General features: G+C 36.9%; 16 protein-coding genes and 1 long non-coding RNA gene across 27 annotated transcripts; 6 read left to right on the top strand and 11 right to left on the bottom strand.

Moving 5' to 3' along the window:
• Positions 1–475: 475 nt before the first annotated feature.
• LOC143445329 (uncharacterized) lies at positions 476–5,768 on the bottom strand. Its single transcript, XM_076944361.1, has 13 exons — positions 5,630–5,768; positions 5,326–5,471; positions 4,908–5,037; positions 4,612–4,728; positions 4,415–4,494; positions 4,022–4,238; positions 3,801–3,845; positions 3,622–3,680; positions 2,824–2,887; positions 2,474–2,541; positions 1,448–1,511; positions 1,300–1,346; positions 476–957 (listed from the first exon to the last, which is right to left on the bottom strand). Exons 2-13 carry the CDS (start codon positions 5,431–5,433, stop codon positions 931–933), a joined length of 1,026 nt encoding a protein of 341 aa, XP_076800476.1. The 5' UTR covers positions 5,434–5,471; positions 5,630–5,768; the 3' UTR covers positions 476–930.
• A 161-nt stretch (positions 5,769–5,929) lies between these two features.
• Positions 5,930–6,887, bottom strand: LOC143445332 (uncharacterized). Its single transcript, XR_013113810.1, has 3 exons — positions 6,640–6,887; positions 6,331–6,488; positions 5,930–6,057 (listed from the first exon to the last, which is right to left on the bottom strand). It is a non-coding gene; the product is annotated as an uncharacterized LOC143445332 (long non-coding RNA).
• Positions 6,888–7,446: 559 nt separating this feature from the next.
• On the bottom strand, positions 7,447–18,423 carry LOC143445323 (uncharacterized). Of its 5 annotated transcripts, XM_076944352.1 has the most exons (19): positions 18,293–18,423; positions 16,941–17,284; positions 14,634–14,782; positions 14,323–14,411; positions 14,050–14,198; positions 13,477–13,668; positions 13,118–13,263; positions 12,895–13,015; positions 12,697–12,819; positions 12,177–12,259; positions 11,848–11,938; positions 11,566–11,775; positions 11,345–11,487; positions 10,131–10,260; positions 9,903–10,019; positions 9,732–9,823; positions 8,792–9,461; positions 8,581–8,639; positions 7,447–8,374 (listed from the first exon to the last, which is right to left on the bottom strand). In XM_076944352.1, the coding sequence occupies exons 3-19, from the start codon at positions 14,643–14,645 to the stop codon at positions 8,345–8,347; spliced, it is 2,457 nt and encodes an 818-aa protein (XP_076800467.1). In that variant the 5' UTR covers positions 14,646–14,782; positions 16,941–17,284; positions 18,293–18,423; the 3' UTR covers positions 7,447–8,344. The 5 variants fall into 5 exon arrangements, with proteins under 5 accessions (XP_076800467.1, XP_076800466.1, XP_076800464.1 ...); XM_076944351.1 differs by lacking the exon at positions 18,293–18,423 and having other exon boundaries at positions 16,933–17,244; XM_076944349.1 differs by lacking the exons at positions 16,941–17,284; positions 18,293–18,423 and adding an exon at positions 16,243–16,344.
• On the bottom strand, positions 18,093–25,959 carry LOC143445324 (uncharacterized). The gene is made up of 17 exons (XM_076944353.1): positions 25,780–25,959; positions 24,486–24,634; positions 24,173–24,261; positions 23,883–24,031; positions 23,326–23,471; positions 23,103–23,223; positions 22,908–23,027; positions 22,363–22,445; positions 21,990–22,080; positions 21,708–21,917; positions 21,488–21,630; positions 20,317–20,446; positions 20,090–20,206; positions 19,918–20,009; positions 19,116–19,515; positions 18,905–18,963; positions 18,093–18,675 (listed from the first exon to the last, which is right to left on the bottom strand). Exons 1-17 carry the CDS (start codon positions 25,817–25,819, stop codon positions 18,646–18,648), a joined length of 2,169 nt encoding a protein of 722 aa, XP_076800468.1. The 5' UTR covers positions 25,820–25,959; the 3' UTR covers positions 18,093–18,645.
• Positions 25,960–27,287: 1,328 nt separating this feature from the next.
• LOC143445325 (M-phase phosphoprotein 6-like) lies at positions 27,288–28,507 on the bottom strand. The gene has a single exon (XM_076944354.1). The coding sequence runs from the start codon at positions 28,139–28,141 to the stop codon at positions 27,626–27,628; it is 516 nt and encodes a 171-aa protein (XP_076800469.1). The 5' UTR covers positions 28,142–28,507; the 3' UTR covers positions 27,288–27,625.
• Positions 28,508–32,021: 3,514 nt separating this feature from the next.
• On the top strand, positions 32,022–39,252 carry LOC143446773 (coiled-coil domain-containing protein 154-like). Its single transcript, XM_076946564.1, has 19 exons — positions 32,022–32,341; positions 33,039–33,135; positions 33,238–33,456; positions 33,540–33,713; positions 33,854–33,993; positions 34,227–34,329; positions 34,529–34,675; positions 34,817–34,974; positions 35,039–35,182; positions 35,347–35,527; positions 35,653–35,751; positions 35,954–36,089; positions 36,282–36,517; positions 36,812–37,029; positions 37,250–37,427; positions 37,714–37,999; positions 38,103–38,186; positions 38,416–38,511; positions 38,646–39,252. The coding sequence occupies exons 1-19, from the start codon at positions 32,109–32,111 to the stop codon at positions 38,858–38,860; spliced, it is 3,144 nt and encodes a 1,047-aa protein (XP_076802679.1). The 5' UTR covers positions 32,022–32,108; the 3' UTR covers positions 38,861–39,252.
• Positions 39,253–39,956: 704 nt separating this feature from the next.
• Positions 39,957–46,204, top strand: LOC143446774 (uncharacterized). Its single transcript, XM_076946565.1, has 16 exons — positions 39,957–40,173; positions 40,379–40,488; positions 40,657–40,867; positions 40,969–41,159; positions 41,667–41,886; positions 42,563–42,689; positions 42,799–43,037; positions 43,205–43,349; positions 43,440–43,629; positions 43,726–43,953; positions 44,145–44,314; positions 44,551–44,727; positions 44,806–44,973; positions 45,242–45,353; positions 45,449–45,618; positions 45,739–46,204. Exons 1-16 carry the CDS (start codon positions 39,987–39,989, stop codon positions 45,971–45,973), a joined length of 2,880 nt encoding a protein of 959 aa, XP_076802680.1. The 5' UTR covers positions 39,957–39,986; the 3' UTR covers positions 45,974–46,204.
• Positions 46,205–46,523: 319 nt separating this feature from the next.
• Positions 46,524–59,857, bottom strand: LOC143447217 (paired box protein Pax-3-B-like). Its single transcript, XM_076947206.1, has 10 exons — positions 59,740–59,857; positions 57,638–57,803; positions 57,400–57,547; positions 56,996–57,101; positions 51,786–52,015; positions 48,655–48,856; positions 48,298–48,548; positions 47,757–48,057; positions 47,419–47,637; positions 46,524–47,248 (listed from the first exon to the last, which is right to left on the bottom strand). Exons 1-10 carry the CDS (start codon positions 59,780–59,782, stop codon positions 47,127–47,129), a joined length of 1,788 nt encoding a protein of 595 aa, XP_076803321.1. The 5' UTR covers positions 59,783–59,857; the 3' UTR covers positions 46,524–47,126.
• A 14,749-nt stretch (positions 59,858–74,606) lies between these two features.
• On the bottom strand, positions 74,607–78,143 carry LOC143445879 (leucine-rich repeat protein 1-like). Its single transcript, XM_076945254.1, has one exon. It carries the CDS (start codon positions 76,069–76,071, stop codon positions 74,803–74,805), a length of 1,269 nt encoding a protein of 422 aa, XP_076801369.1. The 5' UTR covers positions 76,072–78,143; the 3' UTR covers positions 74,607–74,802.
• A 501-nt stretch (positions 78,144–78,644) lies between these two features.
• On the bottom strand, positions 78,645–81,073 carry LOC143445881 (uncharacterized). 2 transcript variants are annotated; one of them, XM_076945257.1, is made up of 3 exons: positions 80,906–81,073; positions 79,346–79,773; positions 78,645–79,208 (listed from the first exon to the last, which is right to left on the bottom strand). In XM_076945257.1, exons 2-3 carry the CDS (start codon positions 79,526–79,528, stop codon positions 78,933–78,935), a joined length of 459 nt encoding a protein of 152 aa, XP_076801372.1. In that variant the 5' UTR covers positions 79,529–79,773; positions 80,906–81,073; the 3' UTR covers positions 78,645–78,932. The 2 variants fall into 2 exon arrangements, with proteins under 2 accessions (XP_076801372.1, XP_076801371.1); XM_076945256.1 differs by lacking the exon at positions 80,906–81,073 and having other exon boundaries at positions 79,346–80,175.
• A 1,935-nt stretch (positions 81,074–83,008) lies between these two features.
• On the top strand, positions 83,009–84,625 carry LOC143445878 (putative proline--tRNA ligase, mitochondrial). The gene has a single exon (XM_076945252.1). It carries the CDS (start codon positions 83,170–83,172, stop codon positions 84,493–84,495), a length of 1,326 nt encoding a protein of 441 aa, XP_076801367.1. The 5' UTR covers positions 83,009–83,169; the 3' UTR covers positions 84,496–84,625.
• Positions 84,626–84,680: 55 nt separating this feature from the next.
• On the bottom strand, positions 84,681–87,570 carry LOC143445880 (E2F-associated phosphoprotein-like). The gene is made up of 7 exons (XM_076945255.1): positions 86,940–87,570; positions 86,260–86,348; positions 85,944–86,057; positions 85,731–85,817; positions 85,551–85,656; positions 85,096–85,221; positions 84,681–84,992 (listed from the first exon to the last, which is right to left on the bottom strand). Exons 1-7 carry the CDS (start codon positions 87,026–87,028, stop codon positions 84,704–84,706), a joined length of 900 nt encoding a protein of 299 aa, XP_076801370.1. The 5' UTR covers positions 87,029–87,570; the 3' UTR covers positions 84,681–84,703.
• A 6,342-nt stretch (positions 87,571–93,912) lies between these two features.
• LOC143445110 (uncharacterized) lies at positions 93,913–130,210 on the top strand. 4 transcript variants are annotated; one of them, XM_076943985.1, is made up of 44 exons: positions 93,913–94,108; positions 96,950–97,037; positions 97,270–97,360; positions 97,573–97,747; positions 97,901–98,054; positions 99,248–99,315; positions 99,638–99,848; positions 99,936–100,096; positions 101,796–101,986; positions 102,217–102,323; positions 102,958–103,000; positions 103,117–103,208; positions 103,546–103,614; positions 119,196–119,258; positions 119,732–119,788; positions 120,495–120,677; positions 120,868–121,067; positions 121,254–121,339; positions 121,496–121,704; positions 121,887–121,988; positions 122,195–122,287; positions 122,444–122,617; positions 122,758–122,800; positions 122,877–122,935; positions 123,089–123,222; positions 123,413–123,532; positions 123,663–123,809; positions 124,067–124,160; positions 124,251–124,316; positions 124,390–124,705; positions 124,778–124,840; positions 125,451–125,497; positions 125,578–125,700; positions 125,832–126,047; positions 126,286–126,471; positions 126,667–126,870; positions 127,125–127,266; positions 127,422–127,503; positions 127,805–127,904; positions 127,989–128,083; positions 128,177–128,306; positions 129,223–129,384; positions 129,563–129,654; positions 129,746–130,210. In XM_076943985.1, the coding sequence occupies exons 2-44, from the start codon at positions 96,978–96,980 to the stop codon at positions 129,861–129,863; spliced, it is 5,328 nt and encodes a 1,775-aa protein (XP_076800100.1). In that variant the 5' UTR covers positions 93,913–94,108; positions 96,950–96,977; the 3' UTR covers positions 129,864–130,210. The 4 variants fall into 4 exon arrangements, with proteins under 4 accessions (XP_076800100.1, XP_076800099.1, XP_076800098.1 ...); XM_076943984.1 differs by having other exon boundaries at positions 96,950–97,094; positions 102,961–103,000; XM_076943983.1 differs by having other exon boundaries at positions 96,950–97,094.
• LOC143445112 (uncharacterized) lies at positions 94,152–96,949 on the top strand. Its single transcript, XM_076943988.1, has one exon. It carries the CDS (start codon positions 95,562–95,564, stop codon positions 96,135–96,137), a length of 576 nt encoding a protein of 191 aa, XP_076800103.1. The 5' UTR covers positions 94,152–95,561; the 3' UTR covers positions 96,138–96,949.
• Positions 104,038–110,753, bottom strand: LOC143445111 (uncharacterized). Its single transcript, XM_076943987.1, has 9 exons — positions 110,499–110,753; positions 109,358–109,493; positions 107,939–108,114; positions 107,527–107,654; positions 106,272–107,289; positions 105,995–106,145; positions 105,632–105,835; positions 105,265–105,407; positions 104,038–105,146 (listed from the first exon to the last, which is right to left on the bottom strand). Exons 1-9 carry the CDS (start codon positions 110,652–110,654, stop codon positions 104,508–104,510), a joined length of 2,751 nt encoding a protein of 916 aa, XP_076800102.1. The 5' UTR covers positions 110,655–110,753; the 3' UTR covers positions 104,038–104,507.
• A 3,490-nt stretch (positions 130,211–133,700) lies between the features above and the next one.
• Positions 133,701–134,914, top strand: LOC143445973 (uncharacterized). Of its 2 annotated transcripts, none has more exons than XM_076945398.1 (3): positions 133,701–133,860; positions 134,015–134,119; positions 134,321–134,914. In XM_076945398.1, the coding sequence occupies exons 2-3, from the start codon at positions 134,059–134,061 to the stop codon at positions 134,818–134,820; spliced, it is 561 nt and encodes a 186-aa protein (XP_076801513.1). In that variant the 5' UTR covers positions 133,701–133,860; positions 134,015–134,058; the 3' UTR covers positions 134,821–134,914. The 2 variants fall into 2 exon arrangements, with proteins under 2 accessions (XP_076801513.1, XP_076801514.1); XM_076945399.1 differs by having other exon boundaries at positions 133,722–133,760.
• Positions 134,915–135,916: 1,002 nt separating this feature from the next.
• Positions 135,917–138,505, bottom strand: LOC143446927 (sorting and assembly machinery component 50 homolog A-like). Of its 2 annotated transcripts, none has more exons than XM_076946794.1 (2): positions 137,796–138,505; positions 135,917–137,458 (listed from the first exon to the last, which is right to left on the bottom strand). In XM_076946794.1, the coding sequence occupies exon 2, from the start codon at positions 137,400–137,402 to the stop codon at positions 136,032–136,034; it is 1,371 nt and encodes a 456-aa protein (XP_076802909.1). In that variant the 5' UTR covers positions 137,403–137,458; positions 137,796–138,505; the 3' UTR covers positions 135,917–136,031. The 2 variants fall into 2 exon arrangements, with proteins under 2 accessions (XP_076802909.1, XP_076802910.1); XM_076946795.1 differs by having other exon boundaries at positions 135,917–137,239.
• Positions 138,506–139,985: the final 1,480 nt, after the last annotated feature.

Here is a 139,985-nt window from a genome sequence, read left to right as displayed (position 1 = left end):
ATATTTGTTGGTAGATATATTCATTTCATACTATCCAATTGCTTTAGTTCGTTTCGAAGAAAAACGTTTTATGTTGTTGCGCCATGAATACTAATGTATACCCAGGTTGTTTTTGTTGCTATTTTGTTCGCTTTATAACACAAACTGCTATACATTTTAAGGGTGACATGGTGCAAAAAATTTGATGTCTAAATGTAATACCCATAAAATCTGTGCTAACCAAGCTGTAAGCTACATTTTTGAAATTATATGTTATATAATTGGCTGAAATTTTCACACCAGTATATCACTTTTTATTACAATTTCAAATGTGGTTAAATGGTCTAAATGTGATATAGCTGCTTTGTGCTACACCTAACAAATGACATTTTTACAGCAAACTGCATGCATTTTGAGTTTATGTACTTACAGTTTGGTAGCATGCTTTAACTGTTTTGTGTTTTCACTGTTTAAGTCTACTAAATAAAGTCCGTAATAAGGGTTCCATTGTGGTTTATGTACACACTGGCACACAGCTCTTTGAAAGGCAGAATTATGCAGCAGATATAAAATTACAAATTTTCACAGTAGCTCTGAGATACAGAATTGTGAGCGGTGTAAAGAAATAATGCATTTAATGTAACACAACAATTTAACGGTATGACTGCAAAACAATAAAGACTTCAACTACCCTCTGTGAGCCTTTGAGGAAAGCTCTTGATTTGGTAAAGGTTATACCTATACGAGACAAACATTTACAATCTAAGCATACAAGTTTATCTTCTATGCTCTGTCAGATGCAAAAATCCCTTTTTCACAAACTGCAGCACACTAGAAGTAATTTTTAATTTCTTAGTTTTCCAAATGTTGAATGCAGTTTCCAATGGCCTGTGCCTACCACCATTGTTGATTGTTCCAGACAAATTATTGCAGTCGTATTTTTAGCAGTACCTAAACCTTTGTTTCTAGTCTTGCCTCCTGTAAAACCATGGTTATATTATTGTAATAGCATTACGGCTTCTTAACTGTATAAATCACGAAGCACTTAATATCAAATTTTAAAAGGTTTAGTAATTAATTTTACAATGCACAGTTGTTCTTTAGAAACATTTTTATACTGTACAGTATTAGTTCTTAAAGAACCAAGTAGACAGATTGATCACAATCATAAGCAAAACTATAGCTTATCTTATTTATGCCACTTTTATGCTAAATTTAGAAGTGCTGTAATGTATTATATAAGGTACGTAATTACAGACCGTAATGTACAGGAAACATGGGAAGTATGCTGTAATTTCAAATTAGTTATAAATCACTTGCCTTGACAGAAACCTTGAGTGGATTAAGCGAGAGATAAGTAGGTTCCTCTGCAGCAAAACAATTATTTTACTAATTTATACCCAGATGAAGCCGTAGTTGTTAAAAACAATCAGTCTATGACAAAAAACGCGTTTGTAAGTTGTCTAACCTTTCAAAGGATTATCACAATTCTCTGAAGTATTATTATCCATTACACCAGATGACTGAGCAACCTATAGATCCAGTAAAATACACATTTTGTAAAATATGGTGTATGTATTAAAAATATGGTGACCAATACTGTTACTAATAATAAGGAAGTCACCACAGTGCATCCTCGATTATCCGGTCTAGTTGGTACAATAGTTTTAGAAATTTGAACAGACAAGCAAAAAACGGATAATTGCATTCCTATGTTTAAGACATAAAACAGTTCTTTTATGTTTTACGTTGCCTTTCGAATATGAATCCCAAAAGATTTAAATACAACAGGGAATTTTGTTTGTAACGATGAACTGCAAGTGCAATATTATTAATGAGAACAGACACTGTATAGCTAAAGCTGCAAGAGGCCTCACAGTTTGTTTGGTTTATTGTATGCTTACATCATAAAGCCGCTTTAACAGGCAACCGAATAATCAAGGAAGTACTGCAACACCATCAAGCTTTGACGATACCATTTTTGTACTTACCATTTGTATAGCAATGAATAAACATAACCAACACAACACCACACCAACCTACACAAACCCAACTAAAACTATAAACATTTCAAAAGACAACATGGTATGGTATCATAATCTTTATTCTTGGAATAAAAACGTCTTCGTTCAACTTAAAATTGGAGATGATTCCTCATTACTCGAGTCCCAAACACACATAATTCCATATTATTATTTTTAGTGTTTTATCTTGTATTGTACAAATTGGGTACTGTACATGTGGATCATCGAATGGGAGTAAGCATCGGTTTTTAGTTGAAGTTTTAGTCTTTTTAGTTTAGTTTTTAGTATAGTATTGCTGCTTTTCCCAAGAGCATTACAATAGTAGTGCTGCTTTATATGGACATAGGTCGCTTTATTGCGAGCCTAGCACTCGAACCACTCTGACAACACATACTGGTGTAAACTTTTGGTATCAAGTTTAACAACGATAAAATGATTATTGTAACTGCTATGAGTCAAAAGTAAATTACATTTTGCAGAAATGAATTGATTTTTTGTTGCGGTGGAACTGTAGTAAAGGCAATATATCCAGACTCATCTGTAAAAACAAAGTTAGAAACAACTTTTAAAAGAAGTAATAAGGTGAAGACAATATGTTTATCGGAACTAAATGGCATATAACCTGCACTTATAGTTAGCCTTATTGAGGCTGATTTTTGCTATAAGATGTATGATGATCTTAGAACCAATTTTGAACAGGAAACAGTGCATATTATATGCCATAATAAATTTCTACATTAAAATAAAACATTCAAAACCTGCTCCACATTTCACTGTAAGATTTTATCAACAAAGCTTTTTACTGTAACTGCCAACCAACCTCTTGTGATGCTAATATTTTCTCTAAGATTTTCATAATGTGGAAAAAGGTTTGTTCTTAAAATCTAAAAAAATATACTGGATAGTAAACACCATTGAATTTGAGTTTTCTGGTCACTGAAAACTGATGTTTATCGGGATGGTTACAATAATCAACAGTGTTTATGAATTGTTACAAGAGGTGATTTCTGAAGTCAAATATGCAAATCTACCTGCTTTACAAAATATGTAAAAACAAGATCGTCCTGATAATGGTCAAAGGTATGTATGGTACAAACAGGGTCCGAGACCACCAAAAAAATCTAAGTCAACTGAGGGAAACATTTCTACATCTGACAGATCGTGCTGCCATAAAGTGTTTCTTTTCAACAACAAAGTGGAAATGCAATGAACAGTGACGCTCAAATCGTATTACGCAAAAACATTATCATTTGATATATAGCAGTAAACTGCTGCGATTGTGATATCAAACTTTATTGACACAAGCTTCTTTAGTAAATAAGGGCCATAAATTTAACGAGACACTGCAATTTACAGCAGACAGTGCTTAAAGCGGACAGTGCTTCAGCACTTGAAAAGCAATACAATTGGCGTCTTCATTGAAGATAAGCGACAAACATATCCCACATGACTTATTATTACATTGATATTTTGTTTGCCTCATCCATTTAGTTGTGTGATGCCTCTCATAATTGCTGTCTGTAATAATGCTATTGCAACAATATTGTTCAAAAGCGAACTTTGAGTTTGTAAAAAACATGCGATAAGATCTGCATGGTTCAAATGCAGACTGACATACAGTTTGATGACTTGATCCTATTGCACTGGGAAGTACGTTGGCATCAATATAACCTGGTTCTGTAACGGTAAAAGCAGTTGTTGGAATTGTTCTTAATAATGTATGACAGCATACTAATTTTCTATTAAATGAATTATAACACTAAGATAGTTTATACAGTTGTTGATATAAATTCAGACCTTCTTGTTTTTCAAGTGCGCTGTTATTGTATCCATCAAGTTGAGCTGCAACAAACGAACAAGTTTTACTTATAACTCGTCAGTATGACTGCCATTTACAATCATACAAAATAGTCTACTACCAGTATTTTCAGTTTTAAAAAGATGCTTTAATACTATATGAACACAAGCAAAAACTCTAATTACAACACCTTGTGTTAATATCAGGAAACAGCCATTACCTTGGTATGCCATTTCATTTATCTTTCTTCGCTTGCAAACAATGATTACAAGAAAACTAAAAAGTATAATGGAGGAAAGGGCACAAATAATAGCAATAATTAGAAGTTGTTTTGTGTTGTCAGTTTTCAGAATAATTTTAAACTTAATAAAAACTTCATCTGACGATCCCGGAAGTCTTAGTTCCACTTTATAAGTTCCTTCATCATCCAGCACAACCTAAAAAAAACATGAAATAAGCCAGTTTGAATTCAAATAACAAATCATAAAGTTTATGTAAAATACAAAGTTTGAAGATGATATTTTGGTATACTTCATATAGCAAATAATATATTTCAAATTTCTCTAAAATTTATTAATATATACAGCTATACATGATAAACAAAAACACTTACATCATCTTTGTTAAAATGGAAAATTTGTTTTTTATTACCCTCCGACTCCAAATTACCAAAGCTTCTGTTAATCAATTGGTCTGAACATTAAAAATGTTTTGAGTCTGATGTTCATAATTTCATGGTATTTTTTGTTATGTCTAGATAACCAATTAAAACAAACTCATTATTTACAGCAATTTTGTACACTTTCATACCATTTTTCAATAAAGCTACAAATTTTGCATCTGGATTTGACAAAAATGGAACTGCACAAGATTCATTCTTTTCAGTAAACCAGTTGCACTCGGTAATGCGTTTTTGGAAAGGATTAACTAAAATACATAATGCAAAGCAAGACACTTAGATATCAAAAATACTTGTTTATTACAGGTAGTGCCATTAAAAATAATATACGCATTGTCAATGCACGTTATGTAGGAATTGCATCTTATAAACACAAAGAAAATATAACAAACATAATTATGCAATGACATATTCTGACAATACTTACACAAAACATTCAAACTATACTGTTTTGACCTTCCAGTGGTATTATATAGCTTAGTAAATGGGGTAACAGCCTGGCAAGAAATAGATTTGTTGTGGTCGTCCACCGAAATGTTTTTTGTGAACAGTTTACCCTATTTAAAACGTCAGTCTAATGTATCATGTTTGGCAAAACATTCTAGAATTATTTTCATACTTGTCTATATTGCTACATAAACTTTTATGTAAACTCTTGCAATAAAAATCAAACATTTAAGACTACTTAATATTGGTATTTTGATCTGGTATTTTCTATCATAAAACAAAACTCTGATAAGAATAACAAGTATTTCAAATGTTTTCTTGCTAAACTAGAGCAGAATACCAGCATAATCAATGTAAAAAAGTAAGAACATTTCATAGAACACATTTAGTTTCCTTACCTTAAGCACTTCTTTGAAAAGATTTTTTCCAACATAAAACAAGGAAGAATTTCCCACTGGGAGTGTGTCATTGTACTCACAAGTAAGAGAGAGCTTGCTGCCATTCATAGCAGTTAAATTGCCTTTGATTGAAACTGGATCTGGAGCTAAGTGCAATAGAAAGTTTACCTTTAGAAACTCTATGCATTTCATGATTCAAAATTTATGGGAGAGAAAAGGTTTTTCGGTGAACAAGAACTTTATAGAATGCCGACTAATTGGTGCATCAATGTAACTTCAAATAGCACTAAACAAAAATCATTACCAGACCAGAACTGAAAAACATTTGCATTCTTTCATTTGACTGAAGTAAGACAAGTTGTGACATTAAACGCAGGTTTTGCTGAATTGTAGTAAAACAGCTCTTTCTCATTTGAGCAGTTAAAGCTTCCAGTTGCATTGTTTTCTGCAACCAAGAACTCAACAATAAGGCAATTGTGAAAATTGGTGGGACAATCTGAAACCATACATCATTATTACATTTATGACAGTAATGCAGATATACAATTATACTAAACGTGTCATAATACAGTAAATTTGTATGTATTGCATTTAGTAAAGATACCTGTGATAGTTAGAAGAAGGCTTGAATTGGTTAAATCAATGAAATCACCAACAAGGGTAACATTCAATTTCTGTTGAACAGTCTTTATAACAAGGGTAGTACTGAAACTTTCATTTGTACAGAGTCTCCTAAAAATAGAAAATTTAGACACATATAAAACAATAAAAGCCAATCAGACATTATTTACATCATTGCTTATAAAATATAATAACTGAAAAGTGTCATACGTAACAATGATTTCATGGGAATAACTTGAATTAGTAACCCAACTGTCACAAGAGGATGCATCATGAAGCACCTGAGCAACCAATACCTAGAAAAGTCCCAAGAGTTTATTCTTCTCCATTACAAAGCATTTTCTGAGCTTCTATTAAATTTTGTAACCATGGTTGAATATATACCTGATTGATATTCCAATAAATTGTCCAATTATTGTTTTCAGAAGTATTCAATAACTTTGCATTGATATAGACAGTGGAGTTGGTTGCTTGCTGCTTATATAGTGTAAAAAGTTCTACCGAGCTCCCACACTCCACTTCAAGTTGAAGAAGCAAAATAGCTACAAATAAAGTTTCAAGGTGACTTGAATAAGCAGAAGCAGTGATGGATTTACTTTATTAAGCAATCAACCATTATTCCTTCACTAACTTCACAAAAAATTTTCTATGGTTATTTCAACCCAAGCATTACAGAACATTAACTCTTTTTACCTCCAAGTATCACAGCCAGGTCCATTATCAGTGTACAATTACGACTTTTTATATGTTTTTGCTGTTTAATTATATAATTCTTCAGTTTGTTTGCTGCACTGTTTATGTTGTCAGATTTACTTGAGCTTGTAAAAACACCTAGAAAGTTACTTCTCTTTATTTTTATTAACACGAATTTTTTTTGTTATGCTAAACACATGTTATACGAATCTAGCAGAAATATCACCAAAAACAACATACTAACTAACACCAAGTTTTTTTCAAGCTAGTATGAAAACTTTACATCCTCTGATTATATGAGATATTAACTATATGAGAGCATCCAAAACTTAGCTTACAGGTTTCAATATTCTCTCTGCATGTTCACTGCAGTTTTTGTGACATGACATGGTCGTTACTACTCGAAATATAGTAACTAAAATTGCTTCCTGCCTATATGACTTGTTCGCAAAGACAAAATGAATTTTATCTTCACCCTCACTTTAAGAAAAAGTTGAGTCTTGTTTGTGTTACAAGGTATACCCGTAAGCATATCATCATATCCGCAGCATATTCTATTTAACATGAGAGTTTTTAATCAATCTTTAATTGATCAGGTTATTAATTAGTCCAGGTGACACCCAAAGGAAGAACGTTTATACAAACTATCCCATGCTATCACGTAATTAATACCACTTATCATGGCAGAGCCATTAGCATGTGAGGAGGAAGTAGAAAAACCATGATACGTAAACTTACGTAGGATGTAAGCAGCACTTCAACTGCTAAGGGACAAAAACTTCACCATAGAAAAAAAACAACATTAAATTCATCTTCATCACTTTTATTGAATAAATTGTTTTCTTATTTAATAACAAGATGTTAGATTTGTGACCGTTATTACACTTGTTCCCGCTATTAGCAAAGGAATATACAACTTTATAACATTATCAACATATAACACTTTATAACATAACATAACAACTTCTAATATACAACTTTATAACAAATAAAATCAGAAAACACACATGAACAAAACGTATTGTGATTGACAAAAGTTTGAACCATATCTTTATAAACGGCCATTTCGTTTTGTATCTCTTACATTACAAGTTACACATATAAAATCACCAAACACTGTAAAGCACACTTCAAATTTACATTAAACTTTAGCACTCAATGTTTTATGGAAAGATTGTCATTAGATAGGGTTGTTTTCAAAATCCATTTACAGTTTTTTAACAACTCCCATGATTGAAATCAAAAACAAGACAATACAGAATAATTCATTTTACAATCTGTAAAAGTAACTTCAACATGAGTAAACATTAAAATAACATCAAAGCCTCTTAACAAACGTCAAATATGCGCTTCACGAAAATGCAAAATATCACGTGCAAGTTTGAAGATATTTTAGAGTGTGTTACTTGTCCCTCTTTACAAGATAACACTTGCATTTAAACAAAACTTTGCTTCAGTCTTTGCTGAGTGTTAATTATTATGATTTATCATTGCTCTTATTACACTCAATGGGTTCATGTACTATAAGGTACTTTATGTACTCTAGAGTAGTGGTACACACAATACTGACACACACTATGACTGAAGTAAAAATTCATTTCATGTAAAACAATGTGAGTGATGCAAGCATTGAATGTACAGTTATGATGGATATCGGACACAAACCATCATCAAGAAAACATGATAGAAGCTCAAGCCATTGTTGTCAGGCTACTTCCTTCATTTCCAAGGCATCCTAAAACAAAATGTACCTATGCTAATTGGGTAGTAAAACTTTAAGAATGCATAACAAACAATTTTAACTTAATTTAGTTTATCAGGTCTATTGACAATGAAAAAATGACATTATGAAATTAATAATAAATTAGTCAATATCACTGCTTATTTTCAAAAACCAACAAATTTTAATAACTGTGTGAAAGGTTTGAAAATTCATTTTACCTTTGGTTCGATTCCAGCTTCTACATAGACAGCCATAGCTTGGCTTTCTTCTTCTTCTTCTAAAGCAAAAATTTGACATTAAACAATTCTAAAACTAAAACCTAGTTTAAAACAAGGATGCCCAGGCAAATTGTACAGGTTTTTCTTTGCCGTAAACTGCAGAAGTTAAATCAAATTTAATTTAACTAAGAATACACGAGAAAGTTTTTACCTTTTTCCTCAACCTTATGCTGCATTTTTCTGCAGAGCACAGTCAAAACTATTAAAAGAACGACAAATACAACTACAACAGCCGTGGTTACGCCTATAATCACATCGGAATTGGTTCCAACCACAGGTGAATAATCAACTCCATCAGTTTGGTTTAGCTGGGTTGTTAGATCTTGCTGGTGTGTTGGATCTGGTTGGTATGTTATGTATGGCTTATACTTGGCATCTGGTTGGTATCTTCCACCTGGCTGGCGTGTTATGTCTGGTTGGTGTGTTGAGTTTGGATGGTGTGTGGAGTCTGGATGGTGTGTGGAGTCTGGTTGGTGTGTGGAGTCTGGTTGGTGTGTGGAGTCTGGATGGTGTGTGGAGTCTGGTTGGTGTGTGGAGTCTGGTTGGTGTGTGGAGTCTGGTTGGTGTGTGGAGTCTGGATGGTGTGTGGAGTCTGGTTGGTGTGTGGAGTCTGGATGGTGTGTGGAGTCTGGTTGGTGTGTGGAGTCTGGTTGGTGTGTGGAGTCTGGTTGGCTGGTAGACTCAGGTTGGTATGTTTGGTCTGGTTGCATGGTTGGATTTAATTGATCCATAGCAATTACATCAAAAGACATTGTATAAATTTGTGAAGATTCCGGTGTTCGGACATTCAAACTGTATGTGCCGTTGTCAATCAACTTTACCTAAAACAAATATTAAAAAATGCATCTTTTACAAAGCATACATAGTTTAAAAATAAATGAAAAAAAGAACTGCAATTAACGCTAACTACAAGCAGGTGTAAAAAAATGGAATCGACATGGGAAGACAAAACAAATTTAAAAAAACACATACTTACAGATACAATTACCTGTTGATAAGTCCCTTCAGTTTTCACACAATTTAAACTTATTAATTATTAAAGACCAAAGAATATGCATGAACTCTTATTTTTATCAGATGCGAATACATACCATAGATCTATGAAGCATAAATGTCTGATAATTGAAAACGGAATGAGTGGACGTATTAATGTGATTAACCATCTCATTTTGCACAGGAGATCCTGAAAACACACACATTAAAAACTATAGCATGGTAACAAAATAATCTGTTTCGAAAAAATAAAACTTTGCAACAATTACCGTTTTTTGTCAAGCTATCAAACATAACAGGAGGATTTGACAAAAAGCTCACAATGCATGATCCAGACTGACCAACAATCCATGAGCAAGGTTTCCTCTCAGTTTGGTATGGTGCATCTGGTAAAACAGTTCAAAACCTTGTCAATAAAAACTTTGTCAAAAAGTCAGCAAAACTTGTAAAGGATTAAGTGCAACAATTAAGTATGACTATTCCAATATCATACTCACGAGGTATGTGGATACCAGATGCAGATGATCTACCAGACTCATTGAAAAATATGGTGTAAGGTGTGACAGCCTGACATGACACATTCTGGTAATGGTCGTGATTTCTTGATTGCAAGAAAAGTGGTTCACCCTACAAAAAAATTCATGTATATATATTTTGTGGCCAGAACTGTTATATGTTTCATATGATTACTGCAAAAGATCTTTGTGAAGCAGCTTGACCATAGTCAAATAAATGTTGCAGGCAGAATGCAAGCCTATCTACTACTCATATCTAGACTTTAAAAAAATGGTCGGTCCCGGTGGCACGGTCGAAAAGGACACCGCCTCATCCAGAGAAAGCTGTCTGATTATCAGCTGGTAATTATACCACGAGTAACCAGCCGCTGCGAAATATGCAGGTTAGGTAATTTGTATCCTTAATTTGGCGCCTCTGTCTTCTTATATCAGAGCTGCTTGCTAAAGTTAGGGGGTTGTTTTACGTTTTACTACTTTTATAGTATTATATCTTGTATTTTAAGGTTTTAATTCGGTCAAAGACTGTGATTTATGCTTAGTAGATTTTAAGTTTAAACTAAAGTTATTTGTTTGTTTATGTAATATGTAAACGAAAAAGGAAGATGCCACTGACCAAAAAATACTTTTTTGTATCGAGAAAATGTGCGTGACTGTTTGATTTGACCTTTTAACATCAGGTTGCTGCAATGGTATATATTCAGTAAACTTTGCCTATAGTTTAAATGAACATTTCCAATCATAAATCTATCTATCGGCCGTGCTTATGGCTTACATCCTGCAGTGAAAAAAGTTTTAGTGTTATGAACGTCGTTACTGTGTCTTCATTTACGCGAAAAAGTTATATGGAGGTAGATTTGTAGAGTTGTGAGAAGTTTATCAAATTAAATTGGATCTGATGTGATCTTGGTGAATTTGTTGAACTTGTTTTTTATTATGATGATGCTTTTGTGCGCCTATTAATTTTTATCTTTGATCAATACTTGTATTCATCTTTAAAAAGTTGCGGTTACTTTGAAGTGAAATCATTCAAAGATTATAACTTAGCTACCGTTTTCTACATGATGCAATTGAAGTAATTGCTGGAAATTTTCAAATTTCATGTGCTTTTCCTATTCTTGCGATTTAAAGAAACTATACAGTTTTTCTTGTAATCAGACTAAACCAGGATATGAACTCAGGCGTCACACAACACCTACCTTGGGCAATTCCTTGCTTCCTTCTCTGAAGTAATAAATAGATTTTTCTCCAACAGGAAAAGTGTCATTATATTCACATAATATGCCAACTTGAGCAGCACCAGAAGTATCGCTCATCACTGGGCTGAGTGTAACGTTAGGAGCTACAAAATACAAGTCACGGAAAAAGTGGGAAAAACTGCAAAAACCAACATAGCTAAAATCACAATTGTTAAACTAACCTGTCCAGCACTCGAGGTTGTCCTGTCCAGTCCATTGTGATGTAACTTGACAGACAGTGCGGCGTTTCGAAGGACGAGTTCCATTTGAATAAAATAGAGTTGTACCTTTACGACAAGTAAACATGCCTTTTCTGCCATATACACGACCGTTTTTTATTCCCACTTTCACCTTCTGTTTGACCTTCCGTTGTGGCAGTACTACTGGACAGCCTGGACAAAACAATTTTTTATTGTAGGATGTGCATCAATAATTTTTATCTATTTTCTATGGATATATCTCACCAATAAGGTAGTCAAAGTAGAGGTTGTAAAGACTTGCATCGGGAGGGTACCTTACAGTCAAAATGTATGTACCGTTGTCAGCCTCTGTAAACTACAAATTAAAAAACCTTACATCAACAGTGCTTTCATTTTTAAAATCTTTTAAAAAGATTATCTTCCTTCATTATTATCTTATCTTCATTTGTTCTAAATTCTCCAGGAGATTGCAAAATTAATAAACCTATTCTATAAACTTGCGTGCATTGCAGTAATACGATAACAATTGTGATATTGTATGATAATTTAGCAACTTCAAGAATGATAAAACGTAAAATCAAAGCATCACATACCCTTCTTTTATATGTAAATGTCTGATTATTACTTGCAACAGAATTTACCAAACGATTTTTGCCCAAATTTGTAACATTTTTTCCTGCAAATTAAAAAGTGAGATGATAAAGCTGAATTTGAGATGAGCTAAATCCTAAACTTATGGTTATAACTTACCTTTGCAACACTCATGAACTATCCATATTGAAATCAAAGATAGCAATAATATGTTTGCTGAGTATGAAACTTGCACTGTACCTTTTGCGGCTTAATATTATTTTAAACCATTTACAGTATCAGACGTTTATATCCGGACCAGTGCAATCTCCAAAATAATGGCAGATATTCATGGTTGAAACTTTGTCGTTTTGTTCTCACATTTGCATTAATTAAACAGTTATTTTATATTTTTCCTATGCTAATAATCCCAAAAACCCTGTGATTTTTACCCTATAATCTCAACCTAGAAAGTTTAAATTTGTTCCTAACATGCAAAACTAACCTCAGCATGTGGTTTATTGACATTGATAAAAAAATTACCGTTCATGGTAAGAGAAACAAACTCAGATCGTGGGTTGGATGAAAACTTTATAATGCAGTTATTTATTTTGTGTGTTCTGCCAAGGATTCCAACACACATGGACTTCCATAGGAGAGGAGAGTCTGCAACATTGAGTATACCTTAAAGTTTGTTGCAAAATAAAATAAATAAAGTGGGATAAAACTTTTACAACTTACGAGTTATGTTTAGTCGTATGGGTGGAGATAAGCCAAGATCTGAATCCTGCGTTAATTCTGTCACAGCTTGACAAAACACTTCTTGACCATCATCACGTGGACTTAGTTTGTACCAGTCTTCCTAAAATTTGTTCAGTTTAATTTGGAACAAAACAATGCAGCTGTACTTGGATTTAAAACTTATAATTTTCATTGTTTTGAGAAAAAAGAAGTACTTAGTTACTTTGTTTAAGGTAACTGGGTCTTCATTCGAAATGTAGTATGTAGAAAAAAAACCTCTTGGAATAACATCGTCATATTCGCATCTTATTGCTTTTTGAATGGTTCCAGATTGATTTTCTGACTGATCGATAACAACTGGACTTGGAGCTGTACAAGAATGTGTAAAGATTTACGGAAAAAAGATCTATTGCGACCCGTAGCATAATTACGCACCACATTAACGCAAATGAAACTTTTTGAGCTCCCACATCAAGTTTTGCAGATCCCTATGGCAGTCTCAGTATATTTTATTTTCTTACAAGAAATTGCAAAAAAAAATTATGGAATTTATTCAAACTAACTCAGCAGAGGCCTGCTCACCTAACCAGCATTGCAGATCTTGTTCACCTTCCCATAGTGATGAGCTTAAGCACCTCGTGCTTGCTGAGGTGCGCGCAGTACCATTAGAATAATACAAAGAACCGTTATTTGCACAAACAAACCTCCCAGTGTCCATGAAATGTGAGGATACAGATCGAACTTCAACATTGTTTGATAAGAAAACTGAACAACCTGCAAACCATACAACATGACACGTACAAACACCAACACAGCCATCAAGTTTTCAGATTGAATGGTAAAAGCCTTACACTCAAAATTGGAACTATAATGCCTAAAATATATAATTCTACATAAACAGATTAGATACAAGTATATACTGCACATATAAGAATAAGTGCCTACTTTAGGGAGGCGAGGGCATTAATTTTAAATGTGGTCACAAAGTTAATTCTATAAACTTTTTGCTACCGACATAATTTCAGAAGTAAGCGCCTACGCAAAGGAGCATGAAGTTCATACCAATACAATGGCAATAAAAGTAATCTAAAGCAAATTTCTAAAAAATGAGATGGAATTTGTTTTTTGCATTTAAATATCATAGCTGAAACGCACGCTGAAACACTTGCAAATTAACTGATGGATAACTGCTTGACTCCCCACTTGTTGGAACAATTTGAATTGCAAATCCATCACTGCTGAGTTGAACATTTTTGATGGTTAAGCTGGTTGACGCGGTGCCGTTTTCAAACACGGATGATGCACTGCAAGTGGACAATGAACAATAGCAAAATAATTGTGTCATAACTTTTACTTTCATGGTAAAGTGATATTGACTAAAAATGTTTAATTAAAATTTTAAATCACAGCTGGTACATTTTCAAGTACCTCATGGAAAAACTTTCTCCAAATGGAACTGGAAAGAGGTAATTGTCAGCAACCTCACTTCCGTTATAACCCAAAAATGCAATATTAGCCTGGTAAATGAAAAAAGAACATGGGAGAATTTAAACTTAACATTAAGTTCAAACAGACAGTACAAGACCAATGAAATGACACATATTTTGCAATGTAGCAACCATTCGATATTTTTACAATTATCTTTGGCGTTTTTTAATTCACAAGTTGTAAAATAGATTGATTTATAAGTAGAATATGACTTAATATTACACATGCGTAGCAAGTTTTGAGTATCTTGCCTCATTATACATCCAAAAATATGAAAATTCCTTTGCTGAAGGCGGAACAGTGACAAGAGCATTGGCCACAACTGTTGATCCAACTGTTTGTTGTGGTGGTGTCAGCGTAAGAGAGGCCAAGTTTTGTCCATCAACAAAAATACCCCAACCTAAAAACAATTAGATAACTAAGATTTACTTTAAAATATTGCAGTTTTCTTGCTATGATTTTTGGGTTCTTGTTACAAGTTTGTTTTGAAATATAAGCCAATTTAAAATCGCACGGGTCGAAAAATAAAATTCTCAAAGGTCCCTTATGTTAAAGTGCCTTCAGGTTAAACTTGGGATGCAAAACCCAGAACAAACACTTAATTTTAATTTGATGGTGGCTGAACAGTGTTAACCCAGTATAATCAGTACATAGTGAAACAAAAATGCAGGATACACAGCAGAGCAATTAAAAATAAAACTTAACCCCAGAATGCCATTCTACATATTGAATTTGTAACTTTTGTTAATTCGTTTTAGTTAAATATCTTAGCCATGGTGGAATTTTATACCCGAGTCAAGCTAGCGAACAGTGTCTGGCGAACACAACAACGACCAAGTGAACCAATGACCAAGTGAAAACACAAAAAATGTCACTTAACTTGTATAGCTAGCGCAAAGTTTTTGCCATGCGCTGTTCGCTGGTTTGACTCAGGTGATTTTCATGATTTGGAAAAATATGACTTCAAGTCAATTCCAAAAATATGAATTCATGGAATATTTTCTGCTAACATTTCATATAAATCGGTGTTTATGTAATATGGTATAATCATGCAATTTTTAATGTATATAAAATATGTACAATATGAAGAACTTTAAGCTTGGCTTCCTACCTAATAAGGCCATAAACGACGTTACTGCATAAAGCATCATTACTCAACATCAAACTTATCCAATACAAATATACGAATAAGCAATACTTAACTCTGGTTTAAAAAATTCAACACAAAACGAAGATATATTAACAAACTTTGTACAACAAAGAGCAATAATTAAATTAGACTTTCATTCAATGTAGTCTATTATCTGTTATTATCAAAATGTGAATTGCTTATAAACTATATTCTTGTGTGGCTCTGGCGGTGAGTGCTACGCAAATATCACACATTAAAAATTATTTGTATGGATTAAATACATCTACACATTTCCCTTTAATTTGAACATTCTTCTGCGTAACTTTTCGCATGAGCCAGACAGCTTACAGGGAGTCGTCTTTCAGTTACTTAATGCATCACATTTTTATCTTTTTTTCAAGTACTGTAGAAGAAGCAAACAATGTGAACATCCTATTATTTCAAACTAATCCAACGCAGGTATGTGGCTATCAGTTCAGCATGTTCTAGTTTGTGCAGATAGTCTGGCAAAACTCCAATTTATTTAAACTCCACAAACATTATTCTGATGAATTTCATGACTTCCTATTTCCTTTGTACGGATGCTTTTCTTTTTCTCAGTAACAGCATGCTGGAGTTTGACTAATTTCACATTTTGAAACAGGAAAGGTTAATGCCGCGAAAAACGAGACTGTTTACTTTACTGCAATGAGTTTTGCAAACACTAGAACTCGGGCATATAGACTTACATGATAAAAAGTGCAAATTTTCCAAGAAAAGAAATAGCTAAATGTTGAACACCCAGCCACACAAAGGTTATTACAACATGGCAAGTGCATTAGTGACCCACTCCTGAATCTTAACCACTGAATCTAAACAAACGATTCAAATCATACTTTTATAGCATGTCAAAAAAGTGAATTATTCAAGTGAATGGTAAATCAGTGTCACTAATAACTTAGTTTAATGTAGGCTTAGACGATCCAAATAATTGATAACAGGTAATTTTTTAATTTGTCTAATTCCTGGGTTTTATGCATAGTTTACCATCCAATTGAAACTACAGAAATTTTTATAAAAAATACAATTTTATGGCTAATTATAATGTATAGAAGCATACAATAAAAATCAATATACTTCAACATTAAGCTGCAAGGCAGACATTACAAGCCACTACTTCTAATCCAAGACAATAACACAGCAACAAAAATTTTTTTAGCTAAAAAGTTTATGACTTGGTTACAAGTAATGTCAACCTGGTCAATTTCTACCATGTTTAGTTTAGTATTGCTGATTAAAACAATGCATGTGCAATCTTCTTTAAACCTGTAAAGAAACGATAAAGTGAAGACTATATAACAACTTTTCACTAGATACCAGTACATTACCTATAGCCTGAATAGTATACAAAATAAACTTTAAAAAATCTTCAAACCAACCTACTCACAGAAAATTTGTAGTCTTCTTCAGAAAATAAATTTGTTGTAGTACAGGTACTAAGAAAAATAACCTTCCATATCCACAAGATTCAACGTCAAGTGTGATATGAACAAACTGCCATAGTATTGAATCACTCAATACATTTTTCATAATTGCGGTGTGACAGGACAGTGTCTGGGTATTTCATCATCATTATGTGTCCAGCTCTTGAATTGGAAAGGTTGCGAGCGTGGAGCCAGTCAGGAAAGCATTTCCTTCCAGGGAGAGGGTTTCCAGAAAGGCTTTATAGCTCCCGATAGCCAACATTACATCTATGTATGGGAGCACGAAACACATGGTACTAGTTGGATGCTGTAAAGGGAAGCAAAACACATGACTAGCCATAAAACATGCTTACAGCCCACAAGGCACGAAGCTGTAATCTGTTGTGTTTATTGATGGAGATTGATATCGGTCACATACTCATGCCACACGAAGTCTTCCAAGGTATAAAGCGCCCTGGTACCTGTCTCAGTATTTGGCAATTTTTAAAAAACAAAAATACAGGACATAGTTGAAAAGTTGAGAAAAACACTTGAGTATCAAGTTAAAAATGAATTAAGGCTGACAAAATATTTTTTAATAGTAAAAGATAAGCTGCAGTTTACATAAATGACAAAACACTCACTGAAAAAATATCATTGTTTAAAAATAAAAATATGCAACCCATTATGATGGCAACTAGCAATCTCTGTGAGGTTAGATTAATTAGTCAATTTGAATATTTCAAACAACGAAGATAACGTATATCATATTCAAATTTTAACATGAATATGTTCTACATGTAAAAAATTATTTATGCCATAGACCCAGCAAAACAGGTATATAACAAAAATGGATAAATGTGAAGATTTGCTAAACAGAAAGTTTCATAAATCGCATTTTATCTAATTTTGTCCTTTTAACTTGTAAGCTACTTTTAATGTCTGCAATCGACGGTTCTAATTTAAACCTCTTCTTTGTGTTTTCATTTGTTATGGTTATTCCCACTGTCAATAAAAGTACCTGCAACTTCATAAAAAATTATAAACATACATAAACAAAACGTATTATGCTTGACAAAAAGTTTTAACAATATCTTCATAACAAATTCATTTAAGTTTTCGAATCTATCACAAAGTTCTGTTTTTCATAAATTTATATTTTGCGTTAAAAAGACATCTTCAATTACTTGAAAACATGTTGAAAGCCTGATATGGAATCGGAATCCGAAACTTAGGAAAAAAAAGAGTCATAAAAACACTTTACAACAAAATAAAATATCATGCGCAAATTCAAACTTATTTTGTTGTCTGCTACACTTTATAACGCAAAACTTGCCTTTAAGCAAAATTTGCTTCATGGTACACGAGTGTCAGTCATTAAATGGTGCATTGCTCTTATTACACTCCATAGGTTCATGAATTATCAGGTACCACTTCAATGCACTATAGAGCTGTGGCCTGTGGGTACATACAATACACAGTAGCATCATGCAATAAGAGACCTAAAGTGATAGGTGACTAATAATATCTGAGCAACGTTAAACAATGACACTGCATTGTGAGTCATAAAAGGAAAAGTAGTTTCATGTAAAACAATGTAAGTGATGCAAGCATTGAATGTACAGTGATGGTGGACATCGGACATAAACCATCACCAAGAAAACATGGTAGAAGCTCGCGCCTTCGTTGTCAGGCTACTTCCTTCATTTCCGTGGCATCCTAAAACAAAATGTACTTATGCTAATTGGGTAGTAAAACTTTAAGAATGTGTAAAAAACAGTTTTAACTTAATGTAGTTTATCAGGTCATCTCACACTCAAACAATGACATTATGATATCAAACAAACAAAACAATTGGTATCATTCCGTAGTTTATTCTCAAACAAATACCAACAAATTTTATTGACTGCATGAAGTCTAATTAAAGAGTTTAAAAATTTCATATTACCTGTGGTACATTTTCGACATCTTCTACATAGGCAGCCATAGCTTGGTTTCCTGCTTGTTCTGAAGCAAATATTGATATCAAACAAAACAAAAACTAAAACCTAGTTTAAAACAAGGAAGCCCAGTCAACTTGTACAAGTTTATCTTCGTTGTAAATAGCAAAAGTTAAGCCCGTTTTATTCTAACTAAGAATACTCTTTGAAGCTTCTTACCTTTTTCCTCTATTTTTTGCTGTCGTTTTGTGCAGAGCACAATTACAATGATCAAAAGAATGGCAACCACAATTATAACAGCCGTGGTTACGCCTATAATCACATCAGAATTGACTCCAACCACAGGTGAATAATCAACTCGCTCAGTTTGATTTAATTGGGTGGTTAAATCTGGCTGGTATGTTGGGTCTGGCAGGTGCCTTACGTCTGGTAGGTATGTTGCACCTGACTGGTGTGTTACATCTGGTTGATGTGTTACATCTGGCTCGTGGGTTTCGTCTGGTTGCATGGTTGGTTTTGATTGATCAATTGCAATGACATCAAAGAAGATCGCATAAATTCGTGAAGATTCTGACGATTGAACATTCAAACTATATGTGCCATTGTCAGCCAACTTCACCTAACACAAACATTAAAAAATGCATCTTCGACAAAGAATGTATAGTTTTTTTAAAAAATCTTATGAAGGTAAAACTAAACATTTACCCTCACCTCAAACTGCTGCTAAAACATGTGACCAACGTGGAAGCATAAACAAATTATTATAACTCAGATAATTACAAATTTAGATAATTACCACTTAATAATTTGTTTTCACTCTACAGTCTTCACACAATTCCAACTTATTAAGTTCAAAAATTTACAAATTGTATCATATTTTTTATGTCTCGTCATTGTCTGTCGAAAAATGAAAAATACAATGCTAACCATAACGATGAGCAGTAAAACAGAAGCAAAGCTCTAGGGCTTAAAACGAGGAAGAATAATTCCTATTCAATTCATATTAGATGCGAATACATACCATAGATCTATAAAGCACAAATGTCTGATAATTGAAAACGGACTGAGTGGACGTATTAATGTGATTAACCATCTCATTTTGCACAGGAGATCCTGAAAACACACACATTAAAAACTATAGCATGGTAAAAAAATAATCTATTTTTAAAAAATCAAACTTCGCAAACAATTACCGTTTTTTGTCAAGCTATCAAACATAACAGGAGGATTTGACAAAAAGCTCAAAATGCATGATCCAGACTGACCAACAATCCATGAGCAAGGTTTCCTCTCAGTTTGGTATGGTGCATCTGGTAAAACAGTTTAAAACTCTGTCTGTAACCATTTGTTGACTAAAAATAAAGCCTGTACAACTTGCAAAGATTTAAGTGTGTAAATACTATTCCAATGTCATACTCACGAGGTATGTGGATACCAGATACAGATGATCTACCAGACTCATTGAAAAATTTGGTGTAAGGTGTGACAGCCTGACATGACACATTCTGGTGATGGTCGTTATTTCCCGATTGTAAGACAAGTGGTTCACCCTAAAGAAACAAAGTTATAGTTATATATGAACAATGTAATATTTTTCGTGACACCAATCGTTGTGTGTTTTCGTATAATCAATGCAAAAAAATAGTAAGTTTTGGGCGAACTGATCATGTTCTAACTTTTAACCTTACCAAGGTTAAATGAACATCATGAAACACAAGTGGATTATTTATAAGCCAAGCTTAATACAAAAAAATTCAACATTACCAGTACTAAAATAAAAAATTTGACTTGTTTGCTTATATCAGCCAGTTGTTAAATAGCTGGTCACCAAAACAATGAGTAATAACATCAGTTGCAAAGATTGGGAGAGTTATTTTTTTTTTTTTAAACCCATTTTTTAAAACCTGTACAAATTTTTAGCTATTACAATTTAACAATATAATGTTTAGTGCATTTGGTCATAGATTATGATTTATGCTCAGTATATTGAAATTTAATCTTGAATCAAATTCTGTTTATTAATTTGTATGTGTTTACACGAGTAGAAACTGATGTCACTAAACGAAATTTTTTTTTCTGTATCATGAAAATCTGCATGACTGCCTATTCCTTAACAACATTGCAGATATATAATTTAAACTCTGTCTTCGGCCTGCTCTAAATTAACTTGTTACATCCTAAATCCATAAACTGCAAATTTTAATTGCTACATCTGACTTACTGTCACTCTCAGGTGTTTTTGTATTGTTTGACAACCCTTATGGCCTACGTCCCGTTGTGCATGAAGCTTTTGTTTTTTAAGTATTTGTTTTTGTGTCTTCCGCACAAATTTTTATGCAGCAAGTTTTTGTAAAATCGTTTAAGACTTTATTTCAGTTCTAGGTCGACATCATCATCTTGGTGAGCTTGTTGTACATATTTTTTTTATTCATAAATAATATTTAATAACTAATTATTTAATTTAATTTTTTAATACCTTTGTGTGTTACTATTGTTACTTTACTATTTTATTTGAATTCATAGAAGCTATACAGTTTTTCATGCCATTGTATTAAACCAACATACAAACTCAGGCGTCACACAACACCTACCTTGGGCAATTCCTTGCTTCCTTCTCTGAAGTAATAAATAGATTTATCTCCAACAGGAAAAGTGTCATTATATTCACATAATATGCTAATTTGAGCAGCACCAGAAGTATCGCTCATCACTGGGCTGAGTGTAACGTTAGGAGCTAAAAAATACAGGTCACGGAAAAGGTGCAAAAACTGCAAAAACCATCATAGCTAAAGTCACAATTGTTAAACTAACCTGTCCAGCACTCCAGGTTGTTCTGTCCAGTCCATTTTGATGTAACTTGACAGACAGTGCTGCGTTTCAAAGGACGGGTTCCGTTTGAATAAAATAGAGTGGCACCATGAGGACACGTAAACATGCCTTCTTTACCATATTCCCGGCCATCGTTCACTGTTACCATTACTTTCATCTTCACTTTGCGTTGCGGCAGAATTACTGGACAGCCTGAACAATTTTTTTTTTGATTGTTGGACGTATATCGATAATTTTCATCATTTTTGTAAAATTGTATCTCACCAATAAGGTAGTCAAACTGAAGATTGTAATGACTTGCATCGGGAGGGTAACTTACAGTCAAATTGTATGTACCATTGTCAGCCTCGGTAAACTACAAAGCAAAAAACTTTATGTCAATTGTGCATTCATTTTTGAATACTCTTCAAAAAATGTCGTAATAATTTTTTTAAGTTCATTCTGGAGATTGCAAAACTTGTATATCATCAAATTTGTATATTTTCCAACTGTCAACTTGTATTGCAACGATACAAGTTTGATGATATACAAATTTATTGATATATTATTTTGATATACCGGTATATTGATATATATTTATTGATTATATTTGAACAACTTCAAGAATTACAAAATATAGAACTAAATCATCACATACCCTTGTTCGAAACCTAAATGTCTGATTATTGTTTGTGGCAGAATTTATCAAATGGTTTCGACCTGAATTTCTTATTTGCCTTCCTGTAAATCAGAAAACGAGATCATCTAGCACAATAATGAAGTTATCTGAAATCCAAGTAGTGACTTGAATTTGAAATTTCAACGATATAACTTACAAAACTGATTGACTATTTATATTGAAATGCCAAAAAATCTGCATAAAATATCTAGTGAGTTCGAGATTTGCAATGTTACTTAACTTGCTAAACTCTATCTTAAAACAACATGTAATCCCAACCAATTGCATCAAGCAGAGAGTAATGTCTAAAATGTCAGGAGCTCATACTTTTATGTTTATCTTAGTGCAGCTATATTTAAGCCAAAAGTCAGTACTGTATTACAATAAATAAATAGTAATCTTTCAGGTTATGTATATTTTTTATTTTTAATATTTTTTCTTATGATCTCAACTTAGCAATTTCAAGCATCAAAATCAGAACTTTAATTTTAGATGGTAGTTTCTGAGACTGCCAAAAAATTTACCGTTCATGGTAAGAGAAACAAACTCAGATCGTGGGTTGGATGAAAACGTTATCCTGCAATTTCTTATATTGTTTAAGCCGAGGATTCCAACACACATGGACTTCCATAGGAGAGGAGAGTCTGCAACATTGAGTAAACCTCAAAGTTTGTTGCAAAATAAAATAAATAAAGCGGGATAAAACTTTTACAACTTACGAGTTATGTTTAGTCGTATTGGTGGAGATAAACCAAGGTCTGAATCCTGCGTTATTTCTGTCACAGCTTGACAAAACACTTCTTGACCATCTTCACGTGGACTTAGTTTGTACCATTCGTCCTAAAATTTGTTCAGTTTAATTTGGAACAAAACAATGCAGCTGTACTTGGATTTAAAAGTTATAATTTTCATTGTTTTAAGAAAAAAGAAGTACTTAGTTACTTTGTTTAAGGTAACTGGGTCTTCATCACCAATGTAGTATCTAGAAGAAGTCCCACTTGGAATAACATCGTCATATTCGCATCTTATTTCGTCTTGAATAGTTCCAGATTGATTTACTGATCGATGTATAACAACTGGACTTGGAACTGAGTAATAATGCGAAAGATAATGCAAAGTTGGTGTATTGTGCTCTGCAGCATAATCATTAATATTAATCTACATTAATATAGGCAACAGTTTTCGAGCATCTATGTAAGTTTAGCAGAACTGCAAAATAACTCTTGAAAGAGGGCAATTACAAAGTAACTTCCCTCTTTCAAGATTAAGGTTTTAAGGTTAACATTGCGGGCCGTAAACTGAAAGGTGGAACTATACACTGCATTTAATATAAAATATACTGTATATATAAATCTACAAAAACATATTACAAAAATGCAAGCATGGTGTATGGAATACATACCAACATAACGGTATAAAAAAATAACTTTAAAAAAATAACTAAAAATGAGATGAATTTTGTTGTTTGTTTGCATTTGAATATCAAGACCAAAACACACCGTGAACCACTTGTAAATTAACTGATGGATAACCGCTTGACTCCCCACTTGTTGGAACAATTTGAATCGCAAATCCATCACTGCTGAGTTGAACATTTTCGATGGTTAAACTGGTCAACAAGGTCCCATTATCAAATATGGATGATGCACTGCAAAACAATACAATACAGAAAAAGGTGTTTTATAACATTTGCCTTCATGATTATTAAATGTTGATCAAAAAATTAAAAAGGTTTTTAAACAAAAATTTTAAATGAAAGCTGGAAGTTGGCACATATTCAAGTACATACCTCACAGCAAAACGTTCTCTAAATTGAACTGAAAGAAGTATTCTAGTAGCAACCTCACTTCTATTATAACCCAATAATGCAATATTAATCTGTTAAATAAAAAAAGAACATGGCAGAAATTAAACCTAAAATTAAGTTTGTTAAAAACTGACATTTACAAGACCGATGAAATAACACACGCTTTACCACTCAGCAGTTACTGAATATTTCTACAAGTATATTTGGTTTTATTTAAGTCATAAATTGTAAAATAGATGTAAGTAGAATGTGACATAATATTGCACTTATACATTGCAAGTTTTAAGTATCTTACCTCGTTATATTTCCAAAAATATGAAAATGTAATTGCTGAAGGTGGAACTGTGACAAGAGCATTGGCCACAACTGTTGATCCAACTGTTTGTAGTGGTGGTGTCAGCGTAAGAGAGGCCAAGTTTTGTCCATCAACAAAAATACCCCAACCTAAAAACAATAAGATAACTAAGATTTACTTTAAAATATTGCAGTATTCTTGCTTGAATTTTTGGGTTCTTGTTTGTTTTAACCTAAACCCATTAAAATTAAACAGGCCCATAAATAATAAATTATAGGCATGAAACATTAAAGTGGTTGATGTGCCAAATTTTGGGTTCAAAACCCAAAAAGGACACTTATTTTTAATGCGTTTACACTAATTTCAGAAGTCAGACGAGGTATATTTTTTTGATCTAAAGCAAAAATATATTCATAAAAATATATTCATAAAAATATTTTCCGATGAAGGGATCTTATCTAAATTATTTGTGTTTGATCAATTATGGGTATTACTCCCCAAACTTTTTTTAGCAGAACTCGTTTAAACAGAGCTCTTTATTTTTGAACTTCAGCAGCGTTGCAAAAATAATTTCCTCAAAGTTTAATTAAAAATGTTCATTGCTTCAGCTGTACATAAGAAATATTTGAGGCGATAATTGGATAATCATTTGCTTTTTGTAAGCATTTATTATAGTTGTATATTGGTCGGTATTAGGATTCTCTTTTCCCAATGTCCCTTCTTAAACCGTTGCTCTTAGATGTAAATGACTGAACATAAGCAGGTTTTAGTATTTTGTCTGTATTTTCACTTTACGACAAAGATTCAAAACGTTTGTATTCACATGTTTACATGACAGATAGGAATGTGATAGGTACAGTATGTACAAGCAAGCACAGTATGTACAAAATTAAAATTGTAAAATATGTCAAAACTAGAGCAAATCTAAAAAAACTTCCTCATTTTTTTAATTAGTGACCTCAACTACCGTAATTAAAATTTTCTCACTTTAACAGCCATAATTTTTTGTACGCCAATGTTATTTCTAAATATGATTTTCTGTATAATACTCAGTTGAATCTCGTTAATCTGGACCATTTTATCCCCGGAGCATGGTGTCGGATATAAGTGAGGTAAAAAGAGGAAATCGTTCACTAATTAATTATTTGTGCCAGATTGTCTGAAAGTAAAGATTAACAGCTCAGTAATGAGATCCAGCTGTAATCATATTACTACTTTATATGATATTTATCTACTCCATGCAATGTACTATAAGTAGCCTATGATATGAGAAAAGTTAAGCTTGGCTTCCTACCTAAGAAGACCATAAACGATGTTACTGCATAAATCATCATTACTCAACACAAAATTCATTGAAAATATAAAAAAAATATCAGCAATATTTAACCTAGTTTTAGTAAATACAGAATAAAACATAAAATGGCAAAATTCAGATAATTTGAAAGATATATAGCAATAATAAGAATTTCAGTTTATTAGACACACTACTGTATTAGCAAAATGTTAAAACTACTTATAAATCATCTTTCTGTACTTATTTCCAAGTACAAAATATAGGTCACCTAGTTGTCTTAAATTAAGCCACCGCCCTATCAGCTCAGCACATTTACAGACAGCTGCATGATGCTGTCAGCACAGCACAGCACACTTACATTAGTGCAGATAGATATATAGATAGTCTGACAAACCTCCAATTTTTTTTAGCCGCCAGAAAACGTTATTCATGACTTCCTATTTCATGACTTCAATGTAAGCTTTTACTTTTATCAGTAAAAACATGCTATAGATTGACTAATTGCACATTTAAAAAAATGATAGGTTAAGCTGCTAAAAATGAGACTGTTTACTGCGATGAACTCTGCATTTTAACATTTTACATTAGACGTTTTAAACGGTTCACAGAAAGGTAAAATAAACATTATTAATTTTTAATTTAATGTTTGTTTATGACTTCAAAAAGCTTCACAAAAATAAGAGAAGTTAAAGAATACAGCATGAAATGGAATCATAAGTTGCCATGATTAAATACAAAATAAAATATACATACTTAATATTAACCTAGACTTTCATTCATTAACAAACTACCCAATCATTTTAAGTATATAATTTGAAAAATATTCAATCTGTTTTTGTTGAAGTTTAAATTCGAAAAATGTTTCAAGTTTTTTTGTTTTTTTTTGAAAACATAATTAAAATCTGGGTTTTAATGTTTTTTTAGCCCCTTTAAGATTTCTGGATAACAGCTTGTTTATAACCATATAAATATGGTAAATAGTTGAGTGTTGTCCCATACACAAAAAATCATTACGTGGTTACAACAGAGATGTAGCTTAACTTGAAGCCATTTGGATTGCTACATAAACACTTAAACTATCGATCTAGTCAAGTATAATTGCACTTGACAACACCAATGACAGGTCATATTAACCTGGTCATTTTGTAATATGGCTTGTATATTGATTTACAATGCTGCAAAATATATATCTCGAAAACACATTGTCATAAACTTTTATATATCTTGAACCCAACCTACCCAAAGAAAATTTGTTTGACTTTGCTGCTGTAGTACAGTACTATAAAGATAGCCTTCCATATCCACAAGATTCCACCATTGAATTGTTATGTGGGTACGGGTACACATATGCTTTCATGTTCTCGCATTTCAGGGAGATATGGCAAAACAAATTGCCATGGTATTGAGTCATCCCATGAATCATAGATTTGCGGTAATCACAGTGTAAAAGCGTTGCCGCATCTGGATATTTGTCAATTTTTTTTTAAATAACAGATAATAATAGAAAATCTGAAAAAAAATTTTTGCATCAAGTTAAAATTAATTGAAGCAGCTAATTAGCTACTGCAATTGTAAAGATTAGGCCATAGTATACATAGACAAGAACCCTCAATGTAGAAATAGCACGGTGTTTAAGCCTAAAAATAAGCAACCTAATATAATAGCAACTAGCGATGTCTGTGAAGTTAGATTTATTATATACTTAATTTAAATACGTAAAACAATGAAAATAAAAGTTAAGACTCCTAAAATTTTAATATGAATATGTTCTACATTAAAAAGTATTCTATGCATTGGATCCAGCAAAAAAACAAATAAAAAACAGAAATGAATACGTGAAGAATTGCTAAACAGAAGGTTTCATGAATCCTCTTTTATCTAATTTTGTCCTTTTAACTTGTAAGCTTTGCTCCTTGTCTTCAGCCAATGGTTCTAATTTACGCCCTTTCTTTGTGCTTTGCTTTGAATTTGCTTTAAATTTATTACCAACGGTGCCGACGAGTGATGAATAACGTTCTGCCATCTCATCGTCAGAAATAGAAAGGTCACTGTTGTGTCCATCGTCATCAATTTCTTTAGGTTGTTCGAGCTCTTTCATTAACTTTTCAATGGCTTTGTTATATCCTCCAAACGACAATCTTCCATGCCGACAAGGCTCAAAGTGTGTTATGCTGGGAATATGTACAAATCTGCTTTCGTGTTCTAGCATCTCAGGAAGATCGAGTTCCCAGTGTTCACTCGTGATGATCTTGTCACTTTCTTCCAACTCCTGGCGTTCATTTTCACTCATACATCGCTGCATAAACTTCATTTTTCGAAGATTCAAAGAAAGTTTTGTTGCAGTTCCTTTTTCCTGCGTCATCTTGTCCAGTTGTGCACTAAATCACTTCTCTCCTTAGTACTATTGTTTAGCTGAAGTGTTTGCAATCAGCAGAAAAATATATTTACATAATTCTGTTCAATAAAACAAACAAAAGGTAAATCACAATAGAAAACAGGACACACACAAAGAATCAAATCACTCCTACAAAATCATTTATTTTTAATTGTTATGTTGGCTACCTGACCCTATCTTTAAATGAACATAAATATACTTTTTAGGGAAGCAACGCCAGCTGACAAGTCATGGTGAGTAGGCCAATAACTTAAAATATACACTACTCACATGGGAAATTTTGCAATGTGTGGCTAACTAATGAGCCACTCATTTTAATCTGATGTGCCACAAAATTTTCACCCATGCACATGTAAATTTTGAAACAACACAGGTAAATCTTATCGATAATTCTAACTTATAAAAGTGCGCAACAACCAGTTTTTATTTGTTTATTTATTATAAACCGGCGTAAGTATACAAAAGTTTATGTGCACATTGATGAGCCTCGTGCATGCAACTACCACACTTACCACTATGGCCATAGCCGTTACAGCATATTATGTGTCAATCTTCTGGCCTGTGGGCCAAATGTGGTCCGCCAAGTCATTCCATGTGGTCAGCAAAGGTTTAACAGTAAAGTCCAAAAAGGTGTCAAACTTGTGAGCGGCAAGAGGTGCTCTGAGACTTTGAGCACGGTCCGCAGCAGCAAGCAGCTTGAATTGTTTGCATACAAATGGCACAATAATCGTGACTTCACAAGAATCAATGTGAATTTGTAACAACGTAAAAGTACTGTGTGGTGCATTATAATTACACATCCATAAACCTGATGTCAAATGAACTTGGATGGTGTTCAACGATTGCAGTTTTCTAATGTAAACTTTTGAGTACCTGTATTACTGTTTCTTAATTGCTACCTCAATGTCAGTAAAAGGCGGAAAAGAATGCCACTAGCACAATACCAACGTTAGAGGACAATGACCTAGCCATGTCCATTGCTCAGGACTGCGCAAGAGATTAAGGACAACCTATTTGAAATGATTTGGCTAAGCTCAACTTTGATCTACTAGTACTGCACGCATCTTACTCAAATTTTCCAATGCGGCAGATTTGAGTTTGGCACCCAGTCTTTAGCCTTACAGTCTTTCAAACAATATTTTGACGCCCCTACTGCTGAAAAGTTTGCTTTCAGTGCGCCGATAACGCAATGCCAATGCCATTGTCGGCTCGGTAGTCGAGTGGTTCGAGCGCTGGCCTCATAATAAATGCGGCTCAGAGTTCGTATGTTCGATACCACCCAGTGACGCCATGCCATTGTAATGCCTTTGGGCAAAGCATTAACGACACTTGCTCCTGTTCAGTGGATCTGGGGGACAGTTCTAAATTCGGGCAATAAAATCAATAAAAAACAAAATAAAAAATGTGTAACAATATGGAACTTGCACAAATGCCAGCTTGGTAACTGGGCTTGAGCAATGAGGAATCATCGCCGAGTGTAAGTTGTGCAAAGACTTTTCTCAGGCCAAGGAAAAAGATTATCATACCATACCATATACCAAAATTTCGCCACGGCCAAGCTAATGTCAGAATGCAGGCCTAATACCGGTACTTAGAATATACAGTAATTCGTAATTCTGCGCTAGAAAATCGGTGAGTTCTCCGGCGCATCATACAAGCTTTCCGGGAGGGTTTGACCATATACTAGGCTACAGTAAAACCACCACTATTTATTTTATAGTGATCTATGGTTTGACGTTGTAATAAGTTGATGCTTGTAATATCGGCTCACACAGAGCGTACACACAACACGTTCTCTACTATCGAAGAATGACCTCCTTCGCTAATCCCAATGACAAACTTAACTTCACACGAACTTAAAGGGAATAGCCGAATGGTACTTAAATTAAATGATAGCATTAAATGATTAAAGTTAAGCATGGAAATCACATAAAATAACAAGAATTAACTCATAGTTTCATTAATGAACAATTTCGTGAATACAATAACAATTTGACTCAAACATTATCACAGACGTCACTCTCCACATGTTTGCATGTTCGTTACCGTACCTAATCTTGTTGATATATTTAGGGCGGTTTGCTAAAACTCGGATCAATTTTGATCTCAGATCGTGTTTATCTTAGGTTTTCTACAAAGTTTTACTTTCATACTAGGCTAGGCCTATATTATGACATAGTTTCAACAACATTGAACGTTGCAAACATCGAAATTGGAAACATGGCCTGCAGCGTGGCAAACCTTTCTGCGATTGGCATATGCTGACATTAAACAAGGGTAATCCCCTAAGGCCTAAATGATTATTAGCTTTACAGTATTTTTATTGTACTCGAGAGATGTGATAAAGTGTTATTGTAAAATGTAAACGAAACACGTCAAAATGCCACATGTATCTTTTACTGTTTTTGGAAATTAAAATATCAGAGTGGAGTACCAAATTTATTGCGTCGTAATAGCTTATGCACTTTGCCGACTACGGTTTCAAGCACAGGTGTATAAGGCAAAAATATAAGCCAACAAATATGTTAACTAATTAATCAGGTTAAATTTCGAATACGTAATTGTTGTAATGTATATCATTATGACTGACTACAGAGTTCTTGTGCCCCGATGGTATTTCGCCAGCGCATTCCATCACTGCACTATTTCAAAATTTTTATCTACCTGCAGTCGCTGACATCTGCAACTTCAGTTAAACACAAGATTGGCATTAACAAAGAATCTGTCAAATTACCATGTAATTTTGCACCATTTACATTTTCTTTTTATTATTACAAAATTTAAGTTTTCAAAGTCTATAGTTCTAAGTTTTCAGTTACGTAATTTATTTATTCTTATGACAACATTTAATTTATTTGTACTCTTCATACATTATTCCAATAAAATAAATTATCAATATACCGGTAACATGAAATCTTGGATGTGAGTGTGGTCTATTGCTAGTGACGGTTATAGTCGTGCCATTTGGCTCAGGTAAATAATTAATTAGGTCGCCGAAGTCGTAAATAAACAAAGCCAAGCGCACAGGCTAGGTTCTAGAAACAAAAGAATACAAATACTGTACCATGTTTCTGATGGATCTGTTTCAGAAATAGTCTAATAACGAAGGCGAGCGTTTGTAGGTGAAGGTTTGAAGGCGATTGTGTTTGGGTTATATCGCGTGAAAGAGCTACTTTGTCTGCGTCGTTTCAAGGACCATCGAAAGCGCTGTAGCTCGATTTGTACCCCATATATAACTGTGAAACGTAGTGTTACAAACATAACAGCTTTTGCTTCTGTGTAGGAGCTAATTGTTACGCAAAGAATAATTCCTGGGCTAGTCAAGAAAAAGCAATAGCAGAGATAAAACGAAGAAAACAAACAGAACAGGAGTTGTTATAATTTATTGCCGTTGATGACTCTGATATTGACTTTTCTGTTGGCAACGAAATAACGTTAGTGATAGCAATTAGATAAGCCGGTTATTAATTACTTTTTCTGCACAGGAATTAAAATATAGCGATTGTGCCAAAAGTTTGAAACCTTAGGCTTAGGGCTTAGGTAACCCCATGTTACAGCAAAGTGTAAATATAAGCTTTGTTTTATTGTCATAAGCACAAATACAATCTTCTATATTTACAACAACGTTTGAGGTCCAGCGCAGTAGCATAAATACAGTAACGGAAAATATACGATGGCTAGCTAGATTGTATTACTTCGCCAATCAAAGTAAGGTAAATTACAAGGGAGTAGGCCTATCAGTTTACACAAGCCCTTTGTTACAAGTATTTGGCCATGTTAACAGTTCGAAAAGAGGAATACTGATTTCACACACGTGATTATAACAACACACTTAGCTTCTAGTGATGTCATAATTTAAAGATTTTTGCCTAATTTACACCTGATTTAGTGAGTTTAGAGCGTTTTAAATATTAGGGTTTGAGTTGTCTTTGAAATGAGCGTCGCGGGCATGGCTGGACAGTTACCAGCCCGACATAGGCTAGCGGTTCTTCCTGGTCTTGGCAGCAGACCTGGTACAGCGAGCGTAGCAGGAAATGACATAGCCACAACCATGGCTACCTTGGATGAAGACAGTAATAACAAACAACTTGTGCCACTCACTGCGTCCAATAACAAACTGAATTTGAGAGGATTCGGAAATCACACCTGGGCCGGAACGTCATTAAGGTATAAGTAATATCACCAGAGGCGAGCAGTCGGTACTTTGAAAGTACCGTCGGTAACGGCATGGGTACTTGGCAAAAATGTACCGACGGTTCCGGTATTCGGTAATATTTCAAAAAAGCAGTTCGGTACTTTGTCCATACTCGATATCGATACTTTTTGTACGGTGGGTTCTGTTGCAAGTGCAGTTTTTGCCGATACTATGACCTCGCTAAAGGTCACTTCAGCTCAAAAAATATGTGAACTCACTCTTTCCGACTTTATTAGACATTTTTAGATTGAAAAAAAAAGAAAAAGTGCTAAAATTGGCATTAAGTTTTAATTTAAATGAAGTTTCAAACAACATACTTCTCAAAACCTTGAAGTAATCATTTCGAAGGTACCGAGTACCCGGACTGACTTGTAATTCTTGAAAAAAGTAATTCGGTACAGGGATTCGATACTTTTAGAAAAAAGTACCCACGGTACCGGTATCGATACCGAAAAACTACCGCGGTACTGCCCACCTCTGGTTACCACAATGCATAAAGTTAAAATAACGGCTATATGCAGCACTACGTTTTACGATATATAAATGCCGACGATGGACATCCACAAAATTGAAACGACGTATTAATTGTCTGAGGTTTGAGCTTACCGCATCAAAATATTTCAAGCGCAAAAGAGACCCGTCAAACTTAAATTTTTGTCATCATTATAGATCACGTGATAGCGAAGAAAGTCTTGGTGCTCACGTGCAAGGTGTTGTGTCCCGCATAAGCCTTTTGGAAGAAGCAAACAAAGCCATTCTCGAGGAGGTAGTAACTAATTCTATCACATACCTTGTTTATCAATAAATTTCATCTTCTGTAATTGTTTGACCGTGCGTTCATTTTAATTTTTTTTTCGTCTCGAACCAGGTCTACAGGCTGCAGAGTAGCATAAGGGCTGGAGAATTTTCCAAAAAGGAAATGGTCAAAGAGGAAAAGAAAGTTCAGCGCGAGCTTATGGACACAATCCGATCCAGCAATGACGTGATCAGTCAACTTACGTCCCGTTTACGCAAAGCCGAGGAAAAGCTACATCGCGAAAGAGAAAACGTCCAGCACTTAACGGCTCACACAAAGAAACTGGAACAGGTGAATTTGTTGAGCTTTTGAAAGTGCCAGTGTTGCAGAATTCTTGTGTTGCGTTGTCACGATAGCGAAGTTCTTTTTTCCAGGCTTTGTTTAACACCCAAAAGGAAGCAGACTCGCAGAGAGACTCTGTAAACTCCAAAACCGGCGACTTGAGGCACCGGGTTGATGACTTGCTAAGGCGCTCGGAGAAGAACGATCGAACCTCTCAGAGCATCGTCGACGAATTTCATCAAATGAAAGGCAAAGTTGAAGTGCAGGTCGGTGTTGTTAATTCGGGTCATCAGAGGAATAAGATCAGCACGAGAATAAAATTTTAAATATTGGAAAATATTTCCAGCGCTTAGCTCCATATTGTAATTTCCTGAAGATTAAAACAGTAAAATCATTTTTGATTTAGACGATGGAGTTTTCGCATCTACAAAGCGAGACAAAGCAGCGAACCAAACGCCTGGAAGAAGAAATAAAACAGACATTGCAGCAGGCAAGGTTTCAAAAGGATACGAACAGCATGACCGAACAGAACAACCTTCAGCTCAGGTGGACTATACCGAATATGTGTATTTGTATTAATAAGTTTGGAGATATTAAAGTGAATTTTAACACTGCCTTTAAATTGAATTTGCAAGAGTCGTGATTTGCGCTGCTTTTTAATTACCCACCAAAAGCTTTTGAAGTTTTTTTGATCAAATTAAACTTCCAGCCTTTGGTTTTGACGTCCGTTAATATCTCTAAGATCATGTCAAATGGTTTGCATTTTCCTACTTTTGTAGACACATGTTAGAAGCTCGAATGGCTGAAAGCAGGGATGCTGTAATTGAACTTCGAAACCGGATCTCGCAGACGGAAGCTGACGCAAGATCGCAAGTTCAACAGGTAGAAATTATAAAAAGAAAAAGAGGGAAAAATCGCATGTGTGGTGTGTGATTGCAATCTTGATTGATTTAATGAAGGAATGCATTGCTTTTTATAGATCTATCTATCCTGTCCTATCGACCGTGTTCATTTTAATGTGTTTATCAAAATTGTTTGTTTGTTTGTACAGAAACACTTTTAAGATTAACGATGTCCACAGGTTGCTTTGAAACTGTCTGATCTTCAGTCCAATATGAGCGACATCTCCCACCGCAGACAGGAGGAGTTGCAATCTCTGGAGGAGTCGAGGAAGGAGCATCATCACCTAGAAGAGAATGAGAGGATGAAACTGCAGAAGAAAATCCAGGTAATGCAACAAAGATTTTACAAACGAGACTTGAAGTAATTTCATTAAAACCGGCTGGCATGTTTTTGGGCGGTGTTTAGATGTTTTTATAATACAATATAGTGCTGCAAAAATTGTCATAAACACGTTTTTCTTCTTCAGATTGTCGTCGAAGAGATGAGCGAGAAATTATTGCAAAAGGAAGTTCGACTCCGCGAGGAAGCGCTGAAGAAGTTTATAGATGTTGAGAAGCTCTTCGAAAAGGAAGAGACAGCAAGACTCGAATTCGAGAAGCAAACACGGGAAGATAATGAGAATCGGTGAGATGCAGAATTTCAGATTGTCTTTAGCCCACCGCGGTTTCAACGGAATCCCTTGATTTAGGTGGAATATGCAGCAGAAGCTGTACTTGGAAGAGATTCAGGCGATGAAAGATTTGAGAAGAAACGATCGAAGCAGACAAACTTCTGAGTATAAAAAGATTGACCAATGTCTCTCTCTATTGGACAAGAAAATACACAATGACAGGTTAACTTCAACACTCGCTGCTGGCATATGCAACCGTAACTATGGCAACTATTTCTTCTTGTCACTTTCAAAGAGTGGTTTTCAGTTCAAGATCTCTGAATGTGACATTTTAGCGGCAACCATAAACGAACAGGACTGAGCTAATCTTTATCTCGTCCATACAGGAAGGCACTGGAGAAAGTTCTTGTGGCGGAAATTACAAAGCGGGAGGACCAGGCGTCTCGGACAGACACGCGGGTAGAAGGCGTACAAGAACAACTGCGCATTGCTTTGTCGACCTTGCAGCAAGCCATCGGTGGAGTCCAGTTCCAGGCTTCAAACGACAGAGAAATTCTAATGAAAGAGGCAAGGGAAACAGTTGTGATATGCTGTAGTCAGATTTATTAAGAGAAGTTTCGTCCAACAAAGTAGTCCTGAAACACCATATAGATTCCTCATACTCCTAACGCGGTATGCATTTTACTGCGCAGATCAAAGCTCGTTTGCTGGAGGCAGAGGAAACCCTTAAGAGATCCTTGAACGATGTAGATGCAAGGATGACCTCCATTTCAATGAGGATAACCCAACAGGTAAGATATAAAATCTATAAACCGGAGTGTATTTTATCTTGGAATTTCATCTGTATAGTCCTACCGATATAGGTTATTCTTTCAATCATGCTTTTGTTGAAATAATTGCAACAGCTTGATATGCTAAATCACTTGCGACGCTACCTAAGTTATTTTTTTAGAAAGCAAACACTTTTTATTCAAATACGTTCTCACATTCCAGGACACGACCATCGACACCAAAATGGGAAACTTCGAAACGTCACTCCAGGAAAAACATAACGAACTGCTCCGCAGTGCAACAGAGTGGCGTGAAGCCACAAACAAGGACATTACCGCCATACAGGAAGTGTTGAAAGGTGGGTAGCGTACAAAACAAACTTCACTGTTTTTCTTTGTGTTGCTGTATTACGCATTATTGTCTGCATTACCGTATTAGTTTGTCTGTCGAATTTTAAGACTATGTGCTAGTTTAGACTATTTCTCAGCATAACTGCATTGTCATTGGCTACTTACAGTTTTAAACTCGCAACTCTTTTTTTCGAATACAGAATTGCCTCAGGAAGTTAGAGAGACCCAGGAGAGATTACAACTCTTTAAAGCTGATCTGGAAGCACAACTTATTCTCGAATGCCAATCTCGAGTTAAAGATAGTGACGCAATAAAGAAAGATATTCGGCAGCTTGGTCAGAAAACGGAAGAATTGAATTCCAACACGGTGAAAGAAAGAACGAGAGTTGAAAAGCTGTCTCAAGACTGGATCCAACTGCAAGGAACTCTGGCACAGGTTGGCTAAGTTGTTGGTTTAGCGCAGGTTGCTTCCTTGTTAAAATAACCTTGCAATTGTAACACCTTGCAATACTGTGTTGTTATATAGTTACTAGAGGTAGTTCTACTATAGAGTTTGGGTGAGTACGAAGCGTGAAACCGTCTTTGCTAACTGTTAAATGATATTTGTAGACCTGTCCACATTGAGCCAGATAATATCAATAAAAGCATATTTATGATGTATTAATGATCAACTCTCTTTTTTCGTCGTGCGGTTGCCCTAAAACAGGAGTGACACCGCTTTGTTTTATAGCTGGAACGTCTTCAAAATGACATCCGCGGAAGTCTCGGAGTGCGCATTAATTCTGAGACAAAGATGAGGATGGAAGAGACCAGCTCGATTAAACGAGATCTGGCGAAGTTGAGGTTAGCTGTTCAACCGTTGTTATGGCAACATAATTCAACTGGACGAACGTTTGTCAAGACGCCAACATCATTTCTTAATGAATGGGGGATTTATCAGTGTGCAAGGTAGGCCCACACCGATAGTGAATAATAATAATGAGTTTGATAATGTTTAATAATGAGTAAATTGTACTACGCGTTTTGCTCTGTATGAAATTCTGATTTTAAAATGTTTGCATTTCTCTATCATCATCATTACGTCACGAACACGCAATAGTATACCATATAACACAATGAGAAAAGACAATGACCTCTGTTAGAGTAATTCTGACCGTATAACGACCAGGTGGCACGACATAAAGATGCGTTGGCTCCGTCTACTAGACAGGAGGAGAAAGAGAGAGCGACAAGTGAGATCTTCACCATCGGAAGATTTTCATTCGACAGAATCATCGCCTGATGAAGGATCCCCAAATCCAAGCGCAGGGGTACCGACTCACTCCCAGGACGCTGAACTCCCTGAGGTAGCTGGAGGAGGTTATACTCCTGCTTTTAAACATCAATTCCGACTTGTATTCGGAATGTTTTTGTCATAGTTATGGTGGAAGTCCGTGTATCGCTGACTAGTCTACATATTTTTCAAGCGAGATACGATGAATTCATGATGCAAATGCCATCTTATAATTACAATTACATTCTACAAAACTTACAATTCTTACAATCTTACAATTCCACAAAACTACGCAGCAGAAGCGTGAAGATAACTCTTTTCGCTTGTTCATTTATTTTACTGATTCCTTTTTTCCTCAGCGCCCTAATATCTCTGACGGTGATAACGCATCTATGGATGATAGAGAGGAGCCGAAGGATAACTTGCCGAAGACCCCACAAGAAGAGCATTCTCTTCACGAAGATGAATCAGATATTGACGTGATCACTGATGACGTCACACCAACGAGTGAACCGACAAGTTCGCAGCCACAGGCGGCGTGGTATAACCAGGAAAATGTGATCGAAGATGGCGGGAGGAAGACGGGTGTTCCCGAGAAAGATGGGAGAAGTGAACAAGAGGAGAACTCGGAACGCCCCGACGGAGGTTAGAATCTTGGCAAACTCGGTTAATTTCATGAAGAGCTGGACTTCCCTCACTTTTTTAATAAACTCTACTTATTATTTATTTCATTTTTTATTTCAACCAGATGACGTTAGAACACAAAGTGTTGGCGAATCAATGGATAATGCGCCGAAACCTTCGGCAAAAAGTAACAACGGCTCTTCTCAAGGTTGGTAAAGATTGTATCAGTTTGTCTCAAAAGGCATAAAATCAAATAAAGCCTACGTAGTTGCAATGTTTGAGTAGGCTTGTAGTAGGCTCTCACATCTGTAATAAGCTCGCCGGCTGATCAAATGATAATTCCGCCGGAGTTTTTGAATTTTTCAATTCAAAATGTTTTCATGAATTATAGCCTATTGTGATTATGAATGTTTTTTCTGCGTTTCACAATTTTTAAGGTGTACGCAATTCAAATGGCTCTGGAATTTCATCTGCATTATCAAATCTATCACGAGAAAAATCGTCGGAATCAGCCAAGCGTCGCAAGCAATCACGTCAGTGTGGGATCGTGTTTAAATTACATACATGCCAAAAACTTTCTAAATTATCACATTTCAAACTTTGTTCTAACAGCAGATGTCATCTACATTCTAAAAGAGTAAACGATTGAGTGTGTTGTATGCATTAGAATCCTCTGTTGCTGGAAGGAGTGCAGCGAAATCAACTACAAGCAATAAGAGAGTTTCACCTTCCGATTCTAGAGAAAACCTCAAAAACGTCAATAGCGCGTCACCTGGCGGAGAAAGTACGGCGAGTAAAATATCCACTGCTAGTCGCAGCCGAGCGAAACGTCATCCAACAACAGGTGGCGGACAATCTTACGATATGGAAGGCCGGCGATAAGAAAGTTCGGGCACGAGTGATATGGTTGAAAGTAGAGAAAAAGTTCACCAGCGTTACTTTACCAGCGCACAACACTGAGTGCCATTTACCTTTGCCCAATATGTTTCAGTTCTTCATTTCTTACGTCTTTTGAGCATTTCGTGTCATAAGTTAAACAATTATTGCATAGGCTTCAGTTGCCCAATAGGTTGATATGTTTCACTGGTATTGCTCTTTACCTGCTGCTTGTAAAATATTTCGGACGCTTTTTTACAACACACTTGCACTGTGAATAGACCAATTGTAAACGTTTGTTTATTTTAGAGCATCATACTAACTTAGACTTTTTACTTTAAAATGCACTGTTTTTAAAAGTTTTTCATCGTTTTCCATATAAATAACAAAAAATGAAATAATCGAAAAGATATTTCGACAAGAGTCATCTCAACGCTCAGAATGTAACAAAAAGGAATCCTCTCTGACAGCGGTGATTTAAGAGCAAAAACTAGTTTACCACAGCCTCATCCAGGCAGGAGGGCCCTTGAGGATGGGATCCATCAAGGGTGCTTGTAAATTCAAAAGCTTCTTTTATACGAATGTCGTTTAATTTGTTAAATTTGGGCTGTACTTCAACCATAAACTGGACAAATAGTTTCCTAAGATAAGTATTTAGGCTCAGCTTGCGGCGTTGGTTGCGTTCAATTGAAAACATTCAAAGAATGACTTGGAAAAGCATAAATTGAAGAAAATGAAGGAAGAAGGTCTTGTTGTCTAAAATGATAAAACCAGTGTAGAGCAGATTTCCCTTGAAAAACTGGTACCATTCACACTAAGTTGTACTTTCTAATAGACACCTACTATGTTGTTTGCGATTAATCGAGACTTACCACGCAAGAGCTGAAAAGCGATTTATGAGATGCGCTAAAATTGGTTGGTTTGTGTTGATAATGTACAATAGTCAGAAAAGGACAAGTTTATTTCGGTCTAACCACGTTTGGAGCATAGTGAAGGTATTTGACATTAAACAGGAACAGACAAGAGATTTAAGCACGGTTTGATTCTTATGCGAAGTAAAATTAAAAAGAAAAATATCTAAACTTTTTACAAAAGAATTAGGGGTAAAAATAGAAAGCCCACAGAGCTTACAATGACCTGTAATAACATTACGTCATACCTTCGGTTGGTTCTGCTGTTTGCAATTTTTGGAAAAGGTCAAGCTCATTGTCCAAGTGCATGTAAATGCGAAGGAACAATCATGTCCTGCCAGATACCAGCTGCTCGGAATTTTCCACAAATGAAGCATACAACAAACTTTACAGTTCTCGATCTATCAGGTTCGTATGCCTAAGTTTATATTGTTCAAAGCGCTTATAAAAAATAAACATTTCTGTGAGAGCAATATGTTTGACAACTTAAAACAATTGACAACCGAAAAGGTTGACAACTTTGGTGTTGCATTATCTTGTATTTCATTACAATGAGACATTATCAGCAGCTGTATGGACTATATTTCACTGTTTTGTATACTTGCCGATTTAGAGAACAACATACTGAATATCCCACCAAACTCGCTTAAACATTTCCCACATTTGGAGGAACTAATTTTGGATGGAAACAAAATCTACTTCCTTGAAAACGGAGCATTTAAGGTTAAGTTAAAACTTTGATTGCGCAATTGATTTACAGTCACATAATACTGATGAACGGTGAAATTGTATCGACCACATTTTGATTATCTGCGCGTTCTATTGTACTTTACCTGAATCTCGAGGTAACTTAGTTCTTATCCAATTAACAGCAGCGTCTGTAACATGCAGGGTTGCCCCAAACTTCGTAAGTTATCGATGCCAGAAAATAATCTATATATGATAGAGGATGAAGTCTTTTCTGATCTTCCCAATCTTGAGGAACTATATTTGGCCAAGAATAAAATCTCTGAATTGCCAAAGCTGCAATCCAATCCCAAATTGAAGAAGTTTTGCATTTCCTACAATACAATCGATTCTGTGCCGACTGGAGCTTTTAAAGGTAATATTTTGGCAATTACGGCTAACAATATGGCATCATCTTACCGGATGCTTCTTAATTACTTTCATCCCTTTTTTGAAAATAAACTTTTTCATTTTCAGAAAATAATGAACTCGCTGAACTCAAACTAAGTGCAAACAAGCTCTCATCTTTGCCCCGCGGTGCTTTCCCAAATGACGTCAGTAATTACGTCACCTTAAACCTCGTCGCGAACAATTTTCGTGAAATACCTGAGGTGGTGAAAGCGATGACGCAGTTAACAAGTCTGAGCATTTGCCACAATCCTTTTCGGGTAAGGCAGGTCAAAAGACACAAGGCCTCTAATACTGTGTATCAAATTGTACTTACAGTACAAATTTAGCTTGATTTAGTCTAAGACTGTGGATCAAAAGAATTAAGCATACCTTAAAAAACAAAACAAACAGAAACCTTACTTTATAGGAAAAATTGCGTTCAAACTTTAAACTGTTATTAATTAGTGGCAAAAGTTATGTGAGAAGGCACACTGGTGTACCAAGTACAAAGTGCCTTAAGACCAAAAACATACAAACTCACACAAACGCAACGTTTCCCTATAAAATGACTGTAACTGACTATATTGTTCTTTCCCGTTTGTAGAGCTGCTGTTGTACTCTAAACATGGTAGCTAGCATGATGTTATGTAGAATCAATAATTTCTAAATTTAGAGGTTTGATACTTATTTAATAACTGCTTTTAATAGTTGCAAAGATCTTGTTGTAATTCCAGTTTTTTATATATACGAAATGCAACCTATGTCAAAGTGTGATATTTACCAAGGCATTCAGACAAGATGAATTTCTTCCTTTCAAATATCTCCGGGTTCTCTCGATGACAAACGTTGGTCTGGACGAATTACCGTCCAGCATGTCGGGTCTTGTCAATCTCGAAGAGTTATATGCTGGTCGAAACAAAATTAGGGCATCGACAATGACAACTATGAATTTCTCCACCCTCACTCAACTAACAATAAACGATAATGAAATTGAAAATTTGCAAGGTAAACTTTTTCCTATCAATCTCATCTATGTTGCATTACAAAAGAAAACATATATCAGCAATGTCGCATTGTTGCTAAATCGACGAACATAGTGTTTTCCAAACGTTTTTTATTTTTAAAGCAACACGTTGATTTTCAAAAGTAGGCTATCCTTTATGACCAACCATGGTTCCCTTCAACGTCGACAGAATAAAATGTAAAATTTCTATATACTGGAGAGCTTGATTGTCAATGGTTGTTGTACATCGAGTAGGTCAGCCACTCACATGTACAACAAGCGCTCTGACACAACAACTAACTGCGATATCCCAAAGTTACTCAGTAGAATATTATATTATGTCTTCTTGCTCTTATCTTCAAAAAAGCAGCCGTGTAAGAGATATCACTTGCTGAAGCGCATTTTGCACCGGACGTGCAACAAAGTAAGGGGGTTCGAGGGCATGCTCCATAAAAGCTTTGACGAAGAATTCTTATAGAACATTTTTTAGGCTACTGCCACTGTCTTATAAATACATCGAATGATTTACTGTGTTTCTTGTATGATTGAAAAATGAAAAGCTGTAAAGGATATATTACATTAAGTCTTAATTCGCATGCTGCGGACCGAAGTATTCCCATCCTCCATTTTGAAACATTTTGAAAAACATTGGACTAACCAGTTGTGGTTTTTTTACAGGTGATGCATTTAGGGGAACTCCCATGTTAAAAACTCTCGACCTCAGCAAAAATAAAATTTCTGATATCGATGACGATGTGTTCTCTAACTTACCGGGTCTGACAGAATTAAACTTGCAAGATAACAGGTAGTTTTTACGCTTCTGAGATTTCTTCTCTTTGTGGTTGAGAAACTGTTGCCAGAAAGTTTATTCTTATAAACTTTATTGATGGTTGCGTTACTGATTTTACTCGCAGATTGACTGAGGTTCCTAAACTACCAAGCATCAACTTACAAAAACTTAACTTTGCTGGTAATTCGATTTCGGTTGTCGACAAAGAAAAATTTGGAGATATTACTTCCCTTTCGTCATTGGTGCTTTCTCGTAACAACTTTACGCAACTTTCGGACGTCAAATTGTCATCAATGGTTAACCTGCAATCTATAAACATCTCATTTAATAACATATCCCAGTTGGAGAGGGAAGATTTTACAGGTGCTTTGACCGATGTATGAAAACCTGTTGCTAATGTTTTTTTTTCCAACCATTATCCGGTTATATGAAGAATTTTACCTGCTTGGGAATATTTTTAATCATTAGAAAAAACTTGCACCCTTTGCATTTCGGTTTTATCTTTTGCAATTGTCTATATTGTATCTTAGGCCTTTCAAAACTGACTACATTAAATCTCCGTGGCAATAGTGTTACAGAGATTGATGATGACGTTTTCGCAAACGTCAGTGGCCTGGAAAATTTGCATCTTTGTCACAATAGCTTGAAGCAAATAAATCCCAACGCATTGAGACGGTAAGACCAGTAATTAATCTAACATTAAAATAATTTAAACTCTGAGTTTTATGCTTGTATAGGCTTAAAAAATTGTCTGTTGTTGCATAGAATTCCCCAGCTTGAAGTTTTCACTGCAGATCACAATCAAATAGCAACCATAGACGAAATAACCTTCTCAGCAAATAAGAATTTAAAAATCATCTCGCTCAAGAACAATAACATAACAAGGATCTGCAGCAAAGCCTTTGCAAAGCTTCATAACCTGGAAGAACTGTGGCTTATTTTCAACCAGTTGACTGTGAGTAGGGCAAGTGATAGTTTATTTAATGTAATCTGTGGAAGTATTGTTCTATTTAAAGCAGTCATTTCCTGTATACATTATAATGTTTTGCAGGCACCCCCAAACGTCGAAATGAATCCATTACTTCGAGTTTTGGGCTTATGCAATAATCCTATCGGAAACTTACCAGACAGAGCATTTGAGGGACCTGAAGGCTTGGAAATGGTGCTTTTGAGAAGTTTAGGCTTAACAAAACTTCCTGAGAGCGTATTTGGAAACATGGATAAGATACAACACCTTCATCTTGCCATGGATAATAACTTAACTTCAGTACCATCCGTGGTAAATAATGAAGTTGACAATAGAGATTACGTTTTAGCGTTGAATGAAGGCCTTAGTGTAAATGATATATATGTTACCTGAAGATGCTTTTTTTTGTGGAAACATTATAGTGGTAATGGTTTGTGGTTTTCTTGGTAATGTTATAATTAACTATAGTTTTCATAAACGTGTTTATATATCTTTTCACTTAGGTCAGGAAAATGCCGCAGCTTCAAATTCTAAAGCTAACCGGAAACCCCATCAATAAAATTTCCTTGAAGGATTTTACAGGACTCAACAACTTACAAGAACTGCGTTTAGATGGCATGAAGCTTGAAACCGATGACGTCACCAAGTTATTTCCAGCCCTTCCAGCTCTAAGGTAAATCTCCCTTAAGCACAAACGCTTCAGCTGTTGTAATATTTTTAATAGTACGTGCTATACGTTGGATTAACCGTGGCTTGACTTAAATTCTTAATTGCACTTGAAGAAAGCTTTGGATTTTACGGAAAATAAGCTTGAAGTGGAATTACTATCGACATTTCGTGGGAAACACGATGTAGTCTCAAACAAAAAATCATTGCTCTTAATCACCTACCTTTTTCTATCCTCATTAGAACTTTGTACTTGGCGAAAAATCTTTGGCGATGTGATTGTGAGTTGCAATGGTTTGCCCTGGGAATAGATGGCGAGAGAGCTGCCATAGAAATCAAGGATAGGGAGAAAATAATCTGCACTTCACCTTCATCACTAACCGGAAAGAGAATTGACTACTTAAGACTGGGAGATTTTAGGTGACTTTCAATTACAACTGTCTTATTGACTTTCCTATCAAAACGACTGTGCTGTGTCAGTTTTAACATTTGTTTTAGACATTGTGTAGCTAGCGCCGTTGTATACGTTACCTGTACATCAGCTACTCTGACTTTGCCTTACGTGGCAATGTTGGCGTCAGACGATGTGAAAGTCCACAATAAAGTGTCGTACATACCGTTAGACGGCGGAAGAGAGAAAACTTTCATGGTGAATCCCCACAAAAGGTACCATATTCATAAGAAGTAAAAAAAGGATTCTTGCATATGTGCAATTGCAATTGTTACTATGTTTTCAAAACACAATTTGCTACATAAGTGATAAAGAAATTTAGATAGGGGTTTTCTTTGAAACTCTGTTGTTTAAAATGTGTTTACTTTTGTAGGAGTTGCTCATTTAGTGGGGTAAGCTCATATAATAAAACATAAGTTTTACAGTTTGCTGCAATTAAGTTAAATAAGCTAGCAACTAAATCCAACAAAATATGTTGAGCAGAAAAACCAACATCACTGATCTCACACCAGATACTCCGTATATGACGTGTGTCACAACACAGACGACATCAAGCGTTCACGGGTCGCATGACGTCAGAGAAACCTGCTTCAGGGTAAAACAGTCACTTGATAAGAAAGTCAGCAGAGTGAAAAGTTCAACCACGATTTTCCGCAATGAACGTTATGATGCTTGAAATATCTTATTTAGTTCAAGACCTTGCCATCTGCGATAATTAGCTCTGACAATGGTTTAAGGGAAAACACCGGCATTCAACGATGGATGTCAATTGAGTTTGTTGTTCTTTATGCCGTGTTGGGTGGCGTACTCACCTGTGCGATGATTGTGTCGCTCATTGCAGTTTCTATATGGTGCCGCAGGTATGAAAGGTTTAAACCGAGATGGAAAACATTCCTCTTTGTAGTAGACGTGACGCATTTGATTACGTTATAAAAAGCCTAGGCCTTCATTTTATTTGAAAATAAAATTATTTCATATAGGTCCAAACTGGAACGTGAAAATAATTATACAAACGTGAGTTCTCTTTCTGGAAATGTCTCTTGCACCGAAGAAAGCCGGGATCGAAATGGGGGATGTAGTTCTCAAGGAAAACGGCAAAATCAAGCTAGGGATAACGGCAATGCTGATGGCGTCATAATGACGTCTAAAAGTTCAACAGAAGGCTACGTCAATTCAAGATGTGTAGTTGAAAAAGACTCACGCACTAAGTTTTGAGGCATCACAAACACCAAAATGTACATAAATTTTGTATTTGTTACATTGTTTTGTAGAATTGTTATTTTACCGACGCTATAGCCTTGCAAATGTATACTTTTCAACAAACATAGCCTACTGCTAAACAGGCTTAACCTGACAATAAAAAATTTGAAGTCAGAATATCGTCACGTTTGAAATTACTTCCAATTGTGCGGATAAACCGCTGTTTTTCGCGTGCTTGATTCATTAATTTAACTTTATTATGCAATCTATGTTAACCGACAAAATTACATAATTACAATCGGTTTGTGCAGTTAATAAGGTTGAACTCATGTAAGATAAACATGACCACATTTCAACATTTCAACCAGCATTTCAACAACAGGTAAGAAACAAACGCTACACAGCACATGGTGCCATTGGTTGTAACATCAGCTTATACCAACTTGTGAGCAATCTTTTCCGATCACCTTGAAACATCAAGGGCTTATATATCCTCAGCAGGCCACAGCCAGGCTATTTGATTAAGCCAAGTTTCGCTAAACGTATGATGTCCAAATCAAATGAATTGAAATCAGAACATATCTTTTATTACGCCATTTACATCACAAACGACAGCAACAGAAAAAATTACCTCGCAATGCGACCAAGGTAGAAAATGTTTAACAATCGCATGATCTCTGTTCGTACGTGAGTTACAAATTATCGCAAAAGCAATAAATACGGACAAAGATAAAACGAAAGTAGGCGATTTGGCATTTTGAATTTAACAAACGTGATACACTTTCCAAACTGGCAAAAGTTTTAGATTCATCTGGAGTCTTTCCGAGTGGAGTTGGTAGGAAAAGTTTAATTCGTAAAAATCCCTGCTTAATTGTAGTGAATCGCCAATTTTGGAAAATTTGGCAAAAAGTGCACTGAAAGTATAAAATCATTCACAAGGCAGGTGGAAGTAAAGAACTAACGCTACAAGCGCTTGTAGAGAGCGCATTCAAAAATGCTAGGTCAGCTAGGAGATAAAAAAAGGTGGCTTTTACCGCAACAAATTTCGAAAACATGCAAAAATAATTTTCGTTTGCTTTTAATAACTTCGCGGCCAGTCAAGCAGACAATTAGGGTCACTGCTGTATCTAACAAATAATTTTCAGCCGCGGTGTGGATACTATTTATGTCAGTAAGCGTGCTGTACACTGGGCCCGGCACCTACTGATGGGATCAACCCCAAGGAGGCGCTGTGCTCCCTTGATTTCATCCTCAATGCCGCTATACCAGGGTTGCTGTAATCCGTTGCTCCTAAAAGAGAGCGGACATCAGCAAAGCGAATGCGGCATAAACCTAAACTTTAACTCAATAAAAGCAAAAACAGCAGGAAACACGAATAAACAATGCTACCGCTGACTAAATAAAAAATACCTTTAAACAACTCCTAAATTAAATATGGAAACGATCCATTTCTCTTGTACCTTGTCCGTATGGAGAATACTGGCACGAAGCATAAGTGTGTGAGGAGGAAGCGGATTGGGCTTCCGAAGGGGTAAAACTGTACGAAGACCCATTCCTGTGCGATCCGAATGAGTTTCCGCAGTGGTCGGATGATGAGCGATGTAGAGACGATGCTGCGTTAATATTGGAGCTGTTCCTAGATTGCAATCCGCTATAGGAATGTGAAGAAGTGTCCATGCCTGTGAAACGAAATCATTGACGATGCTAGTCAAGTTAGCGAAACTTTGTTAAACGTCACTTATAGTGACTTGGAAAAACTCAGTCATGAAGCCTAGGAGTCACTAAGACAACAAAATACCTGAATTTCCATGCGGTTCTCCAGTTGATGGCGGTGAAGCGGAAGGATTGGCTTCTTGATGTTGATGACTTGCAGTGGCAGACCCGTCCTGATTTTGATGATGTCTTGGAGGATGTTGCGATCGAGAAGAGTGATGCTGGCCAAGATTGTAATGACTTTGGGCGTGGGAGCGATGAGACGATCCGTCGGATGGAGAGACAGCGCCCGAGGGTGACGGTGGATGCGCTGAGTTTGGATTAACTGAAGTCTGATTGCTGGAAGGGTGATGACTTGAAACGGCGCTTGAAGGAAATCCAAAAATCTAAGAAAGATATCGAATTTCAAAAACTGCTGGAAAACAATGTTTAAGATATTCGCTCTTCTTTAAGAAAATAATAAACCAATGCTAAAAAATATTGTTTATGTTAATAACCATCAATGATTATGTTAATAACCATTAACCATCAATAACCATGTGTTTAATACATTTTTGTAATAACAACGCAAACTTTACATTAATCCTGAAACAGCTTTATAAAATTCTGATATTCATACAACCCACCGATGGTCCGCTAGATGGTGACATGGAGTGGTGATAAGGGCGAATGGGATAAGCGTCACCGAAGGCGGCCGCAGAAGAATATTGGCTGTACCGGGCTGCGGCGGCGGCTGCCGCGGCTGATGCCCCCATAAGGCCGTAAGCAGCAGCCGCACTTTGATTTAAATCGTTCTCGTATCTCATCTGCTGGGTCGGATGGGGTACAGGTGGGGATAGGACGGTTGGGTGGGGCCTGTGAATAGACCCAGTGGGGTCTAAAGATACGCATAAATGAAAGCGGTTTAATAAGAGTCACAAAGAGCCACTTTTAGAATAAATGACGTAAAAACAACGATCAACGTCATATATACGTCATCGTACCGTGGGTGGAGACCGATTCGTTTATTGGTTGACCGTGATGGCTGGCGGTTGGTGGAAGCACGTAATTGTGATGCCCCATCGCTCCCGGTACTGGGGGGTAACTGATGTGGGACGAAAGATGGTGGGGTTGAGGCGGAATCCCGTGAAATTGCTGGGCAGCCATCTGCTTTCGCCATCTTGCCCTTCTGTTGCTGAACCATACCTGTAAATGAAAAAATTATTTTCAAAAGAAGATAAGATACGTTTTAGGGGGTCAAAAAATAATATTAAAAACATTTCCAAATATTTTATAGGTGATTATTTTATAAATATTTTATAGAACATAGATGATGCGGACCCTTAATTTTTCATATATAGCAAAGAAGATTTTCAAAGTTCGAAATTTTTGTAATTTTAACAAGCTTCTAAATTGGTAAAGAAAGCTTTGAAAGACTGAAATTATACGCAAAACCGTACCAAATGAAACTTGTAAAATCGTCAAGTTTAGGGTAAAGAAATAAAAATATTAGACAGTTGACGCTTAAGGCTAAAACGACGCCAAGGAAATGTTTCGAAAACCTCGACCAAAATCAAAGACTGTTTTATTTATGAAGTCATACGGGGTCGAGTGTTACAGTTTAATTATCAAAATACGACATCAAACCAATCGATGGCTGAGTTCATAACAAGGAGTCAGTTGGCTTTGATTGGCGTTTAGCTTCGCGACGCCAGGGCCACCAAAGACATAGGACGGACAGCGGTGCTTTGATAGTCCGTTGTGGCTATTTACATATAAACAATCGATTATTACAAATTAAAGAATTATGGCAGCATACCTTGCCTAGGGTTTAGTTGGCCGCCGAGTGGCAACTTCATTGCTTAAGGCTACAAAATATTACTAAATGAGCGTTTTCCGTTAGCGGTTTCCTTACGAAAGAGAAGAATATATGCTATTTCGGCCACATCAAATATTTCTGTAAACAGCGTAAATAATTCCCCGGATAATTACCAAAGCGTCTAAAACAAGGGCGATGTGGATTTCTTTCCTTTACCTTTTGTCAAACTCTTAGATCTAGCAATAAATGTTCGTATTCGCGTAGCTTTTGCTGGTTGTTTTGGTTGTAACATGTTTTAAATGTGCTTGCATGGAATGTAAAACTTTTGTGTACGGAACTTGATAATTAATTCTCAATGATTTTTGTGCACCAATAGTTGTGCACTAGGTGGCGCAGTAGAAGTAAAAAAGCGACCAAAAGTCCTTTTCGGCTTTCTTTTCATACGGGTATGTGTATAAGACAAATTAACTTTTTTATTCAGATTACAGCACTTTTTACGTTTTGATGAATGCCAACTCATTAAATATATAACTATATTCATGACGATGATTACTATCAAGTAAACTGCAACATGCCAGCACCGCACACTGTGATGTATAAGGCTAAAAAATGGCCAATATTGGAAAAAACAAATCACCTAAACGTTGAATTTAGTGAAAAAATGTGAAAAATCTCGCTTAAAAATTTACGTGAAACAAAGCAATGTAGCAATTTTACAGCGAATACGTTCAACTTAAGTTGGGAGAAGATTTCCTGGTTTGTTGCCGGCAACCAAGAGCGGTCTCTTTGTTGATGCTGACGATCCACCTCCGCGCAGCAATATCGTGACCCGTGTGACCTTTGAGATGTCCGAGACCGCAATTAAAGAATTCTGGCGACACATAACGTTAACAAGGAACATTGGACAAATATAGTGGGAATTTTTTCTGCTCAATATTTTGGACGGAATCTTTTCGTATGTAAGCGTCACAAATTTTTAAATAAATATCGTAAAAGACAATGCCGTTGACGTTTCTTACCCTAAACCAAAGTCATCACTTCTGTGTATTTCAGCCGCCCACATTGCATGTGCCCCGGCAGTCGACCACCTAGATTGCGACAGGCTAACTGACAAGCGAACGACTGTGTAGTGACGCCAACCACGCACGCATTTTGCTTATTTTCTTTTTGACTCTTACAAGCTAGATTGACGCAATCGAGGTACAGAATGTTCTGGGCTGTTTCGAGACCTAAAGTTGCGAGTCTTTTGGCTGAGGTTTTAGTCTGTTTATGCGAATACAAACATACAAAGTTGAGACAATATTGTATCAACGCGTTTTTTGTACCTGTACGGATGGTTTCGTCGGCCGTGTTACGAGGATAATAGCTGTTGTGGAAATAGATTACGCATATCTATAACAAACCATCGCAGAAATGTAACAATTTCACTCAGAAACTTTTTTTCGCAGGAGAGCCTGGTTTCACTTCATCTTATGCACGTTAATTATTACGCACAATGTTTAAAACACTTTTTAAAAAAAACATTGCAGAAGTCAAAACAATGGTTTTACGTAGAGCTAACATGTATAATACAGTACAAATTGACTATAAATTTACATGTTGGGGGCAACTATACGTTGTGACATATGCTAACCTAACAGCCATGAAGGGTTAGCAAACATTTGTCTAAAAAAACGTGTGCGGTATGAAATAATAAGAAAAGAGCCAAAATAGAACTATTTACAATAACTCAATTTATTTGGGCCGGAGGGCGACATTGGCCTCATTCAGCCAATCACAGGTCCGGGACCAGGTGTTGTCAGCAGTCCTGGCCAATATTGTCACTTGTTTGTTGTGATTAACAAAATCGGTGACAGGCTTAAACCCAATTACTTGACAGATTAAACGATTCACAAAGAGATCACGAAATCTAAACGTAGGTATACCGGATTCAATTTGTCTGCAAGGTTAAAAGGTTGTGAAATAGGAAACGGAAACTATTGTTAATGTGGTAAAATTTCACGCCCAAAATCTGGGACGTTTGCTGGGTTAAATACATTTCTTACGATGGATTCTGCTACTGATGCAGGGAATATTCAGTTGTTATATTATATATATATATATATGTATATGCATGTTATATATATTAGTTGTTATATTCAGTTGCTGTTATAAGTCGCATAACACGACCCAACCAATATGCCCACCCATCAGGATGTTATAAAAATCGAAGTGATAAAAGCAAAATAAAAAACTACAGCTTAAAAAATAAATAAATAAATAAAATAACTAATTAAACAAACAAGAAGTATCCCAAACATTTCTCATCAAAACAACCTGCACTCTGGCTTCTGTCAGCCTCGTTCTTTGTGCGAGCTCCTCCCGCGTGTATATGTCCGGATAGTGGGTCCGCTCAAAACATCTTTCCAGCTCGTCAAGTTGCTCCGCAGTAAAGGTCGTCCTGCTCCTCCGCTGCTTCCTCTTCAACGGAAGATCCGGTTCGGACTCGCTCTCGGATCCACCGTCTCCGTCGTTGGGATCGCCGCCAGAAGAGGTAGATCGGCTCCCTTAAAGAAATTTTTTTGATTTTAATTTCTTTTTTAATCGAAGTTTCAAAACAGAGATAAAAATTAGATGGCGGTGATATGTGCCGAGGTAACAGTTACAAACTCGACTGGCGCTGCGAACTGATTGCGATGTATGAATCAGAATGTCAAATAAGATAGAATCGCTGCTCAACAAACACAGAGAAAGTTTTTCAAATACAGCTTTTCGCTTCAACTGGCCTCAGGCGTATATGCCCTATTTGCGAGCAAATGCCACGTATATGATAAACAGACCCAAAACAGTATTTTGAAATGTTCCGTCACCTCACGTTTTGCATGTTACGCTTTTTTGTTTCAAATCAGAAACTGTTTTGCTGAAAATAATACAGGTTTTATCAAAACAAAAACATAATATGGAGCGAATTTTATTGCGTAAGCCAGACAGAATTTGAAGTACAAGGATGAAAATCTTCACAAACGGACCGCACTGGCGCCAGACCCGATCCCTTGTTGCGAGTACAACCACACTAGAAAGTAAAGATTTTTTATCTAATCATCTATCATCTCCGTTGATCAGACTTTACACCAACCGCTGCTTAAACGAAAAAAGACGTCATCTGATACCAGATTTTGACATTAAGGTGTTCCTCAACAAGGTCTTTCGACCCCAATGAAGGTATTTTTTCAAGCAAGCGAAGCATCAAGAGCTATCGTATTATCATCTACCTACAAGGTCTAATGTGTTTATCACGAAAGTAGAATTCAATGTCGCCATTTTGACGGTCTTTGCGCCTTACCAATGCGGTGATAAGTTAATCTATAACGAGACATACGCAAGTTGTGTAGAGATTGCAAACAAAGGCAGAAGCCTAAGCTACGGAATGAATAACGTGTTAGCGTTTACAGATATGCATCAAATCCATGTATACACTAACCGCATGAAATTAGCTCCGAAAGGTTGGGAGAATATCAACCATCCCAGCACCCTGTTGACTGCGAGACAGTCTGGCGTGTAATTTGAAAACCATAGAATAATTTGCCAGCGGTTTACTCTGCACTGAAGTCATGCGCAATTAACCTGTTATTACGAATGTCGGACATGATCGTAAAATCGTCTGCGAGGCTTAGGGCCTGGGTTAAACACATCATTTCTAAACAGACTAATACAACAGAAGTATTGTACAGCATTTTGCGTGTTCCAAGATAGACCAACTCGTTCATCAGACGTCTCTATTTTGACATCTTTTACCCTCACAGCCGTCGCAGTTTACGCTACGTAAAACGAAAACAGCATCGAGCTAATTAGCGTTACAAAGTCTGCAAAACGCGAGCTGCGGTCAACAAAAGGCCATAACAAAAACATTATAGCATCGTGGGTATTTGTGGCAATACAATGGCTAAGCAGCTCAACATTTCATGGTCTGCAATTATCCTTTATAATTATATACTCAGTAGGCGAGTGTGCTACCAAACTTAGCCTTCTCCACGTCATTGACAAATGTCTTGATGGCGTGGACATAATACCTTATGACGTCACCATGTTCCTTGTTTACGAATGACATTAGTTTCGAGAGCGAGGTCCCAAGAGAGAAGAGTCCGATTAAGGAGGAATTAGACTCTAGAGCAACTTCCGAGAGCAAATACCAGAAGTCGTTATTATTAATTCATAAGTTCACCATAAGGTCAGAGCTCAAGGCGACAGATATTTGCAAATTCCAGAGTCGAAATTCAAAAGTAAGGGCATTGAGGGTAATGTTTAGGTAAATAAAGGTTTAATAAATAAACTTGGTCAAGTAATACTCTATCATAAAGGAGGTAATATCAATTTTAAGCTTTAGTCTTTTCCAGTTCGCTTTCGGAAAAGTGGGAACATCATACGATGTCTATAGATTTATTTTATCATGTAAAGATTCTAAACGAAAGTTGGAGGAAGCAGTTTTGATGACTGCGCTATGAATAAGATATCGCGTGTGTGGTAATAATCATACCTTTATGATGTCACAATAGCGCACCGGGACGCCACTGAAAAACGTGTGATGGGTTGAGCCGAAAAGCGGTTTAGAGCTAGGTAGTAAAGCCGAGTCAAGCGATTTAACGGGTTTGAGTGTTACAAGTGGCCGACAATTTCGAACTACGATCCCGATTTAGTCTCCTAGACTTATACGACGCGATGAACGAAGAGAATTGGTCTTCAAAAACCGTTTGATCGAATGTTAAACAAGATGTCCCGTTGAGATGTTAGCGGCGGAACATCTGGAAATCAGTTTTGAATTCCGAGCCAACATTTCAAAACAAATGTGTGGTCGGAAACGCCAAGTATTAAAAGCGATTCTGACCCTCGATGTACACTACCATCATTCCGGTGCCTGACTGTCAATCAGAAAATTATCGCCCGCCCTTTTGAAAGAGATTTTACTGGGCATTATGACGCAAAAAATCGCGAGTTGTCAATTACAAAACTTATAAAACCGTACGAGAACCAAAATATACCAAAGTTTTTGATGTAACACGTTTTTTAAAGCACGTTCCTGAATTGATCATAACGCTGCTGAAATGGGTCGCTGTAGGGGATTCCCATACTACTAAGACTAACGTTGGAGTCCCATTCTATGGTAAGTTCGGCTGTGGATGAAAAGTCTCATGTTCGCAATAAACGTAACATAGGAAAAACTACTTCGCAAAAAAACCACCTCGGATCCGAAGTAGAGACGCATTCGTCCATTTCCGCCGAAATTGCAACGAATCGTTATGAATGTTCCGTTTCAAAATGAAAGATATTTCGAAAGATTCGTAAGACGGTGGAAAATAATACGAAATCTGCCGCCGATTTGTCCCTTGTAATTAATAGCGCGAATCAACACTTTCTGTGCATCAGGAAGAACTGCCCGCTATGAGAATCTTAACTTTTGACACCTGTGAGACAAAATGGCCGCCCCGGGCGCAAGCGCAATACCTACACCAGGTATTTAGACCGTGTGGGAAAATGTGTCATTACGTATATATCAGCCTTTATTATGCTCACTTCGATGTAGTTCAAAAATGGCCAGAAAGTTTAATATAAAACTACGAGACGGAATTAACCGTAGCGATTTGAATTTTAACATATGTAGCTGACGCAATTAGGGGTTACGGAAGTTATTCATAAACCAACTCACCATTTTGTCTAGTAAGGGAAACATTCTTAAATTTTCGATCCTTTTTGAGTCGGTTAGTTGAAGACAAATTATAGTACTACCAGCAAAAAGGAATAAAAACAAATTTTCAAAATCTAAAACGCGTAAGACACCTGATACCACCAAGGTTTCAAAGCAAACTATACAAAACTCTTCCATTTATCACTTTAGCTATAAATTACGCGCTTAGCTAACGTACCAACCCGCTGTCCATCAAGTATACATTTCCCTTTAGCAAGTGAGCGACGCAAAGGCCACGCTCGCAGCAAGTAATTGGTTATTACACGCGCGTTCCAAGTCGGGCAATTCGAAATCGGGTTTATAGCTGCGGAAAATTGGCCAAGCTCAGAAATCTGCGCGCGCTCAATTCCTGGCATAAGGTGTGGAACGACTGCGTAAAATCAACGATAAGCAAGGAACGGTTTGTCCGACATATGGTGGTCTTGGACGCAGCGAAAGAAACCCGAAGAACGCGGAGAAACAGCCCGACTGACAGCTCATCAAGCGACATTATGATGTCATGTTGAACATTATTATTCCAAAATATAGTTCCACAATTACTGGAAGAATGAAAGGCAAACTATTTCAAGTTTAAATCAAGCGGTGAAATAAACCACTTTGAAGATTTTCACCTCCAAATAAAATTATATTATAATTGGAATAATACATAATAATTTTCAAACTTTAAACAACAAGTGATGGCAAACGTAACTACCTCAGAAAAAAAATCACACTTATAGTATCGCTTCTTATCCTTTAAAGTCGGAATTTTTCGCTCGCAAATGCACCGATTTTCGCAAAAGCTACCTTTGATACGAACAGTAAAGTTTGAAAAGTTGCAATGTAAACAGATAAAGCAAACACATAAAGGCGCAAATAGTCAGTTTCAAGGCAAGTAAGTTTGTTTATTCTCGAATTTAAGAACGGAAAACCATCGACTTTTTCGTCATAATAATATCCCGCCCAAAGCCAAAAATATCCCGCACTAAAACGTAATGAGAAACAACGAACACGTTTCCATATGCAACAAGGCACCCAGCTGTGAAGTAAAGATACTCCACCAAGGCTGTTAGAGACAGATTTAATTAAGTGGTGACAGCGCAACCTAATGGTCTTCACAGCGGGGCTTTTTTCAATGCAAATTACCTTTGACCCTTTCGGAAAACACGTCATAACAACAGCAACAAAACTAGGAACGCCCTTCCTTTTTACGTCAGAGACCTTTCCTTGATTTTTAACAGTCAAGACAGCAGCAGTGGTTATTACTGGCATCGAAAAGCGGCTCAGAATTCGTTACGAACGGCTCGAAGCCGTTTTTAAAGCAGCGTGAGGTCTGTTGTTGACTCTGCGCTAATAACTGATAACAAAAGAAGAAAGTGTATTGGCGTCGCACCACCCCGCTTAGAAACTATTTCACACATCGCGCCACTATCTCTGGGCATTCCAATGAGGGCGCCTTCAATTAGATAGAGTAGGTCCATCTATATGCGATAGGTTCATTAAATATGTAACATCGTAACATAATTGCAAAACAAAACAAAAGAGACGGCGACCAACCACGAAGGAGAACATTTGTCGGTCAACCAAACCGAATATAATCCCTTTTGCGTGAAAAATGCAACATTTAATGAGCAGCAGGCTTTCTGGATATATGCGCGAGTTTGACCATAACGTAAGAAAATAAAAATGCTAAAGTTGACAAGGCAGCAAACTTGAATTGGATCGTTTGAAACGTAATTGAGACTTACGCCGCCAAATTTCAAAGACATTGTAGTATTCAAAAGACACCATGCAAGTGCAGTTACAGCATATAGCTCTGTTCGCTCACCTGCTTCCGCTTGTTCGACTTCGTTATCTACGTCACACCCTTTTGCCCGAAGTGTCCTGCTGATCGAACTGACAGAAGGAACAGTTCCACGATCGCATATTCCATCCTAAAGCAGATTTTTCTTACATTATTTGCCCTTGGAAATGCGTTCTCCAGTAACAAAAATGACATAAGGTTTTGTAAGGAAGTTTTTCGTCACCGGCATGGTATATAGTTTTAAACTCGTTTTACAATACTCGGTGGTTTTCTTATTTGAAGCATCTGTATCGGGAACACTTGTTTTCAAAACGTTTTACGCACATTCTTTTCGTTTGCTGCCGAATCCACTTCTTAGGATAACTCTAAATTCGCTCAAAAGCATAGCTTGGTTTCAGCAAAAAGATGCAGATTCTGACAGCACTTGCCTTGATCAGTCTTTCCCGAATTTCCCAGCTGAAAATGCTCGGGTTTTCTCTCTTGTATTCTTCTATCTTGTTGTCAACTTCTACGCTGGCGACTTTGGGCTTGTTTCCACCAATCGCCCCCGGTTTAATAGAGCCCGTTTCCTGGTATCTGGTGGGTGAAGCGGTAAGGGTAAAATAGGTTCGTGAATCTCAACTCTTCTCTAAGCGAAACTGCCAAATTAAAATTTCAATTTCCAACCTGCAGAGGATTTTGCTGACGCAACCATGAGAAACTCTCAGCTGACGACTGATGACGCAAGGCCTGACGCCATGTGCTGCCATTTCCACGATCTTATGACGTATGTGGTTGGGGAGGGGTCGCCCGTTGATGAACATACCCCCTAATTGGTTCACCCTGCCTTGCCCTGAAAAAGTTAAAACTCGACAAATGAAACAATAAAAAAGTCGTCAAAAGTTTCGAAAGCCCGTAACTCGTGCACCAACAACTTCCGCAAGCAATGTTGTAATAACATCCGTTCAACCGAAATCATTTAGACCAGTCAATACATTGTTGTTCTAAATATAAACATTTCGGCAAGATCAGTAAGACCCGACTTTGCGCTCCTAAGGATTAGTTTGTGGTGATCAAGATAATTCCGAGGAAAAGCACGACACGAGCCAATGCAAGCAATGATTCTTGATTGGAAGAGGGCGAAAAGTGACAATTGTGACGTTATCTGACGTAAACAAAGGATTAAACAAAAGTGTTAATGCGTCTTTGTCTCTTTTGAAAGCGACACTTTAAATATAAACATTTCTCACGTCCTGCACCGGTTTATACACCTGTGATATCTAACAAAAATGTACACAACTTACTTAAAACAATCTACGCTGCATCACAATTACCGACGCTTACGTCACAATATGTAGAAAAAGATAAAATGATTAAAAATCGTTTGATATTAACCGCCATTGCTCAAATTCTCATCTTCATGACGTAATTAAGTTTTATCCAAATAAATAAACAACTACGAGTGGATATTTTTACAAATCTCATGACAGAGCTATAAATACCATACCGAAACACAGTATAATGCTAACATTCTCAGTTTACAAAAACTTTTCAAACCTGCTTTCCGTCTCTACAATCGTTCTACATCTCTCTTTAAAACTACAATTTATTTAAACGTCTGCAATTTTCATCATAAGATGTTACATTACAGATATTACAAGGTCTACAATAAAATGAGGAGAAAACCCAGCACGCTGAATGCTACCAAGGTGAGCTAAAATTAAAGATTCTGTGTGTTTTCGGCCAAAAAAAGAAAAACTTGCACGTGACCAGACACGCGAAACAAGGTGTGTGTGTGGAGGAGTAATATCACCACAACATCCCGGACTGCCGTTTAAGAAAATTTCTTCCACAATATTGCCCCCCACTCTGCACACACAGACGTTCTTCATCTTCACTTATAATGTCGCTCTGTCTGGACACTCATGCATTGTTACGTAACAAAATAAGCGGCAATTAAATTCTCGTATCGCGACAAAACTAAGGAATGTGATTAAAATCAAATCGTGTTGTGATTGGAGTTTAATAGCCATTGCCTCATAGTCGAACATTATGACATCACAATGGCAATCGAGACATTGCAAATCGAGATAAAACCGTGGGAAACTTATAGGAAAGAGCGTCTGAAAAGCGTCTGTACCCTTAATTACCCAGTAACTACATGGGATCAGGTAATTCATTTTTATAATAATCGCAATTTAGTCAAAATAAAATTTAAAGTAAGAAAATTTACCTTAAAAATGGAGAACTGTTTCAGCCATTTAGCATAAAATTTTTCAGAAAAAAGATTTCTATGTTGAAAAACATAAGTCGATATTTTCAAGAATATAATTTGCATAAAGATTAACCACATAAGTTTTCCATCAATAAAAACAACCGCTCTACATTTAGGGCGATATTTTTTCGACACTATTAATAATGCATTGGTTACAGCGTATGATCGGGTGCTGAGTTAAACGTTTAGGTTTAATCGATGTTCGAGATCGATTTAACATTTTCAAAAACCATTTCGTATTTTATTGCATTTTCGTCACATTTATGATCAGGTCAACATTATTTATAAATAACAAAATCAAATCAGTGAAATTTAAAATTTAAGCTTTTCCTTGATAAAACAGCAAACTTTTATAAAAACAATGGAATGTCTTCACAGAAAATTTTCTCATAAAACAATGTACGGTCACAGGATTCTAATGAAGATGTCACAATCTCAGAAAATTCATGTTGTTAATTGGAATAAGAATTGTTTTAACCGATTTAATAACATACAAATTAATTCAGCCAAATACCTTCCAGAGGAAAAGTGGGCATAAAGTTAGTCGCCGGATGCATCACGCTTGCTTCTTCTCTATGACACGATCATGAATTTATCTGAGTAAAATTATCTATAAATTTAACCGACATGCTGCAAGAAATAATAAAATCATAAATTTTAGTAAAGATGTCAAAAAAAGCAAAGCTAAACTAATGTTTCTCGTTTAGAGAAGTTATCATAATAAAATTCTAAATTTTATAACTTTTGTTTCTTGTTCTTCTTTACTTTATATGATTGAAACGTTTTGTTTCATTTTGACAATTCGTTGAGGTAATTCTGTTTCATTTTTATCCAAGAGTACAGCACTTCAAGCAAATAAATGCTTAAAAAAGCCACGTAAAATGGCGGCAGTCGAACCAGCACTACAGCTGTATAAGAACAAGGGGCAGTAAATGTCTAACACAATATTTGAAAATTGACGATCTGTTGGGAATAATTCAAAGGTTGAAGGTTCAAAAATACCAGTTTGATATCTATAGGTGTTATTGTTGGCATGCTTCGTTACATTACTTAAAGCTTACAAAATCTCAAATGTTTAATATAAACATGAAAAGTATTAATGAAAATGATAAAATACATGCAAAACAGCAACTGACAAGCCTTAGTTGTGTCAAACAAACATAAAATATGGCTTAAATGATGATAAAACCTCACGGATAATTTAACTAAAGCATTCAGGGCGTATATTTTCTCAGATACGACTCGCCACGTCGTATTGAGCATGACCGAATAACCAGAAAATTGCATATGTGTGAAAAACACCAAGAAATTTAAATAACTAAACTTTCCTTCACTATTACACATGTACAACCAAGGGTACAGTAACAGCATCATCAATGCTACTATCGAAAACAGCTACAGAGATACGGTTGAGGCGATGGTCCAACTATATGACAAGTCATTATAGTTATAGAAAATCGTAAAAATGCATTCGGATTAACATTTACAGACTTAACTTGTTCGGAGCACAATCGTTCCGAATGCGTTTAGTTCACTTTTCGTTTCACGTACCGTGTAGGCTATCGTAAATGGATATGAACAACTCGAAACTGGAGTTAGTTTTACGAGGATAATAATTGCAAAGCTCAAAACTTAAGTATACCTATCCTTAAAAAATTAACGATTTCTTTTGTGAAAAGCGTCGCATAGCTGTCAGCTAGAACTGCCAGTTGTAATTTGTTTTCTGACTTTTTGTCTAAAAATTTCATTTCTAACTTAACGTGATCTCTTTCTTCGTTGTCTTAATCGTGTCCGCCATCTATGTTATGATTAGCCCAACACGAACGCAAATAAAGTCAATAAATGAACGCGTACAAGTAAAGATTCTCTCGTCGCCCTTTTTTTGTTTTTGTCGACTTGATACCTTCCCCCTCTCTCACTCTCATGAACTGGACTCATGAATAACAGATTGACCGCCAAATTACCGCACAAGATCTCTAGGCCAAGGTGCTTCCTCTTTTAAGCTATCCAAAGGGACCAACATATACCAACGATGGTAAAAAACACAAAGCTCTTAATCGAAATACTAAAAAGCTACAGGTATTATAAAATTAACCATAGGCCGAATTGAATACGAAATAACTTAGTAGACTGCTGTTTTTTTTTCAAAATTTGGGTAACATTTCGAAAGATGATAAACAGTAGAGCGTAAATTAAAAATATAGACTAACAAACTAAGATTAACCGTTATATCAATGCCCTTAAAACTCTAGCTAGAACATCTTTTGAGTTGAAATCTTTGCACCAAGATAACTGACTCGTCACAAAGCGGGATGGAAAACATCAATTCCGGCAGACTGCGCTCTTGAGACCCGCTCTTTGACGAGCGCATTCGTACAAAATGGTGGCCAGCTCGTCTAATTATCAATTTTTTACGCTATTTAGAAATTTAATTCTCTCGAAGCGTAACCAAATAGTTACACCTGTGACAATAGAACATACGACCGCCCTACACTCTGTGTACGTTGTGAGGTGGAATAAGTCGTCATAAAAAGTTCATGGAAGTATATCGGCGCTGGCACTCTTTGCAGTTCACACAAATTTACACAACTGGTCGACCTCGTGAATTTCATCAAATTTGTATTGATTTTACAATTTTTAGCTTTTCCAAAACTGATTAAAGTCGAAACGAAATGTCAGTTTAAAGATGAGGTTGAGGGAATATGCTATGTTTCTTTGATTGGCGCATGAACATGACTTTCAATTTTTTTGTTCAAGATTATCAAACATCTGCTTTCAGAATGTTTTCATCAATATTTTATCAAAAATTGTAGAAAACATCTACACTGAAGACGGCAATTGATTCTGAAACATAGTTGTGAAATATATATGATGTTTTAAAATAAAAAAGTATTTTTATTATTTTTGTTATAAAATTTAAAACTTTGAGACGCAAAAAGTTTGAAAACTAAACCGAGAACTGAAATTCCGGTCGGTAGTTTTTTCTCAAAATACTGGACAAATATCATGATTACAGCCATAAAGTATCGCTAAAGGAAGCTAAGCCATCTTATAAACTGAGTCATACTGCAAATAAATAATATCTATATATGACATCTTTGGATTATAACACCTTTCACTGACATGGCAGAGATAAAAAGTGTCACGGTTAAAGTTACCGCGAAATCAATGAAACGCGATTGGGCAAAGGTAAGTCTTGACTGAACGAAACTTCACAAAACCCAAGGCCTGGGTTTTTCATTTAAGTTAAAAAGAATAATTTTCACGGGGCAAATCGACAGGTGCATCGATACCCGAATGATCTTTCGTGATCAGAATTTTAGAATCAGAATAAAAAGAAAATTTTTGATTGACGCATGACTGACACCAGGTCATTTCATGCCGATTTTGACAGTTTAAATAAGTTATAACACAAATACCACAAAGCTAAAACCTTTATAAATACTATATAGGCTACAAGCAAATGAATATAACGAATTCACCAGCTCATTGCAAAAGGATTCTCATTTATAGGCATTGCAGAAAAGCACAGAACAAAAACTTTACGGCATAGTTTGAGACAAATTTCCCACTCAAACCTTTAAAAAACACCAAAAAGCCTCAAACATTCTTCAAAATCGCAACAAAATTGTTCAAGTGCAGCAACTGACTATCGCACACAGACCTGGCCTGAAATTAAATCGCATATTTGCGCGTTTAGGAGCGATTATTTGGTCCGAACAATTTGTCACGGAGATATCCCTTGATAGCTCACCTTATACCAAAATGGGCATTTATTTCTTGTTTTCTTTAGTCAAAGCGATTCTTGGCTGCAAGAAATAATCGTTTTAAAGATGAAATCTGATAGTTCTACCTACGCTATATAAACTTGAGCGTGAGCAGTTTTGAAGTTGCAAACAGACTGAAAGTACTTTTAGTCAAACACTCATGGAATACCCAACGACGAAATTTTGGAAGATGAATAAATGGGTAAGTTAAAAATTATTTTTATTATTTGCATTTGCATTGGGTTAAAGTTGATTAAATGGTCTGTAATTTCATGCGTTTTAATACAGTTAAAATATTGCAAGTGTGTAATTAAATACTTTGAAATAAATATGCTATACAGTATAACGTCATTGATATACTATCTGTTACACGCTTTAGACAAAATTCTAATTGCTACTACGCGATATTGATGAAGAGATAATATATGTTAATATAAAAAGGTGTATACTACATGGCTCACTAAAATTTTAGCAAGTTAACTAATTGTGTTATTGGATTTTGCACCTATGCTAATGCTACCAGATGTGCAACTTTGCAAAAAAATAAGCCTAAGTTCAGTTTCAAAATAATAGAAAACAGTTAAACTGTTTGACAAGGGTGTGAATAATTTTTAAATGCTGAAAAACACCATTAAGCCAGCACACGCTGGCATCGTTACATAGCAAGACGTATCCCAAACAGCCCTCAACAGACCGCATGTTGCTTATGAAGTTATTCGCATCTGTTTTTTCTTAAAAATCTCAGCTAGCATATAAGCTTGTAGGGTTAATATGTACAACCGTTCGGCAGACAAACGGGTCACCCGTATAGGCAAAGGTTTGCGAGGTCGACGATTAACCCTGGACGAGTTTCGCGGCGCTCAACACATAACAGCTATTAGCAGTGACTTGACCTGCTTCTAAAAACGCAACGATACACCCATTTTACGCATTTAACAGGCCTAATGTCAACGTTACTTGGCTTTCCAATACGGGATCTCGCATGACTAATCATATGTATTGTTAGCTCGTGTTAGGGAATGACCCCACTGCTGTTAATGCTGTGCGCTTGGCTAAATAGGGTAATAAAAATCCTGCGCAGAACAAAGTGGAAAAAGCAGTTATGCGTTTTTCAGGGTTTTCGAATCCTAACGATCGCATCACGTAGGTTAATTTGAAACGGAAGACAAGTGTGTATTACTTTTATTATTATATATGAGTTTGTCATAAAATTCCATTCATAACTTAATATGCGTTAAAACGTTCATTCGCACGAAGCAAGACATATCCTATCAAGTCTCAATAGATTTAGGTAAATTTCCAATAACAAATAGTCATTCAGCGTTACTGAGTCAGGTGCAAACAATTTTCAAAAAATCCGCACACATAAACGTTTTAGAATAATGTTCTTTTGTGACGTCTCAATCGCATTTTTGTGACAGTCCAAAATACAGCAAGCAGGATGGCGTCGCAAAAAGAAGCAATTTTCCATCGCGCTGCTGGATGCTAGTTGCTGTTGCGAAGGACCCGTGGGAAGGCATGTAGCAACTGAAATAAGCTTTTATGGAAATATTGTGCTGGCTTACAGGCATGTGGCACTCAAAAGAGAACGCCCAACATGCACTGCGGCCGGATAGCGTGAGAAATATTCCACATATTAGTGACATGTTTCGCTTTTATGACAATAGATCACTTTTTTAGCCGCGTTCTCATAAGTCAGGCGCACTGCCGCAACCGCGATTGTGCAAAAGCACATCTGTACGTATCTCTGTGTGATGTCACAAACAAGCCATTGTTGCGTGCATATTCGGAACAACGCAAGATCACCTTAAACACATAAGGAAGCGTGTTTCCGAATAAGCATTGTCATACTTTTTCGTCCGTCCATTGGCGCACATCCTCACCTTGGCTCAACGACAAATAATGGCCACCACTGGACGTGCATTTCCTTTCCGATTAAGAATGCAAAATCGGCCCGTGCGAGAGCAATTGTTAACGATTAACAACTATAACAAGCAACTGGTTTGCGCGTTAACGAGCAAAAGATCGAACGGACAAGAAATAATTTGACTTAAATCAACTCGAGCATTAACGAGGCGCGCGAACGTCAACAACTGAAGCGTTAACAAACCTTAAGACAAATCGGGAATCCTGAAAGTTTTCGAAATCGGTTTAATGACTTTCTAGGTCGCGACATTGCGCACGCAAGTTCCGACGGAATACGCGCGCGTACCGTCAACTTACCGTGACCCTTTGACCGGACTCCGAACCGCTTGTAAGTTATTTTATTAGATTTGTCAGAGGCGGTGAGGCAAGACTGTAATAAATCCTGAAAGAACTGTGTCGACGTGAGCACCCGCGTCACTGATCCAAGACTAGGACTTTGATTCTGTTAGAATATAATTAATTGGTTGATATTTTGCTGGATGTCGGGCGTTTAGAAACAACTTGCGTGCATTAGTTTTCCAAAGTTTGTTTTACAAAGTCAAACCTAAAAATAGTTTTCATAATTTTATTTATGAACTTCAAGGATAAAGTAATAAAACTGTTCTTGTAAATATTATGTCTTGAGTAAAATCAAATATTAAAACGTTGAAGTTTTTCCTTAAACAGTTTGAAAATAAAAACTTGACTTGTGAAACACCACAAAATTCGGTTTGATTAAAAACGCTGTCACGTAATGAACCGAAGCAACTGCGAGCGGTTGATGTCAAATTTTTCAATCACGTCACTTTTAGCTACATGAGAATTTTGTCAAAATCGAAAGAATGAAAAGAGATTTTGAATGAGAGCGATCAAAAACGAGGCCGCAAAAGCTTTTTGAATAAAAATCTCATAACAAATGGGGGGCATGAAGGTCAGAAAAATGTGAAGCTAATGTGGTTTCGAGAGATTTGTATTTCTTTAGAAAACGAACTTGTTTAACTGTCATTGTTTATCGACGTCTTTAAAATCGCAATAGTTTGCAATCCTATTAACTTTAATTTGCAAAAAAGTTGCCGAATGAAGACAGGAGATCATGAAAAGCTCACGTAGGGCTACATCAATTCAACAACGCGTCACACTAAATGAGATCGTTGCATCACAATGAAGGTAATGTTACGAAAACCTTTTGGACTTGGTTTGGATTTTGTCAAGTATAATGAAGCAAATTATTACAATCCCAGTATGGATCAAATTACAAGTACCTTGACAAGTGAACTCTGATGACCTAAAAAATATAACGAAATCTTTTTGATATTTTAATGCTTTAGTGTTATGGTTATTAGATTCAGACAGGGAAACCTTAGCAACACATGCAACACACACACCCAATACATAGCACTAATGCAAAATCTACCATTTTCGTTTACCTGTGGAGACCATATTAATGTGGAAGAAGAAATGTTAAACTTCATGTTCAAAACATCTTTGAAAGGGTTGAATATGTGTAAGTACAGTATTTCGTTTGGTCAATTATCTCAAAGAACTTTGAATTGATTTGTGATAAACGAGTAACAGAAAATTTGTAAAAAATAACAGCACAATTTCATTCAGCAGCCTTTAATCTGGTCGGGTTATTTAGCCAAAGTGATTGCCTCAAGGTGTTAAGCGTGAAATTTGATCGCGCCGTTTTTAGGTTTTAAACACCTCCATTTTGTGCGACGGCCAGGTGCTGATTTTTTGTGCTGAAGCCAGGTGCCGATTTCGTAAGAAAAATTTGTCGTGTTAGATTTAACCTAAACGAATAATATAAAATTATAAATTAAGCAAAATATAGCGACTCTGATTTGTAATAACTACATTGTCAACGTGACTAAGCCACAACAAAAATCAAAGCTTTAAAATATCTAATTTTTTTGTGTCATACAATTGGTGATTAATGATAAGTATTACTACCACTTGGAACAAGGCAATAATTGAACTTTGTGACTTTAAAAATGGCAAGTAACCAATAAAACAAGACAGTCCCTAGTTCACCAGAAAAATTGTTGTTTAAAGTTATTTTCCTCAGTTTTTTGTTAACTTCTGTTTAAAAGTTATAATTAACATAATCTAAACCTAACCCAAATCATGGCTTTAAACAAATAAAAACAATTTCTTTGCTTATTTTTTAGTATGTGCTTAGACCTATATTCTACATTCTTTCCATTAAGACAACAAAATTTTACTTGCTTCTGCATATGCGGTGTAGGTTTATAAAAATTTCTAATACCCAAAAGTTATGTAAATCGGCTCAATATGAATGGTTATAAGTTTAAAGATACTTGTTACTTCATGGGTGTCTACAAGTTTGCCTTAAACGTAACCAACTGAGTTTAACATAGACCGCATAGTACTGGTTATATCAAATGGGCTAAACAAGTACCGGGACATCACGATGTTATGGCACGGTGTGACGGTGATGATATTGGACAATATGCGTTCTAATAAATATACCACAATAATACCATTACAGAACATTAAACGACGTCAAAATGAATATTTTTCCCCAATTCCTATGTTTTAAGACTGCATACGTATAATTTATGGCGCAAATTTGCTTATTTTTTTGATCCAAGAAAATGGTATGACCCTGATCAATGATATAACCCAAACATTGCACGATATGATGTGATTGCAGTATATTTGCGCTCTACATGCCTTGTATACAGTATAACAACTAAATTGACAATGTTTTTTTAGATATTACCTTGCTTATCCTTAATCTCAATTGTAGAAATTAAGTAAAATCATGTCATATTAAGCAAATTAAAAAATTTTTTTTATTGGTTTAAGTTGACAAGGCCACAGATATATAATTCATATGCATACCAAAGAACAACAAATTAGAAAATTCATTCAAAAATTTTTTTTGTGTGTGTTTGCTCCGTATGACGTTTACTGAATATGGCTCTCAAAACGTGTGCCATGAAAGCTTCATCAATCTGAAAATATGTACATCAATCTCAATAAAGTTGTATTGGAAAAAACTATACCGTACATTTTGGTCAATAATTAATTGTATATTTTATTTGTCACGTGTCAGTCTACGGTTGCATTGCACAAAAATAAAAGCAGCTCTCTTGTTTTCAATTTCTAAATGCGTTATGTTCCACGAAAAAACTTACATTTTATTAGCGTGCCACAAGCTAAAACGTTTGAGAACGACTACCTCAAACATTTGTGGTTGCAGTAATTTTAATGCATATGCATTAGAAACAGGAACGCTAACAAGACTACGCAAAACAGCTCAACATTGAGAATGTAGTCGAAATATACCACTGTCCATTATTAATGAAGACTGGTGCCTTGTTGTTTACATTTGACAGCTAATATTACAACAAAGCGGACAACATACAAAAAAAAAGAAAACCGAACGCCCTGCAGGGTCGGGAATAGTCACAACAGTTGGTTTAGTGAAAGACTATATACAGATATGAAAAATTTTTACAGCGGGTTGCACGAACAGACTCGAAATGAGGAGATATAGTTTTTACAACGCACCAATTGTTGAATAAAGACCACGCGGACGTCATTGTTCCTCCAAACACATAAATATTTAGGCGACTTGGCACTTTTTTAGGCTAAATTAGAATATAAAGCAGCATAGGTGTCAACGGTGATTTAGCTTTGACGTTCAAATGACGTACTGATTGAAACGCGCTAACGTTCCATCGGCTCTAACTACCTTTATCGCGCGTCAAGATCGCGGCTCCTCCGCGGAGTAGAGATGGGGACGAAGATATCCTCCATTTCTCCGTCTTCCATCATCCCGGATTTTGGTTTCCGCGCCTAAGACACCGCCCAAAAAAGAGCAAACCGGTTCAAAGGGAGAAAAGCGGAGTGAGGAACGATCACGTGACAATGTCATCTGCAGGAATAGATGCAAGCGATGAAAAAGGTGGGGGCCAATTATTGAGAGAGAGAGCATACCCTGTTGTGTCATTAGAGTGCGAGATCTTAATCAGCTCCAGTTAATCGGCAAACTCATTTTTTATTCCAGACACTTTGCATTTCACAGTGCATGTCAGCAGGTGCTTGTAAAAATAGGCGTAACGCTGTATACGTTTGCTAATTTTTGCTTTTACTTTTCATGCCGAGTCACGTACAAAACTTTCTCCATACATCTATATCATAAACAACAACCAAACTATCTGCCTTTATCGTTACGAATTCTTACAGAAAAAAAAACAATTAAAATTCCTGAAACACCACAATGTTTTTCAAACATCAAAATATCTCAAAACAAATATCACACAATTTACGATTAAAACGCTGCAGCACCGGAAATTGCTAGAACGGATTTCTTAGTTTGAAAGAACTTATGCTGCAGTTCTATTAGTATACGCATACAGTAATTACAATACTGTCGCTTACCTATAGGCCTACCCTAAAAGAAGTCATGAAATGAGTATAAATAATGAAGACTTTCGGGGCAGATGTGTTGAAGTTAAATTGTACTTTCCATCGTCTTCTCCCTCAACTCTGCACCTGCCTCTAACCGTAAAAATATATCTGTTGTGAAATCCAAAACGTCACTAAAATTCAGTCGGTTGCGGGTGACAATTGAAGCATGGCCATCAGATATTGATCCTGTATCATTTTCTAAACCTTAAAGCACGGGCATTTTTTCCTTATTTAGACAATGCTCTGCGCATTGATCAGGTTAGATTAGATGAAAATGCAAATAACGGCATTTAAGGTAGATTTCCCATTTTGTATGAAGCAGAAATATTTATTTTTTACTCCACTACAATTCCGTTTCCATTTTATTTATATTCGTGGAAAAGTATGAGTTCTGCAGTGAAATGGCACTTCAAAAGAAACCTCATATGAGATGCCATAAATAATCAAAAGTTTATCTAGCAAATTATCAATAGGCATTGCCATAAACTACTAAGGGAATCGGCAAAGTAAAGGCGTTTCGACCGGTAAATGGCCCTCACAAGGTGGTCTGTTTACTGTCTATACACAATTACGGTTCTTTATCTTTTAATTCATGAATATGTTTCACTGTTTTCTGCCCGCACATTGTTCACGCGGTTTCAGAGCTGACTTTCATTGAGTGCTGTTACCGGTCAACACCAAGCGCTGTGAAAACACCAGGGGTCTATGAGCAAGCCTATCACGATAAAGAGATAGGGGGCGAGGAAAATTCCTGTATAGGTCAATATCAAAGTTAAGTTTATCAAACCCTAGGAGGTAACAAGGAAAAGAAACAATCTCGTCCGCGCGCGGCCCTTATTACGTAGAGATGTTATAACAAACCGTGACGAAACTCATCAATCAAACGTCAAGCGAGTGAGTGTACATGACACTTATCAAAATAAATCGAAATCGTTTCTTCGCTGGCGACATATTTCCTGCCCACCTCAGAGATGAGACTGCGCGCAATCGGCGGCCTTTTTTTCGCCCGATCTCGCCGGACCGGTCCCTATCAAACACCTGGAATTCGGGCAAGGATCTTCTGTTTGTTTTGGTTTTTCCCGTTCCTAACAGGCGTAGCATAGACTTTCACCTAATGCTTTTGAAATAAGTACAACCAATGAAAATTTTCCCTTTATCGTTGTAAGTCGTTAAAGATCGTGGATAAAGATTCTATGCATTGAGCTGCGTGTTCTTGTACAGCTTAAAGCATAGGCAAATCCTTATCTTACAAAGAACAAGCACAAACAAAATGTCACCATATCACCTTGTTTTTAACTAAACCACAGCCTTTGCTGTCACGCAATCCGATCGGATTTTACTTTTCCAAACTAGAAAACCTCGAATGAAAATTTTACGTAAACAGCAAGCAAAGTACATACGTATTGCCAAACGTTGTAAGTGGTCGGGATTAATGTGTTACAAAGGTCAGAGTGGTTCTACTGCAAGTGAATGATCATTAAGATTAGTCATATCTACAGGTAGATTAGCTTGAAATAATTGAACGGAAAAGAAATTTGCAAATGCTAAATATAATGTTGGGTGATTTGTAAATTTATGAGAGGGATTTAGTCCTATAGAACTGCTACGTACGTATATTTTTCCGCAATATTACCAAAGATATTTCATAAAACAATTTACAAAATTTATTCTGTCACGGCAGATTAAATTTATTAACAGCAGGGATCTAAGTCATAAACAGAAAAGTTGTTTGTTTATAAACAAGAGATTAGGAAGCGTTTTTGATCGAAATAAGCGTAACTAGTAATTGTTTCCAATTGACTATTTTCATCATTGTTTACAGGAAAGTGGCGAAAAAGCAGCGACGTTGACCACCCGTGGCGCCACGCTTCGCATAGTGTAAAATACGCCATGAAATTGGGACCGTTACACCAAACCGCCATGCCAGATGTTAATAGTACAGAACCAGCAAGATGCCTTGATTTTTGAGTTACAGATTATAAACGCATTGCCTTAAGATTGCATCTGTTTAAACATAACCCTGGTGTAATTTTGCTGCAAAATTGTGACCTCATACGTTGCTGTTTGTGTTTTCTATCGCTTTTGCACAACACTGTAGTTTGCAAAAAGTTACAAGAAAATGTTTGTATACGACAAAAAATCATGTGTTTCGCAAAAAAATTATGGTAACATGGAAATTTTGCACTGTGTTGGGCAATGATAATTATTGCAACTAGTTATCGATTAAAACTGTTTATTATATTCTTTGATTTCACAATAATTAAGCTTGATAGTAATAAATGTATAAATTTATTCTATTCAGCGTAACGTGTTGTAAAGATTCTTGTATTTTTGAGATAGGCAATTTACATACGATTTCTTATTCAACTTTCAATAAAATAATATTTATTGTTTTACTATACACTTCTATTTCTCAAAAAGTTATTTTCAGTCAAGGCAGTCAAACAGGATTAATGAGTTGGTATAATAAAATGGCGTCGATTATTTAGTGGTAGTGGTTAATACCACCTTGGGCGTGAATTTTCACACTTTATGCAACATGATACTTATAGATTGACGGTCGTAGACGCCTGCGGTGAAAAACACCTCAAACGCCGGCGTAATAAACGAGTTTACTCGGTCTCGTTGAAGACCACTTTCAAGGTTGCTTCCAATCGACGATCGATGTTTGACGGAAAATTGCCGTTTCAGGGTATAGTGTAGTCACGAACATGCAGTTTGGAAATGTAGCCTAGCAGTTTAAACCATCATCGCATTAGACGAAATACAAAAGCGCAATAAATACAGTGCCCATGCCGTAATTTCTATTACAGTGTGTAGCCTATAATGCATATTAAAGAATTGTTGAAAGAACGTCGACGCCTGCCTGTAGCCGCTCGAGGTTACTCACTGATTTTGCAGATAACGTCGGAATACGGCAAACAGCTTGAAATCGCTTTGAAGGTAATAATCTTTAAGCAATTTTCATGCTCCTAAGCTGGTCGGTATTTTCCTCTAAAATTCGTAATTAAGTTTTTAAGGCAGTGGCATGAAGAGTTTAAGACAGTTCATAGCCGTAATGACCAATATAATAGGCTATATTAGACCCTGTCTAGCTACTTTTTACCAAGATCATATTGGCTTAAAACGCTGTTTTTGTGATAGTAGCACGATGAGTTTTCTGAGTTATAAAGCGATGTTTACAATACATTTATTTGGAGAAATTTCGACAGAACGTTATTTCTCCCATGACATAATTTAATTTTAAAAGAAACATTTTTAGCCTTCGATGCATATTACACCGCTATTAGAAAGAACTGTATGGTTAGATATTTGCCAAAACGAATTTTCGGAAACAACCTACTTTTTCGACCTTACCCGCTCGAAAAGCAGAACCTCACGCCTCATCAAGTAAAAGAAAATACGCCGACGCAATTGGACACGTTCGTTGCGAGGTGTTTATAATAAAGCGTGAGCCTAACGGGAATACGTTCCGTTATGAGTAGAATTATGCAAAAGAATTTTTACATCTTGCAGTCAATATTTACAGGCCATATACTTTACCACTTTGTGTGGTGTCAATATAGTGTTAAATAATTTTGTGGCTCAAAGCGTGCGCTCTAGCGCCATGCTGCGTTAGTTTACAATCTTGTTTTCAAATGTAATGAAATGGCAGAAGAATCTTTATTGTTGGAAAGAGAAAAAAATTTTGCACGATGATTCCTTACCACTGCTACCGGACTTGTTTGTGTGCATTTTCCGATTGATGCATTTTTGATATTTCCAATAAATGCATTTTTGCTTGTTTCTTATATTTTGCATAACCATAAAATTCCTGTGACTACGCCCGGGGATTATATCCGAAGAATCATAACATTCATGCAGGGAACAACTTATTCTCCTATTACTTATTAGTTCAATTCACCTCATAGTTAAAACTTAGCAAATGCAAATGTATCCTGTTAAATCTTAGAATTATTGGTCGGCTTAAATGCATGAAATCGATTAGGTGGCCAAGTGGTTGGAGCGCTGCGCTCGCAATAACGCGGTCTGTGTTCAATACCCGGGGCGCTTCAGTTGTAATGCTCTTAGGTAAGGCATTGATGACGTTTGCTCCTGTTCAGTGGATCTGGTTCTAAATTCAGGTCATAGGCTACGCACGAGTATACATGAAAAAAATAAAAACAATTAAAAAAGCGTGTGACACTTGGAACTTTCGCTAAGTCTAGCTCGGTAACCAGGGCTCGAGCAATGAGAAATCATCGCCCGGTTTTAGTCGTACAAAGACTTACCTCAGTCCAAGGATAAAGATTTATCATAGCAAATACCAGGTTTTACAAAATATTTTGTCAAACTTTATTCGCATTATTCTTTTGCAGCAGTAGTTCTTAACCTAGGCTAAATTTCACATATCCAAGGAGCAAATTTACTAAGTTAACATTTAGAAATAGCATCTCCAACGATACAAAGGAGCTAGAATTATTATATTTTGTTAGTCAAGCTGTTAAAAGACACAAAATCAAATTGTTCTTTTTAAGGTTTGCATTAAGTCATCGAATTCTTTTAAGTTACTTGAAGGTTCATAGTCTTGAAACAATAGAGGTTACGTTTATTTCGTACGGTAAATGTACTGTCGAAAGCTTGGGATAGACAAGATGAAAAAGTTTAAGAACCCTTGTCTTTTAGCTATAGAAATTCTGTAGTCCCTACTACTTAAGTAATCAATAGTATTGACTCATTGCCTACTATGTTATTACGCCGACACGTTATTCTGTGAACTATAGATCCATATTTTCTACTCTGTACCTCGTCTTGCGTCTTTTATAGGCAAATATCCTTGTGCATCACATCGTTTACTTTGCACCCTTGTTTTACACGTCGTCACATCTTAACTATGTAATCACGTAAAACTGTAACCTACTATCTAGTTACATCCTAAACTCTTCTTCTGCAATTACTTCTAAACGTAGCTCTTGTATAAAATTCATAGTATGTTTTTATATATTTTTTTTAAATAGCTCCCGTAAAGAAGGTGCTTGGAAAACATTCGTTATTCACCTCGTCTTCATTATTCTTTTGCTTCTATTTGACAATGTTCCTTGGGTGAAAGGTAAATTTAGAATACTAAATATTTAACTGCACTATCCATACATGAAGAAACGAAGTTATATTCTTGCATATTACGCTACCTACCACGTCTTTCCCTCTGTTCATTGATAATAATTATTATTGAAGGAAAAATACTTTCTTTTATGCCAATATTTCCTGCCATGACTGATCTTGTAAACATACACCAGTGCAGGTTTTGCACTTTTAGGACTTTTAATTTCTGAAATAAACAGAAATATCACACTTAAAAGTATTTCAGATAAAATATTAAAACAATAAATAGCGAGAAGTGTGATTGCAAATAACTGTTATGCAAGTACTAGAGTTTTGTAGAGTATTACTGAACTAGTGAACTCAATGCATTTCTCCAATAATTACTGCATAATTATCCCATGGCTTTGATATCTTCTATAACAATTACAAGAACATAGAACTGCATCAACAGGGGCATGTTTTCGACCTGTGTGGTCCAAACCAATCAAATTTTGACATATTCTACTTAAATCAAATTGCATTAGAAATCGAATCCTTGTTTCAAAACAGAAATTTCCACATTGGCACTGTCGACTACAGTTTAAATATTGAATCAGTAAATATGGAACATACTCGTAGTTGTCATAAAAGATTTGGTGTTTACGAATGATTCGTCCCGATAATTCTCTAAGGGATGGGATCTTCAGTGAGCAACAAACTACATCATTTGACGGAAGCTGGGTATCATTCACAAAGGGATTCATAAAGAGATCTAATGTTTCCAAATGTAACTTGGTAAATGAAAGGGGTAAATACTTAATGCTGTTGTTAGAAGCAGCAAGTCTTCTCAGATTATGAAGCTTTCCAAGTTGTTCTGGTAATTTAGTAATAGAATTGTTGCATAATTGAAGCTGCCATAAATTGAAGAAATTGTGAAAGTTTCTTGGAAGACACGTGAGCTTGTTATTGCCTAAGTTCAGAGATTTGAGTGTTTTGCACCAAGGTGCCTGTGGTTGACATAGTTCCGCTGGAATTTCTGAGATCTCATTCTTTGCCACATTTAGTTCACACAATGACTCCATCTGTGACAAAGCAGTAGGTAAAGTTTTTATTTTGTTTGAACTTACATCCAAAAGGTAAAGGTGTTTCAGGTTAAACAGGCGTGAGTCTAAACGAGCCAAATTGCAATCATGAATGTGCAATCTCTCCAACATTAATGGAAACGACGAGGTGACTGGATAGTCTTTTCTTGATGTAACTACCAGCTTTGTTTTTGGTTTTTCAACATGCTTCGTTTTGGCTGGGGCCATTGACGACAAAATGCTCTGACCCGATAAGGTCTCGCCTAAATGTGCCGATTTTATTGCTTTTAGAATCCTTTTGAGCTCAACGGGATCTGCCTTGCTTATGCACATATCTACAACAGGTTCTTTAAGACGAATGGTTGCTTTACCATCGCACACAAACTTTCCAAAAATCTGCTGGATATTTTTATTCACTCGATATTTGGTTCCTTGCTTATCCTTTGCCGTGCAAAAAATCAAAAAAACAATGTCTCCGGGCTTCCTGGCTAGAAAGAGCGTTGCTTGAGCAGATTTCCCACATCCTCCTCTTAATCCCTGGGAAGCTGCACACCGATTTAGGATTTCAATTTGACACTTAATTCTCATTGTTTTTAAGCAACAATGTAACACAACTTATGAAGCTTTTCATTTAGTTATAATCTGGTGGTAAAAAACAGTTACGTATGAAATGCAATAAAATTAATACAAAAATTGAAAAAAGTGAAAAGGATTTTCTGTGCACACATAGATGCATTTAGGTGGATCATCTATGTAGTGTTTAATACAGATTTTCCCCAGCTTGGCATATTGAAAAACATAATTGATATTCTAAGAGTAGAAGATACGGGCAAATACTCTAATCCTACTTAAATGGCAATATGCACAAATGGTTCTTTAAGGAAAAAAATCCACAACTCCAAAAACAATTTGACCATAGCTAACTATCATAAAGATGACTAATTAGAATAGATATATACATGTCAAGAATGAGGCTAAAATATTTCAAACATACACATCTCATATACGATGTCTATGTCAATTATAGTGCCTATTATACACCATAGTGCTCGCCACTTACATAAATGATGAAGCTTTACTTATCATTACAACAATTTGGCTGCTCAATTGTAAAAGGTTGCCACAAATCATTCAACAGCACATAACAAGCTTTTTATTACATATAACCAAAGTTTCGCATTTAAAAACCATTAATTTATAATTTTCTTCATAAAAGCATATTAGTTTAAATTCAAGTGAACTTTAATACCCATTATATTCCATAATAATTTGTTTTCATTGCACAAAACCACAATTTTTTCAGATTGTTGGCTTTGGGAAATGTAGTTATAATCATAATCATTAGAGCATTATGAGTAACCAACTATTTTACTTAAGGCCAATATGTTACTGGATATGGTATCATATCCCAGTGCAGTACCGAAAACTGTGGCAGTATGTACACATCAAAACAAATTATTAACACATGCGAATCAGGTATGGACAGATGTCCTAGATTAAAGTACAAGTCGATACACCTTAAATCAGGGTGTACAAAAATGCAAACTCTGCTTAAGCATGGACTGACTGTGTTTGCAGGTAAAGGATGTTTTTTTAAATTGTCTGATAAAACTGGTATTGTTGGGCCGAAGTTCTCCAGTCAGATGAGCAAAGCATAAATCTAACTTGGAATGGGCTGCCATAAAGTCCAAAGATCTTTAGGTGAAAATCAAACGACCAAGCAAGAGTTCAATATTTCAGACATTACAATATTTATTGGTGCAATGGACTGGTATAGATTCACAATCTTTATCTTTCTTCTTCTGAGCTAAGGAAATTCGCGTCTAGCATACAAGTGCACAACCACAGAATGCCTTTGTATACTAGACTCCAGCTACTCAAATTGTGACATCATCTGGTTGCGTACATGTATATACTAGACCCACAAGTTCTTTGTAAGACTTAAATGGCTCCTCATTGCAACTGTTCAACAGCACCACTGAACAGGAGGAAATGACGGTCATGGTTTGCTCAAACTGTTGTGAGCATTACAATGGTAGCACCACTGGGCATTGAACTTGGATTTCATAACCGCTCCACCACAGGGCTACATCTTGTGAAACCAAGCCAAAGCCTATCATACACAGTCACTTTTTGAAAACTGAGTAACCTAAAGCCCACACTACCCAGGGTGCATTCCATTACAAATATTTCTGGCATGACTTCTATAAGCAAGTTGCGTAAATTTGGTTTGATGGCGACGTGACACAAAGTAAATACACGTCTTGGTGCAAAAAAAAATACCATGGCAACAGAAAATTCACTTTGTTCTTTTGATTTTCTTTTGTTCAGACAAAATAAGAGCATGGTGGCTTCTTATTTAGAGATTACAGTTGGCATAGCATCTTTGGTGTGCTCGCAATGTACGACAAACTGACTTGCGACATACACATTGCATAGAATGTACCTGGACATTCTACAAGACCAAAAAAGGGATCTACTGCGGAAGTGCTTAACCACAGGATGCATTTGTATACTAGGCTAGACACAAGCTACTCAAATTGTGACATCATCTGGTTGTGCACTTCTGCACTAGACACCATAAATGCTACACATACAGCTGTAAAATAAGGTAAACAGGAAAAGCTGTACCATAATCGTATGGAAAAGAATGATCTCGGAAACTGTTATATTGCCAATACTTTATATAGGCCTATGTACACAGGAAAAAAAAGTGACTGAATGCGTTCCAAAAAAATGGTTATGAATATCCCGGTATTTAGCCACTACCAGCTGGATAAATACAGTCCTTCTTGCGGCTAAATACTAGTCTGAAACGACTAAATCCTTTCCAATCGTGTTTGGTTATGAATATCCCCATATTCAGCCGCGAGCGTCCTAGTTAATGTAAACCTGGCTAAATACTCGCCCATATAGAACCTAGACCAGCCTGGGATTCCCTGGCTTAATCCATGCCAATTGAAATGTCGCACTTGAACATCACGTGACCAAAATGCATAATTACCAGTCTGACAAAATTTTAATTATGTATCCTTCCAAAAAAGTCAAAGAAAAGAAAAAGCGATTACTTTCAAATTTCACAATCGGCTTGATGCCGTCTACCACAAGCTACGAGAACGAAACTAAGGAAAATGGCATATAGTCAACTAAAAACTATATAGGCAATAATTATAAAGTTTTTACAATAAACTTAAAGAAGGCAAACAAACATTCCTCGTTTCGAAATACTGTAATGTAAACATTCAAGCGAAATTATTATTATTTAAAATTATTATTTTGGTTAATGTAATAAAACCGTATATTGCATATGATGCAACAAGTAAAGACATTCGGACAAGAATCCAGGATAAAATGTACACAAAGCAGAGATAATAGACACAAAAAATTTCAGATTTTCCTAAATCAACAAATTGCAATTGGTCAACAACAACTGATCCGGGTCCCGGACCTCATTTAGTACCTGCACACAAATTATGTGGCTGTTTTCGATCTTTAACGAGCTTTACGCTTCCATCATTCATAAGCTTGATGACAGTAGATAGCTCTTTAGGAGAAGAAACTGCTTCTAGTTGGTTCATAACTTTGGAAAATTCCATTAGGCATACACACCCTGTTTCACAGCACAATGACCTTCCCTCGATGAAATTACAAAATCGCAACCGGCACTTGTTCACCATGTTTTCTTTAGAGGAATATCCAAAGAATATAGCAATGTCGGTTATGCACTGCAAAAATAGAGAAAACGTTACAACAATAACGTTGACACGATTTTGTATCTTATGTTTACTAACGACAAAAAGCAGAGCCTGTTGTTTAAATTTTATGCTTAAGTTAATGAAATATCAGTTAATATCACACTTACCTTTTCTTTCAACTTGTATGATGGGTATTTTTCTAAAGTCTTTGCAGTGCGTTCTTCACCAGGAAATTTTTTGATAACTTCCATCCTCCTCTTGATCGCTATTAATGATATTTCTTCCCCCTCGTTTGCCTGATTTTTCTTTTTCAGAAGTGGCGTCATTGTGAACTTATTTAAGGCTGCCATTTGGTTGTTGAATCGCTTTCGGATATGGGCAAATGAACAGGACTTCACTACCACAATGAAAATACAAAATCTTGTTTGTTAGATCCTAACTCACAACAAACCACTGTTCACCTCCACCAAAAACTGCTCCATCGCTGTTCCAAAAAATCTTTCAAGAAGTTTTCTGTCTTTGAGACTGAATGGACTGATATTAGTTCCAACTTCTTGAAGAGATGAAGGCAGATCGTGTACTGTGACTGTGGCAACTGCAAAGTGCACATATTGTAAATTATTCGTTAAAATGGTAACGCTTATAAATCCTCTATATTTTTTTTTAAACTATGATAAATTATTTCAATTGCGCAAAATATAGCACTATACAAATTACAAACTTGTACACAATACATATATAATAGGTATGTATTTTTATTATAGTATGTATTACAGTAGCCATGGCAGTTACCAACGTAATGAAATATAATAACGCAAAAGCAGTGCGGTAATCACAAACTTTGCTTTTTAAAAATAAAGACAGGTTTACATTTTTGACCGTAAAACTAAGGGCTATAATTTTGGAACAAGTTGCAAAATTTACTAAGTTTACGTTAGCATTAAATCTCTAATACAGTACTCAAATACAATGCATATTATATCTATTGTAATAAAATTTACTCTGTACACCACCAATTAACGCTGCGTAAACCGACTTTTACATAATAAAGTAACCAATCACCAATGCAATAGACAATTTATTGCCAAAAGTTTAATCATTTAATATCACGAATCTCGTTCCTCGTGTTCGTACAACAGAATGTAAATCGATTCATTTTTGGCCGGACAACAGCCAGACATATGTGCAATTGGAGTATATTGAACGTTTTGAACTAGCTTTGGTAATGCTACTGATCAGTGTTTTACATAAAAATATGCCCCTCCGGTCTCCTTCATAACAATGTCGCAAAGCTTGAAAATAGTTCGCAACGGTTCATGGTTGCAAAATAAAACAGTCTTGGCTACATTACAAAGCTTTTTTTTGTATTAGCAATCGCACGCAATTCAAGCATTACTGCGTTATGTGTAATTTCGTCGTCGTCCTCTGTTTTTGTTTTTTCTACGAATCATTGATTACGCATGGAATCACTCTGGGATCAAGTGCGAAGTAAAAACGTAACGCGCTTAACTCACCACCGGCAGGCGAAATTAGTTACAAGGAAGTCTTGCAAACGGAGCAGAAAGCTTTTGAAACTAAGTTGTTTTGAACAGCAATAGAAGTTTTAAGTTTAATAACTTTGCTCCCACAAGTTATGAAGTTTTACAATAAAAATGGAATAATCGGTTGCCGCAAAACAAAATGCCACATATGTAATGCCTGGAAAAACAACAGAATTGCCAACAAACCTTCAATCCCTTTAATGAAAGCTTCATGCAAACCGTTCTTGAAAGCGAAATTTCGTAACCAAGGGTCCATCTCTGCAGTGTGGTGTTTGAAAAGAAAGTATTACTAGACTTGTGTAAGACATCATCCGCAAAGTTGTCTTTCATTGGTTGGATTGTTGGATACTTCCCAACTTATTTTGAGACTTTTTTCTTTCCGTCTAAATATTCTCCAGGTCTACACACTTCTCTCAACTTCCTTTTTTCGTGGCCAGTTAGTTTGCCTGCATGTAATCGTTAGCCGCAATACTTTATGCATAGTTCTCCAAAAACTTGGTTTTGTGTGCTAAATCATGAAGCTCTTTATTTGTAGAAACTGTACCAGCTATCAGAATGCAAATTATGCATGCAATTCCATTCGACTTTACCACAACCATTTGCGGAAACATGTTCGCGACTCTAGTTTTCGTTACGCTTGTCAAATTGAAAATTACAGGAAGAGATAAAAATTCCAATTCCCTGGCACAACCTAAAAAATAAAAATTGTCCAAGGAAAGTAAGTCTGGGTGCAAACAACCTCAACCCAGAGATTATGTTTATGTAATTGACCCTACCCCAAACTCAAAATGGCATCAAACTTGCTTTACCTCAACACCAAAACACAAACAAGCAAACCTACCTTGAACATTTTTGTTGTGATTGTTAGCCTAGATGTCGTATTTTTTTGAGAAAAGTGAATGAAGTATTCGTAGCACTTGTGTGCGTTGAAATTTCCGGATTTATTAAAAAAAGCTTTTACCATTTGGGGAAAATAATTTGGGTAATGAAATTTGTAAAAAAATCTTGGCCTACTGTACTTACGTGGGAAAACTTTTAAGTTCCTTCGTCCTTTTACAACCTTGCATTTAGTAAAAAAACTCATGAAATTATGGCATTGCAGGGATAAGAAAGGTTTTAAACAGTGACGAAATGTCACCATCTAAATATTAATGTGGTGTTTATCGCGGTAACAGCAATTATTAAGCCGGTAACTCCGACTGTGTCAAGTGGCTGAATATATTACGTGACACGAATGACATTAAGCCACTTGTTTTGCACTTGTAAGGAAGTAAACGCCAATCACATCGTACACTGGGTTTTATTTAGCCATAATTGTTTCCAATGCATCGGTGGTGCGTAATTAGCCATGAAAAAGCGTTGCGAACTGTATGTAGGCAGGTTTATGGTACTTGGACCAAAATAAGGCGTGGGGAGTGTTTTTTTGGACGAAAGTGGCATTTTATTAGTCAATGATGAAAATTGTGGACTATTATCAGTCACTATTTTTTCCTGTGTAGGCTTAATAATAGCAATGTTTAGTTTTTATCAGTGACTGTGGGCCAGACTACTTTTTTGGCCTTTTTAGCAAACCTTAGTCAGCCTATCCGCTAAAAAAATTGCTATGAAATTATAAATGAAGTAAAAATAAATGATAACTGTGTGCACAACTGATTAAAAGCATAAAAATTCAGTTAAGTGCACATAATTTTGATCATTAATGCTCCTGTAGTGCGCTACTGAATATAATCATAACTGCTCTTGATTGCGCTCTTGCCTAACTCTGCAAACCGGAGTTCGGTACGCAATAAACGGTCCTACATAAATGGTGATTCAACCACACTAGCACAGCACCTACCGGTACCCTGCTCTCTTGTCGGGGAAAGCTAGTGTTCTTACTAATTTCATGAACTTCTAAACATTGGAGATTTCGCGCGAAAAGAAACATTACTAAATCATGTAATCAAAAAGCACAGCTACTAAAACTGCGTCCAAAACATTTCTCACATTGGGTGTTTAATGATTATTTGGTTTAGACATGGTTTAAGTTGTGAGTACTTTTACGCCACACGGCCGGATTGGAAACTATATGGCACATTTTGATGAGATCACGGGGTTAAAACTTGTCAAACTGTCGTGTTGTATCGTGAGCAGCAGTTTAAGATATGTTAAAAGTAAAAAGTGCGGAACAGTATTGCAGCGGAACAGTGATAAGGTGACGATGAATCGGTGAAATTATCTGGTAATGTATCAAATTTTAACAAAGAATTCTTTCTTGTCGAAATGCATTCTTGTAAGGTGATCATAATCAGTTTATTTTTGATAAGTGATAACTATTGCTGTTACCCTTGATTGACTTCAATATTTTCGCGAAGTAGGGGATTTTGCTCGCCAAGGTTCCTTCACCTACTTAGTTACTGAAAAGTTTGTCTGTGATTAAAGACAAGATCGTCAGATTGCAATATCCAGTAATGAGGCAACTTGTGTCAAAATGTTTTCCATTTTCTCTTGGTGGAACACATTTGCAGCAAAATCTAATTTCTTCTGCAAGAGCATCAGAGAGCAAAAGCAGTAATTTACTGCTACAGACTGGTTTGATCTCACCTTCATGTGCCGGAATGTTTCATTTTTTGCCTCCACTGCTGCGTTCAATAAAGAAGTTGGAAGCACTTATTGACAAACACATGCTCGATATTGATGGGCAAAAATTACAGTTATCTAGCTTAGGTCCAAAGTGGATTTGGGATAAAACAGGAAGATGGGCAACGTTTGGAGACGAACTTCTTACAACACAAGTCAGCGGGTCACATTATTGTCTAAGTCCAACTCATGAAGAGGCAATATGTTCCGTCATGTCACAGTACCTTAAACAGTTGTCACATGTGCATCTGCCCATCAGACTTTATCAAACAACAACAAAATACCGTGGGGAAGCAAAACCACATTCAGGATTGTTACGATGCCGTGAGTTTATCATGAATGATCTGTACACATTTGATGTTGATGAACAAAGTGCAGCGACGACTTACCAAAGTGTCTGCAACATGTATGACAACATTTTCAGGGACCTTGGTGTTGCAGTGATTAAGGCTTCAGCAGGAACTGGCGTGATTGGTGGTGTCATGTCTCATGAATATCATATAAAAAGTGATGTCGGAGAGGATAAGGTTGGATTTTGCGAAAAAAGTCATCAGGCTTGGAACTTAAGCAATATGACCTTGGATGAACTCCCTGTAGATCCAGAGTACATCAAGGAAATCAAATGCATAGAAGTTGGGCATACTTTTCTGCTGGGCAGTCATTATTCCAAGAAGCTGGATGTGCACTACATCGATAAAAATCAAGACACCATCGCATGTGAAATGGGGTGTTATGGTCTTGGTGTATCCAGAATCATAGCAGCCTGTTTAGAAGCGATGTCTTCAGAGAACGCTCTTAGGTGGCCACTTGCACTAGCTCCTTACAAAGTCTGTATCATCCCGCCGAAATCTGGTAGCAGAGAGGAATCAATGAACACTGATCTTGTAAACGAGTTGTATGATTTGCTACACAATACCACTGAATTTACTGACGATGTCATTATTGACGATCGCACCAATCGAACAATTGGATGGAGAGCAAAGCACGCTAATTTGGTTGGTTACCCAGTGACAATAGTAGTTGGTAAGACCATTATGGATACAGAGCCGAAGTTGGAAGTTATTTTGCAAAAGGAGAAAGATAGCACCAATTATATTTCAGCGCCCGATGTTGTGGACTATTTAAAAAAGCAATTGTGTTTCAGAAGTAATAAATGATGAAAATTGTGAAAGTAATAGAAATTGGAAAGATGTCATAAGATTTCGTAATAGGTAAATAAATTAACACTAAAACAGTAATGACTGCAGAAAAAAATTATAAAAATGTCTTTCTTACGTGCTGGCAATGTCTAAAAAATATGCATTAATCTTAGCTTCAGATGGACAGCATGTACAGAATGATGCATTTTAGAATAAACTGAATTTATTAGGCATGGCCGGCAATAACATTAAAAAAGTGGTACACTTCATCATTATCATAAACAGCAACTTCGGTGCTACAGGTGCGGCACTTGACAGGATGATACACTTGCTCTGACGAGTCCACTTCTGAAGTGCTGGATTGTGTATAACCAACATCCATGGCTGATTGCTCCCGTTTCCTGTGTCTCTTAAATTTTTTCTTTTTTGGTTCTTTGTATCGCAATACTTCATCTGTTTGGACGTTGCAATTTAGAACAAACATTGCACGATACTGCCCTTGATAAACTTCGTGTCTGGTGATTAAATGATATATTATAATAAATCCCCCTGCACAAAAAATTCTATCACTTCACGGCGATTAATGATTCTTTATTTTGTATACTTCCATTAATTTACCTTTGGCAATCAACGCAGAGTGTGGTCATACAAGCAGGACAAGTAAGAATTGCATCGCTTGTACTCTTACTGGACTTCTTTGAAATGTTGTCTTTTGTTTCATTTGGTTTTCTTTTTGCAGATCCCCTAAATAAATAAGGAAATGTGGTAAGTTAAGGAAGAAAAACTTTGAGCTAATTAAACTGCGCATTAATAAAAACCCTACTTATAACGTAACTCCATAAATTGGGTGACTACTGCCACTTGTGCCAACTTTTTTATGTTTTTATTTAAATTTTTGTCAAAAAATTATTAGTTTGCCTTTGTTCCTGTTGTGTGGCACACACTGCACAATCCGATTGTACACTCATGGAAGCATTGCCTGATGAGCCATTTCTTTACATGCTATCTGGGTATCCCCATCAATGTAGCAAAGTACAGATATGTTACAAATTATTTTACTAATTTGCTATCACCTTAGTCTTTGTCTGTTGACCCATTGCTGATTTCTCTCATCGGCCATAGGGTCATAAAACAATTGATCGTTGGTGAGACGCTTCTTTTGAGATTTTCTTGTTGTCCCTACAAATAGACTACCTTGTTGAATTCATACATGTCTTAATACTGGAATGTTGGTCGAGTTTTTAACATCTCACCTTCTTCGTCATCAGAGTCGAAATATATATTATCATACTCTTCTTTCTTTTTCTTGGAAGTATTTGACGTGGATGGCTCATTGGAGTCTGCAAAAGTAATCGCAATGCAATTATAAAATTTTGATTTTAAATTACATTTCTTCAGGATTTATTTTTGTGTGTGATTTTGCCTTACTGTTTTGTAGTTCCAATGGTGCAATCATTTTTGATTACCTGAATTGACTCCACTTCTTTCTATCCACGATTTCTCAATGGAGGACATTGTGGCATCAAGTTCTTTCCTCATCGTCTTCTCAAACTCATCTTCAGATGATGATGCTTCATCACCTACAAAATAGTTTCTAAAAGCATATATATTTAATAAATATGGGCGCCTTCAGTAATTTGTAGGCATAATACTTGTCAAACTTCCCAAGATCAAAGTTGATTTTATCATATATCATCATAGTTTAGTCTCAGTACACTGGTTACAAACTGGCTATGACTTCATGGCACTGCGGTCATAAAATAACATCAAGTGGTAACGTACCAGTTAGCCTTTGAAACGCACGTCTTTTCTGATCAGGAGTACCATGCAGAAAAACATTCACTTCGTCCAATTGCTTTTCGTCTTCAGAGCTACAAAATCAACGTAAATTTGAATTGGATGACACCAGTACCATGAAACTTCTTCTGTAGAGTACAAGGTATACCCCATTGGTTTCATGGTCAGAACTGCCAGGGCTTATGCAAGCGTGTCAAGTGGATAACACAGCGTGCACTAACAATACCGAAGAGTGCAACTTGTTTAAAACTAGTAATTATATCAGAATGTAGCAATGTACTGTGTAGTTCAAATTGGCATTGGGTCATTCCATATAACATCAACCAAGCAAATGAAATGCATCACCTTTAGCTCTCACACTAAGTGAATTTCACACAAGTATAGAGAGAACAGAAATTGATACAAAACTCAACGCCTTAGGTTCAGTCAGTCAGTTTTCAAACCATGACTTACCAAAACTTTATAGCTTCTATTACAAAATGACAAAACACTTCACTTTTTTGCTTATCACTTCCATAAAGAATGTGTGGGTCTAGTATACAAATGCGCAACCATAGGATGCCTTTGTATGTATACTAGACCCCAGCTACTAAAATTGTGACGTCTCCTGGTTATGCACTTGTTTACCAGACCCGAATGTGTGAGTATACTCAAAATTACCTTACCTGCTGTCCGTTGCTTTACCACCATCTTCATCACTATCGTTTGAAATATAATAATTGTAGCCGTCGATTGGCCCCAATTTGCTGAACATGTCGATATTTCTTTACAAACCAAGTGATCCTTATAGTATGGTGGGCCACTTTAACTTACCGTAATTGTCAGTAATTTGCCTATGCAAACGCTGTTGAAAGCCTTTTAGATATAAGTTGTGTACAGCAAGTCCAGAAGTTAGCCTACAGTAGAATATAATCCTACCGTGGCGCCATACCGTTGTAATGCACGTGGGCAAAGTTGCCAATTTTATACACCTTCAGGTGGCAATTTAGGGAATTTCTGCTATAGATACAATCCAACCCATTGGAAAGTTTACTGGTTTTGGGTGATGAGGAATTATCACTGCGCTAAAGTCTTGCAAAAGACTTTCTTCAGTCCAAACATAAACGTTATCATACCTTGCCACCATACATGCAAAAAGTTTTATGCATTAATTTTTTAGCTTCTTAGATTCATAACTGGCATAATTCATGAAATACTTACACACGAATTTCCTTAAATGTGCGTAAATAACCCTGACATTAACACCAAAGACATCATGCAAAAAACAACAATGGATGCAAAACAATGAAGGATTATAAACATCTTATATCAGACTTTACAAATTTTTAACATATTCTAAGTTTTCTTGATCCCCGTAGGCTTAACACGAAGATGCAGTTACAACCACGCGCCATAGTTATGTGCAAGTGGAGCATAACTATGGCTCGTGACATCATGGCAGCTGTTAATTCAAATACAGTAATGTTTAATTAATAAAAATTTTAATGCAAACATTTTTTGTTATAAGTGTTTAAAGGTTTGAAATTTGTTATTTGGCTGTGATTAACAGCATGCACTATGCAATGAAATGCATGCATTGAGGAAGATAGGGTAGGTAAGGCTCCAAGTTGTCATACTTATACTTTAACTTGTTGTATTCTGGTCCTTTACCTTTAAAAGTTGTTGTCGTGGGCTGAACGTTATGACGGTTTATGCATTAACTATAAATTCTTGGCAAGACATGGTTTTGTATTTTTAAAAGAAGGCAGACCGCTAATTAGCTTGCTTACATGACGACGCCTTCAGCCCAAAAGATTTTGATGCAACTTTAGCATCCACTTATCGCACCTTCTTTTTACCTTATTTTACCACAAATAACAGATATTACTTTTGCATATTAATGTTTCTTAAATTCAGCTTTATCTGTAGTAGGTTATGATATTATACGTTTATTTATGAAACATAAGTATAGTCTACTAGCATGTAAAGTTCGTGTAGCATAGTAGCCTACTTGCGAAGTGTTGCATATTTACGCCCAACCACTCAAAAAAATCGATCGGAGAATATACAATGGGTAGTTGTAATATTTGTATAATTCTGCCAATATTAATATCACAATAATTAATTAATTAATGTGCTAGTTGAAGTTGCTGTTTTGGCAGAGTAATCTAAACAACTTATTTGAAATGTTTTCTCTGTTTATGTGTGATGATTTTCATTGTTCCCGATTGTATAGCACAGTTTGTGGTAAACACACGGGTTTTGACAACTTCAAAACTGTACACTATGAAGCTCATTGAAATATCTTAAAAGTTGTCAGATTTATTCAAATAAAATTTTAGCTCCCACAATTAATGGCAAAACATAAACCATACGATACTGTAGCATGGCCATAAATAAGCCTTTACCTTATTGCGAAGCTAATCAATTTTGTGCGCCATAGCCTACGCACCATACTGATATAACTTCACGTCATAATAGGTGGCACGTTACATCATAAAATGGTGGCGTGTATTTCGCGTGAAAATTATTTACTTTGTATAAAAGTACATTAAGCAATGCTATACAGAAACATATCATTTATATTTAAGTATTAACTTTAGGATTTAAGTTATATAGTCCTAAATTAGTCGTAACTTTTTTGCAGCAAAATGAAACAGATATATGATCACATGATTATGACGTTTTAATTAAGATAATGTTCAATATTGTAACATTTAACACCACTTGTAAAGTGAAGAAGCCTTAGGGCTATACAAAGAAACGAAAACGCACTGGGAATTAAAATGTTCATCAAAATGTATACGATACTGTATTATCTAAACCAATTTTGGATATTTTTTGTATTCCAATCGTGAACACGCAAAAGTTAACTAATCTTACCGAAACAAAATAAACCAAGCACACATTTTCAACAGCAATTTCGACCACACCTTAACGAATCCATAAAATAGTGTCGTGAACAAAGTTACCGAAATTTGTTTTCTCTTCAGTTATTCATCTTACACGTGTAGACTATAAACTTCATTATAGTCTTTACGCTATTATTAATTATTAGACTACGTGTAGTTTTGTGGCGGCAAACGCCACAATTTGGACATTTTTCTTTAAGTTCCTGTTTTCCTTAATTTACATACCTTCGTTGATTTTCTTTATCCAGTATACCCTTGCGTTTTCAACTTTGTTCAGTATCTTACTTTTCGTTACGTCTATCAGTTTGTAAATAAAGTTTTGTCAGTTTTTATTCGTTGACCAACATACTTCTGTGAAGAAGTAACTTAGTTGTGCTTCTCGACAAGAACATGCAACTTTATTAGGAACCAGATAAAGTCTCAATATGTATTGACATCCTGTTTGGCTACAGCTTTGTCATAACACGTATATACATGTTTTGTTTTTATAAGCATAAAAAGCTTTATCTTTTTGTGAAGTTCCATGCATATGCTGAGCATAGTAGCGAGCCATATTTATTTACACGTGCACTTATAAGTATGCAAATGCACATAGGCTATCTGTCTGCCAAATATACTTTCACGTCCTTTTCCGAGGTGATTTTTTTGTTTATTTCTGTTACTGTACATGTGCAAAGTAAGCCTTTCCGCCTATAGCATACTGAAGGCTACAGTAAAAATAGTTACGCCTACTATAACTCGAAAGAAGGATTCGTTGTATGTCATAAGTATGTGGCGTGCGGTCGTAACCGCTGTTGCGGCCGCCGGCACGTTATGTTATTACAGTAAAAAATTAGCGTAGAAGCTGGATAAATCAGGAATTACCCTTTGAAGATACTAAGTTCATCACGGTAAGCGTTCAAAAACATCATCAACTAATTACACCATAGAGACATACTGTAATGCAATATTTATGTAACTACACGATTATATCAAGAGTAAAGTCATGATATTTTATACAATCAACACAGAAAATAAAATTTCAAACCTTTACCGTTATATACATAAAATTTTGTAAATGATCGGAAAGTTTATAAATATTTACCATCAGCTTTTTTTTTATACTTAGTACTGCATGAAGAATTAATTGCGATACTGTGACAAACGAACTCAATGCCATTGCACCTTTGAGGTTTTGATGAATGTAAAACCTGGCCTTTGCCTTACCAAAACGTCATGGTTGATTTTCGTTTGAGTTCAAAGAAGTAAAAGTGGTCTTGAATGACTCGACTACACTCAAGTCAAAGTCTCAAATTACTCGAATCACGTAACGACAGTTACGACGGCAAAAATAGAGCTTTAAGTAAAAAAATCGATTATTTTTCTTAAAAATTACGCTTTCTTGAAAAGACATACGGACCGGATTAATTCTGAAATTGCCATAACGAAATAACTTAATAAGTTAATAACCAATTGTACTCAAAGTGTGACGTCAGAAGTTAAAGCCTTAGGCGTTGACCGGACTTGACTGCAGTTGCAACCCAAATTGACCCAAGTTAGAAAAAAGACTTTCAATCCTGGACAGCTACAAGGACACCGTTTGAAGCTTCTGCGAAGTATCTTTGACCACTTTATGGAGTGTTTATCATGGAAACCATTCGTTATTCGTCTTAAAAACAAACGACGGTCATGTCAACCGCCGCAGAGGTCTCAAGAATGACGTTTTCAGGACGCAATCTTGACTCCCAGCCTATTTGACATCAAGTGAAAGAGATGAATGACAATAAAATATCATCACTACAATTGGCTTTCGCAGATGATCGAGCCATCATCCACGCTGGTAAGAACTGTAAGTCCGCTGGGCACACCACGGACCCTGTTGTCGGCTCATGTAGCCGATTAGTTCAAGCGCTAGTTCTCTTAATAAATGCGGCTTAAATTCAGTGTTCGATACCCAGCGGGGCGTTGGGGAAGGCATTAACGACACCTGTTCCTGCTCAATGGACTTGGTAGACAGTTTTAAACTAGGGGAAATACTATAAAAAAAATCAAAGAACCAGAATAAAAAATCGTTGGTTCATAAAAAAATTAATTCACCACCTGAGCACCTTTTGTTATTAAAGCAGTTATTGCCAAAAACGTGTCGTGTGCCAAAGACGTCTCAAAAATGCCGTCAATTATGATGTGGTTTTGATTATTTTGCACCGCACAGACGTACGACATAGCATTCTTTTTTTGAAGTCCCGCAATTCTCGTCACATTGCTCGCAATTAATTAACATTAGAGTTCTTCACAAGTGTTTTGCTTGTGAACGCTTGTGCTGTCGGTATACCACGTCACCGACAATGTTACATCGTTTTGTCTGTTTGCACCATAAACGTTTTAGCTGAGTTTTATGCTGCTAGCAATGTTTGTCTGCGATCTATGCCGACAGAGAAGGATGCGCTTCCCTATAAGTCAAATAGAACAAAGTTAACTGACGCAAACAGACAGAGGAATGAAACAATCAACCAAATAGACATCGCTATGATGTACTATATGTGGTAAAAATTATGATGTCACTATGCGAACTCCATGTGCATGATATCAGTGTTTGAATTAAGTTAGTAGTTTTTTGATAAACTTTGGTTAGGATCAACTAAAAATTGGAGGTCTCGGAGATTGGCAGGGTTTCTATCCGTCTGAACTCAAAAATAAGTACGACTAAGAAACGAAAGAAGAATAAATAGGCTACGTACTATCTTAAACAGTGCACAACAAGAGAAGGCCATCAATGTTCCTTAAAAAAAGAAAAAAAGAGACACTATTTGCATGTTCCTTATTTTAGTATCTCTTTGGTACAAAATGGTATACTAAAGGTGTCGAAATGCCCATATTGGGAACCTCTGCCCCAAAAATAAGACAAAAATATTTTGTAAGAAACTGACCTTCAAAGAACTGTAAGGACAAATCTTAGAAATAAGGAACGCATGGCAACCCTGCTTATAGGTGACAAAATAGGTATAACTTAAGTGCATGACAAAAATATCTTGCATTTTTAACTGACTTACAATTGATGAGCATGTACCGAAAGTCATAGGACAACTTATTAAAGGTAAAGCGCACAATGGCACCGCTGTGTGACAATTGGCGCTAACGCTAACCGCCACCATTAGTATGAGGAATGCAAAGTATTTTACGGTTTGAATTAGCCGAGTGCTTGGGAATTTCAATGGGAAATCAAACTTGAACTGTTTATAAAATAAAACGTGTGAGCGTACGATGGGCTATAGCAGTTTGGCATTGTTAATAGTCATAGGCTATTAGGGCTATTTTCGGGCAATATAAAATAATCAAATAAAAAATGTGTGGTTACCCAAAGACTCGACCTACCCCAGTCTACCAATGAATAACTGAATTTGACATCATACGTTCATAGGTCTAAAACGAAAGGATTCAAATGTAAAAAATTGGAGTTTAGTGGCTACACTACCCTTCCATCGTAGTGGCACCACTGTAATTGACACATTGTAAGCCTTCAGGACTTTGCCGCTTTCTTCCCATTTGTTGATAATTGTTTGTCTAACGGTTAAAACTTACTTTTCTCTCGTTTGCTGTAGCTGTCTTTGTACTACTGTATTACTAGTGTTTTCATTTGTTCTTATCTAACTTCTACCAAAAAATTTCGTGTTTAGTATACAAGTGCACAACCAGATGGGTCACAATTTGAGTAGATAAAGGATGTAGCCTAGTATACAAAGGTATCCTGTGTTGGTTGTGCATTTGTATACTAGATCCATTATTTCTATAGCAAAGTTGGTTCTTGCTCATTGTGCATGCAAAGAAACTTTATTGCCTCTCGCCTGCCCTATTGTAACACTGGTAATTGAATTGTAACGAGTGATCCGCTCACATGCTTTTGTAAGATCATGATACTGTGTCTTTGTTATATCATTACATCAAATTGCACACCGTAATTGATCGATTACTGTCTGCACAGTTTTGTTCTTACTCTTTTGCACCATTTTCAGGAATATTTGTAGCATAGATATGACATTGATAGATACACAAACAGATGAATGTAATAGTTTGCACTGGGCTTCATTTATGAAATAGGGACGCGCATTAATGGCCACCTACGTGACCGTCGCGACCAGTTTTTAAAAGTCTCGTGTGTTCATTGACCACCCCAAAAGTTATTTTAACGTGTGATTGCTAACTAGTTGTCTACTCCAAATTAACTGGGGGTGTCCTACCATAATGCCAGATTTGCTTTTAAATACTTTACCCTCTTGTATAGTTGTTTTTGCAATATAGTATTTGCCTATGATACTAGTGAAACAAAACATAAAATTTTATAAAGATTAACCATTCGTTGTTGGCCAAGGACCACCATTTTGATTGTATTCTCATGACCCTGTAGCAACCTTTCGTGACCTGATGATTGAAGTCTGCTGATGTAGGCAACAGTCGGCCAATTATATTATGGATTTGCATAAAATGCAACGATAGCTTAATGAATTTAACACAGTTGCCTTGCATTGATGCTGAATGAACATGCACTTAGAATTCTCACTTCAGCATATAGCACATGGAATGAAGCATTACAAATACTTTAAAAATTGTTTTTTATTGTTATACAACATGTTTTTTAACATAGTATATTTAAACGAAGCCTGCACTCAACTGCAGAGTTTGGCATTAGTGCACTCAATATGGTTTTTCATAGGCTTCATTGGTGCATTTAAGGTGTGTGTAAGAGCAGACAAAAGCACCAAGTTTTATTTTTAAATTTTTGTTATAGGATAGTTTTTTAGGCTATTTGTCAAAATTTTATCCTTTATAACTACCAGATTTAACTGCACACTGGATTACCTGATCTGCAACAAGTTGTTCCACAAAAGTTTTCTTCAGTCTATTTTACAATTTGAAGTCTAGTTTATTGAAGGTCGTTGCACAAAATCAATCAAAATTGAGTCGCCAAGGTGATTTTGAATTTTGTACTTTTGACATTTTGTAATTCTGACTGTGCTCATACATGAAAATAACATAGCGTAATCAGTTTTTCGATATCAATGTTATATGTGTAATATATAAGAAAGTTTTGGTTTTGATACATAATTCAGTAGTTTTGACATTGTTTTGTGCAAAGTTGTTGGTAAAAGATGCTATGCACTGTGTTGTTTGTATGCAGCTTATTGCGTATATCAGTATGCAAATTGACTACACAGTAGACAAAATACACAAAATATTATATAAGTTGTAATATGACAATAAATATCATTAGAGATGCCATCTTCATTATAGATCAGCATTTGTTGACGACGCTTACTCTAGTTCCATTTTTTGGGAATTGTGATATGAAAACAAAAAGCAAATAAAAAGTGTATGACTGTTGAAAGTTGCACAAAGACAAGCCTGTCGCGACTGACTAACTGTGTCGTGAGCTATGAGAAATCATTGTCGAGTTTAAGTTGTGCAAAAACTTCCCTCAGTCCGAAGATAAATATTCTCAAACCATGTCATATGCTGTTATGTGAATGTCATTTTAAATAGCAGTTAGTGACATGAACCGAATTGAAGTTTTGAAGATGAAGATGAAAGTAGCCTGTGTGATGAACAAACTTATTTTACTTAAATAGTAGTATAAATAGTACCCTATTCATGTATTATGGTTAGCAGTTAGCACTATTTATATGAGTACACACTTGGTTTTGTTGTGCTTATAAAGCAAAATCAAACAAATGTGTTGGAAGCGGAGAAGCCCCTGGAATTATTGAGTAAGGCACTGTTTGGGAACCTTCCATCCAGGTTTTTTCAAATCATTGTTTTATTATCAGAGTTTATTATGACCATTGTTTTAGATGCAGGCCTACTCATAAATTAGAATGCACTATTTGCTGTTCTAAAGGGAGATAGAAATTGTAGTGGGAACTTTTCATGTTTGTCAAAACCCAGATATCAATTGCAGCCAGTGTAAAGTGTTTGTAGTGCTTTTCATATTTAACTAGAGTGGCATTTACCTATATTTGGTTGTTGTTACTGTTAGTTAGTTGGTTTTGGTTGTATTGTAGCCAGAGCAAACACTTAGTAATCACTCAAGGGAATAAGGCAGTTGCTACATGATAAATTTAAGGTTTGATGTTTTTTTTTGGGAAAATTTCGTCCGCTCTTGAGTAACATAGTTGTATCAGAAATATGAAGAATAAGGTTGTTTGAATCTCACAGATTGTTTCCTGTGGGAGTCCACCACAGTGGGGAGAAGTTTGACTGCCTGTACTATAATACTACATGACTTCAACAGCTTAAAGCAAGTTATCTAGGCTTATAAGTGACAACCTGTAAACTGTGTACTGGTTTCAATCTGCTGTTTTACACTAAGTAGCTTTTTCTTTCAGTTTATAGTGAAATTTAAGTTAATTATTTTACTGTTTAAAAATGAGTGAAAAATGTAAGCATGAAATCAGCAAAGGTGCGAAGCGAAAGCAGCAAAGGATAAGAGCTAAGGAGCGACAAGCTAAACAAAACAGCGTGGAAAGCTATGCAAGTTCTAACAGCAGGTTTTGTAACAACAATCCATTAGATATTCTACGAATGCAGATGGATAAAGCAAAAGCAGAGAAAGATCACACTACTGTAAATATTTTGAGACAAAACATTTGGTTACTACAAGATGCTGCTGCTGGTGTCGACTCTAAAGTTTCAGCTGAACAGCTAGAACACATTGTAAACGCAACTACAAATGTTGTTGTTTCCAAAGAACCATCTCCAAAACTTGAACGTATCTGTAAAGAAATTCCTACTCTGAGAGAGAGTCACACACAAGTTCTAGAGAAAAAGTTGCACAAGTTGCAGAAGAAGAAAATTGATATTCAAAATCTTAAAACTCGTCTAAAGGCTGGTGAGAAATTGGAGAAAACACAGCTTCAAAAAATTGAACGAGAGAAATTACTTGATGATGAGTTGCAGGAAATAAACCGTGAGCTGAATGAACTAAATTCAACAACGCAATAAACTCTTTTTTCTTTATTAATTCTTGTCTGCATGATGAATAATAATCATGTGTGAAAGTTTAAAAGTGTTGTCACTTAAGTATATGTTATATTAAATGTTTGTTGGATGTACTTGTTACAACTTGTACGTACACACTTCAGTTTCATTGCATTGGGGCTTGTTTGTAATTTGAGTATGATATATCATACAACCCATTTGTGCTACAACTTTTGTCCAAACCACTTTGTAATTGAAAGCAATCAGCTTACCAATTTTCGCTTGAGTCACATGCCCTTCAACAGAATAGCTAAAAGTTCTGCCGTTGAATCACCTTGGGTCTTTCCCTACTGGTGGCTTGTCAGCGATACATATTAACAAAATGGCTTATGTTTAGGATAATGTTAACTATCTACCTATTTATGTATGAACAATGGCAGAGTTCCGTTAGTTAAATATTAATAAAATTGTTATCTTCCAATTGTACAGCATACTTCCTTGTACCTTTTAATTTAGCTAATGTTACATAGTAGCATAGTTAACTCAAACTCAAACTAGGTGTGTATAAAACAAAAACCACAAATTATCATGTAAGTGTAGTTACAAATCACCAAGCTTAAATATTGTAATAATTCTTTGTCCGTGATATGTTTTTCCTTTTCGACCTTTTAAGGCCTGATCTCTATAACCCAAAGATGAATTACAACCAAAATGATCTTTCAGTGCACTCTATGCTTGTTATTAGGTGCTTATTACATAAAACTGTGGTTGTAATTCCACGATTGCATTGTGATATTTTTCGCTGCTGCTTATTTACATTCCGAAATGTCATGCAGGGTCATACTTGTGTGTGATTTAAAACAAATGCTTGGGATGGATGAGGAAGAGACGTCGCCTGTGAGCAGCAAATCTCAAACAGATGATGTACGTAACTCTGAATGTATGCAAGGGCCAAATGGCGATGTTTATGTTCTCAGTGATGTATGTTGTAACATAATTTATTCATACTTTCATGCTGATGAGTATAATTTGCCAACTCTGTATAAGCATATCAACCCTATATTATATAACACTAGAAAAGTCATTCCAGACAGCATGTAATTGTTTTATCAAGAGCTACATGACCTCTTAAAGTGCATTGCTATTTGATATTTAGTCAGCCAAGCCACTGAAAGCTATACTTGACCAGAGAGCTGCATCACAAACAAGTAAACCTCATCGCACAATAAAACAAGCTCATGAAATTGGTGAGCCTTCTGTGTTTCCATAAGCAATAAAAAATGTTTATGACCCTTAGCCCGTAAAATGCAATTATGCTGTAATGAAATGTTGGTTTATGCTTGATCAGTTTTCGTTAGATTTAACTCAGTTAAATTGACTTAAAATCCACAATACTTGCTTTTTTCCTTGCTGCTTTTTTTGTTGCTTTTTTACACATCATCTCCGTGCAATATTTTAGTGAAGTTGGTGGACTTGTGGCTTGGAAAATCAGAAGATTACAAGGAAGAGGTCACTCACATTTCTTTTGTTCTCCTCATGTCCGACTTCTTGTTCTCACAAATTGCTCTCTCGCCAAAGTGGCTGGGTTGGGCATCCAGGCTGAAGATGATTGAATTAAAATGCGATCCAGAAGAGTAAGTTTTACTTTAAAGACTCTACATAGGTTTGCTAGCTAGAATGTTGTTAATGGTTTTCAAATTTGGATGGGGAATAGTTTAATAGAAGAAGGAAAGACACTAACTTTAATTCTAAAAATTTCTAAAAATGAATTATATATATATATACAGAGCAAGAAGCGAACACTTACAACAAGGTTATCTGGCAGAACATCAAATAATCGTAATTAAAATGCTTTTCGCTGCCCACAGCAAAATGCAGGAATTGGGCAAATATCGTTATCATTTGATTGGCCTACTTGAGTTCATTAATCAGGTCGAAATGGTAAGTGACGTTGTTTATATTGGTAGTTCTTACCCTGTTTTTGAAGCGAACCAATCTTTTACACGTTAACTGCCAGTTATAGTTTTCTAGAAAAAATAAGATATATTTCACTGCTAACCACATGTTTTCTAAACGTTCTTGGCCTGAATGAAACCTTTTTAAAACATTTAAGTACATAAAGAGGAGGCGTTTTTGCAAACCCCACATAAGTACCAGGTTGCTATGGACCACAAGCTGTGCCTTTGTTGGTTGCACAATTTTCTTAGTAGAACGTCTTCTTAGCTTCCTGGTACTTGTGTTTTCCAATATAATTCAAGAGATTGATTTTATCAACTGCGTCGTCACAAGGAAATTATTTCATGAAAAACCTACAGATGGAAACACTAACAGATACATTGTTTTTGATATTTGGCTAAAGAACTGACTTCAGGAGAAAGCCAAGAATGAGTAAACTCGCAATGATATTTTCTCAAAAAAATTGTCTCAAATACCCTTAAATTTTTAGGAAATGTAGTTATTCAAAGTTGGCGTCTGGAACCAAGCTTTTCAAATTACTTGTAGCAATCAAAGCAGTTATTAATGATAGTGTTCTTGCTTTTATGCCTTTGTGTCTCACCCTACACTACCATATTTCAAACAATAGGTTTATAGTTATGCAAACAACTTTGTGTTGGTTTGTAAACCAATCAATTGGTAAACTAGATTGTATATTTGGCAAATAAATTGTTCTACCTGTTGTATGTTTTGCAAAGATCAAACTTTTCTATCAAAATAAAACTGGTGTAATGTTTCTGTACTTCCGTTTCATTATAAATGGCTGGCTAGTGTTACATGGCTCACTATAATGGAATAAAAGAAAATGTCTCTTTATATTCTCATGCCTGTTGTGGTTCGAGCTATTTTACTGTTTGAAATAATTTTGCTCACACTTTGTTGATCTATTTTAATCTTATGACTGCCGATTCGTGATGATGACCTAACAAAAGCAGGTAGTGGCCAAAATTGGTTATCAACACTGTGTTTGTTCCCTCAATATGTCATGAAATCATTTGTTAGAATGCCAAAAAAATAGAAACACTTACTGTTTTTCTAATATAAGTTAGGTTTTACCTTCAGTAAAACTAGAAATATTTTTTACCATTTGTAAGCACTTGTTTCTGAGTTAAAGACATTGAAATCTTACACTTTTTTAGTATGAAGAGTCCAGCCTCACCAGAGCCTTGAACGTAGCCAGAGGCCAGGAGCAGATAAAACAGATTTGGTGAGCATTTTTTGTTTTCTCTTAATTCTTGGCACAATCTATTTTTAAGAATACCTAAATATCCATACCCTGGAATAATCCTAACATACGAAAGATTGCATCATAAAATTTATTTGATAATAATTCCGATGTGTTAGGATAATTTTCAAGAATTTGTGTTTCTTTGGGAAATAGCATTGTATTGAATAAAATTCAAGAAATTAGTATATTTAAAATTTTTACTTGACCAACTTATTCTGACCTTTGGATTAAGGTAGGCACGCAATACCCGTATTTTTTATAATCATGCAACAATGCATAGACCCTTCCACCTGTATTACAGTGATTCTTTATCCGATATTTCAATGAATTATTCGTCTGATGAGAAACCCGACAAATCGCTCGATATGAGCATGTATGCATTTGCAAAATCTTACGAACGAAAGGTTTTTGCTGCACTTCTTGTTGGCCGAGCCCTTTCGGAGACAATGACGCGAGCATTGTTGGAAGGACAAGACGTCATTAAAGCTCGAAACCAGCTCTATCATGAATCGGTAAGATACAGAAAATCATTTCTGTAGCGTTTTAATGTGGATCTGATTTTGTATTAAAGAAAATTTTCTTATTTTAAATGTCAATAGGGTAAAGCTACGATATTGAGGATAGCTGGCAATCAACAATTTCAGCAAAAAGAATTTGATTTGGCACTGAATACTTATTCTCAAGCCATCGATAACGCAAGATACAGTGCTGTGTTATATTGCAATCGCTGTCAGACTGCACTGAAACTGAAACAATTTAGGTACATGACCGTTTAAGTGTACGATGACGAAACACTTTATTAAAGTTTAAACAAACTTATAACAGAATTTTACTTACTAAGTATATAAACTCAATTACTCAAATGTAAGATTATTGTAGCAGCAGACATGATGAACTCAGCTACAAGCTTGAGGTAATTAACTTAGTAGAACACGTTGTATACAGAGTTAAGCGCACTTTGCATTTCACAAAAGTAATTCGTAAATTTGTTTTTCACTTGAGGAACAAAAAACTCCACAAACAATGCAATTAAGTAAGAGCAGAGGCAAGACAGGTAACTAAAAACTAAACTGGATGCTAATACACAGTATGCTCCCACTAAAATACCTGACTTAAATCTAAGGTGGCTAATCACAGCATTTTTCAATTCCCTGTGGGTAAATTTCTTTATTCTACATAACAAATTTTGCTAGTGCACAGAAAGACTGGAATAAAACATTTTCTTACACACAGTAATGTATGATTGCCTTTCTCACACCTAACATTTCTCCACGTATGTTCAACGTGTGGCATTGATCACAACTTTGTGGTTTTGACAAGTTTGGTTTTAATAGCAGTGACGTAGTCCACTTGCTGCTGAAATTGGTTGACAATTTCACGTGTGTTTGTGTGAAGGCTGATATAAGTTATGCAAAGTTTACTGCGTTTCAACCTTGCCAGTACTGCAGAAAAACTTGTCATTTATTGGCGAGTTTTTCATTTTTATAATTGTTGTGGAATTGGATGTAAGCTTAAGTATTTGGCCGTTGTAATGTTAATTGTATTAATATTGTCCCATTGTTAAAACAAACTTATATACAATCGTTGTTTATATTTGCAGCAGTTCGTTTTTCCCCAGTGACTGAGGAATTGTTTTGAAATTTTCTTGATAGCATTTCGATAATTGAATATGACATGTGCTTACAGCCAGTGTATACTTTAAAAATTGAGCGGTGTTTGATGTAGGGTGTTCATACCAAATACTGGCATACTGCGTGGATTTTTAGGGCTCGTTAGAAAGTACACTTACTACACCATTAGCATATTATGTAATCTATTTCACCAAACAATAAAGAGCTGGCTATCAAAAAACAAGCCTGTGACCCTGAATTTAGTTATGGACTTTATTTGTTACCTTATAAATAAACATGCAAAAGTTTCTCTTCAACCATTTCTGCTTATTCTTGAGATGCTTTTGTCTTTAAAAGCATACTGGTAAGGTAAGGTGGTACTTTGGTAAGGTGCATACTTAGCAAAATGTTGGCATGATGGTTTGCTCTGCAACTGCTTTTACAAATATGTTATATGTATATATATATATATTGTATTGTCATAAACCAATTGTATTAAGCTACCTATACAAAAAAATTTATGACATGGTAATGGTATGGAACTGAAACACAGTTTTATAATCTCTTTTGAATACCGTTTGATCTGTTTTGGTCTTGATTATAAATAAATTGCTTAGAAACATGAATCAAAATTATTGACTAATCCATTATTCATTTGTATATTCCGGAATGTGAACTTAAACGAGGCATACCTAAGCGAGAGGTCATCGTTCTAATGAATCGTAATGCATTCCACATTTCACTTAGGTTTTCTGCTCCCTTCATATGTCCTCCAGCATTTGAACGATAGTATATTTTCTCCATACTTTATCCCTTACCTTAATCTTTACCATCTTATTTTGTTCATAGGTTTGCGATAAGTGATGGTTATAGGGCAATCGCGCTTAACCCATGGTGGGGCAAGGCATATTATCGGCACGCTGAAGCTCTGAGAGGAGACAATCAAATTGATGTGGCCATTGACGTGAATGCAGTTGGACTTGAAATGTGCTTTGATTCCTCTGAGAAACAGGATTTGAAAAGACAAAAGCAAAAGCTTGGTATATGACGTCAGAAATATCGCTGTTTTTGCCAAATTATAGGAAAAGTGCAATTTGTTATGAAATCAAGATGCTGTGTTGTTTTTGCAATTGATTTAGCCGAAAAAGAAGACATTTCAGAAAGGGTTGTACGTTTGGTTAAAAGATTATTGTTTTTAGCTAAACTTTATTTTTGTAGTTAGACAAATTTTATCTCAGGTATTCTGTTATAATCGTTGTGCTTTTTGCAGAACAACTGAAGCGCGGGGAAATTCCAGATGATACGCAGAAGATTCCTCTAGCTCCTGTAACGAAGAAAGCAAAAAAATCTAAAAAGGGAAAAAAGAAGAAATCAGAGGTAATTTCGTAAAATTTCTTTTTTTTTTTGAGGAATTTAATGCAATAGATTTTCTCTGTTAGACTTGATTTTAAACTAGATGTAAGTTGTTTGTATTCTTAAATGACTATTTCATAACTCAATTTATTTTTGTCTTCAATTTAAGTTCTAAATGGAGCTTTTTAAACAGAGGTTACTGTACTGTTGAATTGTGTTGCTTTGTACATTTCAAGCGTAAATGCGGTATTGCTCATTTAATATGATTTTTATTCAAACTAAAAGTCGGTAGGATATTAGCATTACGTCACGCGTATTTAACTTCTAAGTAATTGTAATTCAACAATACGTTTCATATACAACAGGGACATTAGATATTTTTAGCATGCATATTTAAGTCAACTAAGTATTCTAAATTTCACAATCTGTTTCAGTTATAAAATTAAAAACTTTTTCGTTTAAATACAGTGTCTTTAAACACGTTTTTTTTTAAACAAGAATCGCGTTTATTTGAGGAAAAGCCACAAAAAACTGGCCCAATAGTCACACGCGGTTCTCTTGCCATTACCAGGCGGTCCTTGTTATAGCATGATAAAAAATATTTTGTTTATAAGGGACAGTTACTCATGTTGAAATAAATTTGTTTTTTGTTTTTCAGCAGCAACAACCTGCTTCTGTTTCAGAAGACGAATCAGTGAAAAGTGATTGATGTTTTTTTTTCTAATCATACTTGCTACTCATCCTATGCTCAGTCTATTTATCATAATTGAAATATTTTATTTGGAAATATTACATTAATTTGTTGCACTTCAAACAGGTGTTTCCGAGCCTGAAAATAATGTGGATTCAACTAAGAACGGAAAGTCTACGAACGGGAAGAAGGGAAAGAAACAAGACAAGACTGAAAGGGTGACACTGCGTTCAGTTACTGATTTATGCCCATAACTTTCAAACAGTGAAACGTGTTGGTATGGTTTAACTAGTTGTGGTTTCTTAGTTTTTTTCCACCCACTTAACAATTATTTGGATAAACTTCTATTTTAGATGTTACTGTCGTTTGATCTATTTCACATTAAGAAGTGTCTTTAGCCGCCTAGCAAACATGTTGATAGACTTTCCAGTCATTTGTGCCGTGGAACTTGTTACCACTGCCATACATAGATTCACACAATAACAATTTCGATTCTGTGGTATTTTGTTATGCTATGAAAAGCTTATTTTATTAATTTGGGAATTATATCTACAGCGGCTAAGTCAGACCGACAAAAAGACTGAAGAGAAAACGTCGAAGCCCAAGCAAAATGCGTCGAAACAGGTATGTTTTAAACCCATATATATAAGTCATACGGCTTTGCCTCAATCTAAACCATTTAGTTTCTTTTTTGGCTGCGGACGTGTCACAGCCATACCCGGAAATTAGTCCTGTTTCAGTGATTTGAATAGTTTTCGGTTCCTGATCTGAAGTAAAATGTGTGGAAGCACATTCATTTACGTGTTTCGTACGGGCTTGCGTTTTTAATTCCATCACTCTCCAGACCGACTATAACTCTAAGGTCCCGCGAGTTCTTCATAACGCTACAAGTCAGTCACGATTGAACCTCGGCTTGTGTCACTGTCGTGCTCGTGCTGTAAGTCAACGTCCCCAACAACCCTTATTTTACCGACTTCCTGTCGTTGCGCCTAGTCAACTAAGCAACCGCTGTCGTGGGAAGCGACCTCACTCGTTTTCACACATTGCTATGTATGTTGCATTTTATTAGACGACAAGGTACAAAAAAAAAACAAAAACAAAACATATACATCTGGAACCTTTTCATTAATAAGAAATAAGCGAAACAACAAGGTAGCTGGACCATTGCTCCATCAATGTTCGTTCAGAAACTAGAACGTACAGTAATAAGAGGTATCCTTTGTATCAGCTATTGCAGATAAAAGAAACGCAAGGAATTAAACGATTACGTACCATTTTACAACCAATCGCAACAATGGCAACATCGAACACGTAACACCAGTTAGTGAAAGTTACAACTTCATGTTAAAATTTGCTATGGAACTCGTATCGAGCGAAGAACAAAGAATGTTGCTGTTTTGGTGGGCAGCTGTGGAATGTTTCTCGTCCTGCTCCACTTGACATCCTCTTCGTACTAAGGCCTGTTGGTTTTAGACAATTGGGGGTGGAGATTCTAGGCCCATACTGAACACGAGATTTCATATCACCGACTCACCCACAGTCCCCACCAGGGGTTGAGTTTGTTGGGTTTTAACCGCCGCCATGTCAATCAATTCCTTCCAGTCCTCCCATCCGCCCGTGGCTGGTTTAAACGAGTTGCTCGAACTATGACTTTTAGAGGTGGAGTTTGATAAACTTTGACCCTTTAAGTTTAAAGCCTTGTCTTCGTCATGCTCTTCGTCTATGGTTCCATCGCTATGTTTGTCCGCGTGATTGGATAATCCGCTCCCGGTGAATGACCGCGTCATGTTTCTCCGCCCGAGCTTGTGCACTAGACGCGATCGCATCTCCCTGTTGCGCTCGTGTCGCTCGCGTCGCGACTGTCCATCGCTGGTAACATTATTGATGACGATATTCGAAAAATTGGCGTTTTCGTTTCCATTCAAGCCATTTTGATGTTGCACCCCGTTTGTCCTTGGTGACGTCATCAGCTTTTGACGTATATTGCTCGGGCACAAGCATTTGCATAGTCTGCATACGGTGTGACGTACGAAGTGACGCACTGCTCGTTGTGTTACCGCGTAAACGATCGGATTAAGAAGAACGCTAAAGAAGCTGATAACGCGGGTGACATTCATCACTAGATGGCAGTGGTAACCCGGCATTCCCATCAAACCCTGAACAAAACATGAAAATTTTACAACGGATAAAAATCTGGACGTTTTTAAACGTAGTAGTTGTTAAGAATAGCGTAAAATCTTGCGCGTAAAACATGCACTCCGTGTAGCAGCATACCTCCGTTACGTAGATAAGTTTGGCGATTCTCTGTGGCAGCCAGCAGATTGAGAAAGCTACGACATACGCAACTACGGTACGTGACACTCGCATATTTCGTTCGGCATTCTTGTGTAAGCTCGTCTTGCGGAGAGTTCCGCCGCCTGTACAACGGTCGTTAAAGATTTTTAATGAACACATCGTCGATCATTGACAAGGTTACAATATTTACCGTGTCGCTAGGAAGTATCACTATGTTCTTTAACTAGTTTAGCATTAACCCGTTATCTATAAGTATGCTATTGTTAGACCCAGTATTTACTGCGTGTTTTGCTTGCATCCTGTTTTATACTTATACACCTGCTTGTCCAAATCGGTCTTCACTCACCTCCGCTTGCCCTTGAGGCCGCCGAATAGGCCCGGTTTCTGCAGTTAGATTGACCCGAATATTGTCTGCTGTATTGCCGTTTGGACTTGTAGAGTCTGGCGTGGCTGCTGTGTAGCAACTCTTGCGTCGATTCGTTTGCTTTATTTTCGACACTAGCTGGCGATGAAGGTTTGTCTTCGTGGTTTGAAAAACACGATTCCACGTCTGCTTAAACAGACAGCCATTTGTCAGTAAAATAATAATAGCGTACGTTATCAGTTGTACATTTTGCTCCGTTTTCCACTATAATGAATGATCTGTTTGCCGATTCATGATAATTATTGCTTTAATTGTTGATAAATATTTATCCTATTTCCGAATTACCTTTACTTCCACGCTGGTGGTACCTTCCATCATCAGTTACAATCGTACTGCTTCGAAATACTTCGCTTGACCACCTTCTAGTGTTCGGCTGCAAGTTGTAATAATGACCACTTGTGCCGCTATCCGCCGAACACGCGCGTTGTATCAAGGTCTGCACATAATTGCTCTTAGCGTTAACTTGATGTCGATCCGCTAAATCGTTTTTCTACTGGATTACAATACTAATACCGGATATGTAGCACGCCGTTACAATTAATTTTTATTTAACCCGGGTTACCTTGTCCGGACTTAAAAAGTTCGGGGCTGAGAGTCGGACTCCAGGACTCGTCTGAAGTGAAGTTTGTTCCGTTGGAAAGCTCTCCGCCGAACTCGCCGATCCGCCGCTGGTTCTTCGCATTTCAACGGTTGAGAAGGAAGACAAACGCGGCCGTCTCTCGCGAGCTCCCGCCCTAAGGCTGTGCGGACCCGGGCTACCTTGCCCGCGGTGCTCGGGGCTTGCCTGTTGTACCGTTATTAACGTCGTCGGGAATTTTTTCTTTGCTTCTATTCCGTTCTCACCCGAATTGTTGTTATCGTGTATGACGTCACAACTACATCCTTCCATCGTTCGGTGTCGCGATTTCGCCTTACGAAGCCTCGGCGGCAGATTCGGGGAATCCCTGGAGTACTGTTCGTTCGCCGCTTTGAACCTAGTGCTTTTGCCGGGAGTGAAGTGCCGTATGAAGTCGGACATCCGGCGCCCGATCGGCGCTTCCTCGATCGTATCGTCGGTGTTGTCGCTCTCCAATCGCTGTCGAGCTCGTTTTCCGATCATGTAGGCGATGGCTAGGTAGCTAATCACAATCGCCAAGAACGGCAGGAAAAATCCGATGGACAAGTTGACGACCAAGTAGTAGATTTTGGCCGCTCTTGACAAGCCTGGATCACAGACTCCGTTTAAATCGTTGTCTTTTGTTTTGGCCGTGATAAGCTCGAGGACTATCTTAAACAGTTCGCCGTAAGTTTCACGTTTTACAGCTGGAGTCGTCTGGTTTTCGTCGTCAGCCGAAAGATAGTAGACGATCCCGTCGACCTGTTCTTCCTCTTCCGGCTCGTAATCTATTCCGTCCTCATAGCTGTCCACATTTGTCGGGTACTGTCCTAGACTGGCGTAGTAGCTGTAGCTATAGTCCATTATCATGTTAATGCAGTCCTTCACCGAAACTTTGTTGTAGTCGCTCACGTAGGTCTGGTTATGGTAGATAGCGTGTTCCAGGGGTTCGGCGCACTTAAGCATTTTGAAGGTGTCCTCTGGCCTGTAATGAAACAATAGCAATTGTTTGAGTAATCAGGAAGCATTTTGCTGATTCTATCATTTTGAAGCGGCACACTCGTTTCAAAACCTCACGCAGACAACCTGTCATAACTGTTTTTTCTGCAAATGGCAAGACCCTTGCGAGAGACAGGGATTATCGGTGTCCACTGACAGGTTGGTATTTATCTTCGGTCGGCCGAAAACATTGACGAATAATGGCAGACAAAAGATTCCTTACATGCTCTGATCGAGTAGTAGGTGAGTCTGCTCATGCTGAGTGATCAGGTCCGGATTGATGAAGCTGGGAAGTGCGCAGGAAAACGCTATCAGCCACATCGCGACACTAACTCCGTAGATGAACTTTCGCTGAAAACGATACAAAATACTTAAAGATAAAATTCCTTACTAAATACCTCATACAAAATTTGTAACAGCGCTTCGCATATACACTGTTCAATACAAAAACGTTACATTCTAGAGATATGGTAGAAAGTGCTTGGCATATTTAAACAATTTTTCAAACAATCTTGATCCTAAAAATATCCAGTTTTCTATGATATCACACTTCTTATACTCGATGTAAAATAAATCAATGTACTGTTGAAAAAATCAAATCTGGCCAAATCACAGCAATCACAAAATTATCTTACGTTGAACTGGTATCGCTGACAACGCAGCGATTTCCACACGGCCACACATCTCTCAACGCTCATGGTTGCCAGAAGAAAAATATTGTTGTAGTAGTGGAAGTAGTAGACGGCCAACGTGAACCGATGCAGCAGTAAGTTTTTCTCAACATCTTCTACCGATTCGACAATTTGGGAACCTAAAAATAACAAAAACCGCGTTTTTATTACAACTGAAACTCATTGTTTTTTGACTTTGTGAAACTTTGACTTTGACTTGCGGCGAATAGTTCCGTGGAAACTTTATTCAAGGTTGGACTCGTAAAATGAGCCGATAATTGCCCATTATGACATCATAGTACAGTTCTCAGTTTCTGCTCCAATAAACAGGTTGTTTGAGGTACCAAAATGGTAGGGAATGTAGAAAATATGTTTTGCGCTTTTCTCGTTTGCCTGTTGATGTTGATATAAGATACAATACAAGAATTTGCCAAGAATGCTCCCGGTAACCTCCTAATACTCCGGTATTAACGCCAGCTTTGTTTTGTTTGAAGTTTTAATCATAATCAAAACTTTCGTTGCAGCAATTTTAATGAAAGTGTCAAGCGAAGTTTGCTTCTTATTTTAAGGTAGAAACTGTGGCTATCCAGGTTTTATTGGCTTCTTACGCTTGCTTTAATCTGCAGGTGTCGTGGGTTTAATTTTAGAATAGGGGCGTCATATTCCAGCGCAGTATGACCTCTAATCATTGTATAAGGGTGCGTAACCCTCATCTTGACCCGATTTTTTATTGCGTTTCTGCTTCCTTTTCCACCAGAGAGCTGCACCAACCAAACCTCAACGGTTTTTAATTTTCAAAATGGTGGTGACTTCACAAAATCAAGTGTCAGGCATTGTAAACAAATCGTGAAATCTTTAGTCGGTCGTGAGGCCTTTGCTGTTGTATTTACAATCACATTTAAGATCGCCGTAGCGCCGCATATAGCCACAAACTGTAACAACTTCTCCTTAAATGCCCCGCTCAAATTCCAACGCGCTGATACACTTGTCAAGTGCAGGAGTTGCCCTGAGGGGTTGCGCAGATCGACGCAAAAATCGAAGTGGATAATCTTGAGAAAATCCAAGTTCAACTATTTAATTATCTTGGTGAGAAACTTTTTCATGCGTGTTACATGCGTAGTTCGATTAGATATGCTTCGCCCTGAGAACTGCAATCAGTTTAACCAACTGAAGCTCGTTTAACCTTTATTGATAAGTACTTCGGTTCAGGTCGCGCTGATAACGTAATTTTACTCCAGTTATTTTAGATTATAAAAAAATGGCGATATGTTGCTCGAAAAATTCCCTTGTAAACGTTTCGTATGCTCGCAGTCACAGTAATTACAAACAGTCGCTTGTTCTCAACCAATAAGCACACACTGCAACACATTTCCGCATTCTTACCGGTAGGGTCGGGGATCTCTGCTTTGTTGGGAAGGTCGTCCAAGTAAACTGATGATATGATGAGCCACACCAAACAAACCAGGAGATCCGTGATAGCTATCTGGATCATGTAAGTCGTGTAAATCGAGCCACGAACCTGAAAAAAAATCGCAGCATGGCATAAGATTCTGATTCAGACTTGCAACAGAGGTCTGATGTAACTTCTTAAGTATAAATCCAATTGTCAGTTTAGCTCTAACATAAGGATTGTAACCTGTTGAAATGATGTTTCACATCCATGTTTTGATTTAGTCCTTTTCATGAAAACACATGACTTTACCCAATATTTACAGTTTTATCCGCCGACACTCTGTTCCCATAATTTACATATTAATTTCGCCGATGCCGTTTTTTGAAATAGTTTGCGAGGTGATTTTAATTAGGAGCGCGTGCAAATGCTTCGTTGCATGCGGTTCCATTGCGGCATTCAACATTTTCGTCTATTTCTGAAGCGATTAATGGTCAAAAACCGCATTTAGACGTTTTCAAAAGCGTGTCTGTCGTTTTACCGAGTGCTCATGAAATTAAATCCGAGTAGTAACGTACATAAACATCCATGATAATAGCTTAAATTTTTCTATTTTTTTTATTTTGCCGCTTTCGCTCACGCGTCGGCATCACCAAAGCCTAAAAAACTTGCGGGATTGTTTTCTTGTTAATTTAAATATTTTCATACGATTTCAGCCTTATTTTTGCCGTGTTTAAAAACCAGTAGGATGAGTAATCTTTGCTAGAGCTGTCTTTGCCATGTCTTAATGCGCTAATGGACGGCCATTGTTGTGATCGTTTATGCCACGACTTAACGTGGCTAAAACCGCAAGAAGAAATCACGCAAACTCAAGTTTATTTATGTGGCTGACGAATCAATACCATTCGACGCTCCAGGACTCTTGGTTTATATAAAACGTCCAATATTCAGTCCAATGCTTCTGAATACTATAAAATCAAATGCATTAACTATCTGTCGCGCCATAAAATAGTTAAGGAGCGAAAAAGCGTTGCCAATTTACCCGCGTATGGGCAGTTTGTTGCCGTGGGTACAATCGATAAATCCGGTGGATATTTGCGTTAATATTTCTTCCACATGAAGCTGTCTCCCTACCTGTTTTTTCGTGAAGAAGATGACCAACATCCCGATGTTGAGCACCATCCCGCAAATGCACAGGAGCAGGATACTGACATGCTCAGCCGTTGCTAGTTCCATATGAGCTTCTAACATAGTCATTATTTCACTCCCCGTTACCGTATACTGATCCATAACAGCAGAACAATAATACCTATTTTCTATTTACATACATACACCTTTTGCACCAATCGCCGGTTGTACCGTAACGATTTCACCTAAACACGAAGCATACAAACCAAATTAAACTTGCTAGTCGCCATATTTAAAGCATAAGTTGTAGATTTCTTATCACTATTAGCGAGTCGCTGTATTTGCATTATTTACGTGGACGTTATCTGGTCACTAATCTGTCTAAATTTCATGCAACACGTTCCACTCATCACGTAGTCTTGAGGTCAGTAATTTAGCTTCGGCTGAGTTGATATTCTATCGTGAGAAATAATAACTTTTTGCTGGCGTTCTACGTAAGTAAACCTAAGTAATTGCTGGTTTACTGACTACTGATTCGTCTTCGTCGAAATTACATTTTTTTAAGGCGCGGTGGTAACAACTGAGTTTTAAGTTCTTTTCTCTTTCCAATTAAGTTATCAAAAAAGGAAATCTTCTTTTTTCTAACCTGAGCGGGGTTGGTTTATTTCATTTTCACGTCGAGCATCAATCAAGTCACGCAAGAAGGTCACACTTGAATGCGCTTCAGATATTTTATCCCCCCACTGGATGATCGAACGGCGGGCGCCTTATCTACTTTAGAAACGATATTTCATCCCACCCAATTGCACCTTTAGCTCGTTTATAAAGCTCATATCTGCACTTGATCCGTATCTGTTGTCTGTTGCTATCCCTGTCTCAACAAATGCACTTAACGGCGCAATATGTCACGTCCAGTAAACGCTGTCGTTTAATCGTAAGGCTGACGATGACAGTTCTCATAAACCAGTCATTCAAGCTACATCTGACAGGCTGAATAATCTCAAACCTTGTAGCTCCAGGTGCATTTATTCTTTCGAAAGTCAATCTCGAGTCGTTATCAAGTCCTGATTGTTCAAGACAGTCGGAATTATTCCGGTTTTTTTCTACTTTCTTCGTTGCGCTGCTACACGCTCCTGTACCAAACGAGCGGTCTATGTCACGCCATCGATAAGCATATCACCGTCTGACTCATCCATCGCTCGTAAATATCAAATAAAAATGATCGGAATTCTCCACTTAATTGTTTAACAAGTCAATAACAATAAACAACGACGACCCATCTCTAGTCCACAACATGGGTGTGCCAGTCGCAGGACAAAGAAACATGTGTCGACGATTTGTTGTTTATAGTATTCTCTGAAAAGAACATGAACAACATTATGATTTGCTTGTACAGTTTGATTATTATGCACTCAGCCTGCAGGTTGGAATTGTCACGCTTCGAAAAGCTTGCAATGTTAGTCATGTATCTTTATCATACACTTAGTTTGGAATTGAGTTAGCTGGCCGTATACCTTTGGGAATTCGATTACGTTTAAATATAAGACGAACCGAATCAGTTTGTGGTTGATGTATATACAGGCATTTGTTATGTCACTAATCCGCTTGTGTAAACTTTCCGCACCTCCAAGATCGTTCCTTATTCAATTACAGCGGCCAGGGGGTGAATTATTCCCAGGTATTTTTGGTCGTTTTCCTTAGTGACGTCACAAACTCTTTTGTTTCCTACCAATCTCAAGTGTGCGAGTGACGTAAGAAGAACATGTTTTTGTCAATATTGCACATTTTTCACGTTTTGTTAATACTACAGCTTAAAAGCTTACATATGACGTTAAGGCTTTTTCCTTTGTCATAGGCTTCACAGGGTCTTTGACGGAACATGTCCACTAACCTCGTAAATAGCCACATTTTCCTTTACACACCCACAATTACAGCCAAGGTAATTACGTCTACATACAGAGTATATGCTCGGTGGAGGGTGCACATACCCGTAAGGGATCCATAGCAGAGTAAATATCATGATGGTAATAAATTCATAAACTTTGCGATAATTGGCTCGAGTCGCTATTGGTCTTATTCTAGCAATTTATTTTGTTTTGTAACCTTATTTCTATTGAAATTATTATGACCGCGCGTCCAGGCGATTTTTCACCGATCTCGTAGCTTCTGGTTATTTGGGAAATAAAGTCAACCCCTGGTATCGATTTTTATGATAAAATTATCGTATTTCTTATCGTGACTGCAACCGTTTCTGTTTTCGCAAAAAGGCACTTTCTCAATCGGACATAGTCGTTTGGTCGCAATGACCAAGCGTTCAGACATGCGATTATCGCAATTAACCATCTCGTCCTGTAGTCAACATTGTTGCAGTGCACTGGGGTCAGGGAAAATTTTTTCAGCTGCTAAAAATTGGCAGACAAAACTACAGATTATTAGTTCATTTACGGTCTATTGTTCACGCGATCACCAAAATTGTCCCTTCATGTATCGGGCTATGACTGCATTCACTCTTAACCCAACTTAATCATTTTCAAGCCGCCTAAATTCTTTCCAAAATAAGAACGAACAAACATGGAATTAAATTAAGGTACTGCGGTCTATTCCTTACTAGGGCAGTTACCTGATTCGTATTTTTAAGACCTGTAAGTTCGGCCTGGGCCACCAATAAACTTTTAAGGGGCTGTTAAAAATCTTCATTGAAATTCTCTAGAATCGAAGCACTTACGCTCATTGAAAGCTGACATTGAACACTGAGTACATGGCTGACTGAGTGCACAAGTTAAAAATCCCAGCCATCTGACTACGCGAAACGATCTCTGGTACTTACGATTTCCGGGTAGAGATTAAATTTCGTCTCTGGGAAGTTTGTAACTTTAATTACCGTAGCTTGAAATCTAAAATCCTTTTCTTGGTCGTACTGACATAAAAACCACCGTGCCCGTCCAAGAAAATCCTATAATTGGGACTTTGTGGGTTCGGAATTTAAGCTGAAAATTTACCGTTTCTTTCAACCTTAACCTATCTTTAGCAACCGCTTAGGTTTCATCAAGAGCCTTAATTATTTTCACGCTTTAAGCAGACCGGCGTTCTAGCAGTCTAACCCGCACATAGTCACACATTTCAAGTGAGCATTATGCTGCCAACTGATGGGATATTTTGTTACGCGTCGTTTGGTAAAACTCAACAGGCCTGAAAGAGAATAGGCATCACTCCTCGTGTTTGTTGATGCTTAGACGCTCCAAATCCCCTCGGGCATATCTTGAATTAAAACGAAACTTCTATTGTTAACTGTGTCTGGCTAAGTCGCCCAGTACGCAACTGTTTTCAAGAACGCCCCAGCGCTGTCGCACACATGCAAGCCAGAAATCATAACATATTTACATTGTCTACACTATTTGTATTTTTGCTGCCTCTGTCTTTCTTAACGCAATTAGTCAGTAAACACATTTTCAAGTCAACAATATCGCCTTGTTTACGGACATTTTTACAGCTTTTCGCATGCGAATTAATCTTTCAAGCGGCGTGTGGTTTTACCTAGAAAAGCGTTCAAAACGAACATAATCTACAGAACAAATAAGGCTTAGCTGTGCATAGGTTGTACGTTCATTTGAAATTCAAACAAAATTTCAAAGTTTGGCAAATTGCGATAAAATGTACATCTCGCCTTAAAAGTACTAACACCTGCTAATATTTTTATTAAACCCGACGATTATTCGTAACTATGACGTCATGTCAGAAATTGTGATCAAGCAGCGCAAAATGTCCGGATTTCTAAGCAACATGGGTGGTCTGCAAAACTCAATCAAACGCCAGTTTTAATCAAACCTCCGCCGATTTTGATAACCGCAAGCCCCACAGCCTTTATCTACCCTGCAGGTTTTACCAAACTTCTAAACTTTAGATGTAGATAATGATGCAATGCAAGTTTTTCTTGCTGTTAGTCTAGCCTTCAAATGCTCTCAGAAGAAGCAGTACCATATAGTGTTCGAAGCGCTTGCGGTCACAGTAAAAATTCATTCGTTTATTGACTTCTGCTCGCAACATAGGTCTAACAGCGGGGCTAGGTCCGCGCTGCCGTAAAATAGTTTTTCACGGTCACTTGCACCACAAGGACGTCCCCCAACGATGCTCATTTCTTTGTTTTTCTTTTATTGCTACTCGATGACGCCATTACGACAAGTATGTCATCATAAGGGGATATTGAATCCCCCTTGTTTATATTTCACAGTTGCACACTGTAACTGACTACAGTACACGTCTGTGTTCCGGCGTAGGGGTAGGGCTTTAAAAACGCTTAGTATGATATTTTCTTTTTGTGTGTTTTTCGTTATGGATGTATGACGCAATTATAGATTTAAGGCAGCTTGCTTTTTAGAAAGCTCGTTGTTATATTCCGATATTCCGCTTGTTGTGACGTCATTACGATTTAAAAAGGGGATTTAGGCGACCCGCTTTCTTTCAAACGACCCCAGCTTGTAAACCGATCGTTTATTCAACTCCTTACAATTGGCATAATTAAGCGTTGCTACTTGAAATATATATACAAGCGTTCATAGTGTCTAAGGTCCGTGGTATACATCCAGGCTTCCTGTCGGTCGTCGATTTATCAGAAGAGGAATTTTGTCTTGGCTACATTGCGGTTTTCAGTTTATACCGGCCAATTTATGTTATAAAGCGGCCAATCTATAACGATAGCTCCGTGGCAATGATAACGTATGCAGCAATAACATAAATTCTAAATTGAACGAAAGTGGTTGCTTGAAAAGGCGGTCAATTGGCGTAAAACCCAAATTTGACATTTTCTTCGAAAAAGCTTTCTGGTGTGAAGTCATTCATTGTTTACATAATAAACGCTCGTGACTTTCAAAAGTTGAGAAACGTCATAAAAAACCAAATTTTAACCAAAGGAGATGGAAACTCAATAACCGCAACATATATTTGACATGCGTTCGCTTGAATCGGAACATTATTTGTCAAAATATGTATAAAGTGCGAAACGGATGGAAGAAGCGCAGTGACTGACAGGATACAATTATCTGTTGAAATTCGTGCCACAAAGTCTTTGAAGTCTTGCAATGGCTTTCGATAATCGCCCAAAAGGAGATACCGTTTGCATTTTTGTCATGAAAGTGGTAGACCGAATGCGGGTAGGGTTAAATGCCCGCTTGGTATATTTTCTAGGCCGGCTAAGCCATTTCGGTCAGTAACCCGATATTAGCATTAAAGGCAGTTTACGATTTTAAGGCCTTCTTACTTTAACCTTGGAAGCTTTTTGTGACGTAACAATAGCTTTTGTGATGATAAATGACCACATCTACCGCAGTATTTGCCTGTTAATAACGGGCTCGCACGACAGGTGGTATTGCGTTAATCTTCCAAAAACCCACACCAAAAGCATTTTTTCCTCGCAGGTTTTCGTCGATGCGTGATTAGGGGGTTAATTGCATGCTTCACGTCAAAACTCAGTCAGCTGACTGACACACGAACTGAAAATTGTCGTTGATATTTTTCACCGTATCTGCTAATCTCTAAATAAACTTAACTCAAAAGGCTTTTTTCTAAATATTTAACACCTTTTTGGGTAATTTATGAGCTCTTGGCTTTTTCTGCTTGCGTGACATGGTTGTCGCGTTTAAATTTAGCTTCGTGAATTTCCTATTCATTTAAATTCCTTGTATTGTCTTCATTTTACGGACCGCCGGATTCAAACCGTGAAAATAAAAACAGCACACGATTCCCGTCTCATAAACACTGGATTACGCTCGCATTTGAATGACCATTTGCCAGGGCAACCCCTCCACGGTCAATTCGTTTTTATACAATGACGTCGTGACATTTATTTTGTCTCGGTACGGCGTTGAAGAGCGAAAATTTGAGTTTTGCGTGACCTAGCGCGATTGATACTATAATCACCTTTGTACTTAACATGTTCGATTTGTTACGCTTTTTAGAGTTAAATTGGTCACGGAAACTTTGCGGTCTTTTTATCCCGCCCAAATATCCTTGGTACCTTGTCCTCGGAACATACCATGACACCACATTTGCCGTCATTATACCACTTTATCAATATCGTTGATAGTGGTAACCGTACACGCCGTAGTTATAGCTGCTCATAAAGGTGTCACGGTATTTACACCTTTCCTTTGATAGTTGTCAGAACTGAAAATACGCGCATTACCGCCTTCACTTAAAATCGCATTTGGTTGTTCTGTATACTCTGTAGCCTTTGCTGCTACTTTGGCCTAAAAATTTCTTGTAATTGGCTGCTTTGTCAGATCTGTCTGAGAATTTGAGGTCAGATTCATATCCTCGCGTCCGCTTCACCTGTTGCTCTTTTCCTGCGATCCTTTAAAGTATCTTAATTATCTGCGAGACCTTGTTCTTTAAAAAGCGTGTTTATTTTGCGAATATTTTCAAACCTCAATCTAAAAACACTTTTGACGAAAATTTCTTAAATGTCTCACGGCGGAAAAGATGTGATTTGGGCCGTTCTGGCAGAAAACTACCTGCAGTGTTTGTGTATAAATTCTGCACTGCGTCACTGCTTTCTGAAATCTTATACTCATCCGTCTGGGCTAGAGATTTCTTAATCATCGCGAACTGAACCCCGAAATACGAACCCTGCCGTTCTTGTGAATACTTCAGCAGGAATGGGAACCTTGACAGTCTGGGGTCCGGCGTCCAAGTTTCTTCGCAAAGACAATAATCGAATGCCTTGCATGCCTATCACCGCGAAGAATTGGGGGTGCGTTACGTATTTTAAGCTTATTGGGAAGTTGTCTAAATCACGATGACGTATACTTCATGCTCTGACATCATCAACCGCACCTTTGCATAGTCCTATATAACGTGAAGTAATAATAATTAAGCATTTTTCGGCTAAAACAGCGGGTGCATTGATTAAAACCACATTCTTAGCCGCTAGCATGGAAGGAGCACGTTGTACATCTTCCGTCCAAACGAGCATCTTTGGTCGCTTGTTTCATCTTTCTCGTTTGTGAAGTGAAACTTGGCATGTTTCGCTTCAAGTGAACGCTCTATTAAGCCTACGTCAAACAACACTTCTATTTTCAAAGGAGTGTTTTTCCAGGACATTGCGGAACCGATTTTACTGTATTTTTAACGATACATCTCAAACTCTCTGTGGTTTAAGTTTAAATGAACATCAAATATGTGGAAATAACCCCAAAATGCGGCTTTAACCCGGGGTCATGGAATTTTATTTCACCTTCCGGCTCATACACAACTGTCGTAGTCGTTCACCCATTTACAGGAGCACAGCCACGCATGGGCTCATTCTATAGCATGAGGTGGGTGGTCTGCTTTTGCACCGGCCCAGTAGTCGAATTACAAAAAGTTATCCCAGACATTAATCAAAGCGTCTGAAAATGGAAGGCTTTCTTGCTTGAGTTGTCTTATAATGTCGGGTCGTGGAAATCTTGTGAAGTGTGTTGGCGACAGACTGCATGAGTACGAAGTGAATACTGGTCTTTGTCTTACTGAAAATCATGCATGTTTGTGCTTAATTGTATAGGTATAATGAAATCCGGTCCGGCTTAGACCTTAGTCCTGTTATTTTTAAACGACGAAACATCTCAACAACAGGCCTTAATTCTCGTCTTTACATGCATTTGGACTCTTTTCTGGCCTCGGGCGTTGGTAATATAGTTTTTGAAAACGCGTCGTTTCGCAGTTAAGCTATTCTAAGAAAAATGCCTTGTTTACGTTTTTGACCTTTTTCTTTTAAACGATGATTAAGAATCTTGTTTATGGGATACCAAGCTCGTACCTCAATGTTTATGCATTGTTAAGAAGCATATAGTTCGTTTTCTACGTAGTTTAACGTGTGCTGTGGTATCTCTTATCGTGTAATCTGTTACTCCAATTCGCAGGGCTATTATTCTACAGTAATAAAAACGTGAATACGTCCTTACGTAATACTCATGACAGTATTACTATAATACTAACAGCACATTTTCCAATTTACGTAAATTTTGCTATAAGTTGGGTTTCCCTTCCAGCAGTGGGGCGACATGCATGACGGGTCAAGATTTGCCCCAGGGGTCGTAAGCTTGCTGGATCCAGTTATCCACCATAGCTATTACTATTCATCCATGACGTAATAGTTTTTACCTGCGTACGTTAGCTTTTTGCATGACCTCATGTAGCAGTTTTTGAATACCTCAGGCGCTTACGTAATGCATTTTGCCATGGCAGTTACCTACCCTAACCACCTCAGCAGTGATTTATACCTAAAGGTTCGTCGCTATAATCTATGCTTTTTACTTCTACCAAGTTTTCGATGATTGTCTTAACTTCTACATCTTAGGCGGGTTTTTATTTGGATTGCTGAGAACGCTCCGCGACAGCTATCTATTGTTGTTTGACGAAATGCCGATTATCGCTATATTAAGCAAACATCGCCGTCGATTATACCGAGTTTCACAAAAAAACGGAGTAGATAAACGTTTAGGCCCCGCGCGGCAAGACAATGGGTTATAACAATATCCTGATCAATTTCACTCAACTACATTATGTGTTTCAATACAAGACGGCGAAAGTGTATACCTGGCCGTATCAAAAGCTTGGTCCGGGTTTATCGACCCGCATTTGTTTTATCTAAACCTGCTTTGCTTTCTACACCTGAGCAACTACATGCCGTTTCGGTTTGAACTTGAATTAACTGGATTTATTTACTTACAGAACCAAGGAAAGTCTTCGAAGAAGATCAATTTGACCGACGATAAAAAGAAAAAGGCAGATAAGGTGATGCTTTGTGCAATTGTGGTTTAAGTAAATGGCTAAATTTAAGTTTGTTTGATCTGAAAGCATCTGTTTATTTCCGCGCCATCAATACGATAATGTCCGATCAAAAAACAGCATTTCAATTTGGAAATCCGGTGTGGGTTTGCTCTCATTTATTCTCTTGTAGTTATGGTTTGTGGTCCATAATCATTGGAAACTTCAAAAGATGTTGGATTATAGCCCGCTTGGCTTTTCTGTCAATTCTATAGATAATTCGGACACGGTTTTGGCGCAAAGATTTGAAACCTGGATTTACGTCGCAGTTTCATTTATATCATTGACAGTATTACTGTCGAAAATCTTGATTTAAAAAGCTAGATCTAATTCAGAATGAAAAAATTTTAAACTGGCAACATTGGTCGTGAATGTTCACTTTCATGTGTACACAATAGTCGAAATAATGTAACCGCTTTTATTCCATTTTTTCTTTTCAGAGCAAGCAGAGCACTGAAGACGGTCCTAAGATGGGAAAAGATACAAAAAAGTTTGCTGTAAGATAAGTTACTCTTGCTGAAAATGACTGAAAGAAAACATACGGTTTTATTCAGATTTCTCAATTACGGAATGTCCTTTGTGCAAAAGAAATTACTACTAATTTAGTATACAACAAGCACAAAACATAATACTTTGATTTAAGCTTCTTTATGTTTAAATTATACATTGTATGTTGTAATTAATGGTGGTGTTAATAATAATAATGGTTTTCTAAACAAAAAAATGCTGTTTCGAAATTTGCCCCATAATATCGATCGTAAAGTTAACCGCCGCCAATTAAGTTAGGATAGTAGTAGCTCTTCTAAACATATACCTCCTAGTGGCAACACATTTTTCTTCACATAGCCACATGGGGGACTTGAAGAGCCATTGAATTCAATTCAAATAGTGGCAGCTTATCAATTGATCCAGCACTATTAACTGAAATTTACGGCATACTTTATATGTCGTCAAACAAGGCTGTTACATCATCTTTGACTGCCAAAAACTTTCGCCCTTTCCAAATATTTTTTCTTGCTGCGCCCACGATCGCTCATGTCACTGCGAATACTGTAGCTCGCGTAATATATTTGCGTTGAGTTTGCATCAATCGCTATAATGGCTTGGCTGTAGCTCACAGAGCGTCGTCAGCCTCCCAAGTAGTTGGCGCATGATGATTGATGACGTGGTAATAGTCTTCTAAAATCTCAACTTTTTCTTCAGTTTGGTGACATCTTCCGAAATCCCGACGGAGACGACGATGCTCGGCCGCGTCCAAAAACAGTTTCTGAGCTCTACCACGAATATAAGGTCAAGGCGTCTGTGGCCCTGATGATCCGAGATTACCAAATGGCTTATCAGATGTACTCGTTCGCTTGTAAGACGATGGACGAAGCGCTTCGTGACGTAAGATTTCTCCTTATGTTCAACTTTTATTTGTTTGTGGTAGCTGGACGATTTTCTTTTTTTTAATTCTTCGCGTGTTTTTTAACCTATGTCACTACAAGGGGTTTACTTTAATATGAAACATAACTAGCACCATCATAGATCTATAAAAAAGCAGTGACACTTTTGAAACGGCATATTTTGCCTACAGCCTTCCTGGCAGCTGCCCATGTCAGAACAATTCATGGCATTCTATGCGCTCGGTATGTCCACGTTGCGAGAAGAAAACTCGTACGGTGCTATGATGTCTATGAGTTCGTTCGAGCGTTTGACCGACCCGTTCAGAGTGAAAGAAGTCTTCCATCCGATGGCATATTACGCGGTGTCCAAGGCCCAATATTTACTTAATAAGTACGTTATTGCGATTTTGAAAGCTGTCGTAGAAAGTAAGAAAGAGAAACGTTACGCACCCCTGTGGTATTCGTTAATGATACTAATTATACTAAGCTTGTATATGATGAACCCTGTATTGCAATTGTGAAATTTTATTATTAATTATTCTTCATTCACATAACAATGGATAAATTTTCAATGCAGTTTTCCTTTGGTGATCAAGCCTGCTCAATTGGGTTTGAAATTACTGACGAAACGGAAAAATAACTTCCCAGTTCTGAAATGGCCAGGTACATAGGCTAAAGCAGCATCCGGTATAATCCGGTTTGTATAATGTAGGCCTTGATAATACGTTTCGGGATGTCAATCCTTTCTTCAACGCTCTCTACAGCTTTCGTTAACAACTAGTTTGCATTATCGTTCAACTTGAATATTTATTTAATCAGGAATTGAGGAAGAAGTCTCCGAATCCAAGTCTGACATCCTCCTCAAGTTGTTAGAAGATTTAATCAATTCAAGGTACTGCGTGCTGAGGCCGGATGCAGTCTGCTCATTCAAAAGATGCGGAAAGGACGAGAGGAAAAACAAAGATTTCCTCCTGTGCGAGAAAGATATGTTCAGAAATGAGATATATTTCACTGATTACAACTATGAGGTGATAAGAAAGTCTATTTTGAGTTGGACGTCTTTGATTTTGTGTGGGAAAGGTTTCAGACATTGTAGAAGAACTTGTGCCGTTTTCTGCTGTGTTCAGTTTCTCAGTTGCAAATTATTTGATACGATTTTTGAAAGAAATATTCAAAGCACGATTTTAACTATATTTCTTTACATTTTTAGGGTTTTGTAAGGATCATTTGTACATGGAATTGTGCGAGTGCATTTCATTATAAATGTTGGAGCAAATATAAGCATAGCATCTTTAAAAAGTCTGGAGACAAGGTAAAGCAATTTAATTTAAAGTCTTAATGCAACGGTCCCCGAGGCTGTTTTAAAAGAAATACCGCACCTAGAAATCGTCTGATAACATAAAAACAAAATAAATCAAAGCTTGAATGTGGAATGAAGTCTTTTTAGGATCCATTAATTTACTTGTTAATCAGTTGGACTTAACAGCAGACTTAACAACTTTACTGTCCTCTCACTAGGATGTGCTAGATCGCTCATGCAAGACGGACGGTTGCATGGGAAACATCTGCAGGATTGTCATGTTCGACAAAGAGAATAGTATCAAAAAGGATGTAAGTGGCCGACGTGATGTCGTAAAGTTTTGTCACCCTCCCTGTTTTAACTTACGATTTAATTTTTTTAATTTTCAATTGTTTTGCATTTCAATGTGGCACTGTTAGAGTGTGTATTTGAACCTGTTGTCTTTCGTATAACACGCCGCTCTTTAGATCGAGTCCGATAAACCGGTCGAAAAAACAAAAGAAAAAAACATAAAGTCGAAGAAAAAACCGGTGCCAATGTCGAAAAGCGAATTGAATCTTGAGAAACGCCGAATGAAAACCAGACAAGCAAAACTGAAGAAAGAAAAATATAAACTGGATCGAATGCAAGCAAAACGCAAGGTGGGCTATAAGGTTGTGGTATTCTTTGAAAACAGTGGTGTCAGATGTGTAGTAATAATTTGGTATTTATTTAATTAATTATGAATATTTATGCCGATGTTTACCGTTTATAAACCACAGCAATATCACTAAATATATAGCAGGAAGAAGCGAGTACGAAGAAACCAGTCAAACCTGTGCAAGGTAAGAAGGAGATTCCATTTGTTTTATTCCTGCCTCTAAGTGTTTGAAGCGTTAATTAATTGTTTGGTGTTTCCAGTTTTCACAGAAATGTCAGACCTCACCAACGCAACAATAATAAAAAGAGACGAAAACGAGGTAATTTAGCGTCCTACCCTCCTCTGTTAACAGTTTAATGGAATTAGTAGGTTACTTTACGCGGAGTTGGTCGGTTAAACTTTCAAACAGAGCTTTACTTTCGAACAAATCGTTGCGACTTCTCGTTGATATTTTTCTTCCTCCTTCGTTCAGGATGACCTATCCATCAAAAGTAAACATAAACCGAGGGCCAAAAAGAAAACTAGGAATGCCTTGTCCTTGCAGGAATTCCTAGGCGGCTTCAAGAGGGGGTTAAGCATGGCCGACGTTGAAGAAGCAATTTCTAGGTTTGAAGATTATTCGTTAGTTTTTTGTTTGCATTTTCTGTATTTAATGGTCAGTTAATTTCAATCTATAAAAGCCTGTTAATAATATCGAATTAAGTTTTTTTGAACGAGTTATTTTCGGGAAACTTTTTTTCAATATTGGAGAATTATGTTTATGGATGCGATAATATTTGCCATTTTTTTGCTCCAGTTGCTCAGAAGATGCCCCGTTTTTAATTCCGGAAGAATTGCGTTCTGAGATCAAAAGCTTTGAGGAAAATTTCTCTGAGATATCGGCCGAGGAAATGTTCAGGATAACAATGCTTTATCAGTCAGTATAAATCCTCATGCATATATTTTGCTGTTTTGTCAAATTTAATGTATTTCATTGGAAAGCTGATGCTTTTCACGGTTTCATCACAGAAGATAAAACTATTGTTTTTGTTTTACTCCAATTTTAGGTATTTTGAACATTTTTTTGAACAAAATGGACCTTTTTTGGTGCATGATGATCTCTTTCTTCAACAATCTTTGCTTTTACCCGAAGAAATGCAAATTATTGTAAATAAAAACGGAATCATTCCTTTTTTAACCAAAAATAAGGACAAGTAAGCTTTCTAAACTCGATCGAGCTAAATTTCTGATTTTGTTCTTCAATCGCTCTGTTCTGAAAATTCAATGTCGACTTAAAAGTACCCTTGGCTTATACCAAGCTGTCGAAACTAACCCAACAAATGCCAAAGCATGGTATTTTTACAAAATTATAAAACATGCTTTCGAGTTTAACTTTTGACTCCGCACGTGAAAGCTTCCCAATTACCACTGATCATGCGACGTTCTATGATTAAGGTTGACTTGTGTTTAGATTTATCCTTCTTTCACCTTATATCGGTTTAACGAGACAAATAGAAATCATCGAAGAACTTCGGAAGGATCTTCAGAAGAGTATTGAAGTGAAGGTGACTGCTGACACTCAACCAAAAATCGTTTTCTGCTTCATTAAATGACTTATTTTCTGTATTTAACTTTTGTTATTTTATTTTTTACAGCCACGTTCTGTGTCTGACACTCAAAGGGAACAGGAGCGTAGCGCGTCATCGCTCGATACACTTGACGTAAGCATGACGTCATTGAAATAAGAATTGTAAGCAAAATTACTCTGACCCAACAAATTTTTCTTGACCCCAGATGAACTTTGACAACCCTTGTGACCTTTCCGATTTCGCCCGTGACCTTTACAAGATAGGGGAAGTCCCAATTGAAGATGTTCAGGCGATTACGTCATCCCGCGACCCGGCGTATCAAACGGACAGCTGGAACGAGGTGGGCAGGGGCGGACATATTTATAAACCTGCCCCGACCGAAGGGATTGCAAGAGCCACAGGACGTCAAGTTGTGGCGCTTTCTTCTAGAATGCAATCGACGCCCCCTGTTTCGACGCCGCCGCCAACAAACGATGAGAAACTGTTGCAACAAGTTGACAGCTTCTTAAACGTCAATCGAGGTGAATTAGTAAGAAGGGTTCGTGGCAATAGCAAGCATGGCGGCACATTATGAACGCTATTGTTTTTAACAGCTGGTGAAGGCAGACGGATGAGCCAGCTCAGTGAGACAAGTTCATCAAAGAGTTCACGCGGTGGTAAGCGACACGGCTAAAATGCAGTAGGTTACCGTATTTACTTGATTGTAAGCCGCGGCTTACAAAGTTTTTTTTTCCATCATGTTTGCGGCTTACAATCAAAGACGGCTTACATTTTTTCTTTTTGCCTTTTTCCTTGTCGACTTTGCAATAAAATAGATGTTTTGCCGTACTGCGTTGTCTGATACCGACAATTGTGAAGTTGTGACGTGCATTTTAAATTGTCCGTAATCTCGGTGACATTATCGATGATGATGACAATGACAATAACGAGCGTGAAAGTTAAAATAAACCTTTAAACAGTTTCAGCTTTGCGTGTAAACAGTTGGTATATGCGGCTTACATTCAAGAGCGGCTCACATTAAATTTTTAACACTATCACATGCGGCTTATAATCAAGGGCTGCTTACATTAAATTTTTAACACTGTCACATGCGGCTTACAATCAAGGGCGGCTTACAATCAAGCGCGTCTTACAATCAAGTAAATACGGTATAGAATAGTCAATAGATCAATAGAATACATTGAACAGCGAGGTTTACTCAAACCAACAGATGTTTAAATATCGTTTCCAGCGTTATTATCGATTAATTATTTATGGTTCCAACAGGAGCGTCGTCTGAAGCAGAAACGTCTTCAATAGCATCCGCTTCACAGGTGAGACTGTTTTCATGTTGGGGATTTCACCCGTTTTCCCCACTCTGGAGCTTTTATGTATTTTCTTTGCGTTTTTTTAGGATGCCAATGATGAGGAAGAGATTATCACTTCCACCGGAGTACAAACGGAGCTCATCCCATCCTACGTTGAAGAGATTCAGAAACTGGTAAACGAGAAAGAACTCCTGGAAACAAGATTGGAGGTTCGATGAAGAAAAGTTTATAAATTAACTACTGTAGATTCTGCAACTAAACATTTAATACAGTCACATACTTCTGCTGTTTTTATTACCAATGTTTTCTTAAACGAAGTAATCAATGCTCCCATGTTCAGGAAATCAACGACAAGTTCACGCGTTTAAAGGCGACATCGCGCACCGAGCTAGCCGCGGCCAAGAAGGAGCTTAAAGAGGGGAAAGATGCCCTCATGTCGACCCAGAAGAGAGCTCTGGCCGCCACGCAACAGGCTGAGAACGAACTCAAGAAAATTGCCAAGGACCGTGCGACCTGGAACGAGAACATGAAGAACATGAAAGCTCAATTGCAAGATGTTAGTTGAATGCTTTGATCATTTTAATGTTTTAAACTTGTATTTAAAGTTCAATTTTAATACTGCTGACTTTTCTGCGTAAAAGCTTTTCTTTTACTCTGTAGTCCTTATGCGCTTAGATTCGTTCAAATACAAGTTAATATTCACTTTTCATCATCACTTTTCAGGTTAACCTACTACTAGTAATTAAAATTAGTTAAATATTTAATCCACGTTAATCTCTTTCCCTCAATTCCAGGCAAACGGGAAGGTCTTCAACCTCCAGACGCAGTTAAACGGAAAGGAGGTTGAGTTCGACCGGATCTCTCGCATCCTTCAAGAGCAGAGGAGCGCTTGGTTAGATGAGAAGATGATCGGAGAACGGGAGAGAGAGAAACTCCTTGAACTTCTCCAACAAACCAGGGAGAGGGCAATGGAGGCGGAAGTGAGTATTATGACGTACGATAGTGCTTTTGTGACGTAATAAGTCGAGGATTTTCTCGTAGTTAGCAAACTAAATTTAATTATTAAAAATACCTTAGATTTAGAAGAGCGGGAGCTATTTCATTGAGATGAAAAGTAGCTTGTGATTGCCTAAGTCAGCTCTTTTAATCTTTCGAGCACGACATTTTCGTTTCAGCTTCAAACGCTTTCAACGGAAGAGTGCTTCGGTCTAAAGATCCTGACCAAAGCACGAACCGAGTGTGAAAGGATCACAGCCGAGCTCGAGAAACTTGGGCGCGCCCATGCGCACAACCCTTCTGCGCAGAGGGAAGTTTTAAACGCCTTCCTCAAGTGGAAATCGAACATAGACACGTGCACAAGATTGATTGAACAAACAAGGGTATTTATTTTACGTTGGCTTTCACGTCAATTTAACTCCATGTATTTTCAGCCATTATTGTCTTATTTAATGGAATTGAAATGACCAAATAGGCAACTACTGTACTATTATTTTGTAATGTGAGTAAATTTTGGGTCGTGTTAATTATACCCAGCAGCATATTAAAAGTGTGCGGTGTGCGGTGGTCGTTGACTATGTTGCATTTTATCATCGTACGATAGACTAGTGTTGAAGTGTTGTACACGTCGTTTCAGAAACAATTTGCTGAACACGCGGAAAGCATCAAAGAGGGGAAAACCCTCAGCGAGCTAACGGCGATCCGGGTCCCAACCCCACCGTCACCCGGCCCCAGTCTGCAACAGGTTGCCATAGCAGCCATGAGAGCCCCAAACATCGGTGAGTTTCGTTCGTTGTTCTATTACCGGTTACTTGATTTTTAAAAGTAACTTGGGTACCGGTTTGACAAAAGTGACTTTTTAAATTAGTTCTCAATGTAAATTTGTTTATAATAATTGCAGCTGGTTAGTTGTAATCAATACGTTTACCTCCAGGCGGACCTCCAGTGCCGTTGACTTCATTTTCACTGAACGGATTGGTAGCACCACCACCACCACCACCTACGCCCCCACCACCGTGAGCGAAGTTTCTTTTACTGTTTATTTATTGTTTGTTGTTGTTGTGTCGTTAACCATTCAAACTTCATTAAAACTAAAAAAAGTGAAGTATCTTTTCGATCAGTGTCTCTTTGTTGTTAAATGGAATATTTTCAAATCTTGTGTCATGGTCGATTTGTTCTTCTTAAATTCACTGTTAATGTTGTGTTAATACTTTGTTGAGATTTAACAAAGCTTTTACAAAAATTGCTCGTTATTTAGTTCTTTTAAGTCCGGTGCAGTAGTGCGTAGTTCTTAACGCGGTCGTTGTGTATTTGCAGCACCCTGGACAGCCAGCCGGTATCTACTACTTCGCAACGTACCCTGCAACCTCCTATAGGGACTGGAAAACAAAGTGCCCCTCCGGCGAGAAGTACAAATGTAAGATATCCTAATACCCGGAGCCCTTATACCGTGGACTATCAATAAGATAGCTCGAATTTTAAGGCTTGATCATTACTTTAGACGCCTTCAAAAGAACTCCCAACTACGTCGCATTCAAAAGGAAGCTTCGAGAAGATCATGCACCAACTACAAGAACTCTTTCCAAACGTCACTAGGTTTGTGAAGAAGTTTAATTGAAGACCAGTCTAATAATTTAGTATGTCTTGAATTGTAGAAATCGATCATAATTCCTTCAACGTATTATACAGAACGGAGTTAGCATTGTGTATTAAAGAGGTGAGACAAACCAACAACAACTCGCTCACTGGTCTGTCTCTGGACGATATCGTGCAGCAAGCGTCACAGATCGTTCACAAGAAGGGACTCGTCCGCAAGACGGTAAGTTTTCGCACTAAAGCTGCTTACACACATCGAATGCGATTGCGTGGCCACGCGGCAACGCACTCGCAAGTAAACACGTGCGGTGTTCAGCTTGTTGTTGCGCGCACACTCATTTGTCGTACAAGGATATAGCCTGTATGCTAGGTTGTGGTTCAACCGGAATAAGGAGGCCTTAAAGTTTGTAAATATGACACGTTTTGTAATTGGCTGTTGCGTTACAGCCTAGTCCTAGGTTAATAGGTTATTGCAGTTTTTACTTGGTCATACACGCAGCCTATATGCAAATCAATTTGTTGGACTTACCACTCAGAAATTTAGTGCTGTTTTGTGAACGAACAAACGTGTTTAATCTGGTGCGATTGCTTGCGAGTGCCTTGACGGATGGCAATCGCATTTCGGTGTACGGACAAAATCAATGCTAGTCACCGCGAACCATCGCAAATGACCATTCGCACGTATATGATGAAGTATCCCATTATAGCCTTTATTTGAGTAAGTAAATAGCCAAACAAAAGAGGTTTATGTCACGTAGGCTATATGTTGAGTTAAAAATCGCAGTAGCTTAAGGCTAGCATGTAGCCCGACTGGAAGCTTTCGAAGTTGGCTAACTTATTACAGACTTCGACATTTCGACTGCACAATCAGCTTTGCAGGCCACCACATCGTTGTATCACATACGTATAGCCTAGTTGGCGTCAACTGCGGATTGGATTCTTGGCGCATTCAGTGAGCAGACAAGTGCGTGTGTTTGCCACGACTGGCTGTCCTTCGCATGCGTTTCCGTACGATTTCGTTTTGCGGTTGCGTTACCTTGCGGCGAAGCACTGCGCAGACACCTTAACACTGTCTGCAATTCTGCAACGTTAACCATCCTTACCCTTCCTGCTCACTGTATTGTCAATTTTGTGTTTAGATTTCGTCATCAGCTCCAAATGTGCCATCCCCGTCGGTAATGACATCATCGCAGCCGGTGATGTCAACATCTCAATCGATTCCGCCAATGCCGCCGGCCAGTCCTCCAGTGCCCAGTATAGCTCCCTGGTATCATAGTAGAGGAGCGCAATCGCGAATTGGGGTAAGAATGTGGACGCGACTCTTATTCGCTTCAATGCATATTTTCTGTTGTGTTCATGCCAACTACGGTGTATTTACCAATCACTGGCAATGCTTGATTGAATGGTGTTACGCCGCTTGATAAGAATGACGTAATACAAAGTGTTGGAGCTTCATTTAGAATCTTTTTTTTTCGCCAGGGCATTGCTAATGTGAACGACGATGAACCTTGCGTGATATGCCACGACCCGTTGAAATCTATGGAAGTCCATCGGCTGCTTTGCGGACATATGTAAGTGCTCAGTGTTGCGTTAACTGCAGAAACCTCACGGAAACCCGGTAACGTTTTTCAATCAAATAACTGGATATTACTTTCAACATAGTTTCCACAACGACTGCTTGGCCAAGTGGCTTGAACGGAACCGAACTTGTCCAACCTGCAGAGACTACGCAATCGACACGTCCGAGTACCCACCCCTGTGCAACGCGATTCGCCGTTGAACGTGACATCATAAATTTATTGAGACGACGTCGCACGTGACGTCATAATTATTGTTATGTATCGTGTATGTCAGCATGTATTTTCGCACGCATTTGAATATGCATTTTGCGAGACAATCTAGTTTTTAATTGCGTTTAATTTCAATTCCCTTGGTGCCGTGACGTTATTTTAAAGGGATTTTTAATTCTAGTTTTGTTTTATCATGCGCTCATCAAACTGTAACTCCGGTCTGTTTCTCCACTTGCGCGTTTGAATTTGGTCGATTTTAATTCGCCCTGCAACTTGTACATAGCGTATCGATGCGGTTTCTATCGTGGTGTAATTAAGTAAAGTAGACAGCACGTAAGTTTTGGTTTTCATGCAGAATTAAGAGTCAAAATCATCATCAGGTATATCATAGCACGCATTCGGGATTATAGAAACGCAAATTGAAGCACCTTGTCATAAGCAAATTGCGAATCCATTCGTGTCAGTATCAAATGAGAATATACTAGGTTGCTTTATTTAGGCTGCAACGTAAAATAACTTGTTTTATTGACGAAACTATGTAGTTAATGGGTTTTTATAGGAACCTTGGTGACTGACGATCATTGTAGAAAATCATAAAGTAAGTCTTACATTTGCCAAGTCTTGCCTTAACTTCTACTCAAATTTGACAATTGTGCTTGTAATGATGCATTGAAGTTGCCCTCGCAACAGTGAGCTATTCGGGGAATACGTAAAGCCTGGGTTCGAACCGTTGCATACATCACTGTAACCATCGGCGTGTCGGCATGCCTGACTTAGATAGAATGATCTTTTTATTGAAATCCTACTCGTGTGGAAATGCCCACTTTTCACTTAATTATCATGACCAACGTTCATTGGACTTAAAATAATTACTCAATTTTTAACGACGTCGACGATCCTGTTAAACGCAATCTATAAATACATGTTTAATTGTGCTCAAGACGTCAATGACCTTGTACATTAGAGTGTGATTGACCTTGTGTAACTCTCCACACCAAAATTCTGAGATCTTTCGAGAAAGTTGCTCTTAGAATTTCTCCCTCCCTGTAATAACCGCTTGCGTCACTATCATGTTTTCTATGTGACATCACTATAGAACATTGTTTCATCAACTACGTCATTCGGCATTGCAGGCGATTACAAGCCCAAAATTCTTTTCACAATGAGAAGGCATAAAACAGGAATTTTCCCACCAAACCAAACAGACAAATTTTTCCATCCATCACTTACCGGATGTTTAATGACTAACCAGCGTTTTGTTACGACAGGAGAACCACATTGTTTCGCAACGTCTGATCCCCAAAAGCTAACGAAACCTTTCCCATATAAAGCCAATATAAATATGGACTAGCACGACTGGTTGTGCAATTACGAGTAAGACCAAATTCATCCATCAATTTTTCACTAATCTGACGGCTTAATTTGCCTGAAATGACTCCTTGTCTGGTCTTGTTGCCGTAAAAATTACACCGAAGGTCGTAGGCCATTGTCAGATATCTTTGTGGTTAAAATATGTCTGGCGTTAGTCGGGATTAATCGCTTGTAATTAAAAAGTTTCCATTTTCGGACCGAAATTGTTGGTTTCTTGAAAAGAAACTCTCGCTAACCATAAACTGACAATAATTTTCATATACCCGGACGCTAATTTTACCCATTTCGGAATTTTCGTTCACCTGAAGGTCTTGCCGTCGCCAAAGCTCTGTTTCCATGAAACTATGTTGTCACCAAACAAGAATGCGACAGCTTCTTTCAGTGGACGTCTTGTGGTGGTGTCTATCACCACAAATCGTCAGTCCTCCAAATAAACTAAATAAACACGGCTGGAAAAGATGAACGATTTACAGGAAACCTGGACCATCTCCTCATTCTTTGGGGCCCTCGAATCGTATTGGTTCAATACAGCTGAGCATGCGCAGTTGAAATGCCAGTTTATTTTTGTAAAGTTTTCGAGCGATCCGTGGAAGATCTTCTTTCCTTTCGTTACCGGTATACCAAATGGTTGGTGATAAAATATTTGTGGTGCGTCGGAGTAAGCCAGAGCAAGAATTTAACGTCTATTCCTGTCCAATTTAAAGTAGTGAGAAAACTATTTTTAAGTTGCAGTAAACTTCCGCAAATACTTTCTTGTGGGGTGTCAAAAATACAAGACATTCCAACCTTTATAAGGTCATCAGTTTGACAGTTTCCAAAATATTAATAGCTGCTAACCGTGCGTGTGGCAAGTTTTCGAACACGTTTCTGCATTTTTGCATGTGTTTGATTTATTTGGTTTTGACCCTGACTAAAAAAATGTTTATTTGTAAACAAATAAAGTAAGACATACCTATACCAGTACGTGCATTCGTGCAGTTGCGCACGTTTACACAAACTACCAGACGAAGTTGGCCCTTAATGTCAATTTTAAAGATCAGTGATATTTTTGCACATAACATAAAAACATAGGGCACGTTTAGAAATTTCTTCAACTGCTTGAGAAAGACCAATCATAAAATAAGCATTACCAAAGATCACGTTTTAGTGACTTTACCTTTCCAAAATAGGCTCAATAATGATGAGAACTATAAAGCAAACTACCATGAGCAGTACTTTTGTTATTTAGCTGTCTCCAATAAATCGATAAAGTGGTTTCCCTGCTTGAGTTACCTTGCGCATTCACATAACCATTTGAGTTGTGCTGGTGACGCTGCATGAAATGTTGTTAGGATCTTCAAATTATGATGTCTTTTAATTTTTGTATTTGTTTGAAACATGGGTTTATTGTACTTGTTTTATAAAAAAGCAGTAAAGTTGAAATATTATCTTGCAGATATTTGCAACATACAAAATCGAAAGCTTGTTTTTGTCGATAAATGTGTTTTCAGAAATTCGCTTTTCTAAGATAATTCGCAAAGAAAGGTCAAAGTGGAAAATTGATTTTCGGTAAAAACATTGTTTTTTCCTGCTTAAATCAAAGATAAGCTCACCATCCGTCAATCAACAGTGAACTCAAGTGTCTGTGTGTTGACAACCTTAAGCCTGGGGTAGGTGTTATTTGGTATCATGCTTTGTATAAATTTTTTACTAGGCTTATATTTTCGCCTGCTTTTCTGCTAATAATACTACTGTATATGTCACATTGACGTCAAGTGTTATTCCTTAATATTCCGGTGACGTCTATTGTGAACTATTCTGAGCTAATTATAATATAGTGTCACATCGTTATAAAATAAATTGTAAACAGATATCTAATGCAAATCTTTTACTTGTGGCTATTACGATAAATTTTAGGTCTTTTTCAATTGTAATAAATCCTTAATTCGAAAAAATTAAATGGCGGATTTGCATAACTTGGTCATCTTTGAAAAACTCAATCAAAAACAGATCAAAATAACAGAAGAAACCGTTGTAACCGCATTGACGTTTTTGATTTAATACTTTTGTTTTTGCTGCATCATTGCAATTCTGATCGAATACAAATCTGGTAAATCATAATGCATCTCCAGGAAACAGCAATAGTTAGAAGAAATGTTGATGAGAATTAGGTAATCTTACGCATTAAAAATTGCACGTTACCGATGATTAAAAAGAAATTTATGAAAACAGCCAAGCGATTACGACATTACGCGAATTAGCGCGAATCAGTGGCTGTCGTAGTATTATACTCTCATTCTAAAAGTATGCGTGCTATGTCGCATGACGTAGGCGTGTCACCTGTAAAGAACTTTCCCTCAAAGAAGAAGATCCGTCAAATTTTTCGACTTGATTCACGCGACGCCAAATAAGGTCCCACGTGCCGTTGTTGTCACAGCTCGCCACTATATAAAACGCCGGCCAAGTTGGAATATCATGTCATTGGACATTTGAAGTCAATTCAGTCGGATCTACTGAACAAGGACAAAGACTCTTACGTAAGCGGCACTCAGCATAACTGTTAGTCGCCATAAAGTTTACAGCTTTTGATCTTTATATAAGTTTTGTTTATAACAAGCAAAACGGCAGAAAACTCAGGCAAGATTTTTGTTACGCTTTAATGAAATAAAAGTAATACTACAAAGCTGCATTTTTTAAAAGACAAATTTACTTGAAATTAATTTCAAATAATTTGTATAAACTTATTACAAAAAATAATATTTAGAAATTTAATTGAATTTTGTCTTCACAGATTTTAAGGCGAATATATATCTTGAGTTTCACGATTTATAAACAATGTTGGAAATGCTTGTTTTGGCTTTTTTGGTTGTTGGCGGCGCCGTTGCTCATCCATCAGGTAAACAGTGACGTAATAACAGCGATACTTTAAAAAAACGCGAATTTCAAATCAAAGTTTTAAATAGTAATTTTATAAAAAAAAAAGAAAATTCTACTATAATGATATTTTGCTACAGAGGCATATAGGGAAAGCAACATTAACGAAGTAGGCTATATACCGGTCAATAACGATATAATTAATATATTTTCCTTGTTATAGTGAGATGTCCTAACAATTTTGATTACTCCGTTGGCCGCTCCTGCTTCAAATACGTTACCGATAACATGCTGCTCTACGACCATGCTCGGACATACTGCCAACGCAACTTGGGGGGACGCCTCGCCGTCCTAGATAGCAGGAGAAAGCTCAAAGCGACCATCGACTTCTTTCACGAGAAATTCGCCGAAGAGGAACGGGATGGAGGAGTTCCTACGGCATGGGTGGAGGGACACTGGATCCCCGGCACGACCCATTTGCGTTACGGAAACGGAAAAGTTGATAAACGCCCTCACTGGATGACGTCGACGCGCAACAAAGACACTGGAAAGCTCTTTCGCTGGCCAACATCTTCCTTATTTGGATGGGAGGCGACCTGCATCGCTGTGTCTTTGTGGAAACCGGGAATCCCAGATTTGGGTGTCAGGGCTTCGGCCGGATTTTACAATGTGCCCTGTAATAGCATCTACTGGACCCATGCACTGTGCGAAGTCACCAATTAACTACTGTATAGTTAATACTGTATTTATCTTATATACGTTTACGCTTTTTATATTATTTTCTTTTCCGCTTTTATAATAAACCATTTTTATTATACACTTAATCGTCTTGAACATAACAAAATTTGAATCCCCAAACATCTAAAATGAAATACCTCGTAGTCTAAATGCAACATCTTCCGTCACGTCAGTTATGAATTAAATTCACATAGAATACTTATGTATATAAGCATATGCCTCAGTGCAATTCCAGGTGAAGCATTTCCAGATCAAATTTATAGTTCAATGATTAAAACTCCTAAATCAGCCGATTTTTGAAGTTTATAATGTCCAAACGGACCCGAAATATAGGTTTGATCTATATGAGATAATTTGGCCTAAGAAATACATAATTTTTCTCCCTTGAGTTACGTAACGTGAGGTAGGCTAAGGTCAAACAAAACAAAGAAAATTATTGAAAGAAAAATTTTACTTATCAAAATACTTGATGCTCTGGAAGCGTTCCGTTATCTTGAACAGGAACTTCAAATATGCGCATATTTTGCATACTTTCTGAGAATATGAAACTCGGAATGATACGTTTTCAGACTAAAGAGACTACGTGATTGACAGGCACTTTACCTGGCTGTCTCAAGCTTTATACGCGTTTATATCAGATGACTATGCTAAAAGGTTTTGTTGATAAAACGCTTTAAGGGATTTTGGTTGAATTAAATCATCGGAGTGCGGCCGAGGAGTGCCAGTTTTCGTTCATTTTTAGTCAACATCACCAAATAGGGAAGCAAAAACAAAGCTATTTAATTTCAGTGAAATTTGAGAAACCGGCACTACTATGACACAACGCATTCTCAGAACTAGCGCGGCTATATTAGGCCAGGTACAAGGAAGTATCATCTGAGATGGTGTTCCATGGCCATGGAACTTGCCACGCCGATTACGTAGACCACTTTTTGTCGTTAAATGCCGCCGTCTAGCGGAAGCAAAGTTTGCTAACTTAAGCTGTATGAAGTTATGAACAATGAACATACTTATCGTTGTTTGACATTGCCATTGTACTATATCTTTGTCTACAGATAAGAAGAAAAGACAAAAACGAACAAGCAGTTTCATTCATTTTAATTTGCTTTTTAAAACACAATTTAATCACTTTACATACATGATAGGAAAAAATGGAGAGGTTGTACCAAAAGGATTTTTTCAGTTTAAGTTGCATATTAAACCGAGCTCACACCAATGCCAAATTGCACTCCGTCGCACAGCCTGTCCGTAGATTGTGCTTTAATAGGTATACAGAAGTTAAGTTCAAAGCGTGCAGCATTCATAAACTTGTACACAAGTCCAAAGCCATACGACAATCGAATATCTTTTTTGGCATTTTCAGCATTACTAGCAAAGGTAGCTTTGAAGTCAATATCAAACGCATTGCCAGCATTTACAAACCCATGAAAACGAAAGTTATCAAGCCAAGATCCTCTTCCAAAACGAGACCAATAAAATGGAAGCGGGGTGTAAATATGTCCCCCAACCATCCAAAACGCATTGGACCCAATAAAATTACCACAGGTTTCATTACCCACTGAGTTTGTTTCAAACCCACGAAGCGTTAGAGGTCCACCTATGAAAAACTTGTCAGTAATGCAAGTTTTATTATTGGTGCCATATGGAAGCAAGAATCCAGCTTGAAAACCAAGTCCTAATGTGATCTTTTGGAAGAGAGTAGCATGAAGACTTGATTCAAGCCTCTCCTTGATAAACTTCACATCACCACCTAAACCAGCAAACTCCTCAGTCAGTTTCAAGTGAAATCCACGCTTCGGTAGGATCGCATCATCTGTTCTATCCAGCACCATAGTATGAAGCAGAGATGATTTAAGGGAATGGCCCATCTGCTGCCGAACCTCAAATGCAGTGCCAACGTTGGAACAAGCCAATTCTCTCCACATTCCTTGCCACTCAAGACTGTGCTGGTTTCCAAGAAGTGGGAAGTCAAAAACCGTCTTAAAACCCCTGAAAGTTTGGTCATACTGTGCCCACGGGCAATCTTCTTTTTGTTGCAGTAACAAAAGCTGCATGTTTGCATCGTTTTGGTAAGGTTTTGTGAAACCAATAGAGAAATCGGTGGGCTGGTATAACACAGATGAGCTACTTAGGGAGTGAGAGAAAGATGCACTGAGTGATTCTCCACGACCAAACAAATTTGGAGAAATGATTCTCATTAACCAGCGTGGTTTCTCTGTATTTGACATTTCTGTCTTCGCCTCTCCACACAATGATCCACGCTCTTTGACTTTAAAAATGACTTGAATCCCTTCATCAGAAGAATCTTTGTATGCTGCTGTTGTATCTATGAGTACGTCGACCTCCTTGAAAATTCCCTTCTTCATAAGCTTCCTTTTGCATATCAAAGACAGCTGATAGGTCTCTAGAAATGATTCACATTTAAATAGAGGTTTTACATCTTCAGCCAAGTAATCTGCTTTCGTCCTTTGCAATCCAGCAAGGTGGACTTTTTCAACTAAAACTTTTTTGTTTTCAAGAACAATTTCTTGGGTATCTTGCACCTCTCGAGCATATGCTGGAGACATTTCACTTGCGTGTATATGCCAAAGCTAGAAATTCTTTTCTTTACAAAAGTGCATTTCTTTGAAGAAAAACAAATAGTTAAAAAAAATCACATGCTTTGGAATTGTCATTACTAAAGCATTCTTGTAAGTGGTTTTGAAAAATCCCACCTCAATTGTGGTATGAAACCACAAAATAAATTGTTATTTTAGGTGAAACTTTTCAAATGAAAGAAATTTATGCTTGGTACTACTGTACATACGCTTAAATAGTAAGTATTCAACACGCTACAAGCTTAACTGTAAAGTACAACAATTTTCGACAACAAATTGTGCGTGCAAAACACAAATTTTAGTGGAATGGCATGCAAGAAGTCTTAATTCTTTGTTTATTTATTATAAATCGTTATGAAGTACCGGGTAAAAAAGTTTGGAGTGCACGATGATGAATCTCGTGCGTGCAGGCAGGTAGGCGCCACACTTTCCGCTATAGACTACAAGTTGCACAAGCATACAACCTTATTATGTAGAACAGCAATTTGTTCTAACCTAACTTCCAGATTTTGTAAAACAGCAGGAAAAAATTAGTGAGGACTTCCGATTCACAACTGCGTTCGGAACACACTTGCACACCGGAACTTTGCTACTGTACATTCAAGATCTTGGCAGAAACTAACATAACTTACTCCGCAGTGATACGGTTCATGGCCACGTTGCACAAAACTATGACAAAGAGCACAACTGGAAAGTTTGCTTTCAGTGCGCCGGATAAATGCGCCAATAAACGTTATGCAAAAATTTGGGCCACACCAACGCAATACTTATAATAAAGAATATGGGGAAAAACGGCAATTTTTCGACAGAAAATTGGCGCTAAAGTAAACTTTCTGCGCCGGATAAATCCGCTGCATCACACAATCTTTCCAGTCAGCCAGTAGCGATAAAAGGGGTTTTTAATGGACATCTAAGCTGTAGAATAGGCTTAACTGAAAGACTTATAGTGCATATTAACTAATTCACCAACTATACTTAGTGTGGAGATCTACATTTTCAAATATTGCTTCGGATCAGGTATCATATAATATGCAAACTTAAGTCAAATCAGGTATTAGCCATTCGCTAGACCTGATCACCACTTCGATCGGCTCTGCTGTACGTAATCTCGTGAGCGACAGCTAATGGTGACATTTCTTGAAGTTAAGCCATGGTTATAGACATCGGAAATATAAACATGTTTAAACCAAACCATAGATACCTTGGTTTAAACATGTTTATATTTCCGATGTCTATGGCCATGATAGAATGCTTACAAAAGCTGTTGTTAGATTTCTATGATTAAGCTGTGCCATGATACAGCATAGTAGACTACTATAACTACTATATAGACAACTACTACTACCCATAGACTACTATATCTTTTAGTAGTCTATGCTTACAGTACTTAACTACTAAGGTAAGGTGATCTGGGAAATGCACCTACGAGCAAGTGCGCTGAAGCATAGCACTAAACTCAGGGCCGGCCTTAGCAAGCGCTGGAACCAATGCAAGAATTAATAGCCTTGCCTTGCCGGTTTTAATGCCGTTTGTCCAGGCAGCCTGGCTTTTCCAATCTTTTTCTTTTTTACAAACACTATTACAAGCATTTTTAAAGCCCCGAGACCTCTATAACTAAAAAATCCCAAAAACTTATTTCGGCTACTTATAATTTTCGTAGACAAGCTTACTATATATTGCTATGCTTAAAAAATACATTGGTTATACAAGAGCAAATAATTTTTTGTCATATGCTACTTCTGCGGAACCAACCTTGGGCATTCAACTCACCAAGGAATGGTTGAAACTGATTAGGTTACAACTTTTACACATCTTTGCTATGCTGTAGTTTCTACAGGAAAAAATTAAAGCAAGAAACATTTTAAACATACTATATTTAAATACGCTTTATGCGTATTGCATTAAACCCTTGCAAAACTGAACTTACATTGGAAAAACGAAACGACTCTCGTCTAATATGCTATTCCATTATGCGAGGATTACGAGGTGTTATAGTGCGAAGACATGATGGCAAATTGTTCTGATTTGGTGCTAAATTTTAGTCAAAGAAGACAAACTACAAATAAAACTAAGGGCAACATTTGCTGAATAATTCAAAATGCATTTTAAGTCATTTTCTACCCAACACTGTGGTGTTGCGTAAAGTGGAAGTCAGTTTGACGGCAACCGCAGTCAACCGTCAATATCAAATGTGTAATGAATTTTTTGATACCTTCACATGCCTGTGTCGCTATTTTTAAAGGAGTTTAACTGCACAGTCAAACTGTTGTAAAGGATCAATCATATTGTACTTGCGTTAATGAATCATGACATATCGGCCTACCGCTATATATGTATGCTGACTGCCCACGATAAACAACACGGCTTGCTATCTTGACAGTTGGCAACCTACTTTGTGCAAGTTGAAACATGCAAAAAAAAAGTTGAAACATCTGCTGTGTAATACGCTGCCTAAAGTTACATATTTAAAGTTGATGGTGGCTGAACCGTCTTAACTTCATTATCTAATAAGAAAGCAGAATAAGTTATATTGTATCATTTTAAGGGTAAACT

The sequence above is a fragment of the Clavelina lepadiformis genome, chromosome 2, assembly GCF_947623445.1.
Source record: "Clavelina lepadiformis chromosome 2, kaClaLepa1.1, whole genome shotgun sequence".
Lineage (NCBI taxonomy): Eukaryota > Metazoa > Chordata > Ascidiacea > Aplousobranchia > Clavelinidae > Clavelina > Clavelina lepadiformis.
This window is presented reverse-complemented; position numbering and strand designations above follow the sequence as displayed.

What these genes read in the sequence shown, in the direction of transcription:
- LOC143445329 (XM_076944361.1), bottom strand. Translation starts at nt 5,433, where the DNA reads ATGAATGGCAGCAAGCTCTCTCTTACTTGTGAGTACAATGACACACTC. An exon ending in CGCACTTGAAAAACAAGAAG is followed by an intron (nt 3,681 to 3,800) that starts GTCTGAATTTAT and finishes TTACCGTTACAG; the next exon opens with AACCAGGTTATATTGATGCC. An exon ending in TCAATTCATTTCTGCAAAAT is followed by an intron (nt 1,512 to 2,473) that starts GTAATTTACTTT and finishes CTGGATCTATAG; the next exon opens with GTTGCTCAGTCATCTGGTGT.
- LOC143445323 (XM_076944347.1), bottom strand. Translation starts at nt 15,533, where the DNA reads ATGATGCTTTATGCAGTAACGTCGTTTATGGCCTTATTAG. An exon ending in GAAGCAAGGAATTGCCCAAG is followed by an intron (nt 10,261 to 11,344) that starts GTAGGTGTTGTG and finishes ATTTTTTTGTAG; the next exon opens with GGTGAACCACTTTTCTTGCA. An exon ending in TTATGCTTCATAGATCTATG is followed by an intron (nt 9,462 to 9,731) that starts GTATGTATTCGC and finishes TATTTGTTTTAG; the next exon opens with GTAAAGTTGATTGACAACGG.
- LOC143445324 (XM_076944353.1), bottom strand. Translation starts at nt 25,819, where the DNA reads ATGATGATTTATGCAGTAACATCGTTTATGGTCTTCTTAG. An exon ending in ATTTTTGGAAATATAACGAG is followed by an intron (nt 24,262 to 24,485) that starts GTAAGATACTTA and finishes TTTATTTAACAG; the next exon opens with ATTAATATTGCATTATTGGG. An exon ending in AATACGACTAAACATAACTC is followed by an intron (nt 23,028 to 23,102) that starts GTAAGTTGTAAA and finishes TCAATGTTGCAG; the next exon opens with ACTCTCCTCTCCTATGGAAG.
- LOC143445325 (XM_076944354.1), bottom strand. Translation starts at nt 28,141, where the DNA reads ATGACGCAGGAAAAAGGAACTGCAACAAAACTTTCTTTGAATCTTCGA.
- LOC143446773 (XM_076946564.1), top strand. Translation starts at nt 32,109, where the DNA reads ATGAGCGTCGCGGGCATGGCTGGACAGTTACCAGCCCGACATAGGCTA. An exon ending in AACTGCAGAAGAAAATCCAG is followed by an intron (nt 34,676 to 34,816) that starts GTAATGCAACAA and finishes TTTCTTCTTCAG; the next exon opens with ATTGTCGTCGAAGAGATGAG. An exon ending in AGGACGCTGAACTCCCTGAG is followed by an intron (nt 37,428 to 37,713) that starts GTAGCTGGAGGA and finishes TTTTTTCCTCAG; the next exon opens with CGCCCTAATATCTCTGACGG.
- LOC143446774 (XM_076946565.1), top strand. Translation starts at nt 39,987, where the DNA reads ATGACCTGTAATAACATTACGTCATACCTTCGGTTGGTTCTGCTGTTT. An exon ending in TTTGCCACAATCCTTTTCGG is followed by an intron (nt 41,160 to 41,666) that starts GTAAGGCAGGTC and finishes ATATTTACCAAG; the next exon opens with GCATTCAGACAAGATGAATT. An exon ending in GTTTCTATATGGTGCCGCAG is followed by an intron (nt 45,619 to 45,738) that starts GTATGAAAGGTT and finishes TATTTCATATAG; the next exon opens with GTCCAAACTGGAACGTGAAA.
- LOC143447217 (XM_076947206.1), bottom strand. Translation starts at nt 59,782, where the DNA reads ATGCATCCGGCGACTAACTTTATGCCCACTTTTCCTCTGGAAG. An exon ending in GCCCACTTTTCCTCTGGAAG is followed by an intron (nt 57,804 to 59,739) that starts GTATTTGGCTGA and finishes TAACTTTTTCAG; the next exon opens with GGCAAGGCAGGGTGAACCAA. An exon ending in TTCGGGAAAGACTGATCAAG is followed by an intron (nt 57,102 to 57,399) that starts GCAAGTGCTGTC and finishes AATCTGCTTTAG; the next exon opens with GATGGAATATGCGATCGTGG.
- LOC143445879 (XM_076945254.1), bottom strand. Translation starts at nt 76,071, where the DNA reads ATGAGAATTAAGTGTCAAATTGAAATCCTAAATCGGTGTGCAGCTTCC.
- LOC143445881 (XM_076945257.1), bottom strand. Translation starts at nt 79,528, where the DNA reads ATGGCAGCCTTAAATAAGTTCACAATGACGCCACTTCTGAAAAAGAAA. An exon ending in CATACAAGTTGAAAGAAAAG is followed by an intron (nt 79,209 to 79,345) that starts GTAAGTGTGATA and finishes CTATTTTTGCAG; the next exon opens with TGCATAACCGACATTGCTAT.
- LOC143445878 (XM_076945252.1), top strand. Translation starts at nt 83,170, where the DNA reads ATGAGGCAACTTGTGTCAAAATGTTTTCCATTTTCTCTTGGTGGAACA.
- LOC143445880 (XM_076945255.1), bottom strand. Translation starts at nt 87,028, where the DNA reads ATGTTCAGCAAATTGGGGCCAATCGACGGCTACAATTATTATATTTCA. An exon ending in CGACTCTGATGACGAAGAAG is followed by an intron (nt 85,657 to 85,730) that starts GTGAGATGTTAA and finishes GTCTATTTGTAG; the next exon opens with GGACAACAAGAAAATCTCAA. An exon ending in CTCTGCGTTGATTGCCAAAG is followed by an intron (nt 84,993 to 85,095) that starts GTAAATTAATGG and finishes TTTAATCACCAG; the next exon opens with ACACGAAGTTTATCAAGGGC.
- LOC143445112 (XM_076943988.1), top strand. Translation starts at nt 95,562, where the DNA reads ATGAGTGAAAAATGTAAGCATGAAATCAGCAAAGGTGCGAAGCGAAAG.
- LOC143445110 (XM_076943983.1), top strand. Translation starts at nt 96,978, where the DNA reads ATGCTTGGGATGGATGAGGAAGAGACGTCGCCTGTGAGCAGCAAATCT. An exon ending in AAAACAAGCTCATGAAATTG is followed by an intron (nt 97,361 to 97,572) that starts GTGAGCCTTCTG and finishes GCAATATTTTAG; the next exon opens with TGAAGTTGGTGGACTTGTGG. An exon ending in AAAAGAAAAAGGCAGATAAG is followed by an intron (nt 119,259 to 119,731) that starts GTGATGCTTTGT and finishes TTTTCTTTTCAG; the next exon opens with AGCAAGCAGAGCACTGAAGA.
- LOC143445111 (XM_076943987.1), bottom strand. Translation starts at nt 110,654, where the DNA reads ATGGATCAGTATACGGTAACGGGGAGTGAAATAATGACTATGTTAGAA. An exon ending in CCACCAGCGTGGAAGTAAAG is followed by an intron (nt 105,836 to 105,994) that starts GTAATTCGGAAA and finishes CTGTTTAAGCAG; the next exon opens with ACGTGGAATCGTGTTTTTCA. An exon ending in AACTTATCTACGTAACGGAG is followed by an intron (nt 105,147 to 105,264) that starts GTATGCTGCTAC and finishes TGTTTTGTTCAG; the next exon opens with GGTTTGATGGGAATGCCGGG.
- LOC143445973 (XM_076945398.1), top strand. Translation starts at nt 134,059, where the DNA reads ATGTTGGAAATGCTTGTTTTGGCTTTTTTGGTTGTTGGCGGCGCCGTT. An exon ending in CGCCGTTGCTCATCCATCAG is followed by an intron (nt 134,120 to 134,320) that starts GTAAACAGTGAC and finishes TCCTTGTTATAG; the next exon opens with TGAGATGTCCTAACAATTTT.
- LOC143446927 (XM_076946794.1), bottom strand. Translation starts at nt 137,402, where the DNA reads ATGTCTCCAGCATATGCTCGAGAGGTGCAAGATACCCAAGAAATTGTT.